The 144,179-nt window shown below is 48.6% G+C and overlaps 1 protein-coding gene across 1 annotated transcript; it reads right to left on the reverse strand.

Annotated features, from left to right (window-relative positions):
* Positions 1-23,111: 23,111 nt before the first annotated feature.
* Positions 23,112-106,276, reverse strand: LOC131919323 (XK-related protein 6). The gene is made up of 4 exons (XM_059273492.1): positions 105,894-106,276; positions 85,860-85,944; positions 44,379-44,575; positions 23,112-25,333 (listed from the first exon to the last, which is right to left on the reverse strand). The coding sequence occupies exons 3-4, from the start codon at positions 44,560-44,562 to the stop codon at positions 24,369-24,371; spliced, it is 1,149 nt and encodes a 382-aa protein (XP_059129475.1). The 5' UTR covers positions 44,563-44,575; positions 85,860-85,944; positions 105,894-106,276; the 3' UTR covers positions 23,112-24,368.
* Positions 106,277-144,179: the final 37,903 nt, after the last annotated feature.

Here is a 144,179-nt window from a genome sequence, read left to right on the forward strand (position 1 = left end):
ACAAGAAAACTTTCGGAAGAATTAGTCGCAATCAGTGTAGGCCCAAAAGAGTGCTGGGGACTGGCCTATGACTTCTGATCTCACAGGGAGCTTTTGAAAGTTGGCTAAGTAATGCAAGGTTGGTTCAACCCTCGTGTTACGTTATTGTGTTCCATGCTTCTCTGGCCATTTCTAAGAGACTGTTCTTCTCCCTTCTTCTCAGCAACCTATAACTCTGCTCATAGAATACAAACTCACATGAACTCAGTGAGTCCCTAAGTCTCAGGGATGGAGGCCTGTGGTCTGTGGACATGAAGGTATGATGATCAAGAATGATAGCTAGGAAGTTATACTACAGTCTCATCTCTCCTGGAGATGAAGCAATAGAGAGACTTGTTCTTCAGTCTCAAGATCAATGTTAGCATGATTTGGGTGGAAGCAACCAACCATCCTCTATCTTGGAGAATCTGTTCAGAGAAAGAGAAATATGCTATCACTCTCCACTCTTTTTGTCTCTTTTTTGGTTGATACATTTTACCTAAGTGGGCATTTCTGTGGTGAAGGGCTCTCCATGGCTTTGCAAATCCTCTACACATGGTCTACAGAGACAATGCGTCAGTACTCAGTAAAGGGATTTCCATGGAATGGAGAGGGGGAGAGGATGAGGCACACTGTGTTCATTTCCTAATCAGTGTCCTTAATTCCTTAGTCTAGGAGGTACCATCTCCCATGGGGAATGCTCACCAGTCCTTTAGGAAGGCAGGGGAAGCACAGACCTCATGAAATGTCATGTCATCTCCTCTGGTTTTTAGCTCGGTCATGTTGGATGTCTTCCTGTCTTTTGAACCCCAGAGAGCACCACTGTACTCAGTCCCTTTGAACTAGATTTCCTCCAGAAGACTGTGAATGACTTGGGATGGGTCTGGTCAAGTGCTTGGGGTGTCTGCCTGGTGTGAGTAAGTGAGTGACGAGACTGAGTTGAAAGCAGAATGAGTTAACTGTTTAGGGACTTAGGGATCTAGTGGAGCCCTTCTCCTCAGGAAAAGAAATCTCTTCCTTTAGCCTCAAAAGAGTGGCTGCTGGTTCTGATAGGAGGCATGAGAGAAGTCCAGCTGTGCCTGAGGCAAAGCAAGACCCCAGCCCTTTAGACTAGTAGATGCTGTTCAGTTCCTGTTTAGCAGTTTGGGTTCCCAAAACAGTGGTGCCACTCAATACTCTGATCCCTTCTCTGCTGTGTGGAGTAATCCTTCAAAAATGGCCTCCTGGGGGAGGTCTGCAAAGAAACCGATCAATGAAGTAGGTTCTCATAGAATCTGTTGTAGGCACTCTGTCAGGAGAAAAATCTTTAGAAGGGAGGGAAATAATTTTGTTGCCATCTGTCAGGCCCCAAAGAATGTTTTATGATCATCTCTTCTTTTGGCCATCTCAACATTTCATCAGTTAAGCCATTATTGCTGGTGCAGGAATATTTATCTGCAGATCCAGGTAAATGATATCACTGTAGGGGTGAACCTTCACAGTTCATTTAGGTAACAGAAGGAAACAGAAGGTGAAGAACTCCATCAACCAAGAAGGGGGTTGTGATCATAGGTGAGATGGGAAAGGCGAGGGGGTTTTGCTCAAAACACCTAACCCTGTGTCAAGGTTTTCTCTTATTAATTGAGGGAAGCAGGGAAGGATATTCAACCACCCACGTCTCATGTCTTGTGTTCTGTTTCCTAGAGTGTGATAGTGTTTTGTGTGCAATTATTACCTCTTCTATTAATTTCTTTAAAATATGTTTCACATTTAGGTCCCCTATAGTTCTAGCTCTGTGCTTGATACAGAATATACTCTTGATGGTCAGTTGGCTGAATTTTCAATGGAAATATTATTTTGGCAGGAAAGTTCTATGAGGTAAAATAGATTCACTGTCTGACAACCTGCCCTTGCAAGGAAGGTCAGAGCATGTCCAACACAGTGGTCTGAGTAGCCAAAGTCTAGAGTTTCTACTGTGGCTATACAGCACCTTGAATTCGGGGTAAAGAAATATTGGCATCATTTGTCACTGGTGTTGAAATGTACCTGCTGCTCATGGTTCAGTGATCTATAAGTCCCTTAGGCCTAGACGTTATTCTTATCTAAAAGTAGGGAACACAGAAATCAGAAATGGATGGAACAGTCAGGAGTGAATCATAGAGTGAGTTAGCAAGAGCAACTAGCAAACCAAGAAGAAAAGCATCTCTTTCTGGAATGGTTTCTTCTTGAGACAGTGTCTTCTCCCTTTCCAGGGAGCAGTGATCATCCAAATTATAAATAATGAGAAAACATCACCAGAAACTCCCCCGCAAACAAATATAACAGTGGACAGACCAGAAAAGGACCAGCCCACCCTGCAGAAATCAGCTGTCTAGACAAAAGAGGCCATTCACAGTGAGCTAATGTTGTTCATTTTTCCTCACTCCCAAGCTTCTCTGACTTGGGAATTTCTCTCACCAAGAAGTATGCCATGAGGAAGCAGAGAGGTCACTGCATATGCAAAGCTGGCTGACCTTTCAGAAGTCCCATCCATATCCTCTCCTTGGTTGACCATTAGAGTCACCCAAGACCATTGGACCTTCCTCCAAAAAAACAAAAACAAACAAACAAAAAACACATTCTGAACCTTGTGCTCTTTAACACTAAGACACACACTGTCTCTACCAGATGCAGGAGAGCCCTTCTAGTGGCTTTGACTTCCTACTGTCTGTGCCCTGGTACAGGGTGTGTAGGCATCTGGAGAGAACAGCTCCAAGGGTGAGGGTGGCCCAGAACCTGCATGGAAAGAAAAGGGAGCCCGGTATTCAAACTCTGGCAGGTTCTCCAGGAATGGAGACCAACCTACCCATGGAAAAACTTAAGAAACAGAGACACAAGGAAAGATGAGACAGGTATAGGTAGGTAGCTCTGCTTTCTGTTGGTGTTGAGTGAAATGAGGGGTAGAGGGTAGAGGTAAGGAACGAATTCCAGTTTCCTCCTTGGACTATACCACAGCTATGGAACCAAAAGGGTAAGTGATAATAGGAATTGTGCTTTCTATTGCTGAAGGAAGGTAGGGAGGGAGAAAGGGAGAATTTTTCTAGCAAACATTTCTCTATCATTTAATTATTTCCAATGAAATCTTACAATCTTAGAAAGCTCAGTGAGGTGGCAAATTCCTCAGAATCAAAACCCAACTTTGGAAGTGCGTGGCTGTAGTACTCGTACGTGAGTGTGTGTGTGATGGATTCCCACTCTTAGTTACACACATATACACACACACATATGTAAATATATTTATCGTTATGTTTTCCCTCCAAGTCAACATCAGTGTGTCCCATCTTCAATATACACTTTATCTGCATTTCAACTCACGGACAGACCATTATACCCTAAAAAGAGAAACAGCTAGGTATGAGTAGAGTGTAACCTAGCCATGGTTGTTTTCAATGCCAGCCCAGCATTGTTAAAGAGCAAAACAAACCTCCCTCAAATACAAGTTGAAATGTCAACCATTGATACATACAAAGCAATTCTTTATGATCATTGAAGAAAAAAGACCTTTTATAAAATTGAATCACAGGCGTTTCATTTCCTTGTAGCATTGTATGCATTTATAGGGAAGTCACCATTCCCCCCATTCAACTACCCTTTTCCCCTATCTCATCAGAGCTGGAGGATAATAAGTCTAGAGTTTTGCAGAAGTGTTATTTATAAGGATATTTTACCCTAATTTTGAAACCTTTCCTCATCCCATTCAAGCACATTGAATTACTTTGAGAAAAAAATACATATTTTGGCCTACGACACAGGGAAAGCAAGTGTCATTGAAGTGTACAAATTATTCAGGGCTTGCAACATAGACGTGCTTAGTGAAATGAAGGTAATTTTGTCCGAACACGTGGATAAACAGGATAAATTGAAGACAGTCCACCTTCTGTTCAGGATCCCATGAACCTGTCCTGTCATCCATCTGGACTCTCTTGGGAAATGTGAGTTTTTAGGTACCGCTGGCTTGTACACTGTGAACGGTTCCAAAGCACCATTCCTCATAACACCTTGGTATGGAAGAGAGTTCCAGAAGGTTTAGAGAAGAGGTGGAGGCTGGGTACAGTAGTTCACCTCCAAATAGTACAACACGACATTAACCTAGAGAAAGCAGCAGCGTCAACAAGGAGAGCAGTCCAGTTGGACAGCAAAGCCAGGGAGTCAGGGCACACTGCGCTCCATGCCACGGAGTGGAAACTATGCCGGACATAAATCAACAGAAAAGGTTTCAAAACCAGAAACCAAGCCAAACCAATGTTTCCTTCCCCTCTATGCACAAACCTTTAGTTCTAAACCCAAAGAACAGTGGCATCAAGATGAATCCTGTCATCTAGAAGATTCATCTGTAGAGAGATTAACATTTGGTCACTTGCGTCCACAGAAATAAAGCACCTTTGAAACCAAGAATTGTTCAAGAATCCTAGTGTCTTATTCAATGTGTCAAAAAAAAGTACAGTGAAAATAAGTAGAATAACTTATCAAATGGCCAACATAACAATATTGACTCTAGTGAATAGGCAAAAGGGCTCCCAAGGACAGTTCACAACTAAGAGCATAGAGTACAAGAAAAGGCTATGACATTTCATGAATATTCTGTGTTATAGCTTTGAACTTTATTGCAAAGCAAAAAATATATATTTTATATATATATATATATTTTTATCTACATTTCACCTCTGACATTGTACACAACACGAAAGCACAGAAAACCAAAGGAATCATAATGAGGTAGATACAGAACACTTACAGATGGAGGCGACTAAAGATTTTAAATTTGGCTTAATACTGTGGCCACCAATGTCTGCCTTTTCACCAGGCCAGCAAAAGCCCAGTGATCTCTGACCCTAAAATAAGTCCCAATAAAAAACACCTGCTTCAAAATGGAAAAAAGAACATTGTTTTTTTAAGTCAGGGTATCAAATGTGTACAATTGCAAACCCTGGTAAAATTAAGAAAAAATGTATTTTTGTTTGTTATTTCGTTTTTGTGCTCTCTACTCTCACCATGGAAGGAGTTTTAACTTATCTAATGAGGAGTAACCTGTCCTGTAGGGTTATTCTGTGTAATCTTGCCACGTGGGACCCAGGAGCTCACTAGTTAGGAGTTGGTGGTGAGCATGTCAGGAGGTTTTAATTCCCTGGAGCATCTGCACAGTAGTAGCCCCTAAGAAAAGGACTGACTGCTGGTCTTTGGGACCCTTAGTACATCAGCTGTAATGAACACAGCTTCTTTCTGGGATCAACTGCTCTCAAAAGAAGCAAGAGGTACCTGCCATTTGGCATCCCAAGACATCCCTTTCCCCTCATCATTTCAATTAACAGTCCTTCCGATGGGGAGGCTAATGGGCTACCCAGAAGGACATCTCCAGCTTGCTTTGTCACTGCCTGTGGTGGTGGTGGTGGTGACTACTACAGAGAACAGCTCCTCTGTGTACTCATGTCTGTGTCCCAAATGATAGGAACACGGACAGGAGGAAGGAACAGGAGAGGAGGACCCCAGGCTGGGTGAACCATGAAAACAGCTCACCAGGGAAGGTCAGCTCAGACCTACGCAGATGGCAAAGAAACTGTTAACTATGTTGTATGTGAGCAGAAAGCTCTACAGACTTAGAGCAAATGGTGTAGAAGGAGGAGTGGGGCTCCAGTCTATCTATGGGGCTCCCACTGAGCCAGACTTCAGTGGATATTTTAATTCATGTTTCCACTTGTGACTAGATCCTGCTTTGGATGAAATTTGCTCTATTAATAAATACTGGAGAAAGCTACAGGCCAGGGCAGCCTTGGGCCTGAGGGAAGGCTGAGAGGTCCTGGTGGAGTGCCTAGTTATTTGGGGGACAATGGAAGAGGGATGGAAGGCTACCTGATATGTTCACGGAGGACCTTGGAGAAGTGTGAGGGTGAGAGGCTAGAGTTTGCCTGGGTTGGCTCTTGTGTTTGTGCTTCATTGCCCTGGGGATAGTAAGCACCCCAGGAGACCATGGTCTCCTGAGTACAATACCTGGTCCATGGACAACATAAACCAGGTTGAGCTGTATGTTTAGAAAGTGCATCAAGAGGATTGGTTTGAGGCAGAAGAGAAGATCTCAAGCTTCCCAAAGCTTTGGAGATGCTATGGTCATTTATCTCTGTCCAGGTGGGACCCAGGGCCTCCTCCAGCCCTTCTGGGCCCATACCAGGGAAGACTCGCCTTTGAACTTTGAGAATCAAACGTTGGGATAGGTAAGAGAGGAACTGAAATCAATTCATGTGTAAACAGAAGCCACTATGAAGCCAGACAATTTCTCCAGCCTGGCTCAGGGTGTGAGACTGTCTGTCAGAGCACTTGATTCTCAGAGAATATGGCCAAGTGAGTTTGGAATTCCCAATCTTGTCCTCAGAAATTCCTAGACCAGGCAAGACCAAGGGCACTTCTAAGGGTTCCAAGTACTGGGTCTCTGCCCTCTGGGAGACTCAAATCAAAGGGAAACAGCTGGGCTATAGTAGGCAACATTGGAACAGTTCTGAAGGAGGACTATCTGATTTCATGGTGCCCTCTGGGGAACAAAGGAGAGATGAGATGATGTCTTCTTCACACCCGGAGATCCTATTGTGCCCTGTCCAGTGATACCCGGCTCTGCACATGGAATGGAAGGGCTTTCGTGAGGGCCACTTCTGTGATGAGTACAGAGTTAGTATTGTGTGTTCAGGCAGGTGCACTGAATTAGAGTGCTAGCAGGCAATAAGCTGGGAGAGCTGCTGTTACACATGAAGGTAGGGACTGATAGGGTCAGCAGAGCACATCAGTCTTCTCTTCTCCATCCTTTAGGCCCTTCATCTACCCCACATGTCCACGCTCCCTCTCTGCTTCCCCCTGCCTCCAGGGCTGGAGGCAGTGCCTCTTGCTCAAACTCCCCATCCTTTGCTGCACCTTCTCTTCCCTTGTGTATGTTTGCAGCATGGTTGGCCTGCCCAGGTCTGAACACATCAGATCATGATTTGACTCCCCACCACCGCACTTGTTCATCGTACTGTGTAGTGTTTCCAGGTGGCGTGGCTCAGAGGCTGCAGCCTTGCCTCTGCATTTTAGAGATGGGAAAACGGAGGTGCACAGGAGGCAAACAACATGCCTAGGAATGTAGGGACAGGAGCAGACAAGGCTCCCAGTCCTATGCTTATCGCCACCTCAGGCTGCCACCTTCTCATATTCTTTGCTGAGTCCCTCCACTGTATTTATTGGATGGAAACAAAATGCCGGGTTCTTGGTATCCATCTCAAATAGTCTCTGCCAGGCACTGTGAGACACCTGATCATTGTAAGTTTTGGAAAGAAGAAATGAGATGGAGAGAGCCTGAAAAGGAGTAAACCCCAGAGGCAGACTGGAACCAGTGATCTAGGCTCTCAGCTGTACTCCTGACTGACCTCAGGCATCATGAGCCTTTGTCTCATGGCCTGTAAAATGGAGTGAGATTTTTGGCCTTGCAAGATTTTGGTAGGGCAAGCTGGGTGAGAGGCCAGTACGAGTCCCCTGTTTGGCTTGTTCCTAGTCAACATCCCCTGTCCTTCTAATTTGGCCCCGCTAACACCATCACGAGGTCCTTGTGGGACTTACTCTGACAGTGTGACTCCTGGGCCCACAGAGATCGTGAGAACTTGGCTGTCCCCTGATTATCTTCCATCCTCTGAGTAGCCAGCCAGGGAACACTCTGAGCCTTACAAGCTTCTCCAGCCTGGGCATTTTGGCATATACATGTGCTACACTGTCTTAAATGGCAACTAATACTAAGGACTTCTGCCAAGGGTTAGCCCGCACACTACAGCAGGGCATGCCCACTCTGACAGGCATTCTCTGGGAAAACGGGGCTAGTCATGAACAACCGGTACCCACAGGCATAGTCCCTGAGAATCACTACCATCACAGACCTCAGAGGCATGTGTCCCTTCCCAGAGTCACAGATTGACACAGCCCCAAAGAAGTCTGAGAAGTCTGATTTGCCATAAAGAGCAAAGGATCAACATACTTCTCCCTCATGGCTCCTCTTCATTTTGAACTAAATGTGTGTCTTTTGGAAGACCTGGAAACAATGGATCTGGGGCCATCTCTGGGCCTGAACATGGATGGCATTGGTCCAGAGAGGAAGGGGTCACAGACAGGGCCCCAGCTCCTTAACCACTTCTTAGCAAGAGCCAGTTGTTGGGGAATTTTGTGTGTTTTAGAACTGATGCTGCTGTGATTTTTCTGAACCTCAAAGATGGCTTAGTTTCTGGGAAAGATTTCTGGGAGGGGATGCTTGTATAGATGGGCCTCAAAGTCTCCAGAAAACAACCTCCAAAGGGGGACCTCATTTAGGGAAAAAAGAGGAAGTTCCTGGGATAGGTCTCAAACATCCCGTTAGCTAAGAGAACAAGGAGCTGACCGGGGAGGGTTGGTGCTAAAGACTGCTGCTCTCATGGAAGCAATGATCTCCTTCTTCATCTCAAAGGAACTCACTCTATGCTCCCACCAACCAGGGAGAAGGAGCAGCTTGTGCTAGAGCAGTTAGGCAGTGTCTGAATTTGTGTGTTAAAAACTGTCTTGGGCCGGGCGGTGGTGGCGCACGCCTTTAATCCCAGCACTCGGGAGGCAGAGCCAGGCGGATCTCTGTGAGTTCGAGGCCAGCCTGGGCTACCAAGTGAGTTCCAGGAAAGGCGCAAAGCTACACAGAGAAACCCTGTCTCGAAAAACTAAAAAAAAAAAAAAAAAAAAAAAAAAAAAAAAAACTGTCTTGGATGGCTCAGCCACCTTGTGCTAGATTTGTAAACCATGAACAAAACTCAGACTTGTGCATTCTCAGCCTAAAAAGGGGAGGAGCTGCCATCTGCCTGCAGGAATTTCCCTGCCTAGGTTGTGCTTTATAGACCCCTAAAACCTCTCTTCTTCCCCACAAATACTTTTCAAGACCTTGTGAAGCTGTGCCAGTTCACTGGAATTGGCATCACGGGACACTGTCAATGAGCTGGAAGCTGTCCTACTCATCATCTCACTCCACCCCATACCACGCTACACACAGTGCTGGCTTCCTGAGCAATCATGTTTTCTGGCCCTTGAAGAGTCCTACTTGTACTTACACTAGCTTCAAAATGAAAACAGAGGCATTGGCCCTACTCAGGCAAGTCAGTGTCCATGTTGGAAGAGGGAGGGGTATTAGAAAGGAGAGAAAAGGAGGTTTGTCACTGGGTAGGAAATGTAGACTAGGAACTATCCGGGAAAGATGAAACTGGCTAAAAGCTAAGGTGGAAGGTCTGACTTGGCCCTCTGGGGACAGGTTACTCCATATAGATGACCACAAAAAAGGAGAGAAACATGCTCCCCAGAGCACACCAGCTCACAGCTACAGTCTGATTCAGGAGCAGGTTGGAAGGGCGACAGTAATAGCAACAGGTGCATGCCATCCTCCACCCTCCCCTCGACCTCAGAGATCACAGGCCCATTGTTCCACTTAAGCCAAATTTGTTTTCTTGCATTAAGTCAACACATCCCCAAAACATATACCATGGAAAGTCGAATCTCTAAAGGAAATAAGTATTTTGAACCAAAAAGAGGATGAAAACAAATTGTAAACACAAAAACACACAATACACATCAGATCACTTACAGAACCAAACGGGATCAGTACATCATCGAATCATTTCAAATGAAAGCAAAGGAAACTTTCGTTGTGGTTGTTAGCGCTTAAATTTAGGCAAAGAATCACTGTAGCATGCTCACCTTGAACCAGAGCTTGGTCATTGTGGTTCTTGGATAAAGGAAAAAAAAAAACAGCCTGTGAGGGATATGGAGAACAGCTGAGAATCTGAGGTGAAGGGGGTGGAGGGAGCGGGAAGATTGCATAGCTGTGAGACTGGTTTCTCACCAAGGTGAACGAGTACATCATCTGAGAAATAGCATCTGATAGATTGGGTTGTTTTTTTCTGTTCATTTCTGTTTGCAGTATTTTGTTCTCTGTCCATCAGACACATCATACACAGAAACATATATACAGTACACACACACACACACACACACACACACACACACACACACACACACACCAGCATTAACACCAAAACCATGCAAGCCAACCCTACCCTTTGAAAGACCCCCTGCCGCCTGTTCCGGTGAAGTTTGGATTCACCAGTACACCGTGCCTGCATCCCCACACCACTTCTTGTCCAAAGTAATTTCTAAGATTTTTGCTTCCAGTAGCAGTTAAAAGAGGAGACGGGACAAGGCATGAAGGAAAGCACCAGACGTGGTTGATTCTCTTATTGATCTCTCTATGGCAATGCCTCACATTTTGGTTCGGGAAGAGTCACTACTTTTTAAGAGATGAGAGAGGAAAAAAAACCCTGCCTTTTTTTTTTAAAAGCTTTCTTGAGGTAAACCTTATGTGTGAACACCTTAGGCAGCCATCAGTAAGTCTTCACATAGGGAAGAAACCACACACCAGTGTAATATCCATGTGCAGAACATGAGAAAGCATATTTACATCTTGCTGTATGTATCTCTCCTCTCACTCAGCCTGCCTCCTACATGGTATGGAACAGAACAAAAGATGAAGGATTCATCTGTTTCACATTTGGTACCTGTCATCCAATCCTCACCGGACTCTCTTGCACACACGTACCAAAAATCACAAACCAAGGGAAAACTGAAAATAGAGCTTAGAATACTGTACAGGTTTCCACTCTTGCTGTATGCCTTCAGCATATGTAGCTATATATGCACACACGTGTATACATATATGGTGTATACATATTAATATAGGAAATAAAGATCTTTTAGTTACGGTTTATGCAGAATCTCCGCATCTTAGTTGTGTTTTCTATTCTCTCTTGCTTTTTGGATAAACAACCAGCTACAACAATCTATTATAAGGCCTCACAGAAAGAATTCTACATGTTTTGTTTTTCTCTAAGAACCAAAGTGTATAAAATGAGGTTTGATTCTAGCACCTTAAACAGCATTGGTGATGTTCCCTTGGGAGAAATTAGCACTCCCTAACGGCCTAGAGAATCTCTGTCAGTTACACAACATCCGAAGGTATTCCTGGAGGGAGGGGATGAAACCGTGCTGGCAGAAGCGGAGCGGGGGTAAAGTCGCAGTGACCCACACAGAATCTCAGAAGCAGGTCAAGCTGCTGTCTCCAAATGCCTCATTCCTTGACTCTCCCCAACCGCCAGTCCTATGGGAAACCCTTCCCCAGGAGGTATGGAAATAGTATGGGAGCCATTTTAGATGGGGAAACTGAGTCTGAGAGACCTCAGCAGGTTACTGAAGAAACTGTCTTGAGTTTGGACACAAATCAGGAATGCCTGACCTCTCACCTCTCACTCCTAAACCATCTTTGTCAACTGCGATGGTGAGTTGAGATTTTTCCTTTTTTATTTATTTATTTTTTTTTTTTTTGGAAAAGCAGCTTCTGGCCATGAGCAAGGAAGCAAAATGAACAAAGAATTTTTTTTTTTTAAATATCAGCACCAAAGGAAGTTTAAAAGAAGCTGCCTTGTGCTCCTTTACCAAACACTCTGTGCTATGGAGACAGCAACTTTCACAAACCAAGAGAGCTCATCCCAGGGATAGGAGGACAGCTCAGCTCATGTCTTGATGTCCCTCCCCAAGGTCATTACTCTCCAGAGAGCCAGTGGGTCTAGTGGAGCATTATATTATTTTGTAGAGGAATGATCAATTCCCACCAAAGCTGCGTCAGAACCTCAATGACAGAATTACGGAACCACAGTGGTACATCTAGAGCCGTGTTGACCGACACGCATAAACGCTCACGTCTCTGACCGCAGTGGAATGGAAGACCGGGGAGGAGTCCTGGTACTGCTGTTTGCTGCAAGAGGCCACCTGGAGTGGAGTCACACGACAGAAAAGCACCACGAGAAAAGGCACCACGGGGTTCAAGAAGTGAAATCGTGTGTTGTTACGGCCCTGACCTCGCCATGGTGGGGGCACAGACAGGCTGTTCAATTTTTAGCAAGCCTTTGGGTCAAAAGGTCTCATCCCATGTACATCTGTCAACTCCAGCTCAATGGGACAGAGGGGCTAAGAGCCTGACACTGTTCTTTTCAATGACGAATAGAAAAGGAAAAACAGTTCTGATTCTGAAATAAAAATGGGAGGGTCTCAGACACTGGAAGACAAGCCCTGTTTAAAACGGGACATGGAAATCTTCGTGTTACGATTACTTAGTTTTAGTGGATTAAGAAAGAAAAAGGGCCGGGCAGTGGTGGCGCCCGCCTTTAATTCCAGCACTCGGGAGGCAGAGCCAGGCGGATCTCTGTGAGTTCGAGGCCAGCCTGGACTACCAAGTGAGTTCCAGGAAAGGAGCAAAGCTACACAGAGAAACCCTGTCTCAAAAAACCGAAAAAGAAAGAAAGAAAGAAAGAAAGAAAGAAAGAAAGAAAGAAAGAAAGAAAGAAAGAAAGAGAAAGGAAGGAAGGGGTAAAAGGGAAGAAAGGAAGAGAGAGGGAGTAGGGAAGAAGGGAGGACCTATTACATCCATCCAATTAGCCACAAATAGCACCAAATGAAGATTATTGAAGACAGATAGTTGTCCACGCGTGTCCACACAACTAAGGACTGAAAATCGTTATTACTCCATTCTGAGATTCTGGCTCAGAAAATGGAAGTTACTGGCCATCCGAAGCACTAAGAATTCCACGGGCCACTGGAAAACCAGGAAGGTGCTGCTGCTGACCAGACACAGTGGCCTTTAATTTACCTCAACATACTTGCTAGTCCTGAAAATCTTCTCTGACTCCCCCTGGAAGCCACACTCCTGGTTGGCATGGGTACTTAGACTGTGGCAGGAAAGTGGATGTGGGGACAGAGTGCAGAGCCCTCACTAATGACTGTCTTTGCCTGGCTCTAAGGCTAGGCTGGAACAGAAGAGTCCACTGGCCATGCTGGTGGGTCCCGCAGGCTCCAAGTCTTTGTCTCCACTGTCTAAGCCCGTGGTGATAAGCTAGAGAGACCAGGGACCGGAATTACGATGGCTGTCTGCACAGGGACCTCTCAGCTGGCTGGTGGCAGTGGGAGTGTGGCATGGTGACCCACATCTGTAGTTTGCTGATGTAAATGGGGTTCTTGGTTCTCCTTCTGCTTCCTCAAGCTGCAGGTTTAGCCTTCATGGTTTCCAAATCCCAATGCTTAGCTGTACCTCCTCAAGTGGCACTTCCATTTCTGTAGGTGGTAAGTAAATGGTTGCTACCGCTTTCTATATCACCAGTTACGTGTCCACATCTAGCTTCAGCATGAGCAGCAAGGGACAAACACCAGGCTCTTGCAGAAAGGTCCTCTGTCTTTCTGCAAGGGAAACTTCCAGCAGCCTCCTGGGATAGAAAACAGCCACGTGCCCACTCTTCCCCTCGGCCTCCTCTCATGTCTTTTGCCTCCACCACTGTAGCCTTGGCTGTCTGGAAGTCTGTCTGTCTGCCATTGGTGTAGGGACATGATCTCTGCTCCCTTTTTTCCTTGCTAGGGTTCCTGGAACTTCTTTCTGGGTAAAAATTGACCTCAAGCACACCACCACCCCCTTGCCTTTCCTCTGCCTAATGGCCTCGGGTACTCCTACTTATGGCAGTGGGTGTCTGAAGGCTCATCTCTGCGCTGTCGATGCTGCTGCTGCTGCTGCTGCTGGCCACCGGAGATGGCAGCAAGAAAGTGGAATCCAACTTAGTCATCCTTAACTGTCTCCCAAAGGACACTGGGTGAAAGGTGGACTTCATGGCACTGAGAGGCTGTAGGCTGTGGTACTCTGATGGAATCCAGTGGAAGGCTCAGCTGGGAAGCTGTCTTCTCTAAGTCTTTCCTCATCTTCAAGGTCATGTGCTCCTTCCTGTGGTATTGGCCAGTCTACCCATGCATCTGTGTAATTCCCAGATTCTACCTTGCTCTACTGGATGTTCAGTTTCTGAATCAGGCATCTTGAGTATTTTAAAATTGAAACAAGCCTTTTGGGAAGCCAGAAAATTGGTAAGTAGGAAGGCTAAATAATTGTCCCAAGGTCATAGAGCTCACATTTAATGCTTTCCCCCTGGGAGTCTGTATGCTAGTCTATGGTGACAGGTTGAAATTCCTTTCCAGCCTCTAGGCCTGGATTATCATTTGCTATCTTCCCTCTCCCCCTGCTTTAACCTCATGCCAGGACTTTGATTGGCATATGCTAGCATCAACAGATACGGGGTTCTGTAGTCTCCCTCCAAAGGAGGGGGACATGGATTGCATAATGCATGTGCTTCTCCCCACCCCCTCTTAGGGTGCACATGAGGGCCCGTGTGACCAAAGGCAAGGTTGCTGCTAAGCCCTTCCTAATGCCTAGGCTAAGCTACTAATTTACAGACACGTTTCCAAGAAATGGGGGCTAGAAACTAGCTCGTTCATACTGTTTCCAATGCAGGATTTGGTTATCAGTAGGTGGCTAGGAAGCTGAGTATTTGGAAAGCTCAGCTGACTGGTTCTGCTCTCTGGAAACTGTGGTTCATGTTGGCACAGTCAAGGGTAAGGAGGGTATGTGCTGAGCTTGGGGCACTACAGTCCACTCACTCAGCTCTCCTCTTGGGGGAAGAATTGACCATGACCATCAGGGATAGGGAAGAAGAGGAGAGAGTGTCCTGTGGGCATATGGGGTGTCTGTGCCTTGGGGAAGCCTTAGGCCTTGTGTAATTAGGAAGGGATGGGCCAAGGCACCAGTGGCAGCTTGGAACTGCAAGACTGTAGGTCCTCATCTTAGTGGACAGAAGATACTTGCTCATTGGTCCATGGAGTAAACCCCTGGAATCTCAAGATGAATTAGAACTTTGCTTCATTGAAACCCAAGACCATGACTACAACCTAGTTCTCAAACCACCAGTGCCCAGAGTGGACATGAGGTCAGTGTGGCAGGACACAGTGAGGTTAGCCCTTCATAGAAATTACCAATGGTGTACACTCAAGGCTCCAAACTACCTGAGAAGTTCGAAGAGCCAGCCAGCTGCACCCAGAGAATTTGGGGGTTGAAATGGGGACAGCTAGTAGACGAGCCTCCAAAAGGAAAGCTCGCCCAAGTCTAAGCAAACGATCGCAGCTTGCCACCATTCTGAGCAAACTAGATTCTGGTCTTCCGATGGAGGGCTTGAGTTCAGAAGGCTCAAGAAAAGCCAGAGCATAACAGAGTGGGTTAGTGAGGCAGGAAGCCTGTACCAGAGCTTGCTATCAGGAAGACACTGAGCCAGAAAATCCTGTAACCTGGGGAAAGGAGTGGGGTATGCATTTGCTTTGAACAACAGCAACAAAACAAAACAAAAAAAAAAAAACACCATGACAACCTGATGACACCAAAAGATGATAGGGAGACCTCGGCGGGATCATTTTCTGTTTCTCCCTCTCTCTGTCCCTCTGTCTTTCCTTTCCTTTCACTCTCCCCATCCCTCCGTCCCTCCCTCCCACCTCCCTTCCTTCTTTCCTTCCTTTTCTTAATATATGATTTTTTATATATAACAAAGCTATCATTTTCTTAACAGCAGAAGCCCAGGCCGAGTGTGAAGAGCGGTTCTGGCTGCCTCTCCAGGGCTGAACTCTCATCGGTCATGAGATGAGTCATGACCCACCTCCTGACTTCTTTCCTCACACCCCAGGGAGCAGCTTTGCTCTAAGACTACTAGGAAAGTGGTTTTCTTGAAAGTTTGTTTTTCTAGAAAACACTCTGTGGATGAGGAAAGATAGTGGAAATATTGCTCATAGAGTTGGGGTTGGCAACAGAAATCCTACCAATTTTTCCAGGGCCTGAAGATAGTCTACAGTTGGATGTAATAAGTCCCGTGTGATTCTGGGGTTATGAAGGACCACAGGGGTGAGAGGAAGGAGGAGAGATTGCTAGAAGGAGGCATACATAAGGACTGGCAGCACAGGAGGAAGGTCTTTTGGAATCAACAACATGGGGTAAGAAGTGCTTGTCCACACTGAGAAAGGACAGTGAAGCAGCTGGAAGTTCAGAAGGCTCAAAACTGAAGCTGCCCCTGCCAAAGGCTCTGGATTGTAAGCACAAGGACCTATCATTTGTGCTCCTCAGGTGCCTAGGGAAACTCGCTCCAGACCTCGCCAGTCCTCATCAAGACAAAGAACCTTCCCTTTCTCTCTGTCCCTTCTTCCTTCTCTAAGGAACACAGTAATTCTTCCCTTTCTTCAGACTGGCATCATAGGACAATTTTAAAAATAATGAGTGATTTTATTCTGGTTCTAAGACAAAGCAGATCCTCCTATCAGGTTCTAAGGTGGCTCTCTGGTGGCAGGAGAGTTTCTGAGGACTCAGGGACACAGCTCTGCAGACACTGGGAGTCCCAAAGCTAATAGGCCAGGGATTTTCCAGGCATCCTGGATTTGGGACTAGAATTTCTACTTGCTCAGCTCAGGAAGACGTTGGTTCTCTGCAGAAACAAGTGAACCTGTGCCATGGTACTCCCTGAACAACTTAACATGTGCTGTTTCTTAGAAGACACATTTGGCCCTTAGCGTGTGTTAGGAAGGGAAGAGCTCAATGCACATGGAAAAACAAATGAGAAATTTAAATAGGCTTTGTTTTATATGAGGCCTTTTACAGGAGATTTGAAACTCTCCTCCCCCACCACCACCAAAATACAAAAGCAAACAAGACAGTTGCACTTTTTTCCTTTTTCTGGCAAAGATCCTCATCTTTGGAAGCCAAGACTTTCCAGCAAACAGAGTACCAGACTTTCCAAGGAGACGAACAAACCAAAAAGTACCAAGCTGTTCCAGGATGGCCACGGGGACTCACTCTCTGTATGTAAAGAGAGAGGAGGGCTGCTGCCATACTGAGCCCAGGAGGAATAATTGAAATAACAGAACCAAAGCAGTAAGTGCTGGTCCCAGGGTGCACCAGCTCATACCTGTCTTCCTCTTCCCACAAAGGGAGGAGTCATCTCAGGAACACATTCTCTGACAGAAGCCAGAGGACAGGGAGCCCCACTTTTCAAATTCTCTGAAAAGACAGTGGCCTTTCTGGGAGCAGAACGGTAAGATAGCCCCACATTGAGACAACTCCATAATTCTGTTATCGATTTAAAATATACTTAAATGGAAGTGAATAAGGAATTAGCCCGTGATCCTTTTCCACCCCGATATAGCACCTTGTACCCAGTCAGTGCTCCATTGATGCTGAAAATGGAGAAAGCCAACTTGGTAACCATAACACTGTTATCCTCAAAGTGCTTTACCCAACCTTAAACTGCTTTATCCTCACAACACCCCTGTGAGGTAGGTAAGCAATATTCCCATGGCACAGAAAGAGAAATTGGCCCCAGAGTGACTTGACTTGGGTACATTTGCAAAAGGGCAGAGTCTTGCAATTTTCATTACCAGCGACACAATCTGTCCATGAGAAAGCACCATGCTTTTATTTAAATGCTTTCTCTGACCCTTTGTTAAAACAAGGAAAATGCTTAAAGAGGTCACTCTGTAAAATCAATTTCCTGCATTTGAAAAGAATACACTTTGCTGCTTCTGCCCCCGGGGGATTTGGAAGCACTGACCAGCTGGACACCATCTCCTTGAGTCTACTTCCGGAATCCTGCCTCTTCCTTATTGCCTACCATCCACGGAGGCTCTCCCAGGCTCCGAGCGTCCATCTCCGTCCGTTCCCATTCACAAATGCTGCAGGATCCTTTCAGGAGTCAGAATGAGCACAGACGAGCACACAGGCACAGCAGGGGGTCTCTGCATTCCTTCCCTTCGGCTGCCACCTGAAATACCTTGTGGGAACAGATAAGGCCAGCAGGGTTGGCCTTGCTACACATAATCAGACAAACTCCGAGGAGCTATTACTGATGTTCAGAGTGTGGCTGGTTGATCCTTTTTTGCACCGAATAGCATTAACCTTGTAGACCAGACTCAGAACAGGTGGGAATGGAGTCAGACCAGGGCTCCCTGGACAAGGGCAGAAGAATTTGGCAGCAGTACCCAAGACCTGCCCTTGAGAGCACTCTGTTCCTCTGGGGGCAGTCTCCAAAAGTGACTCTTCTTTCTTTTTTGTAATTTTTGGTGAGAATTTCTACACAAGAATTGACCTGGCCAGGACCAGGTGGACTGGTTCATGGGAACCGGAACTTCTATAGCTTTCTTTTGCAAGATGGTCCTTGGAACCAGTTTAGAATTGGTATCATGGCAGCACCCCTGAGTGCTCATATCCTCCATGGCTCCCACCTGCTCTCACTCTGGGTGAGGTCCTAAGAACAGTGATGTTCTTAAGATGGGTCCATTTTCTTGTTACAAGTGTATCTTGGTATTTGAAACGATAACAGTCAAACCATAGTAAAAAGAAAAAAAGAAAAAAGAAAAACATAGGTGGGGACAGGAAAAGAAATTTTGAACTTAACTTTTTCAATTCAAATTGTAAGGAAGAAAAATATCTCAATTTAGGAAAAGATACGGAAAGGAAAAAAAGGACTGCAACTGCATGCTACTCTCCAGCCCCATGCATCTCTGCAGTTCTGCCTGCAGGCTCCAAGCAAAGCACACCAGGGCGTGGTGAAGACCCACCATGTACACAAGCATGTGTAGCTGACAAGATAGGTGTTGGAAAAGCAGAGTTGAGCTTTCCATCCTCTGCAGGGGGGTCGGGGGAGATGAGTCCATTTGAGAAGGGAAACCTCAAGGCTTTGAACAAAGGCAAGAGAGACTTTGCAAAGAGCTTCTGGCCACCACCCACACCATCTCCAAACCTTCTCTGCTCATCCCACCCCGTGTCTATGAGACACTTAGTGAATATCCATTTCCAGAAGCAGACTCCCCTGTGTTTTCCTTCATCTTTCAGAAAAAACTAACATCATGGGACTTAAGAATTGACAAACGCCCAGCAGGAGTCATGTGACCAGATGTCCCTGGCCAGATGCTACTGTACTGAGTTAACAGTGCTGTCATATACCTGACTACTCCTGGGCTCGCTCCCTGTCTACATGTCGTTCTTGCTTCCCTCCTGGGCTTCTGGGTGCTGAGTGTATCTCAAACCTCCTCTTTTTCCATGCTTCTAGTTCCCCAAGAAGTGGGGTTACCCTTCTTCCTTTGAGATGCCTTCACCACGGGCCGCATTGACTGAACCACCAGAGTATCCCTGCTCTTCGGCCACTTTACTGATGGAGAAACCAAGGCATCAAGGGGTGAAGTGAGTTATCCATGATCACAGTGGAGCCCTGGATCAGCCTGTGGCCCTTCTTGATCTTTCTGGCTTTAGGCAGAGCACCTAGGAAGTGTGAAGCTAAAACAAGTCTCCAAGCCTGAGGGCCCCAGGGCTACATTGAGGATGGACCAGAGTCAGATGGCTGACTGCTCGTCTGTATCCGCAGTGACAGATGGCCAAAGGTTACTTAGAGACAGGTGCTCTCCCAGTTACCAGCCAGCACTGTACCAAAAGAGAAGTCATAAATATTTTTTCTCCCTTGACTTGAGGGTGATGTTCTAGAAGCTAACCTCCCAGAAGGTTAGAACATAGATTGTTGACTGACTTCAGTTTGAGGAGGGAGCTAGGGACTCCTGCTGGGGACCAGCCAGGACAGCATCTCCTACTTGGGCATTCACATTTTTCTTCATGCAACGGGCATCCCTAGATGCTGCCTGCTCCTGTCCCTGTGGTCTATTCTTAGCCCTTGACACAGGTGCTGGCTTGGAGACGGAGAATCTCCTGGAGAGGCAGTCTGTCTGCTGCTCTGGAGCCATCATTAATAGCACTCATGACCTTTGGCTCCAGAACACTCCTGCTGTGTCCTGCCAGTCACTACAAAGAAAGGGACAGAGAGAAAGAAGATGATGCATGGGAGCTGAGTAAGGCAGAAAGAGCCATGTGGGCAGAGGAGAAAGCTGGGACTAGGTCAAGTCAATATCTTCTGATATTCAGCCAGTAGCAACAGATGCAGCATTGGAAGTGAGAACAGAAACCTTTAGAACACCCAGAGATGGGGAGGGGGAGGCAAACTTTGTCACTACATCTTCCTTTCCCTCGGGGAAAGGCTTAGAGAAGCCCTATAAGAAAATGGGCTTGCCTTTTACATTGTTATATATTTCAAAGTTGAGACAGGCACATGTTGACTTGGGATGCTCTTATACGCTGATAAGGCTGTGGCCTGTGGTTGGATAACCATGACCAATGCCAACTTCCAGAGGCTGGGCTGTAGATGTGAAAGGAAGGCTGCCCAAACTGAGACAGGGCTCAGTTTGAGGAGAGGAGATAGGGTAAGGACATCATGCCCACCACATGTCCAGCTGCACCTTGATGAAAGGACCAAAGGCTGAGCCTAGCTTCCTTCCTACAGGAAACAATGTTGTTTCTTGAGAAGAGTGGAGCCCAGGAATCGGCAGGTGTTTGATATGCAGTGCCTAGAACTGCTCCCTGGGAGGCTGGTTGGGTACTTGAGGAAGCTGACTCCTCAGAGTCCTCTCCTTCTCCTGTGGATTGTCTTTCCCAGGATTCCCTGGGGCATGCTGAGATTTCCCTGGCAGTTTTCCAAGTGCCACTTGGATCCTTGGAATTACACTGACCTCTCTTCCCTTTACAGCCAAATCTGGTGTGGCTATTTTAGTATTTGCCAGTTGCTGTACAAATAGATGCAAGATGACCATCCACATGCACCTGGCCCAAGACTTAGCACTGCAGAGTACTGGATACACCCTAACCTTATTCTCACCTAGACTCATTCTCTACACCAGGGGCCCAAAACTGCACACAGCAGCCATCTTGCTCTGCTCCAAAGTAATGGGTAGAAAATTTTTTCTCAGGTCCAGAAGCACCAAGGCCAGTTAGTGAGGCACAGAATAGACAAGGGGGAAAGAAACCACAACTTCTTTTAGGGTTGTGAGGAATTGCAGAGGGGTCTCAGATGCGAGTGAAGAAGGGCACCTGACCTTCCCAGAGCTTCTCAGGAGGGGATAAACATCTGAGTGGTAACAACAGGTCAGGCTGGAGGAAGAATGGAGAAAGTGATGTGACTAGGTGCTTTTCAAAATACCATATGTTTTTCTGAGAATTTGATTTGTATCGGTCTGAAGCCTGTAGCATGAAAGGCATATGACCAGGACAGTTGTCCTTGGCACCAGACAGGATCTGCCCTCTTTTAGCCACCCAGGGGCCACTGCTGTTGAGAGGCCACAGGGACCACCAAGAATTGGGTGATTCTGTGTCTATGGAGTAGGATACAGAGTCCTCCAGGCCATGGGGGGATGTCTCTTCCTTTGATTAGGACACTTAGGGAAGATGATGGAGCCTGCTGTCTCCTGGCCCCTAATCTACTTGGGCTTTGTGTATTCCTCCTAACATCCCTGGTTCCAATTATGAGACAAGTCTGACCTGCAGGGGACTACTTTGTAGAGATAGACTATGTTTGAGAGATCAGAAATGCTGGGGCAAAGGAGTCCATGGGAGCAGGTTTGATGGGTTTAGATCCCCTTAACTTCCCCTCTCATGTCCTTGAGAGACCTGAAGATTCCCAAGGTAGATCCACCCAAGCTTGGGCGGTGGAGGGGAGGTGAAGGGGTGGAGGGGAGGCTTGCAGAAACTGTTTTCCCAACTTTGGATGCCCCCAGCCAACACCCACAATGTCTAAGTTTCATGTAAACATGAACACACGTGCTTAAGCATGTGTGCTAAAGATAGAGTGGTCACACAGAGGCGGCAGACTGAAGCCAATGGTGGGACCAAAGAGCAAGAGAAACAATGGGGACACGTCTAAGACTAGACGAACAAATGTCGTGGCAGAGGTCCAGAGCACACGTGTGGCACTGCACAGCTTCAAGGAAGCTATTCCAGCAGCACACAGAACCCCAGACCTGGGACAAACAAGAGCTGGGATCGGAGCTGGCCAAAGGAATGCCCTGCCACCCCACAAATAGACTCTTCTTCCCCAGGCTGAGCAGAGCATGGGCTGGAGCTTGGGGACAGAACCCCAGCAGGTGCAGAAAGACAGAGTGAACAGGTCTTGTAGGGAGCTCCCTTTGGTCACTGTTCTCTCTCACACAGTTCCAAGCATCCCTCTTTGCTTGGCTCACTTCCTGCCAGGCAAAGGCAGCCCAGCTGGTCTTCACCTCAGCCCAAGTGTGCTCTGTTGTATCCTGCTTCCCAGAGCAGGGACCAGGTAGGCCCCTCACTGAGACCCCATATTAGGCAGGGCCTGCAGAGTTGTGGAAACACATGAGATAAGGGGGTGGGACAAAGGAGGGAGCATTTAGTTTCACATCTAATATATGTTTAAAGGTTTAAGGGTGGGGGAGAAGATTGGGATAAACCATGAAGGGGTGACAAGAAGGGACTTCTTTTGAATAGTTATTTAAAATAAAATTTTAAAAATTCATCAAAAGTAAAAAAAAAATTCCTCAGTTTTTGAACTTCTCTTAAGTATAGCTCAGTGTGAGGTCTTGCACCCTGAACAGTTACATCCAGAATTAAAAAGCAATCACACCCACAGACGACAAAGACTAACAGTATGGACTTAAAAATACTGTGTATGTATATATAGATATATATATATTTACACATATATATCTTTTGCGGAGATATTTTTCTTTTTATGGTTAATTTTCTTTTTTCTTTTCTTTCATTTTTTTTTGTATGCCCAAGTAGAGATAGAATGGTATCAAAATAATACCCTAAAACAGAAATACTCTTTAAAGGAACAGTACCTTCTAAAAAACAAATGAAAAATTTTACAAATGGTCAGACATACTTGTGACACCTCCAGAAATTCACCTTGGTATAGTGAGAACATAAACAGTGGATTCAAATCCTCCCCGAAGCCACAGGGCCTGAAAGAACAGCCTCTGCCTCTGGGCAGGGACTTGCTCTCCAGGTGGATGGCCACATCCAGATGCCACTCACTCCACCTCTCAGTCCAGCCCCTCCCCATTCCCTCTCCCAGTTACCACAGCAGCTGCCTCAGAGCAATTTTGTGTATTTCTGGCAAGACCTTGCAGCAGGTGTACACACACACACACACACACACACACACACACACACACAGTCCACTCACCCCAAATGCACCAGGCTGAGTGAGTCTCAGCCAACCACATTGACAGAAGCACCAGTCTGTGAAATGGGTTGGTTAATACGATTTGACTTTTTTTTTATATATATATAGAGATAGATAGATATTCTAGTGTTCCTCTTTATGTTGTTTTTCAAAAGCACAAATGAAAAATGAAAAATTCTTTCCAGATCAATTTAAGGCTTCCCACCAAATGAAAAGAGAAGAGGCCTCCCACACTGTCACACGTGACACACACACACCCTTCTCAGCCTTAAAGTGATGGAAGAGATCATTGTCACCAGTCACGGACTAAGTATTGTGCCTTTAAATTGATGTCATTCTTTTTGCTACCATGCTGAGTTTTATCATTACGGATTCTCTTTGATGGTGTTTATGGACATTTCCTTTGATCTGCTTTTAGAATTTACCAAATTGGGTGTTTGGGGGTTTCATTCTTGTTGTTGTCTTTATGGGAAAACAATGCAATTCTTGCTAGGCAAATGTAAAAATGGCACATAGTCAGCCTTCAAGGAGCTTTTCCGGCCAGTGGAGATCCAAGTAGCCCTTTAGCTTCTGGAAGGCTTTGCAAAAATGGGGAAGGGGCCAGAGAGACTGAATAAAGAGAGGGGTTTCTATGCCGTTGCTTTTGGTCAATTTGTTTGTTTCAATACAAATCATTAGATAGGAAGGACTGTTTTGGTATGGTCTCTGGTTGTTGTTTTAATTCGTTTGCTTTGTTGGTAGATTTTGTTTCATTTGATTATTTGATTTTTTTCTCTCCTGGTGCAAAAGTTACCGGAGAGCTTCGTGTGAGAAAACATGACAGTACCGAAAGAAACTCAGCACCTAAGGGCATAAGGCAGTTGAAGGTTTTCGTTTGTTGTTTTGTTTTGTTTGTTTTGTTTTGTTCTCTCAATCAGCACCAATCCCATAAATGATCTACACTTGGTGTAAAGTAGAAAACTTTTTTTGTTTCTTTGGGAGAGGAGGTAGCTCCCCCTTCTCCACCCTAGGAACTGTAGTGTGGGATTATTATTTTTTTTCAATACTGTTTCTTATGTGTAAAAAACAAAAGGAAGGTTTTCTTTTTGTTTTTACTTACAAAACATAGAGAATATCTTTGTGTACATATAGTGACTGGAAAGAAAGCTTATCTGAAGGGGATGTGACTTATTGATCGTTTTGTAGTGTTGTTGTTGGTGTTGGTGGTGTTGGTGGTGGTGGCGGTGGTGGTGGTGGTGGTGGTTCTGTGTATTGGGGGAAGGGAGGGTTATATTTCTTGCAGGCGGCGTTGACCGCAACCAAACTTAAGGTCCCCTTCTCAATCTGGGTCAAGGTGTTCTAGAGTGAAGACTCATACTGCAGCAGCTCATAGAGCAGAGGCCCATCTCGGTAGCGAATGCCCACTGCGGTGGGGGTGACGTACTGCAGGATGTTAATAGTCCTCCGCAGCCTCCTGTCTACAAAGTGCGCATCCCAGGCTGGGTACCGCTTTCTTGGCATGTCAATCTTAATCAGGGGCCCTTCTGGGTGGTAAGGACGCCCTGACGGGGTGGAGGGCCCCATGGGTCTCACTTGGAATACAGGCAGGCAAGTGTCAGCCGTGAGGTCCTCCTGCTGTTCCGTCACGGCTCTGGTGGGAGTGACCTGGGTTCCCCGGTACCCAGGGGTCTGAGGTGCCATAGGCTCAACATCGGGGGGCAAAGGGATGCCCCAGAGCAGCTCGGCACAACAGGAGCTGGCAAAGACCTTAGCCCGCGGCCCCATGGGATGCAACACGCCATAGTATAAGAGCATGAGCGCAATCCCAGCCACAAAGCTAACGAAGACACAACACAGTGCTGGAACGGCATAGGAGTCAGTGCTCTCCGGGTTTCTGTAAAAATACCAAAGGAACGTCAAGGCAGCATTCTCGGTCAAGACTATCGTATAGTATGCGAACATTCGGTATCGAGTCCGCCCTTCCTTGACGTTAAACCAGCAGAAAATGTACACGATCCCTACCACCATGTTGAAGAGGATCTCCTCCCACTTGGACATGCAGAAGTCTGTCCCTCCATGGATGATCCAGAAGGCCATGGCGCACCAATGCACCACCACGAAGATCCCGAAATACAGCTGGAAGATGGAAGCAAAGAGGGCGAAAGAGATAACTCGGGATGAGATGGTGAAGAGGCGCCAGAAGAGGTGGATGAGGGCCCCTCTGTAACTCATGCTCTTCTTGTCGTCCCTGGAGTCCCGCAGCAGCTTGTGATAGGAGGCTAGCACCCAAGCCAGGGACATCAGGGAAGTCACAGAGGAGACACCTGCCAAAAAGACACAAACCCACACAGTTAAAACCTCGGAGAGCTACTGCGGACACAGTGGAACTCCTGGCTGAGGAGACGCCCCCACACACAATCTAGAGGAGGAACGAGAGAGAAAATCAGGCACTGGACCAGAGTCCCAGCTGCTTCCTACACTGACAACCGTGGGTGGGCAGGTCTGAAGTCGGTTTCAACAACCCTGTTTGCAGCTTGAGAATCTTGAGGCTCAGGAGCAGAGTGGAGAGGCCCTGCTCGGCCTGGAGTTGGGAAATGGGGCAACATGTGTGACGAGTGGGCCCACTCACTCTCTACCTTAAGGGTCCTTGTTGCATGTGGATGCATGGCCAGCGCGGGTGTCCCGAGAACCTACAAAAGTGGTGTTGGGTTTGTGAAAGCTTACTGACAACCGCCCTAGCTCAAGCTCCTCGCTCGATCATTCTTTCTGTGAAAGGGCTGGGTGGCTTGCTGAAGGTCCCCAATGCCCTTTTCTGGACCTCCTTCCACTTGGCCTTCTCCTTAATCAGCCATCTAAATCCATCGTGGGATGCCCTCGCCCCTCAGCTGGCCACCTGTGTCACTCTATTGGCCTCTGTTCACATTCTTCTTGCTTTCTCAGCTGCCCTTGCCCAGGTCCTCTGGAAGTTTTCCCTTGCTGTGTGGTCCTCCCTCCTCTGGTCTCCCAGGTTAGAAGCGACCTCCTGCTTTGGAAGTACTCCTTCCATGGGTTTGGTGATGTTTTCCAGGGCCTCTGTGGTTCATCCCCCAGCAAATCCTCCAACCTCAAAGACTCCGGGAGCTTGGATGTCTCTGACCCCTGGAAGCACTCAAATTCCTCAGCAATTTTCTAACGTTGCTGAATTGATGTTTGTGAACAAATTAAATGAAATGGCAATGGTAGCCACTGGTTATGATCCAATCCACCCGTGAACAAGCAGTCATCCACCAAGCATGGTTGCATAATGTCGCCTCACACAGGATTCCTCCATCATCCCCAAATTCCTCATGCATAGCCCTAGTGAGCATCTAGCACCTCCTTGTATGGTCCTTCCTAAAATTCAGAACTAAATGCAACTCGAGGCCCGGCTATCATCTCATTGATGGTCTCCTTAACAAACTGTCTAATCTCACAAGCATGACTCTGCTATTACTGTCTTCCAAGCAGAAATCAATGCTGCATTACCCATTAGTGTTAACGTCAGATCCAGGCACTCAAGGGACCAAGAAAGATGCCTCAACCCTTTCACTTGGGTCCCTGCACACTACCTCACAATGATCCAAATTTCAAGGAGGAACCAAAGTCCTTCTGCTTGCTGGGTCCAGAATTATGATCCTGCCCACCTCACGAATCTCCCTCCCTGCCTCCTCTCTGGGTCTCAGACAGTAAAACAGTATGTCAGGAGCCATAGCAAACCCAGCATGTGGGCAGCACACAGAGAGCATTGAACATCTGGATGTTTGCCACCAGGAGCGTCTGCTGCTGCTCATGTCAATGACGATACAAAACAAACAGGAGGGAGGAGACATGAACCCAACTTCTCCATGGAAACCAATCAAAAAATTATCTCGAGAGCAGTGATGGTGGATGTTCATCCAACTTCTCTGGAAAGTTCTATAACGGCTACTTGAATGCCTTGCCTACTTGTCCTACACACAAGGCATCTGGTCTGCATCCCAGAGACTACACATGGTTTGTGATCCGAACGTTCGGAGACAGGTTGTGTCCTGGCTGCTAGACTGAAGTAGGAAGAGCAGCAGGTCCTCATAGGATTCACTTAACTCGGGTGTGGGTTTCCAGAGGGCAGGGAACAGGAAGTCACACCATGGTAGCTTGTGTCGGACTTAGTTCCTGGGACACTTTCAGGAAGTTCCTTTCAAACATCCTTGTGACTCTACTGCCACCTGACTAGCCAGCTTTTCTCCCTCCCTCTCTCCCCTCCTTCCTTCCTTGAACTGTGGTGTTTCTAAGTTGCCTAGGTTGGTCTCAAACTCACTACTGTAGCTCAGGTTAGCCTGAAAATCCGAATCATCCTGCCTCAATCTCCAGAGTTTTAAAAACTGAACTCATTTATTTTTGTTTGTGTGCACGCACAGGGGTGTGTGTGTGTGTGTGTGTGTGTGTGTGTGTGTGTGTGTGTGTGTTATACATATATATTCATGTCTCTCTGTGTATGGGTGTGTATAGATATGTGCACGAGCATGTAGAGTGCAGAGGTCAACGTCGGGTGACATTTCTTAGGAGCTGTACACTTTATGTTTTGAGACAGGGCCTCTCATTGGGACCTGGGGTTACTAAGAAAGCTAGGCTGGCTGGCTAGTGACGTCCAGGGATGCACTTGTCTCTACACCCCCAACACTGGGATTACAAGGCTTTTTATGTGATGCTGAGGATCAAATTGATGTCCTCATGTTTGCATGGTAAACATTTGATCGACTGAACCATCTTCCCAGCCCCAAACTCATTTCTTTCTTCTCTCTCTCTCTCTCTCTCTCTCTCTCTCTCTCTCTCTCTCTCTCTCTTCCTTTCTTTTGGTTTTTCTTTCTTTTATTTAATTTGTTTTTTTGAGACAGGGTTTCTCTGTGTAGATTTGGTGCCTGTCTTGGATCTCGCTCTGTAGACCAGGCTGGCCTCGAACTCACAGAGATCCACCTGGCTCTGCCTCCCGAGTGTTGGGATTAAAGGTGTGCGCCACTACCGCCTGGCTCTTTTGGTTTTTCAAGACATGGTTTTTCTGTGTAACAGCCTTGGCTACTCTTGAACTTGTTTTGTAGACCAGGCTAGCCTCAAACTCACAGAGATCCACCTACCTCTGCCTCCCAAAGTGCTGAGGTTAAAGGAGTGTGTCACAATGCCTGGCTTTGAACTCATTTCTCTCTCTCTCTCTCTCTCTCTCTCTCTCTCTCTCTCTCTCTCTCTCTCTCTCTCTCTCTCTCTCTTGGTTTTTCAAGACAGGATTTCTCTGTGTAGTCCTAGTTGTCCTGGAATGCACTCTGTAGACCAGGCTGGCTTCGAACTCACAGAGATACACCTGCCTCTGCCTCCTGAGTGCTGGGATTAAAGGCATGCACCATTACCACCAAGCTTGAATTCATATCTTGGTGCTAATATTTAAGCACCGACTGGAAATTGTCATGACTTGACTGTCACAAAGGAGTGTTATGAAAGTTACGTAGGAGGAAGGCTTGACTTCAGGTTCCTTCTAACACAATGAAAACTATTACTGCCCCTATTTTCACTCAGGGAAGCATGAGTGCTGAGCCCACAGATCTCAGCTTTTGCCAGAGCATGGCCTCAATTTGTTGAATTCTAAGCAAGACTTTGAAATTGAGTTGGGGTGCCAGAGCAGGCCAGCCTTTGGCCTTCACAGTTCTAGTTTTACCATTCTGTGTGTGATGACATTATCCCCATTCTGAGTACAGGGCTTTCAGTGTTCTCTACCTCCCTGTCTCCTGGTTATCTGTGCCTCCTCCTGATCTACTGCCGTGGTTCCCAGGCTTTGCTCGTTTGCTTTGTTTTTTTCAAGACAGGATTTTCTCTGTTTAGCATTGGCTGTCCTGGAACTCCTTCTGTAGATCAGAACTCAGAGATCCACTTGCCTCTGTGTCTGCCTCCCGAGTGCTGAGATCAAAGGTGTGCACTACCACCACCGAGCCCTGAAGCTTTGTTCTTGTCTCACCCTTGGTTGCTGTGGGATGTCTTTCTGTACGCTGTGAATATATGTTACTCTCATTGGTTAATAAATACAGCTGTTTGGCCAATGGCGAGGCAGAATAAGGTTAGGCAGTACATTCAAACTGAGGATGGAGATGAAGAAGGGTGGAGCGGGGCAGAAGTTGTGAGCCACCGCCAGGAGAAGCAAGATGTGAGAGAACAGGTAACACCACGAGGCCACATGGCAATCCATAGTTTAATAGAAATAGGCTGAGTCAAGTTGTAATAGGTAGCTAGGAAGAAGTCTGAGCCATAGGCCATACAGTTTGTAATTAATATAAGCCCCTGTGTGTTACTTGGGACCGAGCGGCCCTGGGACCAGGTGGGACACAGGAAAACTTCCACCTACACTTTGTGGCACTAACGTTGCTGATTCTGTGATGGGGCTTCTGGGTTTTCCTACAGAGCATGGTGTGGATGTTCTTGAACCATCGCATAGCACCATCCCATCTTATAGTGAAGGCTTGGGAAATGTCATATGGGGACAGAGAAGCAAGTCCCATGGGAGTGCTGAATAATGACAGGCAGCTATGGTCTCATCTCAGGACCTCAGTTATTTCTCACTTGGTAAAGTCTGGAACTGCCATATGGCTTATGGAAGAGGAGTTTTTCACACTTGCTTCCCAGTCTGCTCGTCCCCCAGCAAACCTTGCCCAAGATGACCCTGAGGACCAGTGACCATGCAATATAGGATAGCATTCATCCTGCTACCTGGTGCTGCTTGCTGACGCTGTCTCTTCTCCATCTTGTCCTTCTGACAGCTGGAGTTTTTAAAGCTCCCAAGGTCATTTGTAATGAAGGTCACTGGCCTGCTTCAGTGGCAGAACCTGTTCTGCTTCCTAGCCATGGACTCCTTGGGGCATGGAATGACAGACTTTGTCTTTGGGAGTACAAAGAGGTCCCCTAAATCAAAAGGCATGCTAGAGCCTGGGAGTGGGTGTGGCAGGCAGGTATGGGGTGTGAAGCTGGCCTCATAGCCACACAGAGCAGGGATTGTAGAAGGAGGAGGGTGGCCTGGAGATGTCCAAACCCTCACTTCCACTACTTTTCCTTCCCCACATCACCATAAGGCCCCAACTGTACTCAAGGCTCCAGCACATCTCTTTCATCCAAAGTTGGTGGTGGCCTTAGTCCATCTCACTGAAGAGCTGAGAAAATCCAGGCTCATAAGACTCCATGCAGGAAATAGGTTTCTCCCTCGATGTTCACCAGACAGTGACCTTTATCCCCCCATGGGCTTAAGAGCCAATGGTACAGGTATCAGATAGACCTATTTTCAACCCATCCCCAAGGAGCTCATCCAGACTCAGTTGCAGCACTGGACACATCACTGTCAATTGATGGAGTAAATGTTCATGGCTTGGCCAGGCCACACTTGTGTCTTTTCTCTGGATAAAGCTTGTGGCCTCTCAAATCCGTGGAACCATTAGTTCAACTGATGGCAGCCCATTAGCTGAAGGCATCCAGATGATGTAGAGGGATCCAGATAGGGATGACAAACCAGGACAGAAGTTGGCCTCCCCTGTGTTATAATACTCATGGTCAATGCCCAGCTGTCCAGGAGAACACGGGCACGACCCTCTGAACACCAACATTTAATTCCTAACCTTTTTAGGAGGACCATGTGGAGGCTGTACTGGTAATGGGCTGAATTGGGTCCTCCCTAGATCTCTGTGTTGAAGTCTTCACCCCTCGTACCTAGGGAAGTGGAGATGGATTTTTGTTCTTGCTTCTCACACAGTGCCTCTTCTTGTCACCCAGGTTGGCCTCAAACTCACAGTCTTCCTATTTCAGCCTCTTGAGTGCTGGGATTCCAGGCATTTGCCACCCCGTCCAGCTCAACTGAGATGGGTCATTACAGAGCAGGTTAAAACAAACCGAGATGATATGGGTGACCCTAATTCAGCGTGACTAGCATCCCCATAAGAAGAGGAGGCCACAAAGAGACCCTGGGGACACAAAAACACAGAGAAGTACCACATGAGGACCTGGCAAAGGCACTGCCTGGAATCTAAGGAGAGAAGCCTCAAGAGAAGCCGCCCATTGACATCTGGATCCAGATTTCCAGTCTCTTGAACCATGAGGAGGTCATTTTTGCTATGGTGTTCAGCCTGTGGCACTCTGTGATGGTGACCCTGCCAAACTAATGTAGTTTTCTATTTAATTTTTTAAATTTATTTTAATTTATTTGTGTGTGTGTTTGTGTGCCTGCTTGTCTGTATGTGTACCATGTGTGTACAGACACCTAGGGAGGCCAGAAGAGGGCACCAGAACCCCTGTAATACAGTTATAGGTAGTATGGGTGCTGGGAACCCAACCCAGGTTCTCTCCAAGAGTAGCAAGTACTTTAATCACTGAGAAATTTCCCCAGCCCCTTAATTAATTTTTTTGGTTTGTTTTTTTGAGAAAGGGTTTCTCTGTGTAGCTCTGGCTGTCCTGGAACTCACTCTGTAGACCAGGCTGGCCTCGAACTCACTGAGATCTGCTTGCCTCCGCCTCTCTGAGTGCCAGGATTAAAGGCATGCACCACCACCGCCCAGCTTCATTTTTTTTTTAAAATAAGGACATTTGAGAAAATGTTCCAAATCACGCACCTAGCAGGAAACTAGACACAAGATTGGACCTTGAAAGTGACCCATGCTATAAGGCTCTTAGACACTGCTGGTCTTTGTGAGGGGCTGGGTGAATGGTGGAAAAGTAGGCACGGAGATTTGAATCTTGCTGGAGTAGAAGAGAATGTAATGTAGGCTCTGTGGGAACCAATGAGAGGTTCTTAAAGCCCCTTCAGCCTCCCTCAGAGACTAATACCCAGATCACAAAGAAAATAGCGACCCTCACAGAATCCTTTGTGGCCACTGTCCTATCAGGTGATTAATCTGAGGCTACAGTGTGCTCTCTTACCTGCAGGAAGTGCAGGCTTGACCTCCCTGGGAAGATTTCCATTCCTAAGGTCAACCCAAACATCAGTGTTTCCTTGGGCAATACAAGCTCACAGGAGAGTCTTGAGGCCCCAGGAAACTGCCTAGCTAGACCAGGGAATATCCAAGGTTTCTTCTCACTCAGAGCTTAGTCACTTGGTGCATGGCAGAGATTAGGCCAAAGACTGTTAAATGCTTTGTGTTTAGCTATGACAAGTTCCCAGTAGTGAGCTTCATGGCTCACTCACTGCCCTGGTGCGGAGCAGGAAGTAAGCTTGTGGCCCACATGGCACTTGTCCCCACAAAACACTCCAGAATAGCCAGTAGCTGCTCCCTGGAGACCCACAGCCCACAGGCAGCAAGGAGAAATGAATCATAGGACCTTGAAGCTATAGAATTGCCCAGGCTTCCAAACCTCTGCATGGTTAGCCTGCTCTGACTGACAGGCCACATCCCTCCAGTCCAGCTGTGGTTCTTAGATGGCCTTCAAGACTCCACTCAATCTAGACTGCCTCAGTATTACACATGCACCTGCCAGGTCCCTGCCTGCACCTCTCAGGAGTCCACCTCCAGAAGGCTCAGATATAGGTTCTGGTGGTATGGAGGTTTCCATAAGCCCCTTTGTCCTCTCCAGAGTCCAGCCATGCCAACCCCTCCAGGACCACTGCAACCCAGGGCATTGTCTCTGCTTGAGGTCTTCACACTTTGTGGCCAAATGTCACCTCACTGAGACCTTTACTCAGAGATCAGCTTCTTAGCCGCCCCCAAACACCACATTCAAAACAACCTTCACCCCCATGTCTTCCTCCTTCCCCATTTATTCTCCGCCCTGTCATACACAAATGCTAAATCTCCTTTGCTGCTTTGCTTGTGAGTAAAGGTTAGCTCCCAAGAGCAGGGCCGACTTTGAGGAATTTCTCTAGAATTATGCACAAAATCTGCCTGGGTATTTTTTTTTTTTACATGCAGGGGTCCCCAGCTAGCTTCAGATTCTGCAACATGTACCCCCAGGGAAGAAGCTTGATCCACTCAGCCTTCACAATCTCCTACTTGTTGTTAACTGTGGGAAGGGGTGCTTCCGGGGAAGCCCCAACCTGTGTCTCTGTATTTCAGGAAGAATTGCTTGGAAACAGAAGAAAGAGAAAGGGTACCACCTGTACTGAAGGCTTCCGAAGCATCAGGTGCTATGCCAAACCCTGAGTTATTTCACTCATTCGGACTAATAATCTCTAACCGCCTATTAGTGTCTCCATTTCACAGATCTCATGCTCAGAGAGGTATAGGAACTGCTCATGGTTTCTGGGCTCGGCAGGCCTTTGTTCTGATGCTTTGAGATTTGTGTTCTTACTGCCCCTGGAGAAGTCAGGTAATTCCTAGGAATAGCAGGCTTTGCCTGAGAGCAATGCTTTCCAACCTCAGCATAAAAGCCTGTCTCTTCTAGGAACTGTCACCCTCTGGTCCACCTGCCACCTGCCCTTATCACCCCGGGCCAGGGACAAACAGAACATCGCCCTCTGACTAGGGGAACGCACATGATTCACACTAGCCATCCCTGAACCGCTCTGCCTACTTAACTGCCTGCTGTTCCTGTGGAAGCCACAATAAGAGCCCTTGGCAATCTTCTCCCTTCCTGCCTCCCTCAGTCTCTGCCTCCTGTTTGTCACAAAGCTCCCTGTACTACACCCCAGGGCACCAGGAGCTTCTCTTTCTGGATCTGGGAATTACAAACTCTTTCTTTTTGTGTGTGTATGTGTGTTCATAAATGTACATGTGTGTGGGTCCATATGTGTATGGACACCAGAGGTTGCTTTCAGGTGTCTTCCTCAATCACATTATTGTTGTTGTTGTTGAGTCTCTCACTCACCCTAGAGCATACCAATTGGTGAGGCTGGCTGATGAGCAAACCCTGGGGGTCCTCCCATCTGTTTCCCCAATGCTGGGAATGAACCACCATGTGTGACTTTTTACATGAGTTCCAGGTAAACTCAAGTCCTCGAGCTTGCAGAAGAAGCATGTTACCAACTGCGCCATCTCCCCAGCCCCACTAACTGTCTTCAGTTGCACTTGTCTCCTGATGTGCTGCTGCCTCACCATGATTGGATCATCATGAATTATATTCCTTAAGATAGTTAAACTATCAATCGGTCAGACAACTCAACCAGTAAGCTACTGGGTAGGAAGGTGCAAGCCTGGGACACCTAACTCCTAAGTCCCAATTGCCTTGGGCTACAATCCAAAGAACATTCAGTAGTTTTCTTCCCCATAGGGCCAGGCTCAGGACTTGGTGAGCCAAGCTGCTCGCTGAGGCAGGAAGGCAGCATGCTTTTGACATGAGCCCCAGAGCCAGCCAAGAGCTGCCCCTTCCCTCAAAGAGATGCTGGGCTCATGCCCACCCCCTCAACTGTGAGAAGTCCATGGTGACTGGCAGCTCTCCTTGAGGGCACTACTTTAAGAGTGGAAGGAAAATGGCCATGACAGGGCTTGGCTAGCACCCAGCACAGAGAAAAGCTGGATGCCCACGCGAGTGCATGCAAACAGACACATAAGCTGCATGTATGTGCCATTCTGTTCTGACATCTTGCCGCTGCCTCAGCCTAGATAGACGTTTCCTGCTTCCTTTGCTTGCCCACCTCCTACTCATTATAAGAGCTCAGCATGGGCATTGCCTCCTCCTTGGACACCCACTGGGATGCACAGTGGAAAATCACGTCTGGCCCTGCCACAGCGCCCCAAACATTGCTCCTCCACTGCTTCTACTTCAAAACCACTTTCTGCAGACTGTCCGGCCCACTCCATCCCTGAACTATGACTTCCCTTCAGACAGAACTGATTTTTGATCTCCGTGTGCATCTGTGTGTGTACATGGCCATATGTGCCTGTACACATATATGGATTCACATGCATGGGTGTATATATGCATGTGGAGGTTCGGAGTTGACACTGAGCATCTTTTTCAATCACTCTCCACCTTAGTTTTAACACAGGATCTCTCACTGAACCTGGTGCTCCTTACTCAGCCAGACTGGCTGGCCAGTGAGCTCCAGGGATCTTCCCATTTCTGCCTCCCTAGTGCTGCGATTTCAGGCATGGACTGTTGTGCCTGGCTTTTGTTTTGTTTTGTTTTGTTTTTAATATGTTTTTGTTTTAATATGTTTTTGTGTGTGTATGTGTGTTCATAAATGTACATGTGTGTGGGTCCATATGTGTATGGACACCAGAGGTTGTTTTCAGGTGTCTTCCTCAATCACATTATTGTTGTTGTTGTTGTTGTTGTTGTTGTTGTTGTTGAGTCTCTCACTCACCCTAGAGCATACCAATTGGTGAGGCTGGCTGATGAGCAAACCCTGGGGGTCAAACGTGACTTGCTGGGCCATCCCACCAACCTCGACTTTTACTTTTGAGTGGAGAAAAGCTGTCTTACCTACTCCTGCAGGTTCTGTGCCAGCAGCATAGTGCCCAACACAATTCTTGAGCAAATGCCTTATATACACTGTTTCATAAGCTAAGACAAAAATGCAAGTTCTGATAACAAAGCCACTGATTCCCTGGCCAAGGTGAATGGACACCAGGAATTCTCCGAGACCAGTGGGCACAGTTGTCTTAATTGCTCGTTAAAATGTACCTTCCCCACAATTTCAGTTTACTTCTGTTTCCTGTGACTGATGGAACAAAGGACCACGTGTGTCCTGGCAGAAAACAAGCACATTTATCTCTGCACAGTGCTGGAGGTCAGGGTCTGATTTCTGAAGCGTTGGCAGGGCTGAGTGCCAGCTGGAGGCTCCAGGGAGAATCTGCTTCCTTGCCTCTCAACTTCGGGAGCTGCCCACATCCCTTGGCTGGTGGCCCCTTTCTCTGTCTTCAAATTCAGCGGTGTGGCATCTTCATGACTTTCTTTCAGCTTTCCCTGACGCATTCCCCTCTGTCCCGCTGGCCTGCCTCCCTCCTATCAGGTACCACCAGGTGATCAGATTCATCTTCTTAGTGCAGGGCTCTTCATGGAATCACCAAAGCCCATTTTACATGAAACGTGACAGCTATAGGTTCAACATTAGGAGGCAGACCCCGGTGGAAAACGATACTCAGCCAATGTTTATCATCACCCTTAATAGCCAGACAGTTATCCCTAGTGGGGGGATTTTGTCCCATACTGGGTGTCAGGTAGTGTTGAGGGATATTTTTGGTTCTTATAACTCAGGATACAGGTATTGCTGCCACCTAGTAGGTGGAGACTAGAGAGGCTTCCAAATACCCCGCAGTAAACAAGGCAGCCCCTGACGAAGAATCATCTGCCCCTAGATCTAATCACACTGAGGTTGAGATCTGATATAGGACTTTCCCACACCCTTCCGTGTTCTACAAAAGTCAAACAAATAGCACCTGGCACCAGAGATGGGTGGTCACTCTGAAAGAGGGAGGTCCATGAGTGTGGACACAGGCCAGGGCACTACAAATTGTCTCTTGGCTCTGGTAAATAGTGCAGATTCTTCTGATGGTAATTTGTTGTGGTTTTGGTTTTTGAGACAGGGTCTCTCTACATAGTCCTGGCTGTCCTGAAACTCATAATGTAGACCAGGCTGCCTCCCAAGTGCTAAGATTAAAGGTGTGCGCCACCATGCCCAGTGATTTTTCTTTCTTTCCTTCTTTTTTCTCTGATAGTAATATTGGTTATCGATATTTGAGGAGACTGGAAAATCACCATGAAGCAGGTCACTATGCATGTCTGTGAGAGAGTTTCTAGATGGGGTTAATTGAAGTGGGAAGGCCCATCCTCAGTGAGCAGCACCGTGTTACAGGCTGAGGTCCAGACGGATAAAAAGGAGAAAATAGGTTGATCGTCAGTATTCATCTCTCTCTGCCTCCTGACAGCAGATGTAGTGACGGACACCCCTGCCACCATACCACCCCACCATGATGGACTCGACCCTCAGACTGTGAGCCAGAGCCAAGCCTTCCTTCCTGAAGCTGCCTTCGTCAGGCATTTGGTCACAGCAAACAACTAATGAAGTTCCTAGGGAGGAGCCATCACCCTGTCTTAGCCACAGACCCTCCATTGTGTTTCCCCTATGGCCAAGAAAGCCAGAGGAGGTGGGAAACACCCATGGAGCTCTTCTGGGCACTGGGGCTCATCGAGTTGCCCAGAGGGCCACCCTGGGAACAGGGTGCACCCCAGGGAGGGAGCGGCTCTCCCCTCAAAGAGTTTGGAGGTCAAATAACATCATTTAAAGCACCCAGCAGAAGAGCTAGATGCACCTTCTGTTCCCCTGGACACTCCCTCCTAAGACGTTGTCAGAAATATCAAAATGCCATCTCCACAGCCAGCCGGATAAAGGCAAGCCTCCGAGACTCTAAAACAAATGTCAGCTACTCAGCTGCATGGTCAGGGCTTGTGGGAGCCTGGATCTGCTTGGCTGGAACACATGAAGAAGGCCCTCTTCATCTGCCCTCCCTGAGGAGTCTAGCAAACCCCTTCTCACTGAGCAAAGAACTAGACCACACCCAACCCCTCCATCCCTCCCAAATATGATGGCATTTGAATGGAATCTGAGAGATATCCTAGAAGGAACATGGGCTCTGCCACAGACTCTAGCTTGGGTAAAGCCTATAGCCTTAGGCAATGAAGCCACTAAGACTTAATTTGTCTTCTGTAAGCCAGGGGTAAAAATACAGACCTTGAATATACAATGAATAATGAATCTTTCCTTTTATATAACTGTGCGTACATAGATATACTATTTCTACATACATACACACACATATATATATAGCATGCATAAGTATATGAACCAAATATATATAGAATGCTTATAAAGAGTATAAGCATATGTTGTCTTCATATATATATATATATATACATATATATCTTCCATATGTTCTCGAAGTTATATTCATGTACCTATTTATTTTTGCCTGTATCCACTAGAATATGAGCCCTCAGAGAACAGAGACCTCTCTGCTTTGCCCATCACAGTACCCTGAGCCCAGTACTGGGAAGTCTTTATCCCCTTGGCATCCTCTGTGAGTGACTGCAGAGAACATTATTCCTGGTACAGAAAGGCAGGAACACAGCTTAGAGAGAGGCTGAGTGTTGGGAACCTTTTTTTTTTTTCTTTTTTTCTTTTGCCCTGGGACCTAAGTCCTTGACACCAGGGGCCCTGGAAAAACTAGGTATGCCTAGTTGGATCAGTGATCAGCTATTGCATTGGGTGCTTCTTTGGTATTAAGAGTAGAAGGGGGATAGAAGAGGTTGGCTGCAGTTTGTAAAGGACCACTGAGAGAGAGAGAGAGATGGAACGACCCCCTGAGGGACGCAGCTCTCTGAGGATGGGTGCTAAGCAAGGTCAGGGCTCCGTGCTCACAGGGGACAGCACCTTTCTGCTAGGTGACAGTCTCCAGACCACCCAGGGGACAAGTAGGGGCTAGCTCAGAGTGCTTGGCAGCAGGAAGTCCTTGCTCCAGAGCACTGTGATCCTTCCTTGGAATCTTCAGGGTGGAATGACTCTGCAGAAGCTCACTCTGCGGCCGCTCTCCTGGACTGTGCCACAAGGCTCAGAAGTCCTGCTTCTGATGTGTGCATCTGGCCTCACGGTTGAGTAGCATGACAGCCCCCATCTTGAAGACTTTCCCCACTTCCTCCTCTTTAGCAGCAGAGAAGCCCAGAGTGCAGAGAGACTTTGGGAATCCCTGCTGTCCTCACTCCCATGGCTGATGCCCAAAGGAGAGCTGAGAGTCTGCCTGGCACCCCTCCCAGCAGCCAGTCCAATGGACCTCGCTATCGCTACTCCTTGTCTTCTCTATGTGGGCTTCTACCACAGAGCTGAGCTGTGCAATCACAGCTTCCCACCTGCCCCATGAGGACCCTGTGGTGCTAGGTGACCCCATTCTTTCTGGCCTTTGCTGTTAGGGGCCCAATTGCATTTCAGATATTGGAAGCCCCCTTGCCCTCGGGCCTCAGCCCTGGGTCCTCCTAAATTCTGCAACACATTTTCCCACGTTTACTGAAGTTCTCTCTCTTGCACTTCTTGTCACCAAGGTGACCTGGTGACCTCACGAGCTTCCCTCGTCACCCTACTAAAAGCTATGGGAAGTTCTGCTGCCTTATCCATCTTTCTTCCTGGCTTCATTGCTCTCTTTCAGGCTCCTATCACTCCCTAAGAGAGAAAATTAAATGTTTGCTTTATCATTCATTTACATGACCCTCCGGCATCATGAAGGAATGCGATGTGGGTGTGTTCTGATTCCTGATGTATTTGTCCCCAGCTCTCACACCATGCCAGGCATACAGGAGGTGATTAATAACTACCTTCCCCGCCAAAGGAAGGAATGAAGGTCCAGTTGCAGTTGCTGCTCAGGTTTCTGAACTTGCTGCCCTCCACATCTTCTCCCAGCATCCTCCTTGACTCCTGAGCTGGATCGGGAAGCCTAGCCCAGTGGGACTCCATCCCAGTATCTGACACAAAAACACATCGAAATGGCCAAAGACCATTTTATCTGCATTGATCAGCAAGATAAATTTAGCTTGCTTTTCTTTGATTTTTCTCTAAGTCTCTCTCCTCTTCTCAGTTGTCAAGAGTAACCAGAGCTGAAAGGGCTACCCTGAGGCAGGGGACACAGGAGAGCTCTGTCAAATTGCTACATGTTCTGTTTACCAGCACAGAGAGTTACTTCCTTGTGGCTTTAGACAGTGAGGTATTTGGAGCTAGAAGGGTGGAGAGCTGGAGTTTCAGGGCCAGCGGATCCTGTGTGTAGACACCAAGCAGAATCGTCATGACATGACCTCAACAAGAGAACAGGAGAGGAGTTGGAGAGAGGCCATCCTGGGGACACAAATCCCTTGGCTGTGCTGCTCCATTCCAGTGATGCATAAAGAGGTGTCCAGAGGGGCCAACAGAACGTTACATCTCCTTCTTTAGTAGAGACGAAGACAGGATGCAATGGGCACCCGGGGAGTTAAGATTCTCCATGGAAGACCCATGTGCTGCTCGTCTGTGAACCCACTGTTTTGCTGGGAATGGCAGACCAGGGCTAACGAGTCAGAGAGGAGGGTTTCGCTCCGCTGGAAATCTAACAGGCAGCACTGGCACAGACAACTGTGACTCAGCATGTCGAGTGATGGTTCAGTTGTTGGATACAACGAGATGGATGTTTCGGGCACAATTTTTACTCATTGTTTCCAAGGAGCCAAAGCAGGAAGTTCATAGATCTGGTCTACAGCATAGACCTGTGCCCTTCAGCTCCCATGGCCAAGTCACAGTCACTTTCCAGCCTCACTCTATGTTAACCAAGGGGACGGATGCATGGTTTAAATACGTCTTTGGAAAATTCATACTGGAAACTTAATCTTCAAATGTATATATTCATAGCATTGGGAAGTGGAGTCTTTAGGAGGGGGTCATTGGGGTTGGATGAGATCATGGAGCTGGAGCCCCCATGATAGTATGAGTGGATTTATAAGGAAGAGAGACCCACGCTATCCTGTGCTGCAATATGATGTCATAAGAAGACCTCTACCATGTCTTAGCACCATGTTCTGGACACCAAGCCTCCGGAAATAAATCTCTATTAAGGGTTTGAGCCAGTGCCTGTATGAACCAGACTGGAAGAGACTGGAAAGCATTTCTTACATAGGAAGAAAGAACTCCAGGAGGAAAGAAATGCAGTTCCATGGATGCAGCAGCCAAGAACCAGGCCCCAGCCTTTCTCCACCTGTACACCAGCACGAGGGAGCTTCAACCTCTGCTGAGGAGAAGTTTGGCCAGGGAGACAGAGAAGGGGAAACTGAGTTTTCTTGTGTGACACTCTTTGTCCCCACCAGAGGAAGAAAAGCTCACTGATTGGGCTGACAGCTGGAGAGAAAGGCTGGGCATTTCAGCTTAGCAGGACAGAGGAAAGGGAAGGGGCACTTGCCTTTCTGGGTGCTTCAGATGCTGGCAGAGCTCTTGCTCTATGTTAAGCCAAGGTTCAAGTTTCGGCAGTGTGCATACATGTGTGATGTGTGCACACAGAGACCAGAGGAGGACACTGGATGTCCTGCTCCATAATTGTCCCCTTCATTCACTTGAGGCAGGGTCTCTCAGTGAACCTGGAGCCAGGCTGGAGGCCAGTATGTCCAGTGATCCTCTTGTCTTCACCCCCCCCCCCCATGACACTGATGTTACAGGGACAAGGACGTGGCCGTGCCCAACTTTTTACAGGAGTACTGGAGATGGAGTTCAGGTCCTTGTGCCTGCACAGCAAGCCCCCTCACCCACTGAGCCATCTCCCCAGGGCTTGATGTGAGCAGAGCCCACAACTGAAGAAGACCGGAAGAAGAAACTAGCAGGGGGCTTTGACAGTTGAGATAGAAAGACATCGAACTGTATCTGAGACGAAATGTTTGCTTAAAGGAAAATCGATGCTTTGGTGTGTTTCATATTTCTTAGACTCTTATCTTTCTTGACTCATTCTGTTATACATTGTCTGGAGTTTCCTCTGTTTATTTATTTGTGTGATGGGGGGAGGTGCATGCTTGCCACATCACACTTATGTAGAACCAAGGACAATTGTGTGGAGTCCCTTTAGGTGGGTCTGGAGGATTGAACTCAGGTCACCAGGCTTGCCCATCAAGCACCTTTACCTGCCGAACCACGTTCTCTGACACAATCTGTGGAATGGGGGGTGAGGGTAGTAATTCCTTGGGCATGGTGTTTAGAGGTGCCCTACATGCCACGACAGTTGTCTTAGGGCAGCAAGAAACATACAAGTCCTTTGTGTGCATGCTCATTGCTGTGTGACCTTGGGCAGCTTCTTCTTTTTCTGTACTTCATCTTCCTGTGTATGAAACAAGGGACTGGACCCAATGGCTTCTGTGGCTGGCATCTCCCACGTCTATGCAGAGTCCCACTACTCCTGCCAAGGGTTATAGCATGTCACTTAAGATAGCAAAGTCTACTGGGCATGCTGTCACATGCCTGTTATCCCAGAACTGAGGCAGAGTAGAAACATGAGGATGACCGCAAGTTCAAAGGTCAGGCTGATGTATCTAGTGAGTTTCAGGTCAGCCAGTGCTACACAGAGAGACCTTGTCTCAACAAAACACAAACTAAACGAAAGCTCTATCTCTGGGTTGCCTTGAGTTGACTTTTCCTGAGAAGAATCATGCCTCTGAGGTGCTCCCTGAGCACGACTGGTCCGTGGCATGCCATCTAGCCCCGTTCTGGGGTCATAGTCATTCTACCTCAGCTTCCAACCCCATTTCAGGTTCCTACCCCATCCAGGGACTTCTGCTCTTGCCCACTAGCTGACTGAGAGACTGGAGGGACACGTACAGCTCAGACCCAAGGGATTTACATCCCACTGCACAGGTCCAAGAGCCGACTTCTCACTAACTGGTGGGACTTTTAGGATGGCTCTGCCTTCTTCATCTCTACATGGAAACGGTCAACTACAGAATTGCTGAAATCACGGCCTCTGGCACGTAATGTCTGTGAATTTCTGTGGGGCCCACTAGGCTCTTCCTCTGGAGCCTGCCTTCCACACCACCCCTCCTGCTCCACCACCAAGTTCTAGCCATGCTGAATGTTTTCACTTTCAGTTCATCACCACCATGGTCTTCCACAGAGGAAATTTTTCCTACCTTAGGGCCTTTGGACATGCTATTGCCAATGCACAGAAGGCCATTTTCTTTGACTCTCTCCTTGTTGACAGCCAGCCTAAATGAGAGCCCCCAGTAAAGGCTTTCTCTGACCCCTGCCTCTAAGGGACTCCCTCCAGCCCCATAGTTAGTTCAGGCCTCAGCAATGTGTTTGCACGTGACAAAGTTCTTCCAGAATCACGCCAGTCTATGATGTTCAGCTATGTGCTGTGGCGGTCTATGTATACAGCTCAACAAGCTTTCACAACACCTCAAAGCAATTCTTATTTCCAACTTACCAATAAAGAAACCCAGCTGGGAAATGAATCGTCCCACATCCTAAGTCTACACGGCTGAGCTCAAGTTGTACGTGGCTCTCTGTCTTTCCCAGCAGCCCAGGCTGCTTTCCAAACCCGCCCTAACCCAGAATGCCTGCCAAGATGGCAGGAACCTGAACCAGCAAGGAGATGGTAACAGCCTTAGCATACTGCTAAATACTGCTGGCATTAATGGCATGGAGAGGGGAGGAGCTATCCCACAACCAACAAGAGGCAGGGCCAGTGGGCCAAGGAGCTCATGTGTAAAGTGTTGAGACCATCAGGGAGTGGAACTACAGTAAAAAAACAACCAAATGCAAGACACAGCTTATGGACTGCGGGGTCTGGAGGTATCATGACAGCCCAGGAGACCAGAGACCACAGGCCAGAGAGAGTGAGGGCAAGTAAGGGGGCCCTCTCCCCCAGCTGCCCTGCCATCCCAGACCATGGGGACTCCTGCAAGCCTCAGCAGTTAGGACGTCTGGGTCTGGTTCCTTCAGCAGTGTCTCTGCTTGAATACACCTAGCAATGAGGCACTCACTACCTCTAGAGACAGTCCTTCCGTGACTGGATGGAATGTTTCTCATTTCTCGCCCATTGAAGGTGTAACAGTTCCCCGGGAGTACACACTGGCATCTATACCATTTCTTCTTCCCCATCCCTTCAAATGTTACGACTCATATATCCCAAGTGCCCCCATGCTAAACATCCCATTTCTCCCTCCGTGTGCCACCTCAGGTCACTTCTCAACCGAGGGCCTGTTCTGGGGCATCCCTGACTCCCTGCTACGTGCTCTGCAGCACGGTAGGCTAGGCTAGCCATCAGCTCTAAATAAGAGCAGTGCAGTCTAACCTGGGCATCCCTAACAGCCAAGGGCCTTCCTGCCAGAGCCTGCATGTCTGGACAATGCTCTGAGGCCCCATGGAGACTACCTGGGGCCACAGTGGGGAGCACGGGGTCCCTTTGTGTGTGCTCACTGGAGCACCCACCACTTCAGCCTGTTGTTACAAATGAGCGGAGGCATCTACGTGCATTGGAGGCGAGAGTCTGAAGTTGAAACCGTCCAAACCCAGAAGTAAGACCTGCCGTGACTCAGTGTTATTGGCACATGCTGTCTTTAGGCCTGATTATCCCCATTCCGCAGATGTGGAAACACCAGGGTCCAGGGCAGTGCACAGCCAAGGGGGGCCTCACACCTGATTAGATCGCCAGGATGCTGAGCTGCCAGGGGCAGGCTGGCTCCGCTGTCCAGAAGCACATGGAACGCGCTCTTAGGAACAGAGTGCCTCCGGAGCAGGGGCTTTGAGGAAACACTTGTGCCCTGTCATCTGCCAAGTGGGCTGGGTGGGACTGGACATCTGAACTAGTCAGGACCCCTAGGCCAAGTAGGCAAATGAGGCAGTTGCATCAGGGGTGGAGGTGGGGTGGGGTGGGGTTGAGTGGGGTGGGGATGATGGTGGTGATGCTGGGGGAGTGGCCGGCAGGCACTCACAGGGCAGCGTCTCTGCGCTGTTCTTCTGGATCATTATGCAGAGCTGTAGCACCAGTTGGGGGGCGCTCTCCAGAAAGGTCTCCAGGAGGCGCAGCATGTTGACATCTGCATATTCGTACATCATAGCCCAGTAGAAGCGTCGCTGGTGTTCCTTCTGCCGCTGGCTCTGAATCCCCAGGTACATGGTGCGGATATACCTGTGGGGAGACATGGGACAGAGCACACGTGTGGGTGGCAATGGGGGTTGCCGAAGGACCACAACCTGCTCCCTCAATCCCAAGCCACCTGCCTTGGCATTCCCCAACCTCCTGCAGAAGTCCCCAGGGGCTTGGGTGGGATTCTGATTCAAAAGGATAAAGTGGTGAGGCATGGAGAGCCAGTCATGGGAGGGAGCTGGCTCAGTGAGGGACCCCAGGCCGGTCCTTCCCATCCTGGCCTCCACTTATACATACAGGAAAAGAAAGCATTGCCTAAATGATGTCCCAGGCCCATCAGCTGAACATTTCAGATGAGGTCAGAGGTCAGTGGGCTTCTTGGGGTATAGGGTCAGGGTGGCGGAGGGGACATTCCAGTAGGGCTGGCATTTTTGTTTCTCCTAAGAGAGAAGGAACCGGCTTGTGATGCTCCTAAGTGCCACTCTCTGGCTGGCCACGCCCACATGGGGAGGAGGCAGGCATACTCCCATAGGAACTAGTTGGGCCTTAGAAAGGTCACCTCCCTCCCCTACGTGGGCTCAGATGGCTGAACGGAGGGTCAAGCAGAAGTTGGCCCAAGGTCATTGGCTGCCAAGAGCTGTAGGGAGCCTCTGTGCCTGGGCAGTCTCAAATCCACTGACCCCTGCTCAGAGGAGCCAGGACACCCAGACTCTGTGGGGAGCTGCAAAAGCCCAAGGAAGCAGGTCTAGTTGGAGAGCCTGGCCTCACAGGTCAGCACTGAGAACTGTGGCATGTTGAAACAGTGACTCCGACCAGTGTGCCTCTCTTCAGTGAGGATGCTTCACAGGGTGGGTAGTGAGCACATGTGTAGGGGACACTCTTCCTGTGTCAGCCTCACTGCCACCAGAACTTTCTGGAGCTGTGTCTCCAAGGATTTGGTGGATCTACTAAGCCCAGCCCTCAGCCTGGGAGGCAAGCCATAGTCAGGCTATGGGTAGGGCCCAGGATGTAGGTAGACCTGTCTGGGGCGGAGGTGGGGTGGGGTGGGGCTCTTGTCCAAACACAAGGGTCAGAAGCAGAGCTCTCTATAGGTCAGGACCAAGAATGGAACTATACACACAGTGACACACATTCCCGAGCTGGGACCATACAGATGGAGTGCAGGGTTGATATCCCTCCTCAGGCTCAGCAGCCCTCAGGCACTGCCCACTCAAGCCTGCTAGATAGCCCTCTCTGCCCTCTCCATGCATCGACCCCGGCACTTCCTCCCTGGCACGTGCTGCCCACTCCCGCTCCGTCTTCACGTGGCGGCCAGAGTGCTCTTGGAAGGTTCCAAAGTGCAGGTAGGGAGACCCCTCTGCCACCTGGTTCCTAGTGCTCAGAATAACCCTCAGCCCTCCTGGGGGCCTCATCTCACCTCCAACATCTCACCAGCTCTCCTGCTCTCTCAGATCTCTCTCTTATCTGCCTTTCTTGCTTCCCCCTGGAGCACAGAAGCCCTGTATGAGTAGGGACCTGCTGATGGCACCCTGATAACATCTCATTGCCTAGTGTGGCTCCTGTGGAGGAAACAAGTGCATGCTGGGAATGCCTGTTCTCTGGGGCTGAGGACTCCAGGCAGGACCACACTCTCACGACATCTCAGCGGTAGACCCTAAGCATGCTGGAGACAAAAATGTGAAAGGCGGGTGGTTGGTAAGGGAAAAGCTTGCCCCACGGCAGTGTAAGGGCATCGCCCGAAGACTGGACTGATGGGAACCCACGTTTAAAGGCCAGACTGGAAAGTGCATGTTCGTAACACAGTTCGAAACTGTGAAGTGCTGCTCTCTCCAGTTGCAAAGTGGTGGGCCACGCTCCAGAATGGCAGTTGGGTGCTGAACCCGGAAGGATGAAAGCTCAATAGCCTGGAAGACATGCCGCACGGGGCCAAGGCTGTGAACTCCAATAACCACGCAGCCACAGCGAGCTCCAGCCGGGAGCCAAAAAAACAGAGACAAGAGCTTCCTCATAGATCCCTAAGAGATGTCATGGAGACTCAGGCGACTGTCCCGAATGGATTCCCCACTGGGGAAGTAGGGATAAACACCATTTCTTCATCTCTACAGTGAGCAGAGACTCGGTTCTGCATGTCAGGATCAACAATGGAGCCGTACACACAATGGCTTGGGAGAGTTAAGGTCGCCCTACAGAGGACCCCATCAGGGAGGGACTTGGGGTGGGTCCGGGTGTGCCAGGCCTCAGCCAGGTGCCTCATGGGCAGGCCTTCTTACCACCGCTTCGAAAGTGGGGAAACTGAGGCTGAGGTGAAGCTAGGCACCACATTCTGGTTCTATCGTGAGTTTGCACTTCTTGCGTGTGCATGGCTGCTCTATGTACAGAAAAGTACTCGGTGCTTCTGTAGATTTATACCATCAAGGAACCAGGGGAGGGCTAGAGACGCAAAGGACACCGGAAAACAGGGCCTATGTATCCAGTCAGGAAAGGAGGGAGGAGAGAGGGAGAGAGAAAGACAAGAAAACACCAGAGATGGAAGAGAGGGATGAAGGGTCAAAGTTTAGGAAGAGGCCATTAGGTGGGACGGGGGGGTGGGGGTTGTGGTGACCGTCGTAGTGGGCAGGGCAGGACCCGGGGAGGAGCGGCCGTCTTCTAAGTGGAAGGGGATGGGGAAGCCGACCCTGAACGATGCTTTGGGAAGAAGAGCTGCATGTCTGGCAGAGCTGTGGTGCTGTATATCGCATCAGTCAGAAGTATCCCCTGACCCAAACTCAGCTCTGCCCACATGCACGGACCCACACCAGAGACAGGCCACCCCCCAGCCCTCTCAGTGTGCACTCAGACCACAGCTCGGCCTCTCTCCGAAGTGACATGTCTGCTGTAGTGACCGGTAGCAGAACTAAGCCTAGCCATCGGCGTCCCAGGGGGATGCCTGTGCATGCTTCACTCCTCTCCTGTGTCAGAGTTTCAAGGTACAAGAAGAAAGACCACTCCCTTCCCCCCACAGAGGGGCACAGGAGCAAAGTCAGAACCTGTCCCCTGGGACAGGGTACCTGGGTTTGGATGCCACACCTCCTGGTCACCAGCACCCCCAGGCCGCTGCCCTGGGGTGCGAGCAAAGAGGGAAACAGTGGAGCCTGGGACTTCAGGACATTCAGACCACAGGGTCAATGTTCTCTCTCTTCTCTCCCAGCTCTGTTTTGTCGTTGTTTTTGAAACAGGGTCTCATGTAGCCCAGGCTGGCCTTGAACTTGCTACATAGCCAGGAATAACCTTGAACTTCTGGCCCTCCTCCCTCCATCTCCTGAATACTGTGCATCACCACGCTCAGCTGACTACTCTCTCTTCCATCTTATAGTCTTGGTCATCAGTTGGCAACAGAAAGGATGTTTGCTGGCTTGTAATAAACTAGATCTGGATACAGACCTAGCCTAGCCCATTTTATAGACCAGGACCCTAAGGCCAGAGTCTAAACTGATTCCTCTGTCTCCATCATTCTGGGAATGTGGAGGGCATCCCCGAATCTACATCCGAGCTTTCTGACTTCCTGCCATGGAAAGTGCCCCCCCCCCCAGTATGGTGCCGAACGCTTCCTCTAGTGTGCAAGTACCCCAACAGCTCTTGGAGACATGGATCCAGTCATCCCCAGGGCAAGTGGGACGCTGCATCCTTCCTCGGGCTGCACTAGACCTTGCCTCCCTCTCAGTCACAGGAGCTGTAGGGAATGAGCTGCAGGGTGACAGGACACCACACCTCTTTCCTGAGCCCTTGAGCAGGTCCAGGCCCTGTGATGTCGCCCTGCAGCTTACTGGACGGCCTCTCTTCTGTGTAGGCGGCTTCCTCCCGTGGCCACACGGTGGCGCCAGACCCTAAGTTTTACAAAAAGGAGGCGCCGCCACACCGGTGATCTCATACCTTAGGGCCTGTGCCCTCCTATGCGACAGTGCCTGATGTGGGGGCCACCTGTGAGCCGCGGTGCATGTTGGTCAATATGTACCAGGGTCCCAACTGAAGGTATGGTAGGTACCAAGGCCTCCCTTTCCTCCGAAGGTACTAGAAAGCTGCCTTAACCCAGGACGGCAGCCCAGGAGAGAAGACGCCTACCCTGATGCTCCTGGATTTACTACCTCATCATCTCGTGTTACATCCTGTCACACCTTCTCTCCTTTAGAAGCACCAGAGCTTGCAGTGATCAGTATAAGAGCCAGGAGGTCGCTGCCGTATTCACACTGCAGGACTGTGTGACCCCTAACAGGTCCCTTCCCCAGACTGCACCCTCACCCTAACCCCTACCCTCATCCACACCCACCCCAGGTTTACCCCCCAGAGAAGGGCAGTCTGAGGCACTCTGGACTCCTGCCAGTACTTGATATCATCCTTTTTCAAGTGTGTGGCTTCACATTGTACAAAGTATGGCACATGCTTTACACATAGTAATCTGCATTGGAGTGCAAAGGCATGGTTCTGGGCAATTGTGTTGAGTTAATGAGCTGAGAGCATTAACTTGCTTAATCCTCACAACCATTTACAAGGAAGCGGCGGTGGCGGCATCACCACACTTCACAGATCGACAGCTGAGGCTCGGAAGCAAAGACTTCGTCCTCAGTTTACCCAGCTGCGTAAACAGCTGAGCAGAGCCTCACACCTGGGCATTCTGGCTTTGGGCCTGGGGCTCTGGAGTCCAGACCTGCACAGCTCTCTGGTAGACCCATTTGTCTCTTCTTCTTGAACATGGTCCATCCTGTTCTGATCATTAATAGTGGGGAAATACAGTCTGCCCACCGTCTGAGGCCTCGTCTCTTCATCTAGAAGGTGCCTAGTCCAGAGTAGGGCACCAGGACAAGTTGAAATAATGAACGCATGCCATCTTGCCCTCCTAGAGGGCCTGGAACATGAGAGTCCATGGGAAAACATGGGAGAGAACCCACTGGCTGAGTGTCTGCTTGCTAGGGTGCTTGCCTCCCCTGACTTTAGCCCCAGCTCTGATCAGCTCCTTTCTGTGCCACAAAAGTCCTGACATCAAACTCCCTCTCCCTGCCCCCAGGAGAGCTCTCTAGTCTCAGAGTACCTTTGCAATTGATATCAGCATTCAGGGAGAATAATTGCCATTTTCCTTTTTTTTTGTTCTGTTGGCTGATTTGCAGCCCAGAGAGGCTGGGTGACTTCCCTGGTCACACAGTCAGTCACAGTTCATCAGAAGTCTTACCTAGACTGTGAGCTAGCTAGAGCTCTGCAAGGTGCAGGAGGCTGAAGAGGCTTGCCTGTCTGGACCCACAGTTCCTGGCTCCTGCTTCACACACCTTCGGCTTAAAAGCTCTGATTTGGAAAACGATCCTTCCCAAAGCCTAAGTGTTGTGGTGCATAAACCTTAGACAGCCCCTCATTTAAAAATATAGTAAATTCTACAAAGCTCTTAAAGTATAAACAGCACAAGCCTGCACACTGCTTTTGAGAAAATAGAGAAGTAAAGGACACTTTCCTTTATTTTATGAGAAAAAAAATTGAGTACAAAAAAACAAAACCATGGACGATATACCTCATATACAAAGATATAAAAATCCTCAACAAAATAATAGCAAATGCCTATGACTAGAGTCACCTGAAGGAATGCTCATATCAGATTGGCCTGTGGGCATGGCTATTGGCTATTGTCTTGATTGATAATTGACACAGGCCACTATAGGTGAAACCATTCCCCAGGAAGATGCTGTAGAAGAAGACTAGCTATGCAGGGCCCACAAGCAGCGTTCCTCCATGGTTTCAGCTTCAAGTTTCTCTTAAGTTTCTGTCCTGGCTTCCCTCAGTGATGGACTGTGACCTGGAAGTGGAGGCCAAATAAATGTATTCCTCCTCTAAGTTGCTTTTGGTTACAGTGGTTTATCACAGCAACATAATGAGACTAGAACACAAGTCAAATCTGTGGTGGTATTTTACTTGTACTGAAATGTGATTTTAATTGTATGTTAATAAATAAAGTTGCCTGGGGGTTAGAGTTTTAGAGCCATAGCAAGTGCGTGGCGGTGGTGGCGCACGCCTTTAAGGACCTGGAGGGCGGTACATACAGGCAGTGACAAGGCAGTCACGTGTTTAGGTTTACAACCAATGAGAAGGCAGAACAGCTAGACTATAAAAAGACATACACACAGGAAGTAGGCCCCTTTTTTCGGAGAGCTCTCTTGGCTGAAGCAGGATAGCTGAAGCAGGAAGGGTAAGGCTCTTAGTTCTGACCTCTTGGCTTTCTTCTCTGAATCGGCTCTGTGTTTCTTATTTAATAAGACGGTTGGTTACATCTACACAAATCCAATAATATATAGGAAAAAAGTACATCAAAGCCAGATGGGGTTTATCTTGAACATGGAAGGCTGGTTCAATTTTCCAAATTCAATGAATGCAGACTCTGTCATTAGCAAAACCCACACAGCACATCAACCCAGGCAGAAACTGTCTTTTGACAGAATTCAGCAACTAGTCATCATAAAAACACCCAACAAGCAAAACCTAGAACAAAACTCCAAGAATCTTAGGAAGATGCAGGACACTAATAAAGCTGCACAGTTAATATCACACATCACACATAAAGCCGAATGCTTTTGTCCGGAGACCAGGAACAAAGCGATGGTGTCTACTCTCACCCTCACTCAACCTCGTGCTGGAAGGTTCATCAGCTCAAGACAAAGAATTATATACAGAAGACACAAGCAGACTACAGAAGCAGTGAACACATCTCTATCTGTTAGAGGCTGAGACTGAAGAGCTAACAGCTTGCACAAATGCATTCATAGGACCTACGAAGAAATATCTCACAGAACAAGGTGAGCAGATACAAATCAGTACTGATTCTGTAGACTACTTATGGACAGTTGAAAATTGAAATGAAAAAAATCCATTTATATATTCCAAAAATGAAATTCTTAGATATAAGTCAAGAAGGCATGAAAGATGTGTATAATGAAGGTAAACAATGTTAGAAGAAATCAAAGACATACCACGTTCATGGATATAACTGAGATGGCATCTGCCCACCCCCCAATCTGAAGGCTTAAAGTAATTCATTTTTGAAAGATTTATTTTATTATTTTGAATTGTGTGTGGGGGTGGGGGGTTATGTGCACATGAGGACAGGGTGACTATGGAGGCCAGAAGAGGGTATCAGATCCCCTTGGGATAGGCTGTGGTGAGTGACCCACCTTGGGATTTAAACAGCAGTCCTCTGCAAGAGCAGCAAGTGCTCTCACCCCTTACCACCTCTGCACACTAGGTTTAACGTAATTCTAAGAAAGGTCCTAGCAACTTCTGTTTGTGCAGGTGAGCATAGATAAGCATATTATCAAATGTGTATGGAAGACAAAGGGCCTAAAATAGCCAAAAACAACTTTGAAACACTCACAGTATCTGAGTTCTAGGACTTAAGATAAAGATACAGTAATTGACACAGTGTTGGCAAAGAGGAAAACAGGGGCCAGAGTCTAGAAATAGACTCACGTGAACGAGGCCAGTTGGTTGCCTACAAAGGAGCACAGAGGATTTGACAGCAAAAAAAGGAATTCTTCCCAAAGGTGTGGGGACAATTGGTTGATCACCAGGGACAACTGCCGTAACACATAGCATAGGCTGCAACATAAAACTAGGAAACCTGTAGAGAAAAGACGGTCTTGTGTGTGACCCCGCATTAATTGAGGAGTTCTACACACTGCAAAAGCAGGCCCAGTAAACTTCAACACTTAACACTTGTTCTGTGCATATCATTAAGACAAGCTGTAGATGGGATAAAACATCCATAAATCCCGTAGCTGCCCAGGAACTTGAGCCCACATTTTCTTCAGTGCCGTGGCCACTGGCAAGTTAACCCTTGCTCCAGGAAATGACCGCAGACCCACACTCATGCAAGCAACACTGATGACGTTCTGTGTGTGTGCACGCACACACACACACACACACACACACACACACACACACACACACACATCCGCACCTTAGCCATGAAAACGGGAGATAGCTCCTCAGGACGAGGCCTAGCAATCAGTGGTGAGAGAGGGTCACCGGGAGGCTGTCAAATGCCACTTCCTTAAACTTTAACAAAAACTAACTTAAAAGTTAAAGAAAATGTTAGGGAAAAAAGAAGATGCAAAAGTATCTCTATTATTAAGATATGGAGTTCTCTGGGTAAGTGCCCAGGAGAGGAACAGCTAGGTCATAGAGTAGCACTGCCTTTAACTTTTTGAGGAATCTCCTAATGGATTTCCATAATGAGTGTGTTGATTTGCACATCCACCAGTGTGAACGGGTTCTTTTCTCCCCACAGCCTCTCCATTTGTGTCAGAGTTGGTGATAGCCCTTCAGATGAGGGCAAGGTGATATCTCAGAGTAGCCTTAATCTGCATTTCCCTGACAACTAGGGATGGATTAAAAACAGTTATTGGCCAATTGTGTTTCTTCTTTTGAAAACTGTTCATTTTATTACCCCATTTGTGGATTAGCAGTTTTTCTCTTGGTTTTTAATTTCTGCAAATCTTTGTAAAATTGGGATATTAGGCCTGTCTGAGGTGTAGCAGTAGACATTTTCGCGCACTCTGTGGGCTGTCTGTGCACTCCGCTAGTGGTTTCTCTTGCGTGAACATCCTGGTTTGTTGCTGCTCCATTTGAAACAGCAAGGAAACGGAGCCAACCTAGTCGTGCATCAACAAGTGAATGGACAGTGAAAATGTGGTCCACACACAAAATGGAACACGACTCGGCTGTAAGAAGGGAAACAACAAAATCTGCAGGAAAATGAGCAGACTTGGAAAGTATAAGACAATGTGAGGTGATTGAAACTCGGGGGGCGGGGGAAAGCCCACACAGTCTCACTCTCCTTCACTCGCAGCTCCTAGACTACAACATGTATAATCATATATGTAAGCAGGTCTAAATGTGGGCACAGCAAAACATTGAGCAAGGAGACCAAGAGGGGACAATATTAGGTGATGGCGAGGGGTGGAATGTAGGCAAAGGGACACAAGAGCTATGAAAATAGATATAAAGCTATTGCTTTCTAGTTTCAACTCTGTCATAGTTTTTCTTTCTAGACAGTGGGTAAGTGAATAAAAAATATAATTGACATTGAAAGTATAAAGCCCTAAGTGATGCTCCGTGGCTTCAGGGTGGCCATTCTAACCACGTAGAAGTTAACTGCGATGTGTAAGGCTTGGAACTGGACAGGTGTTTGAGTGGCTTCTTTAAATCAGCCGCACTATGTTTTTATCTGTTAGTTAACTCTGAAAGCAGAATTTTGGCATGTGCTCCCAAGTAGTCCTAGCTACCTGGGAAGCTGAAGCGGGATTTCTTAATCCTAGGAGTCCAAGGTGAACCTAGGCAATACAGAGAGACCATTTCTCAACTTAACAAAAAAATTTCAAATTATGAATATAAAATAAACACAGGATATCTGGGAGTGAGGACTTAACTCATGTTTTAGTGACCGCAGCACATGGTCTGTCCCCAGATGCCAATTAGTTGGAGCCTTCCCATTTTCCCCAGGAGCAAGTCCACAATTCCCTGCTTACAGACCAGAGCTTGAGAGCTCAGAACTCCAGGCCTGGGGACAGCAAAGGGCCCAACAGGCAAGGAGACATTAGGAAGGGCTATGCAAGTGAGGTTTACCACCTCTAGCTGCCGCCCCCCCCCACTCCACTCACTCTTTAACAAAATCTTTGGGCCTAATCCTGGCCATTGACCTGGGAGATGACTTCAGACACAGAGCAAGATCACTGTGGAGGTACTGACACCTCTGGGCCTCCTGACCTGGAATAAACTGGTAGGGACTATTGGGCATCAACAGGACTGGCCTAATAGCCTCAACCTAGAGGACATCCCCTTGAACCAAACCAGGTCTGGAGAGGAGACCATCTTGCCTTCTGTGTGGACAGTGACAAAAGCTGAGTGGCCTTAGCAACCATTAGCCTTCACATTTACCTAGCAACAATTTTTCTCTGGAGCCCACCTGTTGGGTCCCATCTGGCTCATTCAGAGGGAGCCTGAGACCCCAGCCTGGCCTCAGTCCTTCGGTCTCCTCTAAGTCCTCAGGGTCCTGATCCAGGTTCCTATGGCAATCCAGTGCTTGGTCAGCTTTCACTCCCTAGTTCTGTAGACCAAGAAACCCTCAGGAAAGCATCTCTCCAGTGTCTGGGATTGGGGCTCTGCCCTGCCTGTAGGTCATACAATTGGTCCTCAATGCTTGACTTTAGCTTTTTCCTGGACTTCAAGGGGCCAAGCAGGGGCTCCCCATCTAGGTGGAACCCCATATCTAGCTGCACCAAGGAAGGCCTGGAACATGTTTGTGAGTCCTAGTGAGTTTAACTTGAAGCTGGAAGCTTTAAGGACATGTGTACTTCCATGTGCACCTTGTCCAGGAGGGCCTGTCCCAGCCGGGACTAGAGTCCTGATGCCCTGCAGACCCTGGTGCCATAGTAGAGATACTCAAGACTTAACAACTGGAGTCCATCTCCCTGTCTCTGAAAATAGAAGCCAAAAAACGCCTGGGATACACCTGACCTCTAGAGTGTGCAGCCTAGCAACATGGTGCATTATGGAGTGGGGGTTGTTTCCTCTGGTGGCTATGGCTGACTGGGTGCCGTGGCTCACTGCCCACTGCCCAACATTGAGAGAGTGGGTGGAACCGCACTTGGCCAGCCCAGGGAAAAGACCCAAACTCAAAATTCCAAATGCAGTCGCCTTGTGGGATGGTGTCACCCAACACAACTGTAACGCTGAAGCATTGTAATCTGGACTGTCACACGGTCGAACTGTAGTGGACAGGAAACAGAAAGGGGAGGAGAGAAGAAAGAAAGAAAGGGAGAAGACAGAGCAGGGGCGGGGAAACTGAGGCAGAGACAGGAAGGGGAGGGAGAAAGGGAAAAACAGGAGAGGAAAGGAGGAAGCTTGAGCCCCTCAGGTCCACCTCCCTTCTCTGCCAACAAGGGCCTGCACGCCAGTCTCCCAGCTCCAACCCCATGGTGGTTACTATGGCTTTTCCTTCTACAGGCTGCAGGTCAACCAGGGGTCCATGCAGCCCCAGAAAGCCACTGGCGATCTGCTGAACATAGTCTGAGCAGAGTCTATGGAAGGCCCTGAATTCCACCTGTGGAATTTCACCCAAAGTGACAGAGCAGGCCTCCTGGTCGCAGACTGGGCTCTGCAGGGGAGGCCTCCTTTCTCCTCTTAGCATCTTCAGACAGCTACTCTGGAAGCAGAGCGAGCACAAGATCAAATGCTCTTCAAGGGGCTCCGAGGTCTTACCAGGCCCTGGAACACCTCTTGCCCACCTGCAGAACCACTTATCCAGGACACAGGGGTCTCGCACATGGTGACTGTGACCTTAGCTGCCAACTACTTTCCTTTTGCAGTAGGCTAATGAGCCCTTCACCAGAAAACCACAGCGTTCCCTTGCTGGCTGGTGTCACAGATGTGAGCAGTTGCTCCAACTTCAAAGCAAAAGGAGGGATCAGAGAATCCACTGCAAGCCACCAGCTCTGGCCTGTCTCCTTGGGGTCTGGATCACCATACAATTGACTCCTTAATGGTGGTATATCAGAACTGGAGTCAGGTGAGGTGACAATCATCATCCCTGACGCTACACTGGCTGGGCCACACAAGACCAGGCCTCTCACACACCAAAGAAGGATCGATGGCTCCTGGGACAGTACTCAGCTTTAGGAGACAGAGGGTGGACCTCTCCTCTTGCCTCAGGCTACTCTACATATCCTGCCTACCCATTCCTGCTGTAGATGCGGAACTCCCTGTAGGTTGTGCTTGGTGACAGTAACGGGGGGACCTGGTGCACAGAGTCATGAGGGCTGGCCCCACCAGTCAGGAGTGGGCAGCACATGGCAAGTCCCTGTTCTGTCTTCATTACTTCCATGAGTCCAGCATCATGACATTTTGGAGATTGAGGAAGCTGAGTCAAAGGACCAGAAGAGGTCAGCCAGGTGATATCTGTGACTCATGAACGTGGACCTTGCAGAAGATCTAAGTTATCTAAGATTAAGATCTGATTTCCCTGTGGGGTCCTAAGACCCAAGAGCAGGACTCAGCCCAGCTAGGCACCCCCATGGATCCTCAGTCTCTACCAGTATCCAGTACACAGGAAGACCCTGTTGGGTATCACCAGCTGACAGAAGTAGCAGGGCCAGGCTCCAGACCCAGCCTCCTGTCTGTAAGCATGTTATCTGCATGCTCCTAGGCTGCTGGGAGCTTTACAGGCTATGAAGAGGTTGGAGGCACTAGGATCCAAGATTTGGGGGCTTCATATGAGAGCCTCTGCTTTGACTAAAAGTCTGAGATCTTCAGGCTATAGCATGACCTATGACCTACTACCCCTTGAGCCCCGGAAGGAGGCCTCTGAGGCCCAAGGCCACAGCAATGTTCAGGCCCCTACTGGTCTGTCCAAGGTCACCACCATCAGCGGCACAACCTGTGGGACAGCAGGCTGACCTTTTCATGGCAATAGCTGTTTAGTGTCTTTCTGGAAAGACCCAGCAAGACAACCTCAAAGGCAGAACAGGATTTTTCTCTGAAGTTAATAATAAGCAACCACCTGTGTGGCTCCTTGCTGTTTTGAAAAAGCCTTTGTGCTGTGTTACATCTGAACACATGCAGCCACATTTGTGGGGCTGCCCGAGGTGGCTCTGCCTTTGTCCCATGTGGGTGCTAGGAACATATTCCCTCACACCTGAAACTGCTCACTCCCCACACAGTGTTCACAATATCTATACATGTTGCATACATGTCGCTCTGTTGCAAATGCACATGTCTCCACATTCACACTCTGCACGGACTGTTTACAGAGCATACACACATGCGCACACACCCAAACACATACCCCATACACACTCGAGTCCCATTTGCACAGACACTGTAGATACTGTCACATCAGCACAGTGTTATATCCACAGCCAATCTGGATTGCCCAGGGGGAGGGAGATCTGCCTGCCCCTGCTGCCCTGAAAAGTACCTGGTCCTGGCTATTCACTGTCATCATGGCCTACAGAAGGAAGGTGGATAGACTCAGAGAAAAGCCAAAACATGCTGTGCTGTGGGGCCCCTCCAAGAAACTGGACCATCCCAGAGATAAGCAGCCTCCCTTATTCAGGAGTCAAGTGAGAAAGGAGAAAGGATACCCTGTCCTCAATTATTTTTTTGAGACAGGATCTCACAATATAGTCATGGCTGGTCTGGGACCCACTAGGTTGACCAGGTTGGCCTTGAACTCAAAGATCTAGCTGCTGCTGCCTTTCAAATGCTGGGATTAAAGGTGTGCACCACCATGCTACATTCTTAAAGACAGCTGAGCTCATGGTCACCAAACCACTTGAGCTCACTGGTGGCTCAACTTGCCAGCTCTGGCCTCCTGCTGGCCTGGTCCCTGTGACCTTACTTCACCACCTGTGCAGGCTGATTTGGGAAGTCTGACCTATCACAGTGGTTTGAAAGTGTGATGCTCTCAGATCTGCATCTTCTAAGGAGAAAAGGGGAGAATCGCCTTCCTTGTGTGCCCTGTACATTTCTGAGCACATCTCAAGCTCAAAAGGACCAGAATAGGTAGCTTGTCTGGCAGCTGTAGGATAAAGTAGCCCAAAGGAGGGGATAGCAGTTTGGGGACAGATGCCATCGGCTGCCTGGCTTGTGCATTTTGCCTTTCTAGGGTTCTTCATCATTCCCATTTTATGGAGAAAATGGAGGCCAGCCTAGATCTAATCACCTGAGGGCCTTGCCTATGTGTCTTGAGGATCTACATCCCATGATTTATGCCTACCTGCACGTGCCTCTCACCTGATGGCTCTCCACCCCTAGACACCTCATGGTGGTTAGGTCCAGTCATTACCGTCTGCCCAGGATCTTCCCTGGGCAGTCTGGCCTCCTTCTAGATGATTTAATACCCTGCCAGATTACTTCCTGTCCCTTGTCCTCGTGTCTTAACAGCATGGGAGCCTTGAGCATGGGAACCTCAGTGTACAGCTTCCTTTCATTGGATTCTTCCTCCATCTTGAGCACCTGTCCTAACTCACATGCTCTCCTGGATGCTGTAGGATGAAGAAGCCAAGACAAGAGGACACATCTGGACATACAGCCCATGAACTGACCTGGATGTCCCTGCCTCTCTCTCCCTCCCCACTTCATTCACTCCTTTGAACAATGCTATGGTTTAGATCACCTGTTAGCCCCAAGGTGAAGCGACTGAAGTTCAGAGAGGAGAATGGCCTGCCCATGCCTCTCTGCATGGCTCTCTGCATGGCTGGGTAGCATGTCTATGCCCACCATGCAAGCCTCTCTGCATGCTGTCACAGCTCTCCTCACCTTTACTCAACACTCACCCCATACTGGAGTCACTTATGCACACAGATGCTTCTTATGACATATGTGAACCCTCAAGAGGGTGTCTAGAAACTTGGGGTACGTGTGCAGTTGGTGTGCTAGGGCAAGCCTTGTGTCTGTTCTGATGGCACGATGCTTTGACGGATTTGAGCACAGGTGGAGCATGTTTCCAGAGACGGACAGCTGGGGTGGGCCAGGAGCTGAGGCAGAGCAGGCAGAGGTGGGGTGAGCACCAGTAAGCACTGAGCACCTGGAGACAGGAGGACAGTGGAAGGGAGTGGGAGCTGGTCTAGATCCTTCAGCTCCAAGGGCAGGGCTGCAGCTACGGACCTCCAGAGCTCCCTGAGCTCTAGGGATTATCATGTGTTCAGAACAACTATGCACAAGCCTCGCCTTCCAACCCCCTCAAATCCATGCCAAAGACCACGGCTAGATGGGCCAAGACAGGGACAGTCACCAACACAGCCCCATAAAGGCCACAGGACTCAGGGCCACAGGCTGTTTCCTGAGTATGAGGGTGGATTCTAGAACCTTCAACAGCCAGGCTGGAGCACACCTCTCTCTCAATCTCAATCTCTCTCTCTCTCTCTCTCTCTCTCTCTCTCTCTCTCTCTCTCTCTCTCTCTCTCTCTCTCACACACACACACACACACACACACACACACTCCAGCTGAGAAGCTGTTGACATGGAGGAAAGGTGGAGGGCCAGCTGCCAGCTCAGCCCCTGTGTGCAATGCATCACATCAGAACTATTTTTAGCCCTTTTCTCCCAGTCCCGATATCAGCTGAGCTGTGGTGGGGGCGCCTAGGGAGAACAAACCAGAGAGCAGGCATGAGATGGCATTTCCTCCCAGTGGCTCAGGGCAAGGGTGGAGAAGCACATTGTGCCACCTCTGGAAGCAGGCAATGGCAGTGAACATGCCCACGGTCTCCTGAGCTCCAGGAAAGACTGCATCTCCTCTCAGTCCTCATTTCTCTGCCCCCCATCCACCAAGAGCACCAAATACTCTGTAGCTGAGGCTCCTCCCTTGGCTGGCTCTGGGCAACCTCATCAACACCATGGAGCCACAGGGCTGGGGTGGGACCAGCCAACACGGGAGTCTGAGCAAAGGGATCATCTAGCTCAGCTCAAATGCTCACTCTTCCTATGGAAAGAGACCACTGGATCTGGGTTTGGGGAAACAATTCGGGCATGAAAACCAAAAGGTCAAGGTCATCCTCAACTATCAGAGACTATGTCTGAAAATCAAACAAAAAACAAAACAAGAAAACCTGTCCACTTAGCAATTTCCACTTTTCACTGTGTGCTTCTATCCTCCGGCTTTCCTGGCACCCCTCCATGTAACCGCGGCCTCCCCACCTTCTCCAGGTCCCCACCATACATGGTATCTGACTCTCTCCTGCAGAGGGAAGTAGAGCCCTCTAGCAGCAGAGTATGGGCTGCAGCCTTGGCTCCTCCCCAGGGTTCCAGCCGTGGGTTCCTGCATCCAGGAGGACATAACTGTTTGCGGACAGGCCCTAAACTGAAGGCAGTCAGGGCTCCCACCTACCATGCACAGAGCCAGGGCTTGCCCAGCCACAAAGGAACTAAAGACAGTGGGAGAGCTTCCAACAGGATGACTGTCCTCGACGTAGTACATCCACAGCTGTCCCCATTTTACAGATGAGAAGAACCATCTGTAAAATGGTGTCATACCGATGGTACCAGTGCACCCAAGTGCACAGACCAGAACCTGCGGATTGTGCTGTCCCCAAAGCGCCAGAGGTTCTGGGAGTTGGGAAGATGCCAGGAGGAGGTAGAGCCCAAACAGGGGCTCAGATCTCGGTCCTGTCCCTGCCTGGGGCTCCACCCACCCTCTCCCCGCTTTTCCCAGGAGCCTCTGAAGTCAGGACCTCTGAAGTCAGCCTCTTTCTTCTCCAGGCGGTGTAGTGCAGACAAGCCTGACTGGACAGATGGGTGGGGACCAGAGGTGGGATCCCCCCACTGCCCACCAGCAGCCCTCACTTTAGGTTGTCTCAGCCTGGCCAATGGGTCGCATAGGGGTTCCCCAGGGCTCTGAGTCCACAGGCTACCCAAAAGCCCTACTGAAGGTATTGTGGTAGGGCTCCTTCCTTCCAGACCAAGTTCAGGGATCCCACATCTCTCCAGGGACCCCATGCAGAAGACAGCACCCATTCCTTCTGGGAGCCATCGGGTGGAGGAGTCAGCTGTGTGAGGACTATGCATCCCTGCCTTCTCTGTCATCCCCACAGACAAAGAAGACCGGAATGACATCCCCACCTTGGGCCTCAGTCACCTCCTACGAGCCTCCAGGATTCTCTAACAGGACTGGCTGACACAGCCCTACCATGCTCCTAGGCTAAACTTCGTGTTAAGCACAGGACAGAAGAACCAGGCTCTTCCTCAGACAGAGATATGAATAATTCATCCCTTTGCACTTCAGCACATTAGGAAATAACCCAAGCCAGCAACCACATATGATACTGCTGGCGAGCGCCAAGGACTCTCTGCTCTCTGGCCAAGCTCTTTCCTCCCAAGGTCACCCAGGAGCAATTGCGAGGAGCACTTTCTGAGGCAGTTGGCTCACTAGACATTTCACACATGCCATCCTGTCCGACCCTCACATGTGCCCCACCGGGCAGCTTCTCTTGTCACGCCGTCATGTCTGCACAGGAGAAAGGAGACGCACAGAGATGGTGAGTCACTTGTCCAAAGTCACACAGCTGGGTGGGGGGGTTGGCGTTCACTAGTATCTTGCCTTTTGTACATTAAACAGCCACATCAGCTTTCCTGAGCTAGTCCCGAACCAGCTACCTGAAGTCTGGAGCATACAGCATCCCAGGTCCCCACCCTTGGAACTCAGGTTCTATCTGGGGGACACAGCAAGCGAAGGAGTAATAGTAATAGGACATGATGCCAGGATGGGAAAGGAGGAGGAAGTGGAGACAGAAGTGACATGGGACACAGAGCCCTTGGGGCAAGCTGCCGCACTCTGCAAACAGTCCAGAGAAGGAGAAGGCTGGAGGAACGGCAGAAGCAACTCCGGGCAGGCAGGCAGGCAGGCTGCAGCAAGAAAGAGTTCATCTCAAGTAACAGTCTCAGCCCCTGGCACACTGCACCCAGATGGCTCCCTTAGCTTTCACTCCCAAGTGTCCCTTCTCTCTTACAGGAGTCCCCAACTTCTGAGCCTCAGTGGTCTCCCAGTCACATGGAAAGGCTACTTTACAGGACCTTATGGTCTCTCCCACATCCCACCCCCAATGCCGATGATAGACACGTAGGAACAGAACTAATCTACCCCTTCTGCAGGAGGGGCGGTGATTCCCAGGGTCCCCTGCTATCTGCTCATTAGGTTCCACCTGACCAGACACAAATCAGCGATGGGATCACACAGGGTCCATCCAGGGAACTCCTCACATGGTGTCCCTGGTGGGTGGGAGGAGTAATGTTTTCCTCCTGCTTGGTCTGAGCTGGGCATGAGGAATCCAAGCCTGGTCAGGCCCTTGACATTAGGAAGGTAGGGTGTGGTGGTGGGGGGGGGCAGGAGATTTATTCCCCTCCCCCTCCTTCAAGGAAATAGGGGAAACTGGTATAGAAGGTAATTCTGGGCCAGGTGAGGGGGGCAGGAAGGAGAAGGACCCTCAACACAGGTGTCTTATTCCGCTAGATGTTGTCCAAGGTCTGCCACAGGACCCCCCCACTACACCTCTCTTTTTCCCAGTGTCCTCGCCCCCTACTTATATCTCAGCCCACCTCCACACAGAAGAGGTCTGAGCGCATCTGCAGGGCCCACTGGGGACACTCCTCTCTGGTAGGGTAGCCAGGGCCTGTATATTTAGAGTATGATACACTTGGTCATGCACATGGCACCAGCAACAAGTCCCCAGGAAACACAGGGGAAAGAAATGTCAGAAGCTCTTGTTCGGGGCATGCGCCTGCCAGTTGAAGCCACTACTCGTTATGAGGGCTGCAAGGCTCCCACAGTCCTGCGCATTTTTGATCACCTCGTTGTAAAGAGATGGGGGGAACACTGGGTGGTCCGACTCACTCCTCCCTTTTTACACACAGCTTTATTCCCTCGAGTTCCAGGTGTGCAGTGTGACAGCTTCAGTACACTCTCAGGACCCTGCACCAGCACCATAGCCTCCTTCCAAAACCTTAGCACACACCCCACAATCCTGAACCCATTAGCAATGGCTCACCATTCACCAATGTGCTTTGGTCAGAATATCCTAGATACACCATCCAAAGGACTCAGGATGCATGGCACAGTCCAGTGTCTGCAAGGTCCCTCGCTGGGTATCAGGTGCCAGCGCCACACTCCTTTCTGTCATTGAGTCTTTCACATTGAAGCTTTGGGACAGTTAGCTCACCCATCCAAGGGATGTTTATTGATTCCAGCTGATGCTATGATGAAGCACATAGGTATGAATGTCATGTACAGATTTTTTTAATGGATGTATGTTTTTGCTTCTCTTGGGTATTTATCTAACTGGGATTACTTGGTCATAGATTAACTCTACATTTAACTGTCTGAGGAGCTTCCAGGCATTTCTACAGTGGCCTGGTCATTTTACACGTCATCAACAATGTGTGGGGATTCCAATTCTCCACATCTTTGCCAAAGTTTGCTATTGTGTTTTTATTTCATTTTAGCTCTGCTAGTGATGTGGGGTGGTCTCTCACCATGGCCTCCATGCATCTTTTTCTAATACCTAGTGATGCTCAGTATCTTTTCACTTGCTCACTGACTGTTAGTATGTCTTAGAGAAACACGTACCTGAAGAAAGGTTTATTGGGAGTCTTTTGTTCATTTATAGAGTAGATATTTTCTCTGTTATTAAGCGTTTCCGAGGGCTGGAGAGATGGTTCAGCAGTTAAGAGCACTGACTGCTCAGCAGAGGACCTGGGTTCAGTTTCTAGCACCCACATCAGGCGGCTCACACCAGTTCCAGGGGAATATGATGCCCTCTTGTGGCCTCTTCAATAACTGCATGTATGTAGAATACACACACACACACACACACACACACACACACACACACACACACACACACGGCAAAACACTCATACCTAAAATAAATAGGTCCTGAAGAGAAGTGTCATGTCCATTAATTAAAAAAAATTCTCTATTCTAGATACAAACTTTTAATCAAATATGGAGTTTGCAGACACTGCCTCTCACTTTGTGGGCTGTCTGTTCATCTGCTGGACAACATCCTTTGAAGGACAAAGGCTTTTAATTTTGATAGAGTCAAACGTGGCTATGCTTCCCACGATCTCCTGTGTTTTGCTGCCATACTTAAGATTTTGTCTAATTTAAGGTCATGAAGATTTTCTCCTACGTTTTCTTCCACAAGTTTTATGGTTTTCCTTTTTGCATCTGTGTCTGCGATCTGCTGTGAATTGGTGTGTGTGTGTGTGTGTGTGTGTGTGTGTGTGTGTGTGTGTGTGTGCTACACTGCATTCTTTGGCATTTGGATATCCAGTGGTCTCAGCAACATTTGTTCCAAAAGCGTTTTCCCCCAATTTAATAGCCTTGGCATCTTCATCAAATATCTATTGCCCAGGCATGCTGCAGAATCTAGTTCTGGGCGGGGGGAGGGGGGGAAGATGGCTCAGTAGATAGGAATGGTCACTGTAAGGAGAAGGATTTGAGTCTGAGTGGGCCCTAGCACCCATGTAAAAAGCTGGGTTTGGGCCTGTAACCCCAGTGTAGTAAGATGTGAAGACAGAGGGAACATTGGGACTTGCTGGTCACCAGCCTTGTTCCAGGTTCAGTGAGTGACTCTGTGTCTTAGTCACTGTTCTGTTGTGAACAGACACCATGACCAAGGTGACTCTTATAAAAGAAAACATTTAATTGGGGATTTGCTTACAGTTTCACAGGTTTAGTCCATTATCATCCAGGAGAGGAGCATGGCGGCATGCAGACAGATATGGTTCTGGAGAAGTAGTTGAGAGCTGTATCCTGATCCACAGATAGACAGACAGATGATAGATAGATAGATAGATAGATAGATAGATAGATAGATAGATAGATAGATATAGACAGATAGATAGACAGAAGATAGATAGATAGATAGATAGATAGATAGATAGATAGATAGATAGATAGATATAGACAGATAGATAGACAGATAGATAGATAGATATAGACAGATGATAGATGATAGATAGATAGATATAAAGATAGATAGATAGATGATAGATAGATAGATATAGACAGATGATAGATAGATAGATAGATAGATAGATAGATAGATATAAAGATAGATAGATAGATAGATGATAGATAGATAGATATAGACAGATGATAGATAGATAGATAGATAGATAGATAGATAGATAGATAGATAGATAGATAGATAGACAGATAGGTATAGCGGCCTACATGGGTTTTTAAAACCTCAAAGCCTACCTCCCAGTGACACACTTCCTCCAACAAGCCCACATCTCCTAATCCGCAAATAGTACTACTCCTCTGGGGGACATGATTATTCAAACCACCACTCTGTCTCAGAGTAGTAGGGTCAACAGTAATCCATCAAGGGATCTATGTCCTTCTCTAGCCTATGTGTGTGCACACAGGTACATGAATCACACACAGAATGCACTCATACACATACAATACACACATAAAACACTATCACACACAATGCATATGTACAACACATGCACCATTCCATGCACACAGGCAATACATATCACACCGAACACACACATTCACACACAGTATACACACAGTATACACAGACAACACACAAAGATACACAATACACATATAGAAGACACACATACGGAGTTTACTTCTAAGACTTCTGCTCTGTTGATGCATACAGAAGGGACACACAATTCATTTAACTGTGGTATTCTTTCCCAAGACTGTCTCATGCTTTTTATTTTTTTGGCAACAGTCTCATTATGAAGCCCAGGCTGTCCTTGACCTCACCATCTCCCTGCATTAGCCTCCCAGTTGCTGGGTTATAGGAGTGTGCCAGGCTTCTCCCTGCCGCTTTAAGCTGGCATTTATGGAAAAAAAAGACTGTGATGGGTCTACATGCATCATGAAAGTGGACTCATCTCCTATCACCTATGAGGAATGTTATATCATGGTCCCATTTTATAGAGAAACTGAGGCATGATGTAGGCAGCTTGGCTGAAGTCACATGAGTCGAGAGTCTGTGTGGTTGTGTTTCCTCCAAGAGACAACCAGAGAGATATCAGAAGCAGTGTGATGAGTGTCTCCATTTTACAGTAAGTCAGGATACAGAGAAGCTTGCCCTAGGCTCACTGTGACAAAGGCAGGGTGACACCCAGGGTCCTGGTCTAGGAACAGCAGTTACCCCATCCACATCTTAGGTTTCTCTTAGGTCTTAGCCTTCACTCCCTCCTGAAACACAGAGCAAACTAACTCACACTAAGATGATGGTGGCTTACCATATTATCCCCCCAAACTGGAGAAAGACCTGCTGAAGACAGAAGGCACGGGGATACATGCACACCCCTGCAGCTGGAATCACACCACTTTCTCCTCTACAGGAGAAAGGGACCCCACCCAAGATCATCCTCAGACGCAAAGCATGTGTCTCCCCCCCTTCCCCCACCAGCACTTGGCACAAGTCACTGTAGTTTAGTCTCTCCCACAGTGTTGGTTCCTCTGCATTTGTGACAAAGGAGAGTGGTATTAGTCTCACTCCACAAATGAGGACCCCAAGGCTCAGGATCAAGTGTACGCTGAAATCCTATTTGCCGCAATCAGATGAACTTCCTGGAATGTCCAAGACCACCCTCTGCCAGGTGACCTGGTCCTCTGATCCTACCTGCTCCCCTTAGTTTCACTTATTGTTATTGGGGTCATCCAGTTCACAGGGAAGTCACCCTTTAAAATGTCTGTCCAGGACTCCATCAGACTGTCTAATCCTTCACCCCCCAACAAGCCCTACACCAAAACCCTAAGCAAGGATCTCAAAAAGTGACTGCATCTTGAGACAGAAGGACTGAAGCCTCCCTACCCTTGGGCTCCCAGATTTTCGGGGAGCCTTGAGGAGCCACTCAGTACATGGTGCCCCTTCACCACGGAAGGCTCCAGGTGGCTGGGGAGGTCCAATACCAGCCTCTCACAGCCTTTGCAGACAGACATGCAGCTCTAGGATGCTGACGGCTTTGCTCCCAACAGGAAGGAACGTGTGTGGTAGGCAGGACAGACGGAGAGAACACCGGCCATGCTGTGTGCCACCCTACCTGTCTCCCAGCGACAGAGTTGGCTCCAAAGCTCTTGGCCATCCACTGCCAGTGGGGGAGGCATTTATCAGGGCTTTGAATGGGCCTCTCCCCATAGGTCAAACCAGACTAGAGGCCAGGATGTTCACACAGATTAGAAACGCTTGTTTCTATCCTAAGAACTTGAGCCAACAAATACGTCAAAGCTAAAATTGGTCTCTCGTGCTATTGAAGTTTTAAAAACCTGAACCACAGCATTATGAAAAAGAAAACCGTGATTAAACTTTGATATTTACTAAGTTAAAACGAACAGAAGAAACTCATGGTGATTTGGAATATGTGTGGGCCTCGCTGTGTGCCCTGGACTCCTGATAAGTCTCTTGCTCTCCCCGACCATTAGCCTGAGTCAGGCTGAAGCATCCAAAGGGCTTATGATGCTGTTTACCTCACCCTCGAATCTCAAAATAGCCTGAGTTAGGCTCTGCAGGCCATTTGATGAGATGGAAGTCCCATTTGGATGATGCCCAGGCCCAGTCATCTGGAAAAGGAAGGCTCTGTCTGAGCCATCTGTGAGAAGCCTTGGGGGACAGAGATCTGAAGCCCGGGATTCAGATTTGAATCTGGCCCTCTGGCATAGGCACTAAACTAACACAATTAGAAGATTAGAAGTGTCCTACTGGCTGGTTTATGTGGCGTTATCTTTGGTTAAATCAAATGGGAGGATGAACATCCTGGGGCAGCACTTCCCTCAGGAGGAGGCTAAGTTTCTCTGGACAGGGTCATCGTAAAGCCTGGACAGCCACAGCTGAGTACAGCTACATCACTAGAGGAAGCAGCAAGCTGGCATCCATCAAGGCTGTCAGTTCAGGAAGTGGAAATGGAATGCTAGTGGAGTCCCTTGAAGCAGCACCTCCTTCACTTCGGGCAGACTCCAGCTGTTGGCCTGGCCTCAGCCTGGCCACCAGACTCACAAGCAGTGTTCCAGTGTGCCTGCGTCTCTCATCTTTGTCCTTCCTCCTTCCCAGCCCAAAGTGGGGATAATCCAGTCCCTTGACAAGAAATAGTGTGTGGCCTGTGGGCTCTGGAGAAAGGCAGTTAGGGGCTGTCATCACTGGGACAGGGACAAAGATATGGTATGGCCAGTAGACAAAGGTCTCTTCTTTTGTGCAAAGTCAGTTCTACATTTCCACATTAAGCTGAGTGCAGAGCCTAGTTCCTCTTTATGGACTGAGACCACATGTCAGGTTGCCAGTAACAAGTCAGGGTTCTCTACACCCTGCATGGTGACCTCTGCTTGTAGATCACCACGGGCTCCAACTGCTCTGTGGGTCCCTAGACGGGAGATTTCACAGAGACAATGACAGCTCACACAGTTCCCCTGCCTATCCTGTTCCCACTTAGCAAAGGGAGGAGTCCAGGACTAATAAGCTTGTGCACAGAGGACCTCTGTTCTCTGTGGCCCAAGTTGGGGAGGTGGGAGCATGCTAGGAGGACCCCTGGACCAGCATGAGCTGCCACCACTAAATACCACCATGGGAACAGCTTTAACAAGACATTTGGTTCTCACCACTAGGGTCAGAGAATCCAAGATCAAGGGTGCTGACAGATTTAGCTCCTGGCGAACACCACTCCTGCCACCTGGTGGTCCAATAGGTGGACATTTCCTGCCTGTAGATGAACGCCTTCTTGCTGTGTTCTCACATGCAGGGTCAGAGAAAAAACTCTCCATCTTCCACTGTTCTGTAAGGACACTGATACCATGAGGGGCTCTATCCTCCTCACCTCCCGCACAGAGGCTCGGGAGACAGAGTATTCTGTGACTCAGCATCAGCAGGAAGGCAGGAAGAACCATGCACAGGATGGCCATTCCTTTGGGTCTTTTCCGCTAGGTTCTCGTGATGAAAAAGGATGGCTCCCATAGGCTAAAACAGTTGAATGCTTAGTCATCAGGGAGTGGTACTACTTGAGAAGGATTAGGAGGTGTGGCTTTGTTGGAGGAAGTGTGTCATTGAGGGTGGGCTTTGAGGTATTAAAAGCCCAACCCAGGCCCAGTATCTCTTTCTTCTTGCTGCCTGTGGACCTGTATGAAGAACTTTCAGCTCCTTCTCCAGCACCATGTCTGCCTGCATGCCACCATGCTCCCCACCCTGAAGATAATGGACTAAACCTCTGAAACTGTAAGCAAGCCCCAATTAAATGTTTTCCTTTATAAGGGGTGCCACAGTCATGGTGTCTCTTCACAACTATAGAACAATGGCTAAGACAGTTCTCATGGCCAGAATATTCTGGAAGGAATCCAAGAATAAGCAGAGGAGGCTATCGATGGCTTTCTAAACACAAGTTTCTGTGGCCAGGACCGGTAAAGACCCAAGGTGTGCAGGGTGCAGTATTTAAGGTGGCACTCACTCTCTTGGAGCTGGCCGTGTGTATACACACCTGAAGATCTTAAAATGGACAGGTGGAACTTTGCTTACCTCACCTTAGGCCTGACTTGTCCTGACTCTCTTCAGATTGCTCCACCCCCCACAGGGCCCCGTGGGTCACTCCAGGGGCCACAGGCAGAAGCAGATTTACCTCCAAAGGAACCCTCAAGTCTGCCAGCCTACAGACAGTGGGCATCCCATAGGCTTTCCCCTTGGCACAGGACTGCCTAGAGTCTGAGGGCAAGAGGCAGAGGTCCCCACAGAAGGGGAAGGGGGAGAGCAGGGAATTAAGGCAGTGAGCCCCAGGCCTTCCCTCTAATCAAAGAGCAAGCTCATCTCCACAGAGGATAAAAAGGAAAACCTTTGGAATTCCCACTAGGTTTCGGGCTGGCTGCCACTTTTGCATAATCGACTCATTGGATCCTGAGCAGACTCCAGTGAAGGGGGGTGTAAGTCTCAAGTTACAGATAAGAAGCAAAGATTCCAGGGTGTCAAACGATATGCTCAAGGTCACAGAGAACCTATACCTTGTACAACACCCAAGACCAGTTGTCTCAAAATCCAGCCACTCTCTCACTTCCTTATCTCCTCATCCACTCATCCCTTCAAGGTGAGGGATGCTGGTTCTGGGCTCAAATGAGAACTCCAGGCAGAAGCCATGGGTGAGAGGGAACAGCATATGTGACTGCCTGAAGTCTCAGGGAAGGCAGAGTGAGGAGACAGAACCCAGCCTAAGAAGTCAGGCTTTTCCTAAGCACAAAGGGAAAGCCACTGATAAGATTTCAACAGTGAAGCCGCAAGAGCCAATTGACCAATTAAGAAGATCACTGTGGCATTGGTGTGCCGACCAGCTGGGAATCTGGTGGCCATGTGGCAGGCAATTGGCTACTGGCAACATTCCAAGCATGGGGTAGTGGGAACTTGAATGAGGCATTATGGGAACCTTGAGCTAGAAAGACTTTAGAACGAAGGCTGCCTTCTTCACAGAGCTGGGGTCTGATTAGCAGACCCGCTAGCTGTGACTAGAGGAGAAAGCAGGAGCAGCCATGGGCGTGGAAGCCAGAGCTGGATGCATCCTTAGGACGGGCAGGGAATGCCCAGCAAATATGCAGTGATAATAAAGACCTTGGAAGTCAAGGCTATGGGAGTTATTTAAAGTGTCTGCCAAACAAGAATAAAGACTAGAGTTCAGACCCTCAGAACCTGTATTAAAGCCAGGGGCCGTGTCTTACATCTGTCTATAACCTCTGCACTAGGAGGAGCCAGAGACAAGAGGATCCTGCAAGCCCATTGGTCAGCCAGCCTAGCAGAATGGGTGAACTCCAGGTTTAGTCAGAGACCCTGTCTCTAAGGGGAAGGTGATGGGTGATTGAGAAAGATAACTGGCGTCAACCTCTGGCTTCCACATGCACATGTACACAAGCATACACACACACACACACACACACACACACACACGCATGCATGTCCACCACCATGCACACACGTATAAACCCACACGAATACATTTATGCACCACACACACAAATACAAAACAATACTAAACATTTTCGAGGCTGCCATTTCAGACTCTTACACATGGAACCTACCCTGACAGACCCGGCAAAGCACCAGCCTCCTCTTGGTCAAATTGCACCTGGGTCTTAAGGGAGTCAGCCCAGCCCAGGGCACGGAGAAGACAGCACAGGCCCTCAGTTGTGTTCCTTTGTGGTTTTCCTCAGAGTGTTGACCTGTATTTGCCCACAACCTCTTTGCTTTTCTCCCAGGCAGCAGCAGGCTTCCTTGGGTGCTGTCATCAGCTCAAAGGGAGGCCAGGCAGTGAGGCCAGGGCCTTTAACCACACCGAAGACCCCTGAGAAACATCATTCCCTGACAGCAAAATGGGGCATTCTGTATGCACTGGGCACAAATGAGTGCCTAATTATACCCTGTGCTCTTCAGCATCAATGCTGTCCCTGGTTTGGGGGAGGGGGGTTGTTTGCACCTTAAGCACTCAGAACGCCCATCATGTCCCAAGCTGTTCTCTGGAGCACAATGCAAGACCCTTGGCCTAATCATGGCTTTGGGAGGTGCAGGAGTTGGGAGGAGGCGGCTCCCCTGGAGCACACGGAGGGGACTGATTTTCCGCCTTTTTAAAGAAGAAAATGTAGGCACTAAGCAGGCTTAAAGGCTTTTTTTTCTGAAGCATAATATCATACAATAGAGGGGTTATTAAGTCACATACTACAAGTTGTTCCATAATCAGCTTTGTGCTGCATTTCTGCGCACCCCCCCCCAAGCTGGGAGGCAGAGTCACTATGTGGGACTAGCAGCTTCCAGGAACCCCTGAGGAGAGGCCCCCACTGGAGACACCAGTATGATTTCGTTCGTTTTTTGGTGCTGATCATCTTTCACAGGGAAGGAGGCCTCAGGTTCGTTGTCTCTTTCCTTCTTGGCTCCATTTTCACAGGGAGCTTCCAGTTCTTCTAGTTTGGGAGATACATAGAATCTCAACTTTGGATCTTGCCTGCATTCCCAAGGTATGACCGTCCTTTGAGCCCGAGCATTTTTCTGGGTCACCCTTGCCCATTACAATGGGCTGACCATGCTCCTTCCGGCCCTGTTTTTCCCATGATACCCTCCTTCACCTGGCTCCAGCCATTTGAGCAGCCCTAGGACCTCTGCACCAGCTTCCCCCTTGGCAGACAGTACTTTCTCCAGAGACACACACATGGCTTTCCCCTTCAGGATCCCGTTGAAATGCCATCTTGCCTGGGCACCCTGCTGAAGGGTCCTCGTCCCTGGTCCACATTCTTTGTTTCTACAGACATTTTCCCAGCTGCACCCTCAGATTTGGTTTGCCTGAGATTTCAGGGTGTGGTTTGTCAGCCCTCACTGGTATGGCCACACCATGTGGGATGGGATTTCTTATCTGAATCCAGTGTCTAAAATGGAGTGTAGCACTGAGTCCCCCAGTGAATCACTTCCCGAGTGAGTGAAGTACACACGGCATGAACTTTGGGACCCTGGATTTGAAGTGAAACTCACAGTCATGCCCCTCTCTAGGCCTTCATTTCCATCTCTGTAACGTGGGTGCCAGGTCTCCATCAGAGAGTAGAGACTGAATGTAGGCTGTCAGCACAGAATAAACAGCCAGCAGATACGAGCATGCTATCTTCTCTTGCTGCGGCCACGCCCTCCAACATTTCTGTAGTTGTGAGGGCTGAGACACCAGAAGGTACCAGAAGTTGGTTCGAGTGTCATCAGTCATGCAGAGACAGGAAACTGGAGGGTCCACTGTGCTCTTGCCCTTTCCGGCAGTGACAGGGATAGGTCTGGCTTCCTGGAGCTGAAAGGATCCCCAGAATTTCTGCCAGTCTCGTTCTCTGAAGCCCCTTTCTTTCTGTGTGATATACACCTGAGGGGGGACAGGTTGGGTTTTGCTTCAGTTTCTCCAGCCCAGAAGCCACGACAATTGTACAGACTTGCCTGCTCTTCAGCTCATGTTCCCTTCCCTGTTTCTTGAAGGGATGACCAAGAGCCACTGACAGGCTGGAGAACCCAGCAAGGATACCCACAGCGCTCTTGGCTGACCACTCAGGAAGACACATGGTCAAGGCTCTGAGGACCCATTCATTAGCCAGGAAGCTCTAAGCCAAGCAGGTGGCAGATCTCTGGATCCTGTGGACTGATGTCCATTGTGATGGCTATCTGTCAACTTGACACAACCTAGAATTACTTGAGAAGATTCTCAATCAGGGATTGTCTACACTGAGTTGACCCATGGACATGTCTCTCTGTATGGGTGGGGGTTGACTTAGGTTAACTGATGTGGGAAGACTTAGCCCACTGTGGGTGGCACCATTCCCTGGGCAGAGGTTCTGAACTGTATAAGAGTGAAGAGATGAAGCTGAGCGCAAGCAAGTGAACATGCATGCATTCACTTCTCTCTGTTCTTGCCTTGGATTGATGTGACTAGCTGTCTCTGCCTCCTGCTGCTGCGATTTCCCCCACAGTGACGGACTATACCTGGAATTATGAGCTAAAATAAGTCCTCTCTTCCAGAAGTTGGTTTCATCAGAGTATCTCATCACAGAAATGAAACTAGAGCATCCATTTTAAGCCTTCTTTCTCAGTTCTGAGAAATCCAGGGGGCTCCCTGTGTTCTGACAAGGGTGCCAGCCTGTTGAGTGTGGCTCTCGTCTGTGCATATTGCCAAGTCTGCACCTGTGGGGAGGCTGGAGCTGTGGAGGTCACAGACTAACCAGTCTGGGGTACAGCCTAGGGGCAGCTGTTTCGCTGTGGCCGTGGATGCCTATCACAATGCTGGGCACACACATAGCCATATTGAACAAGGAACTCAGATAGGGACCAGACTGTTCACGGTCACCCTACACAGTAAGTTCAGGCAAGCAAGGCCCTGTGGAATCAGTTCTCTGTTCCCCTTTCCAGGAGGAAAAGGTAGATGGCACACAGCTCCCCGGAGACTTGGGGAATGGGGCCTGGTGCCTGGAAGCTCGGGTTTCCTTCTTCTGGCAGCTGCAGGGCAACAGAAGGCTGTCTGTCTGACAGCTTTACTCCGTTCACTCTTCCTCTGCACTGAATGCAAAGGCGAGAGCTCCCGAGCAGATGTTCGTCCCTGCTTCCGTCACCACCAAAAGATGCTGGGGACGCAACTGATCTGTGCCCAGGCCAAGTACTTCCAACTTCCTCACTGCTTCTGCCTCACACAAGATCGGGACACCAGGTCCCCCAGGAAACAGACAAGGGTTTTCAGCATCCCCAGGTTCCAAGCTCCTCTTGGTTCCCAACTCACTCCCAGCCCAGGCTTTGGGAACCTCTGGGGTACTCTCAAACCTCAGGTACATCTGAGTTACTAAGGTTCAGGGGAGGCTTGCAAAAGAGATGGCGGGGCTCCACTCCCAGAGTGTCTGGGGTGAGGCCCAATATTTTTGCATTTGAAATGAGCTCCCAAATGAAATGATGCTCAAGGAACCCCTGCTATAACCTCACCACTCTATGCACGGTATTGGCACTGTATTGACACTGTATTGGTACCGGCTGCATCAGTACCACCTAGAAGATGAATTAGCGATCACAGTTCTGAGGTTCTGCCCTCAGACCTCCAGGACCAACTCTGTGGGTGGGATCAGAGAACATTGGTTTCTGTGAGTGCTCTAGGATATTCTGGTACACACTTCACTAGAGAAGGCCTTAACACCTCTTGGAGTCCACTGGGGGAGCACTCGGGATGCTGAGACAGCCTTCAACCATGGAGACTGAGACTAGAGCTTGGTTGTTCCTGGGGCTCCCCAGATAATAAACATGTGCAGTTACACCAGTGCACTGCTGCCCGGACGTCTGCCATCGCTTCAGTTCTTGGGGATGGTGGATTCAAGTGAACCAAGCTGAGAAATGTATTCCCACCTTCATCCTCCAGTGACCAGCTGAGGCTCGCCCTCCCCCGCTTATGCTGTGGGTTGAAAGGCAGGAAATGCCAGCTTCACTCAGGCCACACATGGACTCTTACTGGTCTGTGTGGCTGCTTGTGGGATGGAACAAGAGGGAAACGTTCATTCCAGCAAAAGGTGAAGTGAAGGAGAAGTGAAGCCCCTAGCTCTCCTGTGGGACAGTAAGCCATAGGGTGCTGGAATGCCGGACTTCAGTTCCACCGAAGTGGCTTGGTGGCTTCCTTATTCCTAAGCCAGCTCTCTGCTCATTTTCCTGCTCCCTTTGTCCCTCTGTGTGTCCAAACTCCCTAGGAGAGTTTTGATTTTGTTTCTCTAAAGTAGGGCTAGGGAAACAGCTCTGTTGGTGAAGTGCTCACTGCACAAGCATGCCACCTAAGCTGGGTCCTCAGCACCCACACAAAAGCTGGGCATTGAGACGTTCCCTTGTTCTCCCAGCTCTGGGAAGGTGAAGACAGGCAAATCCGAGGCTTGCTGAGCCAGCCGAGCCAAATCGGTGAGTCCCAGGCGGTGAGAGACACAGTCTCAAAAAAATAAGGTAGACAACAACTGAAGAAGACACTTGGGGTTGTCCTCTGGTTTCCACACTTGCATACACATATCCACACATATCCTCCCTCACCCACATCGACACACGATGATACCTGCACACACCACATATACACAGAACAGCAGCAATATTAATAATAAATATTTATTTATTATTGTTAAAGAATAAATATTTATTATTTGGTATCAATTTATTGTTTAATAATAATCCACTTATTATTATTTAATAATAAATATTTTACAATTATTATTATTATTTCTCCAACGCTGATGAGGTCTGCTTGAGAACAGAAGGCATGGGTCCCCCCATTCACTGGAGGGCTGAGGTGACCCAAGTGGTGTGGGTACAGCAGGCACTCACCGCCAAGCATGCACTCCACAGAGGTGGCCATTCCTTCCCCATTGGTTTTATTCAGTTACGCTACTGCCCCACAAAAAGCAGCATGGCCACCAATCTAAGAATGTCCCCCTAAAGGATCAGTCATACTCAAGATCACAGAACTAATGAGGTGTTTCTGTCATCAAATATGGGCCTTTCCATCCCCAGGAGCTCCCGTCCGGCTATAACTCTCTTACAGAGCAGGCTCCCCACCTGTTATGCTGACTAGCAGGCCACAAATGTTCAGGCAAGCACACTGTTTCACAATCCGAGAACCCAAGAAAGCACCCAGTAGCAAAGTCTAGAGGCCATGGCAGCCTGGGGAACCCCAGGACCACTCTGCCCTGTGGTAGGCAGCTGGAGAGCATCTGTGCAGAAGAGCTTGGGATTCTCTTATTCCAGGACAGCCATCCAGGAATGCAACCAGACTGACAGCAAGTCATGGAGGTGCTGAGTTCCCATCACTGGACAGTCTGGAATGAGACTAAATTACAACCTTGGTGTGACTCAGAATGGGTGACAGCTGATACTGCCCCTGCACCCGTAGATCAGCCGGAAGTCTCCAGCAACCTACAGCTGAGCCCTGCATGGTTGGCTGAATGGAGTTTTGTCACCACACTCACTGGGTGTGTGAGTCCTCAAGTCGCTCCTCAGGGGCAGGAACGGAGGATGACTCTAGTCTGAAGACAGTGTCAGGTCATACAGAAGCAAAGCACATCAAGTGAGGGAATTACCGAGCTGCGGTGAATATGGTTAAGAGCACTTGCCTCCCAGGACTAGGTGGTTAATTCTGGGTAAATGGCAGGTGTTTTTGCAGCCAGTGGTGGCAATACAGGCAGAGATTACAGAATACAGTGTATCGCTCCACCACATGGCCCTCCAACCTTTGGATTCTCACCCTTTGATAAAGATCACAAATCAGAATGGCCTACGTGGCCTAGCCACCTTTCATTCCAGTAGTAGGGGTGATGACTGGAAAGGGTCTGGCTCTAGCTCCTATGTACCCCTCCAAGTCCTAGTGACACCCAGGGGCAAGCTAGCCCACCCCTGTGACTATTATCTAAACTCTAAATTGCCACCATTCAGAACACTTACAGGAGAGAATGGATTTATTGCCTGATATGCATATTTAATGACTTTCAAAGATAGTTCATAAATATACCATGCAATTTATTGGTATTTAATGTTATCCCTTAATGAATAATTTTTAAGCCATTCAACACTGGCCAATTTGGAAAACTTAATAGAACATTCAATAACTCTTGTCAAGACTTAATAAATTCCCATGGATTTCTACATCTTGGGACAAGCACTCCATTTAAAACAAATTGAATAATACATGTGATATGGGGGAGGGGGAATAATTTATTGAGGGCTGGTTTAATGGGAACAGGTGTATTCTAGGTATAATCTTCTCTTTTTTTAAGTATATGTGTTGTAGTCATGTGGGTATGTAGGCACGTACATCCATGTTCTAGCATGTGGAGCACAGAAAAGAGCGTTAGGTGTCCTGCTCTTTCATTCACCTTATTCCCTTGAGACAGAGTCTCTCACTGAACCTGAAACTGCCAATTCAGTTGGGTTTTTCCCGAGATCCACCTGTGTCTGCCTACTCCACAATGCTGGGATTATTCGGCTATGGTTGTGCTCAGCTTTTATGTGGATGCTGGGAATTCAAACTTGGGTCATCATGCTTGTGAAAAAAAAAGCATTATTACCCAGAGCCATCTCTCCAGCCCCCAACTTGGGATTATTAGGGTTTCTGAAGCACTCTCCTCCGGAGGGGGGACGATGGAGAGGAAGATGGAGACAGAGGGGGAGATGGGGAGGGAGAGAGGGCGAGGAAGACAGAGAAAGAGTGAGAGTGAGAGCGAGAGCACAGTCACTCTCATGCTGGCTAAAGACAGCCTGGCTAGGTGCTTTAGTCTCTGATCTGACCTACAGGCTTCAGCCCAGTCCTGGACCCTCCTATCCTTCGGGGTCCCTGCCCCGCCCTCTCTCTGACCCCTCCCCTTCCCTCCTCTCTGTCCCCGCCCTCTGCCTTCCCTGCCCCGCCCTCTCTCTGACCCCTCCCCTTCCCTCCTCTCTGTCCCCGCCCTCTGCCTTCCCTGCCCCGCCCTTTCTCTGACCCCTCCCCTTCCCTCCTCTCTGTCCCCGCCCTCTGCCTTCCCTGCCCCGCCCTTTCTCTGACCCCTCCCCTTCCCTCCTCTCTGTCCCTGCCCTCTGCCTTCCCTGCCCTGGTTCTCCGCTTTGCCCAAGGTGCTTGCCCTCAGCTTTCACCACTGTCTTGCACAAGAGGCTGACACATGGCCTTGCCCTAGGTCACTCTTCTGCCATGGGCAAGATGATCAACTTAGCTCAACATTCTGGGTCCCCTGAACCCCATCCTGCTCCCTTTTCAGCCACAGCCTGGTACAATCCCACAAGCTGGGGCACTGCTTCACAAGTGGCTCACTGCCAAGGTCACATCCCTATCTGGCCTCCCATCCCCACTTCCCCGATAGTCCAACTTTTCCGATGAAAGCCCTGCTTGACTTGGGGCCCAGCCCCCACCTCTTTGGCACCCTCCTCTGCTCTCCCACTGGAAAAGCCCTCACCTTGCCTATGGGGCTCCTGGGGTCTCAGGGTCCAGCCTGCTCCACCCCACTCTCTGCCCTTTGAGCTTATATTCCTGCAGGGCCTTCTGAAGCTCTATGCATATTTGCTAAAAGAACGCAGGCTCCTCTGTCTTGGCTGGGCATCACTGGTGTCTTGCAACACAGATGTATGGGCCCCAGTGGCCTTCTGTCTACTTACCCTAGAGGCAGGTGGAGAATCCCTGGAGCCCTGGCCAACCCCAAGAGGCTAGGAGGCAGCTCGTTTTCACCTCAGAGCAATCCCTTTAGCCACGGACCTTTCAAAACATCACTCCTTCTTGCCACATTGGCAACCAAGAGAGGTGGGGAAGGCACTACCTGTCTGAGACACTCCCTTCCAGGGAAGAGGAACTGAGCAGCCCACCTCCTTCTCATCTTCATCTGCAGAGCCCGGGGGTTGTCCAGGACCGAGGACTGGGACACGGAGCCCTTTCGCTAGCTGCTACAGGTCCTTTGCATGCAGACTTTGAACATGTACCCTGTGCCCCTGGAAGGAAGGTGCAGAGCTGCTGGCCCCGGCTACGGCTCAGGCCAAGGACTTTCCAAGGCCTGGAGACTTTATTCCTCTCGGTGTTTCCTTGGACTTTAGGATGACCACTGTAGTGATCCTGGGGAAGCTCTGCTAGGCTCATCCACCCCACTTAAGCCTGCTGCTGAGGTCTGCCACCATCCATCCTGGATCCTACCAGGTCCCAGACAGGTATCTCTGACCCAAGACTCCATGCAAGGAGCTTGCAAGAAGAGAAGCACAGAGAGGGAACAGCCTCTGCAGAACTAGAAACGGTCGAGCTGGGTGCTGAGCGTGAGGCCACAGGATGGGAGAGACTGCTTTCTCTCACTCAGTGCCAGCTAGGTCCAGATGGTTCCATACATGAGGAAGAGCAAGGGTCAGCCACTTACTTGGAAACTCAGAGGCGGCAAAGTGCGCCAACTCCCACTGGCATGTGCACGGATAGTTGTGGATCTGAGTGCACAGACAGGGAACTGCTAGGTTCTCTGAGAATGGAGTTAGCAACAGTTCCTAGCGCAGGGCTAGTAAACCAATAGGCCATGTGGTTTGGGGCCTTCCTTGTTCCAGGTGAGGCCTGCGGTGACCTGAAGCAGAGGCACAGAACACTGCGGAGGAAACATTTCCAACATGAGGTTGGTTGGTGTGGCAGTGACAGATCGGGAGGGCAAGGATGATGAGATGTGGAAGAGGATTGGGGGTTTCCAGGAAGCCTTTGGGACCCCCGTTGGTAGTGGGATTGGAAGGAAGCAGTTTAAAAAAGATAATCCCCTATCTGTAAATCTCTGAATGACCCAAACCCAAACATTAATACTAGAAAGAGAAAAGGCCCACAGGACTAGAGTGAACCCCTGAAATTCAGCCACTGCCATGCACTTGCCATAAAACTAAACAGAATTCCCTTTACAGGTAAGCAAGCAGCGACACCCAGCTTCCTCTCACAGCTTGTTGTAGCTGCTGACCACACTGTCCCTGCAATTTCTTCCGTGTAACTAAGGCAACCCTTCACACTCTGACTTAGCATCTTTCTGTGATTATTAGTCTTTCTCCAGTGGAAGTATCACTTTGTGGTCAATAACAGGACCTATCACTAGGTTGAGATGTGGTACCTCCAACCCACACCACAGAAACACAGCAAATATTTTAAGACTGTCAAGAATTCCAAAGGCTATTGGCTCCTAGAGTGAGGCACCTGACATCCAAACTGAGGACTGAGGCCACTGCTAAACCTCAAGTGGAGGGTAATCTCAGGGCAAGGGCTTCAACCAGAACACCTGCTCAGGCCACCTCAACCCCTGAACAAGGACCCTCCCTTGGGTTCTGCTTTGAAGGCTAATGCTGGACAGCACAGCCACACTGTATGGAATCTCCAGCCGGGCTGCGCTCTGATTCCCCCAACCGAAAACCATTTCCAAGAAAGCAAAGGAAATGCTTAGTTTCCCAAGAAAGAAGGAAATCTGGGGCAATTTCCTGTGTCCTAATTTTCTCGTCTAAGATATAATAATATAAAGCAGCCCACAGTGACAGGCACATTAATTTTTCGGGACTTCGGGTGTCACCTTCGTAAAAAGGAGAAAGAGCAGCATTCTTGAAAGCCCCTTCTCCCACTTTGTCACACCCTGGGGCTTCTCCCTGAACTCACACATGGTCCTTAGGTTTATGGTCAGCCTTTCCAAGGCTGAGCAGGCACCTGAGTGGCCCTGTTGTGGCTGAGGGGAAATGGACAGACGTTCTCATTATGGATATTGGTGTAAAAGCCATGATGTAGGGGACATCTTGATGGAGCCAGCTTGTTTCATGGGGAAAGTATTTGAACTGAGGTCCAGAAAAGAATCAAAAGCAGATGATGTCTAGATTTTGTCCCTGACATATCTCAGGCTTCACATGTGGTGACCCAAGCCTGCACCCTGACACATCTCAGACATCACATATGGTGACCCAGCCTGCTGCATCCTTGCTGATAAGACAGCCAAAGGAAGGCACAGGCTGGCATGATGGAGCAGACTCAGGGGAGGCCCGGCTTCAGGTCTAGGGGGTTGCGCTGGGATGAGGTGGGTGCCACTGGTCCCAGGGGACCCCTGTTTCTGCTCTTTCCTAGCAGTGTGGAGTTTATCTGTTCCATAGGGGTCTGTCTTAGTTACTTTTCTATTGCTGTGATAAGATACTGTGACAAAAGCAACTTATAAAAGAAAGCATTTAATTTGCCTTACCGTTTCAGAGGGTTAGAGTCCGTGACACAGGGTGAAGTCGTGGTGGCAGGCAGCTGGAGCAGCTACTGAGAGCTCACATCTCACAAACAGGAGGCAGAGAGCACATTGAGAATGATAAAAATCCTTAGAAACCTCAAGCCTGCCTCCAGTGGCACACCTTCCTCAACAAGGACACACCTCCTACTCCTTCCCAAAGAGTTCCACCAACTGGGGAGCAAGTATTCAAACAGATGGGGGACATTCAAAACTCCACAAGGGTCCTACCAGCCAGCTTACAAGGTTGTAGTTCATGAAAGATAAACAAGAAAATGTCCCCCAGCTGATAGTGTTCCACATGAGCTGGCGGTGTTGATTGGGGGTAGGAAAACCTGCCTAGCATGCAAAAGGTTGTGCTTGTGATTCCCCAGAAAAGTGTCCTGCAATTGTGAACTTCAGGATGGATCCAGGAATAAAAATAATGAAGTAAAATAAATGTAGAGAAATCATAAGGGCAGAAATGATATTGATAAAAATCAATGAGTCAACAAACTTAAAAACAAATAATTGATCAATAAACTCAAGATTTCTGTTCTTGTGGGGAAAATAAAATGAATTACTACGCATATCCATGAAAAAACGAAAAAAGGCATAATGCTCACACGCACGCATGTGCACGCATGCACGCGCGCGCGCGCACACACACACACACACAAAGAAATAGCAGGCCAAGTATGGGGTCACATGCCTGCCTGTGTCAGTGTGTCAGTATCAGGAAGCAGAGGCAAGGAGTTCAAGGCCAGCTGGATTGTATAACAAGACCCTATGGAAGACAGGAGGGAAGAAGTGAAGAGAGAGAGAGTGAAGGGAAGGAGGGAGTGGAGGGAGGGAGTGAAGGGAGGGAGGGAGGAAAACAGAGGAAGAGAGGGAGGGTGAGGGAAGAGAGGGGAAGAAAGACAATGGCAGACATCACTACAAGAACCCAGGAAGAGTTATTTATTTCATTCTATGTGGCTAATTCAGTGAACCTAATTGAACTGAAATACAGAAAATTATGGATTCCCAGAGCCAAGCTCTGGAAAGAAGTAAAGAGAACAATTATGGAGGAAATCGTTTCAGAGCTAACCTTGCTGAAAAAACTGGGTCAAGTTTTAAAAATTATTATTTCTCTGTGTGTATATGGTTGCATGGGTGCATATGCGTATGTGTGAGGTGAGTGTGGAGACCAGTTGTGGGTGTCACTTCTCAGGAACCTGCTGCCTAGTTTATTGAGACAGGGTCTTTTATGAGCCTTAAGTTCCTGATTTGCTAGGCCAGGGAGCCCCAGGGATCTTGTCTCCACCTCCCCAGTGTGGTGGTATTGTGTTCCCCAAAATATTGTGCATGCTAATAAACTTATCTGGGTCAGAGAAGAAAACAGCCACAATATTAAACATAGAGGATAAGCAGTGGTAGCACACGCCTTTAATCCTAGCATTCCAGAGGCAGAAACCCATGTGTTCAAGGATACAGCCAAGCATGGTGACTCACGCCTTTAATCCTAGAAAGCAAGCCTTTAATCCCAGGGAGTGATGGCAGAAAGCAGAAAGGCATATAAGGCGTGAGGACCAGAAACTAGAAGCATTTGCCTGGTTAAGCTCTTAGGCTTTTGAGCAGCAGTTCAGCTGAGATCCATTCTGGATGAGGACACAGAAGCTTCCAGTCTGAGGAAACAGGATCCGCTGAGGAACTGGCGAGGTGAGGTAGCTGTGGCTTGTTCTGCTTCTCTGATCTTCCAGCATTCACCCCAATAACTAGCCTCAGGTTTGATTTTATTAATAAGAACTTTTAAGATTCCTGCTACACCCCAGGGCTGGGATTTTAAGCCGAAGCCATCACATCAGACCTTTTCCCAGTGGTCCTAGAGATCAAATACAGATCCTTATGCGTGTGTGGCGAACACTTGACCGAACTGTCTCCTCAGCCCGGCCGACTGGTTTTATGGAAAACTTGTAGCTCATCATTAAGCAACAGATGAGTGTGAAATCTATTTAGAATGTTCCAGAGCACGGGGAAGCAAGGAGCACTCACAGAGAAAGCCCTTCTGTGGAATTAGCATAACACTGGCAGCAAAGCCCACAGAGAGGAAACATAAATGAAAGCCAAGGCCAATCTTAGAAATATTATTGCAAAATGCTTCAATAAAACATTAGCAAACAGAAGCCAGCAGCAGAGCGAGAGAATGACACATCCTAGACAAATGAGTCATGAGTTCCACAAATACACGGATGCACGAGAAATCATTACCATAACTTTCCATATTAATGGATCCACAGAGAGAGATCACACAGTCATCACCGCAGACACTGAGAAGGCATCGTATAAGATGGGACGCCCCTTCCCAATCAAGAGGAAACTCCTGTTTTCATTTGAAAACATAATGGGATTCTTACGTAGATACAGAATCTCATGCCCACACAAACACCTGTCAACCTGTAAGGTCACAACAACCGGTCTATTTGGGAAACACTAGATATACCCCAATATATCTATTACCAACATAAATTTTTAGTATAGATCTGAAGATACTAACTGATTGAACTAAAACATGGGAAAAAATTGGAAAGGTGGAAAAATTAGGCAAATTTTCAGTTGGAAACTCCAGAGAATTGACTAATAGATGACTAACATGGTAGAGCAGAGGCTCTCAGCCTTCCTGATGCTGAGACCCTTTAATACAGTTCCTCATGCTGTGGTGACCCCCCCCAACATAAAATTATTGCGTTGCTACTTCGTAACTGTAATTTGCTACTGGTATGAATCGTAATGTAAATATCTGACATGCAGGATATCTGACATATCAAATGAAAAGTCACTAAAAAGTAACACAAAAGGAGATAGCTCAGTGAGTAAAAAGAGATTGCCTACAAGCGTAAGACCTGAATCTAATTCCCATGTTTAAAAAGTGGATGCAGGGGCATGTGCCTATCATCCCAGCACAAAGGAAGTCAGAGGACAAGAGCATCCTTGGGGTTTGCCGACCAGACAGTCTAGATGAATCGAGGTGCTCCAGGTTTAGTGTGAGACCACTTCTCAGAAAATAAGGTAGAGAGTGACTAAGGAAGATATCCAATGTCCATCTCTGGCCCTCAATTCACATATACAGACCTATGTGCACATACACATATATGCACCCTCACAAATACACACACACACACACACACACACACACACACACACACACACACATAAAGTAACATAAAAGAATCAAACACACAGAAATATACTCAGTCAGTCATGTGTAAGAAGGAAACATTAAAACTGTAGTCTGAGAATAATAGATTTAAGCAACAGAAACATGCCTCATGTTCTTAGCTAAGAAATCCCAGTACTTTAAGGATATACACTGTTTATGATTTAATTCACAAATTTAGCATGAACCCCACCAAATAAAAGCTAATGGCTTTTTGTTTAAATATATAGGCTGATCCTCAAATCCATAGAGAAAAATAAATAAGAATATTTAGGAAGTTTCTAGAATAAATAGGAGTAATAAAAGGAGATTACTATCAGATGATAAACTATTACAAGCCTACAGAATAATAAAACAGTGTAGTACTAATGTGTAAGATTTAGGTAGATGTACTGGCTAGACTGTAAAATGCAGAATTAGACTGCAAAGCACACAGGAACCCAGCAGATGACAAAGGCGGGCAGATCAACGGACTGTCTGATGGTGATAATAGCCCAGACCATCCGGCATTAGGAGAAATGAAGAGTAGATGCCTACTTTGTAATATATGCTAAGTAAATCTCAGATGCATGAAATATTTAAACATGAAATGAAATTAGCCCACAATGAGAGATCCCACAGGGGAATGTTTTTATACTTGTATTATGCCTTTCTTTATATAATGCTATATCTAGGGGGGAAAATGACCTACAACGGTAATTTTTATTGTTTTATTTATTTGCCTGTGTGTGTGTGTGTGTGTGTGTGTGTGTGTGTGTGTGTGTGTGTGTCTCGCAGTGCATATGTGAAGGTCAGAGGACAGCATGTGGGGTTGGGTTCTCTCCTTTCACCACGTGGATTCCAGGGATCAAGCCCTGGCCATCAGGTAACAAGTGTCTTTATCTGTTGAGCCATCTTGCCAGCCCAAAGTTGATCTTTTTAAAAACAGCATCCCATGGATCTCGGACTGGCCTCAAACTGATCCTCCTGCCTCTACCTTCCAAGTTCTGAGACTACAGGTGTATGCCTGGCATGAAATCCTGGGCTTCAGACCTGCTAGGCAAGCACTCTAGCATTCCACCAACTGAGCTATAGCTTCATATCTACAAACGTGATTTAAAAATCATTTCTTCATGAAAAAAAATACCATGAAACCAAGAACAACAACCAACAGGGGGAAAAAAAAACACCCACCAACCAAGCAAACAAACAAAAATGAAAGATGACGGAGCCCACTGTCTTTCCATTTCCTGTAAGCCTGGGAAGTTTTGCAAACATTTCTCCTACACAAAGGTAGAGGAATTCTAATCAGTGATAGAGTGTTTTGATAGGTTTTTTAAGGGGGAGAAAAGGCACAGAGATGTGTGTATGAGCAGGGAGTAGAGTGTGGTTAAGAAGCAAGGTTTAGACTTGGACGCACCTGGCTTTGAACTGCCGCTGTACGTGTCAGGGGAATGACCGTGGACAATACTCCTTTTCTTCTCACTCTACTTCAGTCTCCTTATCTATGAAGTAAGAACATTAAGATCTTTTTCATAGGTTTGTTGTAAGGCTGGAATAAGGCATTGTGAAGGTTTAACCGTGTGTGTCATATATCACAATCTAAACAATTCATGAGTACTGAATATGATGTTTATTTAACAGCTTCAGATCCTAAAGAGACTACTGGGAAGACATGAAGAGATGAATCCCTCCCTGCTACCATGCCCTGAAGAAGCACTTAGTGTCCGGAGTGTCTATGTCTCTTTATCTGTCACTGTGTCTCTCTGTCTTTGTGTCTCTGCCTGTCTGCCCCTCTCTCTCTCTCTCTCTCTCTCTCTCTCTCTCTCTCTCTCTCTCTCTCTCTCTCTCTCTCTCTCTCTGTGTGTGTGTGTGTGTGTATGTATGTATGCGTGTGTACCAATGGAGACCATAAAGGGGCATGGGATCCTTTGGATCTTTAATTACAGGCATTTGTGAGCCATACAATGTGGGTTCCAGGATTCAAACTCTAGTCCCCCCGATAAGTGCCTTTAGCCACATAGCTATCTCTAGAGACCCTTGTGGGGTTTTTTTTTTTTTTGAGACAGGGTCTCTCATTGACCTGGAACTTGCCAAGGAGGCTAGGCTAGCCAGCCAGTGAAGCACCAACGTCCCTTATCTCTGCCTCCTCAGTGCTGGGACCCAAGTGCATACCACACTTGGCTTTTGACTTGGATTCTGTCAGTTCCTATTATTGACTGAGATATCTCTTGAGTCCTGTACTGGGACTGGAGTGGTTTTTGTTTGTTTGTTTGGTTGGTTAGTTGGTTGGTTGGTTACTTTGGTTTTTTTTTTTTTGTTGTTGTTGTTGTTTTTGAGACAGGGTATCACTACATAGTCCTGGCTGGTATGGAACTCATGCCCAGATTGAGTCCAGGAACCCCCAAATGATGATGTTAACTGATCAGTCTTCTCAGTCTCTCTGCTGCTTATTCAATAGGATTACATATTAACAGTGGCATAAATAAGAGAGCCATGCTTCTTTCATGCCCAGATCCTGGCTCTCCTTGGCCATATCAAGCAAAACTTTACACTCAGCCCCCACAAACAATGGCTGCTCACATCTTCAACCTCTTTTCTTGATACAATGTTTTCTTGGTTATTCCTCTCTTACAATCTTCCCTTCTCTCCTACAGACTGCATCTGGCTCTGTTTTGCTTGCACTGACTTCTTCTGCCTATCCAGCACCAGGCACAAAGCAGATGCTCAATGAATCTTTGTTTTACCAACAAGTGAGTGAACAAACTCTGCAGCCCTCACCAAGAAGGGCCACCATTTTGTCTAGTGAATTCTAGTCTTCTCTAAAACCTTTTCCTTTTTGTTCTTTGGAAATTATCAGCAGACTTTATAGTCCTTAGGCACAGACACTGCTAAGAGACCGAGTTATTATAACCGAGGATGAAAAACCATGGATGCACCCAGAAATGAGAGCTGTGAGGTGCAAGACTGCAGATGCTCCATGATGTTCGTTCATATATGGGGAACAACCCCAGGCCTGATCTCCATGTGCCAGCATCTCATAGCCAAGGGAGATAATCTGTACCACAACTGCAGAAACTGACACAAACTTGGGCACCAAAGAATGAAAAGAGAGCTAAGAGTTGCTGGTCCCATTCTTCCTTACAGAGCATACCTTCAGAAAATAAAGACCCATTGACTGGGATTTGTTCTATACTCCCTGCAGAGTTAAGGTACAGATTTGCCCTTCTATCTAGTAGCACATGAAATGTATCCTGATAGCCAGAAGGCACAACATTCCAGTTGGCTCACAGCACCCTGGCTAGACACACAGAGGACTAGTTGACACTAACTGTGGGACTCAGTCCTGACACTAGAGGGAGCTACCTGGTATAGATTTACCCCTCCTCTATGCTGATGGTTGATGTGGGACGACATCCTCAGCCAGGCAAGGTGCACTGGAGGTGACACTCGAAGCTGAGTAATGCCTATAAGACATGATATCCAGGTGATCTCAGCTACTTGGAATGCCCAGTATTGTAACAGGAAAGAGTTACACATCACTTGCTTGGACTGAGGGAAAAGAGGAGGGAGATGCTGCCCAATGCTGACAGGTTGTACACAGGCTAACACTTTTCTAATAATTCCATTGATTGCCTGTGAGAAAACAAGGCATCTAGAGGGTCATCACACAATGGTTTCCAATAATATGCAACAGTTGATTGGATCAGGCTAGCCCCAAATTCTGAGCCCTATCAGACATGAGACCACAGATCCAGGTCTAAAAATCAAATTAATATCAGTGATTAAAAGGAGTAATGTGGGCCGGGCGGTGGTGGCGCACACCTTTAATCCCAGCACTCGGGAGGCAGAGCCAGGCGGATCTCTGTGAGTTCGAGGCCAGCCTGGGCTACCAAGTGAGTTCCAGGAAAGGCACAAAGCTACACAGAGAAACCCTGTCTCGAAAAACAAAAAAAAACAAAACAAACAAACAAAAAAAGGAGTAATGTGGAGTTCAAGATAAAAAATGAAATACCCACTCTTAACATAGCAGTGTGGCTCTAAGAAAGGGTTCAAGTCCCTACATACTACTCAAAGTAAGTGCACCATGAAGTTTTGAGCCTTTAAATTTGAGGCTTATCCATAAAATTTGGCTCATCTCAATATCTACTTCATAGAACTAGAGTTATAAAAATTAAATCAGATAATAATATATGTGAAATTTTTAATATGTAGTCATTGCTGTGTGTTCCAGCAAAAGTACTATGAATAATGTCATGACAATACACAGGGCAAGTGTGTGCAAACACACTGCCTTAGTCACCAATCATGTTCACTGTTTCCTGTGGCTGTGATAAAAAACCCTGACACAAACAATTTAAAGGGGGAACAGGTTTCTTTGGGTCCTGGTTTGACAGTACAGCCCATAGTGGCAGGGAAATTAAGGGCATCAGCTGGTCACATCACACCCATAATCAGGAAGCAGAGAGCTATGGATGCACACTGTTGGTGCTTTTCTCCATTTATACAGCCAGGATCCTAACCTGGAAATAGTACCACCCACAGTGGGTGGGTCTTCCTACTTAAAAATCTGATCCAGAAAATTCTCAACAGGTGTGCCGAGAAGCCAATCTCCCAGGTGATTCTGGATCATGCCAACTACTTTCAAAAACCAGCCCCTTATGAATGGGAAGTAGTCTTACAGATGCCATGTAAAGAAATGGTGGAAGCAGTCTGGTGTCATTGGACTGGGCTTTCTGAAGCAGGCTTGACTTGTTGGCATTTGGGTGATCAGAGTACACCTTTGTGGTCTGGTCATGTTAGTACCTTAGCATGTAAAAATCTACAGGAGCTGACCATGCTTTCCAGACAGTAGCATTCCTTGTCAAGCTCTGAGATCATGATACACCCCCACTACATAAAGAGTTTGCAGAAACAACAAATCTAGTATGTTACAACAAACAGAAACATTGTATGAGTGTTTGGATGAGTGGTGGTTATGCTTTTGAGGGGTCTTCAACGCAGAGGTTGCAAGAAAACACTCCAGCATAAAGGAATTGCAAGGGGCTTGAGAAAGTTTCTGCAGAGTAATTGGTGCCCTGCTTCCCTCTATCTGTTCTGGGTGTTTTTGGTTTTTTTTTTGGTATTTTTTTTATTTAATTTTTTTTCATTTTACATACCAACCACTGTTTCCCCTCGCCCACCCCACCCCTCAGAGGGGGTGAGGCCTCCCTTGGGTAGTCAACACCTGCTGGCATACCAAGTTGGGGCAGGACTAAGCTCCTCCCGCCTGCATCAAGGCTGAGTAAGGCATCCCATCATAGGGAATGGGTTCTAAAAAGCCAGTTCATGTACCCAGGATAGGTCCTGGTCCCATTGCCAGGGGCCCCACAAACAGATCAAGTCACACAACTGTCACCCACATTCTCTGAAAGGGCCTAGTTTGGTCCCGTGCAGGCTCCCCAGCTGTCAGTCCAGAGTCGGTGAGCTTCCACTAGCTAGGGTCAGCTGTCTCTCTGGTTTTTCCTATCAGGATCTTGACCCCCTTTGCTCCTATAACCCCTCCTCCCTCTCTTCAGCTGAACTCCAGGAGCTCCTTGATCTGACAGAATGTAGTAGCTGTCCACAGCCCCACTCCCCAGCTCAGGACTGAGTGAGGCACTGGCCGTGGTCCTGAAATTCCACTCCACGGGCACCATAGATTCTCTGAGGTGAAGATACGTGCTGACCATGCTTCTAAAATCCTGCTCTGGTCCACACAGTAGCTTTCTACGGTCACATGGACTGTGGCTCACACTGTCATCAGTGTTAAAATCTTTGCTCTGGGTGAGATCATTTACTCTTTGCTTTTGAAAGTCTAGTTAGTACTTCCTTGATCCTCTCTCTATGACTGGCCTGGGGACCATTCCCATTCAAAGGCAATTCAGAGAAGTTGATTCTGGATCAATATTGATTTGGATGTTAAGGTCTAAACAAGCTGTGCTCATGTTTTTGGGGTCCTCAGAATTGTCCAGAGTCTGAATCTATGGTGGACAACTAAAGTCAGCATAAACACACCACTCCAGGAAACATTCTACATAGAGAATGGCTCAAGTTCAGGCAGGGTTCCCTGTGCACTTGAGTGGGCAGTCAAGAGCACCTCAGACACAAACAAACCTGGAATCATGATTTCTAATTTAAATTTCATTGGAGGTGGAATTTCACAGTCTGCCTTCAGTAATTTGTCTTCATGCTCTATTTTGGACTTCCTTTCAGCTTTCTTTCCCCATTCTGGACAGGACAGCATTTTTTCTTGTTTGCTCCTAACCACACACCTAATCTGGAACTGGTTCAAACACCACTTCTCCAGTTTCGTTTCCAAATATACAAAATCTGTGGCTTAGTGGAAAAAAAATAAACTAGGAAAATAGAACTGGACAACTCCCATCTCTACTGAGACCCTGGTTTTTAATTTCCTGTCTATAAACAGGTGGTTAACAACGGATGTCCTAAGACAGCCATGTGACAGGTACAGCAGGAAACACAGAACTGGGCATGAATCCTGCCCACAGGCCTTCATGGTCTAAATATCAAGATCTGCACTCTGCAGGGAATGGAGATCTATAAATAGCAGAGATGACATCACCATCTTCCAGCCTGTTGCTGCTCAGTTGTCAATTATTTTTAACAGGGGTTACAAAAATTAATAGATGGTTGTAAAATCTATAGCATAATTTAACAATAAACCCACATATATTCTATCTTTCTGTCTGTCCATTCCTGTGTGACTCTCTCTCTCTCTCTCTCTCTCTCTCTCTCTCTCTCTCTCTCTCTCTCTCTCTCTCTCTCTCAGACACACACAACACACACACTGAGAGAGAGAGAGAGAGAGAGAGAGAGAGAGAGAGAGAGAGAGAGAGAGAGATTTAGTGCCAATAGATTTTAGAGGCTAATTGTTAGAATGGAAAATCCACGAATCTGAAAATCCATGGATCTAAAATCCACCCCCTGATTCAGTCAAAACCCTTATCTTTATCAATTCCTTAACAAGTTATCCATGCAGAGGGACATGGAAACAATGTCTGGGGTGTCTGTATGCAAGGTAAAATTGTACCAGAGAAAATCAGGGTTTGACCTTGAACCAACATCAGCCTGTGGGGCTTTAAGTGAACCTCATACATCAAAGGCATTGCAGTCCCTCCTGTTCCATCATAGAGAGAGAGAGACGTGAGTAAACACCAGGAGAATGGATCTGGATCTAGAAACCCCCATTTGCCATTAACCTTGAACAAATCCCTTGACCTCCTCCATCCTGCCACCGTGAAGTGACGGTGTACCACGCCAGTTCTGTATCTGTAGTGGAAGTCTAGGAGGGGACTCTTGCCACTGCAGCTGTGACACAGGAGATGGGGGAAGGGGCTGTCCTCCAGGGACCCCCAAGACACAGAAGAACATTACCAAATATATCCTCATGATTTTTATTAAGTTTCTGATGGAGCAAAAACCAACCCCCACGCCAACCCAAGGTGACAAACCACCTCGGAAGGTCCCAGAACAGCAGCATTTCCCAGGGACTGAAGGTTCTTTCCGTGTCTTGGGAAAATAAGCCTGTGAGCTCTGCTGTAAATAACAAGGAAAGGGAAGAAGGGCCTGGGAAACGGAGGCACTGGTATTTTTCCGTGTACGTGTGTGTGTGTCTTCATTTATAGAAATAGCGATGGAAATGGAATGGGGGATGCTCGCTATTTTAAGGACAAGCTCCAGTAGTAAAGTCATCTCCCAAGTGACGCCGCTTACTGGCCGTGTGCCCTTGCATCCAGGAGAGGCTGTGCTGCTTCTTATTCAAGTCACATCCAGTGCTTCTTACCGATCCATCCGTCTTAATCAGCACCTACCACTTGCAGCAGCAGCCGGGCAACCAGGAAGCCAGGGGACAGGGATGTGAGGGCAGTGGCGAGAGGTGACGTCATGGGAGGGAGGAAAGAAAGATGGGTGAGAGAGAGAGAGAGCTGGCAAGGATAGGAGGGGAAGGCAGGAAGCCAGCCATACTACACTCCTGGGCACCTCCTCCATCTGCAAGATGCTCTCAGTCAGGTGGCTGGTTGGTTGGTGAGCCGGCATAGGGCATGCGTTCTTAGAGAGATCATGATGGCGTGCTCCGTGATGCCGAGATCAGGGACCCTGCACCTAAGGCTACTGTGCAGGGAGCATAGGGTGGGTGTAGCAAGATGAAAAACAGTGGCTGCCTTCTGAGTCCCCTCTCTGCTCTGCTCCTGAACTCCTGCTTCAGCCTTGTCCCTTTCCTGTCATTCAGCAATGCTAGCCCCAAGCACACTGGACTCCTGACCTACTCATACCACCATATGCTCTTCTAGAACTTGTCTCTATGAGTTTCAATGACCCAACAGCCCAGCTTTTTCAGAGGGGTCTGTGGCTACCTGCCTCTCTGGTGTTCAGTTACAGAGAATCACATGCAGCCTCAGCCACTGATGGAGATTTCCAGAGTGAATCTTGCAGCTGCTGAGTCCAGTTCAGCAAAGCCTCAGTCATCCATACCACAGGTTCTAGAAACTACTACACATTTGATTCATCTGACATCACTAGAAATCACACGCCCTTGGCTGGGACCTGAATACCCAGTTGACCCATGGGTGTATATTTCCAATTCCTTGCTCACGCTCACATGCAAAGCACTCACATCTGTGCCATGTGGTCATATGACAGGGGGTGGGCACTAAGAACCAAACCCTTAGATCCCCAATTTAAATCAATCCTGATTCAGACACTGTCAGTTTGAGATGGCACTTCACCTCAAGGGACAACCCCTGCAGAACCAGTCCCCAAGCTGGTCTGGTTTCCTCTCCTGCAGAATGACTCAGTTGCATCTTCTGCAATCTGATGCTCTCATATGATTCAGGAGGATTGGAGCTTGAAGTCAGTGGGGTCTGGCCATCTCAGAATCCAGGGCTAGAGGAGTAACTGCAGGAAAATTTTTGGTCAGAGAAATGTGGAAGAGGCTCTGTTTGGTGACTGACTCATGCCTGACCTCCACCAGGTCCCACCTGCCCCAAGACTGAAAACAGGAACTGGCTCTATGATCAAGAACTCTGAGAGCGTTTCATGCCCCCTTTCCCTGCCTGTGCCGAGGTTCAGAAGCTGGTGGCCATCAAGTGCCTGCCTTCACTCATACCTGGAGGGCTCTGCTAAACCAGCAGGATGGCCACAGAAGGGAAACCACCCCATCTACAGATGAGGAGTCTCAATTCACTGAACTAATAGGTATGAGAATCCAAATAAAGACTTGCCTGATTCCAAAGCTCCTGACTCCTCCCCCTTTCAGCCCAGGGAAGGGACACAATAGCAGAAAGAGTGTAGACACATAAAAGATATCACCCAGCTAATGCTACTTCACACATATGATGTGTACACAGAGACTAAAGGTCAGCCTCAGGTGACCTTAAGAGTCATCTACCTTGTCTTTGAGATATGGTCTTTCACTGGACCCCCAGGCTTGCTGATAACACTAGGCTAGTAAGGCTAGTAGCCCCCAGGTATCAGCTTATCTCTACTTCTCAAGCACTAGGATTACAAGTGCATGCTACCACACCCTTTCTTTGTTTTATTTACATGAGTTCTGGGGGTCAAACTCAAGTCTTCATTCTTGTGTGACAAGTACTTTACTAATGGAGACATATCCGCCTCTCCAAGTTGCTCATATCTTGAAGTCCCAGGAAAGTAGCTAGGACTACAACACCATCTCAGCCCACCCCTCACCTAACATCTACCTTCTAAGTGGTCCTCTCTTGAGTGAGTCCTAGACCTACCCCAGCTTCTGCCTCTGGAGAGTGCTGGTATTTAGGGAGCTGCATGGGACTATCAGTAGCAGTGAGAAGAGATCTGTTTCCATCACCAGGACTACATTAAGTAGAGCCAGGAGTACATCTCTTTATTCCCTCCTCAAGCCTCATATGGGTCTGAGACTCTCATAAAAAATGACTTTTATCCAAGCCTAGATGCTGGACAGTGACTGAACCAAATGCAACAGGGCTGGCTGGGCACTAGAAGTAGGAAAGATGATCCATATGCCTGCTAAACATTAAGAATTGTCTATAGATATTATCCCCATATGTTCCCTGGGGCAATAGTGGCATGAAGATTATGGGGATAACCAATCACTTTCTGATTGGATCTGAAGTCTGATTCACAAGAGGTAATTCATAATTGGTATTGTAAACCTGGTTAAAAAAAAAAAAAGACATGGCTGGAGAGGTCACAGACCCTAGCAGAGACCCTAGCAAAGAACCATGGTTGTTTTACTAAATGGATTTATCATCAAATTGTCTTCTAAATGTTAATGTTTATATCCTCAGGCTAATGCTGCTCTCAACCTTGACCAGTAAAACTTCTTCTGCAGTGAGCAGCAGTTAATGTAGAGACTTATACCTGATCAGAATAACGAGAATAAGTGACTACCGAGTGCTCGTCTCTAAATGAGACATCTATATCAACCTCTACATGCAAGTCTAGGGGACATGATGAAAGAGGGGGGTGTAAGAGCTAAAAGATGGAGAGCAGTGAGGCTGTCCCGGACATGACATGGTGGTTGCACACATGAATTCACCGCAGCTTTTGTTACGTGCACGAGATCAAGTCAACAGGGTCAATCAGGTAGTGCTAATGAACTCAGCGCGTCACAAACAAAACAAGACAAAATGGAAGCGGACATGAAGGCAGCAGGCTGTGTTAGGGATGTCCAGCAGTTGGGGGGGGAAAGAAGATGGGGATGGAGGCGGCCAATTTACATGTGTATGATAGTGTCAAGGAATAAATAAAATTTAAAAATAGATTTTATAAAAAGAAGCTGGGGGTGATGGTGGTGCACACCTTTAGCCCCAGCACTTGAGAAACAGAGGCAGGCGGATCTCTGAGTTCAAGGCCAGCCTGGTCTACAGAGTGAGTTCCAGGACAGCCAGGGCTACACAGAGAAATCTTGTCTTGAAAAACAAAACAAAATAGATGTGTTCCCTAAAGGTCAGCTCTGTCAGAAAGTCTCTCTCCTCCTGTGCTGGGCTCCGGGCACCACCTGGTGGCATTGGGAACAAGACCCGCTGACTAGAATGTGAACGTGATTCAACAGTCTGATGGAGTGTTTGCAGGTTCCTGATCCACAAACGTCACACGTATCCTTCCAAAATTCATGTGTGAAACCCTCACCCACAAGATAACAGTATCATAAGTGGAGACTAGGTAGTAATTAAATCCTAAGGATGGAGCCCTTACAGGTAGGGTTCGTGCCCTTACAGAATACCCCACAGAGCTCCTTTGCCCCCTGCCATGTGAAGAAAAAACAAAACCATGTCTGTCTAGAAGCCAGGAAGCAGGCTCTCACCAGACGCTGCATCTGCCAGCACCTTGACCTTGTACTTCTCAGATTCCAAAACTAGAAAAAGGAAATGTCTGGTATTTATAAGCCAGTCAGCCTGTGGTATTTTATTACACACTATTCGGAAATTACTTACAAATCTCACGCCTTCTCCTTTGGATGCTTTTGCTGCCAGGTTTGGAAACTCTCTGGAAATACCTCTACTCTAGTGAATGCTATCTAGCTGTGGAGCAGGTACAGTAAGAGAGATGGAACCCAGTGGTCTTTATGTTCTCATAGGTCACCTCATCTTGGCTCTTGGCCAACTGATCTACATGATAAAGGGAGGCCAAGCCATATCCTCTCAGTTCTGTTTCATTTCTGCCACTGTGATGAAAATACCCTGACAAAAAGTAGCTCAGTGGGGAATGGGTTTATTTTAGCTCACAATCCCAGGTTACAGTCCATCATAGCAGGGAAGTCAAGGCTGCTTACATCCCAACTACTTACATCACATCCACAGTCAAGAGCTGAGAGAGTGCTTGTGTTCAGCTCGACTTCTCCACTCTACACAGCTCAGGGCCCTCTCTGCATAGGTACCATCCATGCCCAGAGGGACAGATGTTCCCCTAGCAGCTAATTATGACAATTCCCCCACGGACAAGCCTACAGAACACCACAATGGAGATGATCCCCCCTTGATAAACTTTTCTGGAGTGATTGTACGTTATATCAAGTTGACAACTAAAGCAAACTACCACACTTTCCATACCCCCTGGAAAAACTAAACTGGAATTCTATCCCACCGATCTACACAGATGGAGCGAGAAAATTTTAAAAAGCAATGACTAGAAAAATCACATTTCTTCCATAATCATTTTCTGTTATCATCTTCTCAAATCAATAGCATCTCTTATAGATATTGACTAAAATATTTCTCTATGGCTCTCTGTTATTACTTTCTAACAAGGGGCACTTACAGGGAAAACGGGCCATAGTCACCCTCAGCTGCCTCTCACTGGTGTCACTGGCCTTAGATGACACTTGGCTCCCTGTCAAGTGCCCACAGCATTATCTGACCACCCAGCTAATCTGAGCAGTAGCTCTGAGGTACTTTCCCACGTTCCCTCTGTTTACCTTTCACTCTTCACATGTAACTGGAGCTAGGTGAGAAAGAAGAGGCAGAATAAGAAGTGAATTTTCCCAATTACGGGGGAAACTCAGCAGAGACGTTTCTTTGCAAATTTCTTCTGTGAAAAGGAGAGAAACGCAGCCCTCCATTCACACTCTCTTAGCTTCCTGTCTCCCGCATCTACAGACAGTGTAAATTGGAGTGTGCATAGATTACGGTGTTGTCGTGCGAATACTCTTCTGCTCCATAGAAAAGGATTGGACTGGAGCTAGGGAAGTGGTTCATGGGCAGACTGGTTGCTACAGAAGCATAAAGACCTGGTGTGGATACCCAATGTAAGCCAGGCATGGTGGTGCACATCAGTGGACCTAGTGCTGGTCAGGGAAATCAAGGCGGAACTTGAGGGCTTGTAGGCAAAGAAGGCACTTGACATCAACTTCTGCATCTGCATGTGCACACACAGGGAAGCATACCTATACACACATGCATCACACACACACACACACACACACACACACACACACACACACACACTTTATTTTTAATAAGAGACTCTCATTAGGACAAGTAGAGGCCATAATCAGTGTCTACTTTTAAGTCTACTGTTCATTCCCCAATAATGAGACAGACAGCCATAGAGACACAGAGATAGACAGACATATACACACCTCACAGCCCTTCTAACTGCATGTGGTTTTTCTCTAGGAAGATACTCAATGTCCCTCATGTGTCTTTTCTCAGGTCATTCTGCCTGAAGGATGGCCATGGGCAGTGGCCCACTGGTAAAACATCTCTGAGGCAATGGGAAGCAAGTGGAATGAAGAACACAGGAGAGAGGTGCTGGGGGTGGAAATGAAAAGGTCTATTCCAGGGGGTGTAAGTGGCTGAGATCATGAAGAAGAGAAGCTAGATGAAGCATCCCTTCCCCATTAGTAAGCAACTACACCATGAACTCAAGAGGATACTCCGACAGGATTGAAACCGGAAAGGAATGACGGGACAGGGCTTCGAGTTGACTATGAAACAGTTGGATCAGAGTGCTTGGAGCACTGGACCCAGGATGCCTTCTGGAGATGAAGTGGCGCCTACTGAGGTCCTGATCCCACCTATATTTAACAGATGAGAAGGCTGTGTAGGAAGGGGTGAGACATGTATGCACAGCAAGAGGGTGATGGTCCAGCTCTGACATACGCAGTGCCCAAGTCCCAGGACCCACTAACACAGCTGGCCCTGCACCTGCCATTTCCAGGAAATCGTCCTCACAATCTAAGGAGAAGAGGAGGATTGGCCACACACATGCCCATGCTCGTACACCCATGCACACGCAGCCCCGGGTTGTCATTTTGAGCCTAATTGTTTTAGCACCAGCTGTCACATCTGTAGAATTCTTCTCTGGCACTGGTGACCTGCAAACTCTGGAATAATGAGGGTGTGTTTAAAAATAGCCCCAGTTCCTCGAATTCACCTCTCCTTCTCACCCGCCCTTCTCCATCTTACTGACAGGCTTGTTAAGAACTCCACTTCAAATTTATGAATATAAAGCCAAAAAATTTGATTCAGACTTATTAGGAGGGTATAGTGAAGTGGTGGACAAGGATAAGGCCAGGGATGAAGATTTGTCTCTGGGAGGCAGGCTGGGAGGCTGCAAGATGCCCCGCCTGAGACTTGGGGGTCCATTCTGCCCAGGTCTCCTACTGCATTGCTCATTTTCTCCATGACCCCAGGGCAGGCTCCATCTTCCCAGGTCCTCCTGGGAAGATGCACAACTACAGTCTGCCTTTCTAGCTTCTTGGAGCATGTTAGTAGGGGACAAGCCAACTCCATAGCTGGATATGGCCTCAGACTAGTGTGCTGGGGGTTCAACTCCTAAATACTCATAAGCCCTGATTTCTGGTCTAGGAACACACAAAGACTGTCCAGTACCGGATACTTCACATCCAGGAAACTGAAGAAACTCTGACATGTGCCCTTTTTTTTCTTCCTTCCTGTGCTCAGCGGCCATAGCCTTTAAATCCCCAAAATCGAGCTGTGATCTCCAAAGAGGCGACCACTGTCACAAGGAGCCACTGTGTTGGGGAAGAGATTTTCCCACACCACTGAGAAATTGGCGGGGAGCTAAAGCCAAACATTAAGGAAACAACTGTTACGCTTCACCTTTTCTAGGGAGATAGCGTGAGGGACATTCAAATATGATCATATTGTCTGACTGAGGAAAGTGTCACAATAAGGAATGAAGAGAAAAATGTTGGAAATGAATTGTATTTACAATATGTGCTCATTAATGTGAGTGAAAACACTGAAGTGAAATTAGATGAAATGTTGACAGATGGTTGGTAGGTAGAGAGCTCATTAGAGAGAATTTTCTCTGTATGTACGTATACCCTTTTATTTCTAGAACGAGAAGTGTGAGTGTGGGGGAGGGTGTGCATGCGAGCTTATGTGTGTGTGTGTGTGTGTGTTGTATACGTGTGTGTGTGTGTGTGCATGTGTGTGGAAGCCAGAGGTCAACACCAGATGCCTTCCTCTATTGTTTTACTGTTGTTGTTGAGGCACTGTTTCTAAATCTAGGGCTTGTCAAGTGGCTAGGCTGGGTGGCCAGCAGACCACCGGGACCTGCTTGTCTTCACTGCTCCTTCCCAAGGCGCTGAGGTCAAAGTGCACATCAGGACACTCACCTTTTTATTTGAGCACTAGGGAAGTGAACTCAGGCCCCTGTGCTCACACAACATATAAGCTGCTTTTCTCACGGCTCAGATGGAGCATGTGACAGGAAGCAATGTGAGGAAGGAAGGAAGGAAGGAAGGAAGGAAGGAAGGAAGGAAGGAAGGAAGGGTCTGCTCTGGCTTACACAGTCCCAGGGGGATACATCCATCATGGCAGAGCCTTCGTGGCTGCACGAGCATGAGAGGGCTGGTCACATTGTGTAGGCAACCAGGAAGCAGACTGAACAGGAAATACAGCAGGGCTACCAATCCTCAAGGCCCAACCCCAGTGGCCTACTTTCTCCAGCAAGGTTTTACCTCCTAAGAGTTCTGCAGCCTTCCCTAGCGGCACCACCAGCAAGGGTTCAAACACACGATCCAGGAACTGTTCCCAGCACGTCGGGAGAGTGGCATGAGAGCGTCTGTGTAGAGAGGCTGGGTGTCCTCCTGCTGGGCACAATCATAGGGATGAACAGAAATGGATAACTGAGGAGGGAGGCTGTATCCGGAGGGAGGTGTCAGTGACACATTCTCTTAGTCATGATCAGGCCCACTGAGGACCTAGATGAGGAGAAGCTGGGATGTAAAAGGCCAGGCCTTGAAGCCCATCAAAACACATAGGGAAGAATCCATCCATTCACCCTGTGTCTAGACCAGTGCTCTAGAAGCAACCTTAGGCCAACAGACCATATACCCAGCCTGGACTGGAGGGCATAAGGAAGGCCACACACCCCCCCCAAGCCACCTTGGGGTCTCAGCTGCTAGGGGCTCCTGGGCAGGTGAACCAATTCCATCTGGTAAGCTGCTCCATTCTCCTTCTGCCCATTGTCTCTGCTGTGAACTGAGGCTAATCACATCACTCAACTTCAAAGACAGACTACGGTTTAGGAGTACAGGATGTCCCCAGCACCCCTGCACCTGATCGTGTCTGTCACCTTTTATGCGGGGGCTGGAGAAGACCCAGAAGTGGAAACTAGGAAACACAACTCTCCTGTTCCCTATTTCCACTTTCCACTCCTGCTTCAGCTTATGGCCTCTTACCTGTGCCCTTCCATCTCGGATCCGCTCCTCCCTGGATTAACTTTGGGGCCCCAGTAACTGTTCTAGAATCACTAACTACCACAAATGGGTCCATTTCACCCCACTAAGACCACTTTTCCTCAACATCCATACTACCCACAATTCCAGTGTAACAGCCTTTTTTTTTTTTTTGTACTTCTGGGACACCTTCCATCCAACCCTGGTACCCCAAGAGGCAGGACAGTGTTCCTGGAGAGCAGATGTGGGTACCCAAACTCATCAGCAGACCACCCTGATGCCTCAGTCTGAAGATAAAATGAGGCCCAGAGAGTGAAGTAAATCTTCCAAGGCCACATAGCAACTCAGGCATGAAGATAAAATGGGAGTCTGGGTTTCGAAGCAAACAACTATAAAGCCCTGAGGGCACATACATAATCCTGGCAATCATAAGAGGCACCATCACCACCTCTGTCTAGAGAGAAGGTTGCCAAGGCTAGCGGGATGAAGGATTTGCCCATGGTCTCTGGAAGAGGTCAGGGAGGCTGACCTTCAGGGCCATGGCTTTTGCCAGCAGGCTCCATGGAGAAGGGCAGAAAGGGAGAAGAGGACCAGGAGAGAAGTACCTTGGCCTCCACTGCTCACAATGCAGGATGAAGGACAATGGCCTCCAAAGGTCCAGAGGCCATATCAGAAGGGCTGTGTGTTGGGGACTGGAACTCTGTGTCCTGGGTGCTCTTATAGACTGAGTCCACTAGCCTGGCCTACGGAGGCCCAAGATCGCCCAAAGACTCTTCACAACCTGATGGCACAAACAGTGCTTCCAAGGTTGAATATTTGTTCCCTTGTCTTTAAATGGCAACTTGGCACTCTGGCCCAGAGCCTTGTAGCTCAGGGAGACCCTGCCATCCCCGAATCTAATGCTTCTAGAACTGGTGAGAGAAGTGAAATTAGAGCCAGCATCCTCCTATTTCTACTGATTCTCTACCCACAATTTGCCAAAGGAGTTGAACAAAAAAAGTCAAAAGCTACTTCAGAGGGCATCTTTAAACAGCGGGGCTTTTTACGTGGACCTCAGGACACAGTTTGTCTATGGCTCTGCTTCTTAGCCCACGTGACCCAAGCCACTTGGAAGTGGCCTCTGTGAGGCCACCACCTTCTCTAAATCTCTCCCCTTCTCAACTGTCAGGCCACTAGCAGCATGGACCCCAGGCTCCATGTAAACACTGCTTTGCCCAAGCACGCCTTTCCTCACCAGCAGACAGGCGGGAGAGGCCAGGAGGGATTTGGTAGCTCTCTAGATCTGTCATAATCACAGTGTTTAAAGGTCCCCAAATGCCCATTAGACAATCCACACCTCTAACAGCCAGTAAATACTCCAGACCCGGTCAGCATTTTTAAAGGTCCTTAAATAGCTCATTTACATAATCCATATTTCCAGAGCCCCTAAGCATTTGCCCTTCCCACTGAAGCTGGATCTTTATTACAGGTGAGAAAGGAAAGGCTCCCCATGAACACAGGGGCTCTTTTGCTCCCTTTCTGGGAAAATCGATTCTAGTTTTAAAAAGGACCATATGTTCAAAAGCAGGCAGGGAACTAACCACAAAAGGTAAATATCTAAAGGGAAGGTGGTAACCCATGTAGGCCTACAAATATTCTTTCCTGGAAGGCTAGAAAACCCCCTGAGGCCTCTCAGAGGACATTCATTAGAGGAGCAGCGCTATGCTAACACTGCCACCCAGATGGAAACCCTCCTCCTGCCCTGTTGTCTCTTCCTGGAGGCCCTGAGGGGTACAGGCAGGCTCACTGGACATTTAGCTCTGCATTCTTTTCAAGGTTTGCTCTCAGCTCCATCTTCCCACGGAGAAAAGAAGAGTTATTGAGTTAAATTTAGGTGCCAAGATTGAGGTTCAATCAACATAGGTCTGGGTAAAGCCGCTGTCCAATGAGCAATAGCCTGGTCACCAAATGAAGGTCCCAGGACACAGAGAAAGGAACCCGATAGCAAGAAAGACCCTCACTGTGGGCCTCAGCTGTCACATAAAGAGGGACTGTGTCTTGTTTAAAAGGTGAAATGTGAAGCCATCTGCAAACACATGCAGAACTCATGACTCAGACCAATGGAATGTGGAGCCAAAGAAGCCAGGAAAGGGTACAGAATGTGTGGATCTGGAACAAGCATGTCCACATGAGAAATCAGGACTGGGCTCACCCTAGGACTGGAGACACAAGGCACTGCTGTTTGCCGGAATGCACTCAATCAGGAAAACACTGTGATGTCCAAGGGGGTTGTTGGTGGCAATCTATATTCTCCACTTCCAGCAGATCCTCTCCTGGTATACTCTGACTCCGCCCCCAACACTGGCTGGCTCACATTGGAAGAAAGGTTGTAGAGAAGGCTAGTGTGGGGTATGGAGCTAAGGAAATGAGTGGAGATGGAGAATAGGCATGGGATGGGAGTGAGGGATAGGCCTGGGCCCACTTCCGCCTCCCTGCAGTAACGCCCCAGACACATGTACAGGTGGAGGCGGTGGAGCAACACAGCACCGCCCGCCTCAAGTGCTGCGCCAAGACACCGCTGGCGGGCAGTGGTGCGACACTCTGCAGCCTGAGTGGCTCTCTCTGCTCCTTCCGATGGGACTATAAGACCCGGCAACTGGACTTAGACCAGGCGGCTCTCTCTGAAGACCTGCACTGACTGAGACACCCCTGCTCCAAAACCCGGAGCCCCTGTTCTTCGCTGCAGCTGCCTTCCTGCGGGGAGGCTCCTGGGCACAGCAGGCGGCTGCCGGGTGAAGAGCAGCCAGCTCCGGAGAGAATCCGGGGGCGACCTCCTTCTCCACCTCTGCCCGTGTCCTGACGCAGTTAGGCAGGTCCCAGACCTTGGTGCCCCTTCCCCCCGCCCCCATCACTCAGCGCGCATCAAGTCAGCCCCGCAGCCAAAGAAGGGTGACGTGGCGCTCCAGGTCTGGCCAACTGGAGGCTCACATCACGGAGCGCACAGCGGTGCCAGGGGGCGCCCTCCTCACCGAAGCCTGAGATTCTTCTTTCTCTCAGCTCCGCCTTCTTTTTTTTTCCATACCATGTCTTCGGGCTGTCCCCAGGATGTCCTAGTCCATGTCCGGAGATCCTCAATCTCCCTCCCACACACTGGCTAATAACATGAGGCTGGGAACCCTCAGCGGGGGCGTTGAGAATAGCCCTCCTTGTCTTCACCGTGAATGACACCATCTCTCAGGAGGCCCCGTCCCCGCGGCCCTCAAGCAGCCTGCCTCTGAGCTGCAGCAGCACACCTTCAGCCTGATCCTGGTCCCTCACTCTCTGCAGTGGCCGCTCTAAGCCAGGGTATCTGTCTCTCCACTACCTCAGGCCAGCATCACGCCTCCCAGGCCTGAGAGCTACAAGCACTCCTCTTTCTCTCTTTTCCCAGCTCCTTCCCAATTTCCTGACTCTCAAACCCAGGCCACCCAAATTCCGAGCAAGGCTCCGTTAGGCAGACAGAGAGATATCATACTTAAATGTAGATGGCAAAGCTAGGCAGACAATAATAGATCACGGATGGAAAGACGGACAGATAGATATGATAGATGAGAGATGGTTGGATAGGAAAGATAGATTACTATACATTACACATTTACATAGGTTATCGGTACATGTAACGGATGTAAACACAGCTGTATTTATAAACAGATAACACACAGAGCGCACACAGATGCATGGACGGACAGAAGGTTATGCATGTATGTCCTAAGGGGACAATCCAGGATCTGGTCTGGCCAGGACAGCATGTGAACTTTGATCACCTATGAAATAAAAATGCAGTTAAGCTGGACAACCTGTAAAGTGCTCTGAGCCCCTCTCTAACCACAGCAGCAGCAGCAGCAGCAGCAGCTTAGCTTCCAAGCTCAAATGCCAGGTGCGGATGCTCCAAGCACAGCTCAAGTACTGTGGGGCTTGGCTGGTGGCATCATCAGACTCACTCATTCATCGATTCATCATTCACTCCCTCCCTCAAGGAGTGTCTGCAGAGCTCCATATAGTTGAACACTGCTAGGCCTTCTTACCCAGAGACCAGGCGGGCACATGCCCACTCACTAGAGAATACCCACTCAGTACTGAACTGGATCCATATGGCAGCCACCTGGGAGAGGTTACTAACGGGAGATCTTAGCCAGGTGTAGTGGCTCATGTCTGTAATCCAAGCACTCAGGAGACTGAGGCAGGATTGCCATGAATTTAAGGACAGCTAGGGTTTCGTGGCAAGACCCTGTCTCAAAAAATAAGAAAGACAGAGGGGAAGGAGGAAGAGGAGGAAAGAGTATAAGATTATGAGACATCATGATGGAGAGACATCTGCCCCTGAAGCTTAAGGATGAAATGGGGGGGGGGTGTCCCAAAGAGGAAAGGCAAATCAGGCTGAGGTACTAATGTGAGTCCTGGTCTCTTCTGAGAAAGGCAGCTGGGCTGGATCATGGAACCCTGAGGTGGCAGTGGGGTTAGGGACACAAAGAATGCCCTGAGAAAATATAACGGGGGAGAGGGGGAGGGTCAGTGTGATGGTTAGTATGCATTGTCAAGCTGACAGGATCTGGAATCACAGGAGATGCCTCCAGGCACACCCACGAAGGATTACACAGGTTAGGTTAGCCTCTGGGCATGCCTGTGAGGGGTTACTGTGAGTAGGTTAATTGATGTGGGAAGCCGCACCCTGACTGTGGATAACACATTACCTGGACTGTATAAAATGCTAAACACCAGCATTCTCTGCTCTCTGCTTCGTGACTGTGGATGGCGTGTAACTAACTGCTTCAAGTTCCCACTGCCTGGATTCTCTTGACACAAGGGACTGTGCCCTTGAACTGTGAACTCAAATAAACCTCCTCTCCTTTGAGCTGCCTTTGTTGGGGTATTTTATCAAAGCCTCAGGAAAAAGAAACTAAGATAGTCAGCGAAGACCAGGCTGGGAAGGGCTTTGACAGGTAGCCTAACATTCCATCCGGTCTCTTCTGCTACACTTGTCCCCAGGCACCCAACACAGGGTGGACCCTCAGTCCTCTGGGCCAGATTTCAACAACACGGACATGTGAGACTTCCACAGGAACAGAGCTATGGAAGGCAAAGACTCATGGAGCAGCAAGCAGTTCTCTCTGTCTGCCCTGAATCCCCTCACCCACCCGGGGACAGCCTCCTCCTCAGTGTGACTCAGCCCTGCTCCACTCCCAGCTCCCTTCCTGCCTCCAGGTGGTTACCATGGTGACCTCAAGAAACCAGGTTCATACCTACCTTTCCTGACAAGACCTGGCTTTCAGAATCCCTCCAGGATTGAATACTGTTCTCAGCCTGCAGAAGGAGTTAGCGGGTGGCACCTAGGTGGGGCTTCCTCTTCTGTGAGTTTAGGAAGGGAACTGTAGAGGTGAAGGAAGGCTAGAGGGCAGATGCCTCCCTCCATCACCAGGATGCCAGGCCAGTATTTCTTTCTAAATCTCACGCCTCCGTATTGGAGGTATGCTAGATAGTTCCTGCTGCTATAACAAGTACCCCAGATAAACAACTGGTAAAAAGAAGAGATCTTGGTCTGCTTTTTTTCTGTTTGGTTTTCATGAGACATGGTTGCCTTGGAACTTGCTATATAGACCAAGCTGGCCTTGAACTCGTGGTGATGACCCTGCCTGTGCCCCATGCCCCTCCCCCGCCCTGCCCCCCCCCTCCCGCCCCAAGTGCTGAGATTACAGATGTGCTCCACCAGGCCCTGCTAAAGAAGCAAGCTTCGGTTCCCTGTTTCAGAGATTCCAGACCACATATTATGAGGCCACATATTATGAGGCTACATATTATGAGATCACATATTATGGCAGTGTGAGGTAAGCAAACCTGCTTAAGTACTTCATGATTGGCATTGTTTTGTGTCTAGCATGTCTCCTACAGGTTCATGATTTGAGAACCTGGCCCCCAGTTCGTGATGTTATTTTAGAGGCTGTGGAGACTTTTGCGAGGTGAGATTTTGAAGGTCCCTGGCTCTGGCCTATTTTCTCTGCTTCCTGTTTGTGGCCACATGGACGAGCCTCTACCATGAACTCTGCCATGCCTTTCCCACCGTGATGGATGACTCTTCTTCCCTTAAGTTGCTCCTGGCAGGCCACTTGGTTCCAGCAATGAGAAAAGTAACTATTTCAGTCAGGAAGCGAAAGGAAGCGGAAGAAGGTCCACCCCCCCCAACCCCCCACTTCCGTGACCCAAAAAAACCTTCCATTGACTCCATCTCTTTAAGTCCACACCAACCCCCAGTAACACCACGCTAGGGCCATCTTCAACACACGGGCTTGGGGGAGAGATTCCAGAACTGAACTGCAGCAGAGTGGGCAAGGAGGAAGGGCCAGCAGCTGAGAACTGCTAGAGGTCCAGAGAGAAACTCCAGGTGACTCCAGAAGTTTCTACTGTTCCAGGCCATGACCCGTGTCTCAGTTGAGAAGACACTTGGGAGGGACACATGCTCATTTGTCAAAAACTATTGCTCTCATCAAAGATACCCAGACCACCACCACCACCACGTCAGTCAGCTCTTCACCCTTCAATGAATGCCTACAACAATCAGCTTTCAAAAAGGAAAGGTTTTCTTTTGGCTCAAAGTTCTGGAGGTTTTGGCCCACCACAGAGGGGCCTAGGGCAGAACAGTGGATAACACTGAGGACATGTGGCAGAAGGAGTTGTTTCACCTGTCTGGCTATAGAAGAAAGAGGAAGAGACTGCATCCCACAATCCCCTCAAGGAGGAGGCATCCTAATGACCTAAGACCTCTTACCAGGCCCCACCTCTTAAAGATCACACCACCTTCACACAGCACCAAGCTCAGGACTAAACCTTTAACATGTAGGTCTTTGGATGATGTGTATAACCAATAACCAAAATAGTATTTCTGAAACATGGACAATTATCTTGTGCCCTGAGTCATCAATAGCTCCCCAATGCCAACAACAATAATAACAAAGCCAAACTCTTGGCATGGCCCTGGCCTTCCTTCTGAAACTCACTCACGTTCTGCCTAATAACCTTCATGTTGCTTCCCAAGATACCCCTCCCCAGTGCTGAGACTCTACCAGAGGTGAGATCTCCCAGCGCTTGCCCAGAGCTGACTCCCTGCCTGGCCATGCCCTTGAGCTGTCCTTACCCACAAAGGCTCAGGATCCTTCATCACTCTCCAACCCCGGGTAAAATTTAGATCCCCCTTCCTGGTTGCAACTTAAAGCCTTGTGAGGATAGTCTATGCTAGGCCACATAGACTTTGGAGTGCCTGGCACCCATGTGGTGTATGGCCCTCAAAGGCAAGCCCTTGGCCACCTTCATGTTAATGTTCCTATAGTTTGAGTGTACCAGCAGCCAAAGTCAATGTGAAGGGCAAGTTGACTTGAAGACCTTCACTGAGGGTAAATGAGGAGACAATGAGTCACCCCACAGTCACTCACAGAGCCCTTGGCCGCTGAGATACAGATGGGGACTGATCCCTTTCCCCCTCTGGACTCTAGATTGGAAACTTGCACTCTGTCTTTCAGAGCAGCAGCCAGGCAAAAGTGGAGGTGGACTGCTACCTCTTCCCTTCCAAGCCGGAAGAGCAGCTCCTAGGCAATGGGCAAAGGAGACAAGATTGAGGATGAGGCTGCCAGAGCCTGGGTGATTTGCTCCCTAGCCATGCTAGAGCTATCCCAGGCCCAGTGACCATCCTTTGTGCCTGGAGGAGGAGAAGGAGGTGATGTGGCCGGCAGAGGCTTCAGAGTCCTGATCTCCACAAGCCCAGGCAAGGCAGCAGGCACAGCTCTTGGAGGCAGAGGCTAACACAGTAAACTGGCTCCAACTTCCACAAGGAGTGGGGCATTGATTGGGCACCCATGGGGGCTCGGATGCTGACCCCTGAGGATGCTTCACTTCCACAATCCATGAGAACCCAGAAAAGAGAAGAGTGATCTGAGGTGATGGCTCTAGCTTCCCAGCTGGCTCCGGGTTAGATAAAAAGTGAGGAGCCACTGCAAAAGCAATGGAGAGCTCGGAGAATGGCCTGTCATGCCAGGCAGGTGGGGCATGCCTGTCCATGGAAGGCTGAGATCATTGGAGAGAGGACAGTAGATGCACATGGAGGCCTTTCTCCCTAATCGAGTCATGCCCCCTTTCTTGTCTTAGCCGGACCTGCATATCTGCCTTGATATCTGGAACAGGGAACTTAAAGGCAAGTACCAAATGAAGGACCCTCAAATCAAGGCTTTAAGGGTTAGGCTTGGGATGTTGGTAGTGCCAGGGCTGGTGCTCTTGGTGGTGCCAGAGTTTGGCCCAAGTTCAAGTAATACAAAGGCAAGAGCTGGTATGCATGTCACATTCTGAGCATCATCTTGTATCATTTGACCTCCTTTCCTGCAACCACTCACAGTCTAGTCACTGTGGAAATAAGAATGGAGCCCAGCTACTCAGACCCCGTGCTAAGCCCTGTGTTCTCAACATGAGGTGTTGAGAGCTGGGTCAAGTGTTTGAGGAACAAACAGGAACATGGACGGACCCCCATGCCTGCAGCCTGGACAGCACTGTGCCCTTATCAGACTCATGGCTTTAACAGGGAGAAACCCTCTGAGCACTTCTAGGGAGGAGTATTCTTGCCCCCTACCCATTTCCTCTCCCTTGGTTCTCCAAGTCTCAACCACCCCTTGATTCAGAGACCGACTTAAGCTCCAGGCTACTGTGAGGTAAGGGTGCCCCACAGTATACACCATGGGAAGGTGATCATCTTAGGACAGTGGTGTGATCTGCTGTCAGGATGTTGAGGGTTCAGAACCTTCTACAGAGCAAATGCTCCTGGCTATGAGGCACCTCGACCACTATTCTCCCAGGCCTTGGTTCATCTCGATCTTTGCCTCCTTGGGGAGGAGACTAGGTGTGTCTCTATGAGCATCGGACCAGAGGCTCTGTGTCCTAAGACACAAAATATTATAACAAAAGCGGACATTGCATGTGCCACGGGGTAAGGGAAGGCTATCAAGAACCCTGACATTGGCTTGCATAGCCGAGACAAGACTGGATTATGATCATGCAAGGGAGTAGAACATGCACCTGCCACAGTGACAGCTGTTGAGAGCTTCCGGATGCTGTTGGCTCCCATTAAGCTCCATCCAGTGAAGGGTGCTCTTAACATAAACCCACGGGCAGAGGTACTGCCTTGTTGAAGTGATGCCTTCCATTCATAACACAAACACAAATTGATTGTTTCTCCTCAGAGCCCAGGACAACTCATAACAGCTTCTAGCTTTTTGCCCCTTCGAAGCAGAAAACACAAGTTCAAAGTCACATAGGATCCCCCTAAACTTCAACGTCTCTTAAAGAAGTCTAAGGGACTGGGGAGATGGCTTAGTGGGTAAAGTGCTGGCCATGCATGAGGACCACAGTTGAGATCCCCAGAACTTACATAAAATACCTATCGGGGAGGAGGGATGGAGAGATGGCTCAGTGGTTAAGAGCGCTGTGCGTTCTTCCAGAGGACCTGGGTTCTTCCCAGCATCTATGTAATGGCTCACAACTATCTGTGACTCCAGTTCCAGGAGATTCAGTGTTTTCTTCTGGTCTCATGGGCACTGCATGCATGTAGTGCACAAACACGTAAACCACCCATAGATGTAAAATTTTAAAAAATTAAATACCAAGTTAGTGTGGTGGCTCACTTGATACTCCAGCATATGGAAGGCAGAGATGGGATCTGGAGAGCTAGACTGGCCAAGTCAGCAAGCTCTGGGCTTGAATGGAAGATCATTCTTCAGTCAAAAAAAAGGGGGGAAGAGCAATCAAGAAGACACCAGGCATCAATATATGCCCCTCCACACCCACACAGTGCACACACATGCATACACACCTCCAAATGTGTACACACACAAACGCACACAGTCCAACCCGCCTTACTCATGTGAAAGACAGCAAAGGCTAATAACATATGATCCAGGAAAAGAAGCCATAGAGGAGTGTCCCCATGAGCACACCAGTGCAAGGGCTAGGGGTTACCACCAAGCCTGCTGGGTTAGTGTGACTACCACCAGCAAGAACAGTAGCTTTGAATGTGGACCCAGAGACCACCACTCTGTCTGCTAAGAACAAAACTCCAAAACTCTCTCTGGTCAAGAGCATACGTGTGTATGTGTGTGTGTGTGTGTGTGTGTGTGTGTGTGTGTGTGAGAGAGAGAGAGAGAGAGAGAGAGAGAGAGAGAGAGAGAGAGAGAGAGAGAGAGAGAGAGAGAGGGGAGAGAGGAGAGAGAGAGAGAGAGAGAGAGAGAGAGAGAGAGAGAGAGAGAGAGAGAGAGAGAGAGAACTAGAAAGGGGGACTAGGAATAAGGAGGAGGAGGTTATAAGGGAGAGAGACAAGAGAAGGAAATATACACAACATGAAAGCAGGAAGTGGGACCATTTGTAGAGAGGAAGGGGATCAGAAAGAAGGGTGCACCGGGTATGTGGGAGGGCAGTGAGGGGGGAGAATGAATAGGAACAAGGCACAATGACCTAGGCAAGAAAATGTCACAGAGAAGCTAATTACCTTGTATGCTAGTTGAAGAAATTAATTTTAAAAGTGTGGAGTAGCCAAGTGGCCCCCAAGGTGTCCAAAGGCCTCTAGGGAGTCCACGCATGTTTGCATGTGTATGCGCACCCATGAGTGTGCGCAATTGCATGAGAAGGTCAGAGTTTGACATGGGTGTCTTCCTCCACCACTCCCTACCTTGTTTCCTGGGTGCACTCTCTGGCTGAACTAGGAGCTCCTGGTTTTGGAATAGTTAACCAGCCTGCTTGCTCCTCAAATCCCATCTCCCAAGATCCAAGACCTGCCCAACTTTGCATGGCTTCTAGGGTCGCAAAATCTGGTCCTCACTCTTGAGAGGCAAGTGCTTTTGCAAGCCTTTCTGCAGTGCAGAGCCTGAGGCTGAGAAGGGCTCTCTTAAAGTCCTGTAAGCGCTAAGTGACTATTTCCTAAACACAGGCTTTCCCTAGCTATGGCAGGCAGCCTACAGAAATGGAGAGGCCATTTCCTCACTGCTACCTGTCATCAGCAGTTAATGAATCCGTACTCAGCTCTTCCTGGACATGTATACCAGCCCCAGAGCTGGGGCAGAGCGAGGGCTCTAATGCAAAAGGCAGGTCTGGGCTCCTGGGGTGGGGTGTGGAGGCGACAGCATCAATAGGCAGAGAAATGTGCCTTCCTCCCTGCTCATCCACAGAGACTGGCTAACAGTGAGCGTCCCCTTACCTGCTGAGACAATTTCAGCTCCAATTTGCTCAGATTCCTGACCGAAGGCCCAGCCGCTGCCTCTGATGTGCCGAACAAAAAAAAAAAAAAAAAAGAAAAAAGAAAAAAAAAAGGGAGGCAGGAACTCTCTCAATTACTGGGGTGGAAGTGTGGGGGTGGAAGGATGGCTGAGCCTCTGCGGAGTCCCCAATAATTCCCAATTCCAGGAGGTACAGCCCCAGCGTCCTGCCTCCCACTCCTGCCCGGAGGAACAGCCTGCATGCAGTATGTACGCTAGAAACCTAAAGCTCCCTAATCCCACTCTGCCTTAGGACAGACTGGGTGCCTCATGGGCTCCACATCATATGCTGCTGGTGGTCTCGGACAGCATGACTCACCCTGCAGGGGCAGAGGCAGGCAGGTCCTAGCTTGAGCATCTGAGGACAGGCCTGGGTTGAGAATTACTTGTTACCCAAGGACACGCTTTCCAACTCCATCTTGGATGCTGCTTGGGTCAGTTTGGGATGAAGGAAGCTGGAGCATAAAGGTTTCCCTGTCCCTTCTATGAATGTCTGCTTGGAATTTGCATCCACAAAGGCACATCCTGCACCCATGCTGATCACAGTTCTGCCAGAGCAGCCTGGGATCTCAGAGACTCTCACACTCTCTGAATGCAGACTGCTCAGCCCTATTCCCCGCAAGCCACTGTTCAGTTTTGCCCACTAGACACTCCCCACTCCTCAGAACAGCCACAATGGACTGACATTTGGCTTTTGGTTTCCAATCTGTCTCCACAGACACCGTTCTGAGATTCCCTCCCCACAGTCTCCAGGAACCAAAGCCACAAGAGGAGTGGCAGGCAGCTCTCTCCTAGAATGGGGGACTGAGGGGATCCGGGAACAGCAGCCCCCTTCTGCTAGTGATTGGAATACCTCACACAGGTTTTGGGCAGAATTAATTTCACAAAAGTTCTGATGCCTGGAACAGATTTCCAGACATCTCCAGTCACTTCTCTTAAACATATCCATCCGCCAGCACTCTGTACTCACCTCTACCAGGCTTGTGTCTGGGTGAATCAAAACTTCAATTCTGTGGTTACCTTTGATGTCCTTTTTGCCTTTCAACACGTTTTTTACATGCCCTGACTTCAGAGCCTGTCTGCCCCGCGTCTCCTTTCCGCTAGGAGCCGGAGACACGCTAGGAGCCTTTGGTTGATAGTCTATTCAGAAAATATGATTGAAGGCCCAGCAAGGGCGGCTGAGAACTAGACACTTGGATTTTAGGGAGAGGTGGCAAGGCAGAGAGGGACCCAGGGGCAAATCCTTCCTGAGAGGTCTTGAGTGGAGTATTCACACACTCAGTCTAATGCACTCCAGGCTTGGTAAGTATGGGAGGCGAGGTGAACACAAGTCACTTGTGAAACAAAAGACTGATTCCCAGGTTGGCATGGATGGACCTGTGATTGCAAGTTTATGAATTCACAGGTTTGAATTTCTGAATTCACACTGTGGTGTGTGACATAAAGTCCTCGATCTAATCGCACTAATATATACCAGGTAGTGAGTGACCTGGATGAGTGACAGGTGAAGCTCTGAGGTGTTGTAATTCCCCTTGGAGAGTAGGGAGAGAACTTGCCTGTGTGTTGAGACAGTGGTGCTCCCCAGCATGGTAGCTGTTGGCCATGTGTTTTGTAACAAGCTCAGAAGAACAATGAATGGGCCATAGTGTCCTGGCAAGCTCACAACATGTTACTGTTGTTTTTAAATGCTCCATCTCTGTGCTGAGCCATCCATCCATCACAGGAGTTCTGCCCATAGCATTTAGCACTTGGGATGGATACCTGTCTCCTTAGTAACAGTTACAGCTAACCATGTCTCTAAATAAACACGACAGGAACTGGACAAAGGTCTTTTCTGGGTTGTTTCCCTCCTCTGCACCATCATCCAATGGACATGTGGAAACAGGGGTCGGCATGGAATGGCTGGTCCAAAGTCATATTCCTTGTGAGTAGCAGAGACAGTTCTGGCCCCACTATGGGTGACCCCTGAGCAGCCTTTGGGACCAGTCTCTTCACTTCCTTCAGCTATGAGCTCCATAAGGAACAAGAGAAGGCCTCTCTCTTTCCCCTAGTATCATCCTTGTCCTGCAACTGGAAGAGCCCAGTGAGGTGGACCCAGACCAGTCCTGGGGGCTGACCTGTTCTTTCCTCTCACGGGCTCTATTCCCAAGAATCCCACCCAATGCTCCACCATCCTTTCTACACCTTCCCTTCCAGGCCCAGTCACACACTCAGTCACATGTTTCCTTTTGGATTGAGGATCTCAGACCCCCACAGCAAACATCTGGCCTTGGGCAAAGACCCCTGTCTTCTTCTGTGTCTCTGGATGCTGTCTGGGTCTATTAATTCCCGAATGCACTTCCTTGGATCCTAGGCCTCCCACTGCCAGGAACCTGCAACTCCAACTCCTCTTTTAACTCCACTTTCCTTCTCAACGTTCCTTTCCAACTTCCTCCTGCCTTAGCCTTTCCTCCCCTGATGTCAGCAACACTGGTTCTGGCCACTTTCCACCCACAACAGGACAGTAATAGTCTATGTGACCTCCATGCCACCAGGCTCCCTTGCCCAATCCCACTGCAGTAAACCAGCAGACCACATGCAGCACTCCACTCCACAGTGCACACTGTGGGCATCTACTCTTCATTCGAGAATCAGTCTGCAGAACCCTGGGCTCCAACTCATGCCTGCCCCACTCACACTGCACAGATCCTTCTCTAGCTTTCTGTATTGTTTGCCCAAGCTAGGCTCATTTTCACCTCCAAGTAGCTCAACCTTCTGGCCCAGACCTACAGAGCACTCACTCCCCTCTTCCATTTCCACATGAGTGGCAATAGACTTTCCAGAACAGTCCCAAGTCAAGCCATAGGACCTGTCAATCCTCCCAGACTACCCAGAGCCTCCAGGACTCCTGTCCAGAGCCACTAGCCTGGTAGCTGGTGTCTCTTGGGACACCAAGAGAATCCACAACATTTCCTACCAGAGGAAGCATCCCGCCGTCTTCAGTGCCCATCGCCCTCAACCTTGACAGCAGACAATAACCTTCCCACTCCCAGGCCCTCACGTGAAAGCCCTCAAATAGGGAAGAGCTGAGGAAAGGTATGTAGGCCCGCCATGGGACATCCAGGTCACTGTCATTTACTATATATGTTTTTCATGATCACAATAATCTCAGTCTAGTTGGCACTTTATGTTTGATCTTGGCTAAAAGGCTGAGAAGTGAGCTTTTGGCTCTTTTCAAGATGTGGGACCTGGGGGGGACCTGGGGCTCGGAGCAGAAGGACCACAAATTGAAGACATAGTGGCGGGCATGGAGGGCATGGGGGCACTTGAGGGCTCTTTCTCAGCTCGCAGTGGCCTCTTTCCCTGACTTCCCTTCTGATTCTGAAGGAATGGGTCCTGATGTCCTCATATGAGGTGACCCTGCCTGCCCACTGATTGCTGTCGAGTGCTCCCGACACAAGCCAAGCCAATCAGAGGCCCCTCTTTGAATCCCGCCCCCTCATCATCAAAACACCCGACCCAAGACAAGCCAGCTGGAATCTGGTGCTGAGACAGAAACCACCAAGAGAGTTAACAAAAGAAAGAAGTGCCTGGGATCTTTGAAGTGCTACCATCTGACCCATGTGGCCCAAAGGCCCAATTACACTCTCACCCGGGGCATCTCCTTGGACAATCAACCCCTTTGTTGGGCCAGTACAGTGGGATTCTGGAAATCTAGGAGGTGGCTAAGCAGGAAGGTCTGATGCAGGCAGGATGACAGTGTGGAGTGGAAAAGCAATGGTGTTGTCCTGGCCCTGGCCCACTGGGCCCACAGTGTCAAGCAGCAGTGTAGGATCTGGGACCATGTGAATGGAGCAGCAAGGCCGTGAGGATCTCAGAAGGGAGCCTGGGAAAGCAAAAGGCAGGCCCCTGGGAAGCTGCTGCCAGCATCTGAAGGGCTCTCTCTCCTCCAGCCACAGAAGGGGGTGCACGGGGCTAGCATGGGGAGAAGAGATGAGTGTGGACAGTGGGCTTCAGTAGTTTCAGATGAGGCCTGTGTCCTAAGAGAGGAAAACTTATTAGCCAGCTCAAGCATTACCTCCATCTCCACCTGCCCCCAAGCTGCTCTAGACTAAATGACCCTTGTCTGGGAACCAGGGATTTTGCCCACATTTCCCTACAAACACCATGCTCAGCATGATGCTGATTCCACTGAGCTCTTCCCAGTGCTGGGCTGGACAGTACTAAGGCAGAATCAGTCTCTGGTTGGGGTTTTGCAACCCCAGAACACATTACCCATCTCCATCCTACTTCATGAAAGTTCCGGAAGAAGCATGTTGAAGAGGATGATCTGGAGACCTCAGTGAGTGGCCGGTCCCCTATTCTACCAGGGCTTTACAAGGCCAGTGTATGTCCTCCTTCAGGCCCCCTCCGTGAGGAGGGCAGCCCCTGTGGGGTGCGAAGGCGAGGCTTGCCACAGGGCCCTTAAGAGTGCTGAGCTCTGGTGGTGCTGTGCCCCTCTGGGAAAATCTTGTCTTTGCTCATCTAAGCTTTCTTCTGCTTCCTTTCCAAGCTGGCACTAGTTGTAGGGCCGAGAGCCAGATTAGTGATGAAAGCTGTCAAAAAATATCTCCCCTCCAGAGAAAGCAAAGGCAAACAACATCTTGGTGGGGTTTTCCAGGGGAAGGGAAAGTGAACTCGTCTCTCTTGCCTTCTATGTGTTGCCTAAAAACGGCAGTTCTGCAGAGAGAAAACATATCCCCCCCGCCCCCCCCCCCGGAGCAAAGCCGTTTGTGGTGTGAAAGGCAGAGCATGTGCGTTGAGCACAAGGACACAGATCGGCCCGAGGTGTGGCTACGGATGCTATTTTCACAGGAGTTCCGAGTGGGCAGAAAGGGGTTTGGAGAGAAGGAAAAAAATCAAGCCTTTGTTTCATGAACATCGAAAAGGAACGTGGTCTGGATGGAATCCAAAGCAGGGTCTGGCAGGAAGCAGGCCTGGTGTAAAGAGTGAAGTATGGAGATGGAAGGCGGTGCCCTATGTCCCCTCCCAAAGTTGCAGGCTGCTCCTGCAGCAGATGGCTCAGCAGCGGGAGGCGCTGCAGACTGGAACCCAAGTCTCTAGGAATAAAAAAAATCCCTTAGGACTTTTCCTTTCCTTGCTGAGGCGGGGTCGCGCTCCACTCCAATCTGGCTTGGAACTTACTGTGTCACCCAAACTGCTCTTAAACTCACAGCAATCCTCCTGCCTTGTCTTTCCAAGTTATGGGAGTACAGAAGTAAGCCACCACACCCAGCCTCCCTTAGACATTAACTCACAATCCCCCCTCCCCAGAAGACTGAAGGAAGTAATGACTATAAAGATGGGAACGCAAGTGATCCCTACTGAGCACTGAGCAGTGGTGTCCTTGCTGATGGAAGCGATGGCAATGATGATCAAGGAGATTACGGCAATGGCGGTGACAATGATGAGGGTAATTGTGGGGATGCCAGTTGTTCGAAGTCATGAGGATAATATTGATATTGATGCTAGTCATGAGGTGATGAAGAAGGTAACGGACACGGTGAGGATGGTGATCATGATAACGACACAGGTGATGAACGATAACGATGTAAACAATCATAGTGGCAACGACGGTGATCGTGATGGTGATGTGGTGATGACTGTAATCCTGTTGACAGTTCTAGTGGTTAAGAGGATCACAGGAGGATGGTGATGAAGATGATGGTAATTATGGTGATGATGATCACCAAGATAAAGACGGTGGTGCTGGTGCTGATGGTGATGACTATAACAACACTGATGGTTTTGGTGATAATAAAGGTGATGGTTGGTGATGATGAGGATGATTCCTTCCTCATTCACCACAGGCATCTCTGTAGGACCCTTTCTTCCCTTCTCAGCTCTGCCCACCTCTCAAAGTCTCCTGGATACAAGTTGCTCAAAGGATAGTCCGGCAACTTCCTACATCACTTGACCTCCTGGCTGCGTGTGAATTATGCGGACACCGAGGCCTCACTTGGATTTTTCTGATGGTGACTCCAAGAGGGGCCCAGGATCACACATTTTGGTGAGATCCCCAGTGGCTCTGAGGATTACCGGAGGCAAAGCTTCTCCAGTGTTCAACCCCTTAGTTTACAAATGAGGAATCTGGGGCCTGAAGAGGAGCAAGCTGACCAGGAGGGGCTGGCAGAGCCAAGACTAGAACCGGAACCTCCAGTTCAAGGACAGTGTTTCATCACTCCAGCACCGTGGGTCCTTCGCTCAGCAGTTACAAGGCAAGTGCCAACAGGATGCAGAGCAGAGTCAAGACCAAAATAAAACCAGACACATGGGCTGCTTAGATGGAACCCACCTCCTAGGTGGGGGGAATGAGTACATGGGAAGTAGTCAGTGCAGGTGAGGGGAAGGGAAGGGGGGCTTCGGGAGGTGCTCAGTGGGACATGCCGCATGGGTGGAGAACCTCAAGTCACGGAAGATCTCAAAGACCTAGGAAGACAGCCCGAGAAAGCCAAACCTAGGCTAGAACTTTGAATGAGCCTCGCTTGGTCAAACAGTAAGAAGGAAGAGACAACATGTCACAAGGCAGGACTCAAGGCAAGAAGCGCCTGGCGTTTCCAGGGAACAAAAAGAAGGTGCATTTGTTCGCAGCCTCAGGTAAAATGGGCCCATGAGGCTCAAATGAAGAGCCAGCAATCAGTTTCCTGATGATGAGCGAGGGGCCTTGTGCTTCCCTTCCAGACAGCAGTGTTGTGTGTGTGTGTGTGTGTGTGTGTGTGTGTGTGTGTGTGTGTGTGTAGGGGGAAGGGCTTGATGTGGAACTTAGAAACCCAGGAAGGGAATGATGTGGAACTTAGAAAGCACAGCTAGATGACAGCCTACAACTGGGTAGAAATAGTGACAACTCTGTCCCCAAGATTAAAGCCTAAAACTACCATCAAGTCCCCAGTGGGACAGTTGCCAGCTTCTCTCAGCTCCCCCTGCCTCTCACCACACGGAGAGGATGGGCAGAAGTGGGGAGTGTGATATCTACCATGGCTAGGCTTCTCTGGGCTTCATCCCAACCCAGCCAGCACAGGGAGCTCTATATCCTGCCAGTCCCACCTACTTCCTAGCAACAGTGGATCTATGAATTGTCAGGCATCACTTGGAATGGATCGCACCCTGAGAGGCCACACATGGTGGGTGAAGGGGGGGGACACTTCCTACTGGCATCCCAAAGGCCCTGTGCTTCATATACATAGTATTGGGGCATCTTTGGGCCATCCAATGATGTTCCTCCACCCCAGAGGTTTTGTATTGGAATCCAGGTACCTAGAGCGGCACTTTGGGGAAATGCTGTGGAGCCTTTAAGTGAATGAGTTTAACAAGAGCCCTCAGGTCAACTGGGAGTGTAGTCTTGAGAGAAATGAGGATGTTTCTCTGTGGATCTCCATTAACTCCCACAAGAGAGCCGTGATGAAGCTTGGGGCCAGCCCCTCCCACAGCCTTCTTACTTCCTGTTTGGCAGTGTGGTCACACCTACCCCTGCCAGCTGCCACATGACCTCACCAGAGCCCATACCACGCTGTCTACACTGTTGGCCTCCAAAATGACGCGCTAAATATACCCCCATTTTCTTCAGCAGTGCCTCGCTTTAGGTACGTTGTTAGGGGAGGGGAAGGCTAGTACACATCAGCGATCGACTCTCTCTGAGCCTTTGTTTCCTCATGTGTAAAATGGGCACGAGGGATACTTACCTCAAGAGGCTGCCACAAGTTCAAGAGACAAGTTAGGACAGACAGCCAACCCAGCATGGGTGCCAGCGATCTGATGGCTGTGCTGATGATGATGATAACGATGACGACGATGACGTAGCAGCCCATTTTCAGCTCGCACCATCGGCATCACCGCCAGCATCAGCAGCATCGTGGAGCTTTCCTCTTGCAGGTGCATCAGCTTGGCACCCTCAGCAGCCATGCAGGGCCCAAGACCAAATAATGCAAAGGGCAGCTCCAGGAAAGGCAGGGCCCAAGGGGACATGGATGTAGGTAGAGTAAGCAGGGGCTCAGTGAATCCCCACACATAGGGAGGAGGCTCCTGGGCACGCTAGGGTGGGACCCACAGGCCAGAGTGCCAGTTCTATTCTGCAGCGAACCTTCTAGAACCCAGAACATCTTGAAGCTCCTCCCAAAATGTCCTATCTGCCCAGAATTATCTCGAATGACTCCAAGGACACTCATGGTCACAGTCCTCACCTGGGATGGGTCCAAACCTGAGAGGTCACAGATGGTGATCTCTCCTTACGTGTTACAGGCAGTCGGCGAATTATTTACAAGTCATCTTCAAATCCATCATCTTTGTGGGTATTGTGGGAATTACATGCGTGACTTGAAGCCGCAGATGGGAAACTGGGGATGGGACATAAATGGTTTCCCTGAAATGCCACAGCTTCACAAAGACAGAAACAGGTCTCACCCAGACTATGTCTGACTAGATGCATGTGAGAAGCCAGACCTGAGAAGACCTTCCTGCCCAACAGAGAGAGAAAAGCATCTCCAAGTTTAGAGCATCCTGGTTAAGTTTCTGGAGTCCGCTCTGCCATACCTTAGAAGAAAGGATGGCAGACCAGAGGGAACCCACAGTCACATATGTTTAAAGTAAGGAGGGTCCCACGAGAGCTCTGGTGAAGAAGTCTTCAAAGTGCTGAACTTGAATCTTGCCAGCAGAACTTCTGGAAGCTTGTCATAAACAGAACTCTCAGGCCTTCCCCTACCTCAGACCTACTAAGACCACATCTCTGTGGGTGGGATCCAGGCACCTACCTTTCTACAAACCCTCCTGGAGAGAGCACGCTGAATTTTGAAATGTTCCCACACTAAATCTGATGCTAAACCTGAGGAATGTTTCTCTCCAGGTTTATGGGGAAGAGATTCTTTGGAAAGGGTTAAACAGAAGTTCCAGGCAAATTCCATGAGGTTGATATAGCTAAGTTTTCAAACCACAATTTCACCCTCAAAGCTAGGTACATAATTTTGACACCTTAGTGGACATCAAGGGCCACCTGTGATGGTGGAAGCTGTGTAGTATCTTTTGTGAGGTCAAAGGTCAGAGTAGGGGCATGCCTGTCAGGCTAAACTCAGTATAAGTGGGCATGAATTTGCTTCTGTTGGAGACACTGCCACCCAGCAAGTAACAGTGCCCTGTAGATCTGCTATTCATTATGGCCTCACTCAAACAGCAACAAATGTGACTGTTCTGCCCAGCATCTGCATCTGTTTTCATCCAAGAGTGAAGAGCTCTCCGGTCACAACTTGATCTGTCAGACAGCTGTGCCCTTGAGTTGGTCAGCACCTTCGAACACTACGTTCTGTCCATGAGAAAGAAGTGATCACATGCCAGGACTGACATACAAGCAAACTGTTCGCCAGAACCCATGATTCCCATCATATGCTGTCAGGTGGGCCCATTTTTCTCACTGAGCAACATGACAGTGAACATTTTAACTGACAGGCTGGCTCCTTTGTGTGAAATCTGTTACCACTATCTGTTTTGTGTGGGGACTTTCTGTGGCATTTCATTTTAGAATTGATTGAGACTTTTATCATTTAACTTTGGTGTGTGTGTGTGTGTGTGTTGGTCAGAGGACAACTTTTAGGAGTAGGTTCTCTCCTATCTGCCTATCAAGTCTGAGGACTGAAGGTATATGCCGCCATATTTAGAAGGGTCCTGGAGACTGAAATCTGCTGTCAGGTGTGGTGCCTACTGAGCCATCTTGTCAGTGCACTTCTTGTCAGTTTTTGAACTGGTGGGAAACTGCTATCTCAGGCCAACCTTCTCATTTTAGAGAATGACAGATGCTTCATGAGGTCACAAGACTCAACAAGTATCATGCTAAGTAGGAAAAAAACAGATGCAGAAAGACAAACACAGTACAGCATCATGGACATAAAGGAGGCTAGGGTGGTTACCAGGGGGCTGGATGGTGGGTAGCAGAGAGGTTGGTCAAAAGGCACAAAGTCCCATTAAGACAGGAGGGATGAATTCTGGAAATCTGAGGTACTGCAAGATGATGCTAGTTAAGAGCAATTACTGAAGGCTTGAAATTTGCTAAGTCGCACGTGTGTGTGTGTGTGTGTGTGTGTGTGTGTGTGTGTGTGTGTTATGTGTGTGCATGTGTGCAGAGGGGTGTGTGTGTGTGATATGTGTGTGTGCATGTGTGCAGAGGTGTGTGTGTGTGTGTGTTATGTGTGTGCATGTGTGCAGAGGGGTGTGTGTGTGTGATATGTGTGTGTGCATGTGTGCAGAGGTGTTTGTGTGTGTGTGTGTGTGTGTGTGTGTGTGTGTGTGTGTGTGATATGTGTGTGCATGTGTGCAGAGGCCAGAAGTCAATGTCTGGTCTCTTCCTCAAATGCTCTCCACTTTAGTTTTTGAGATGAAGTCTCTTCCTGAACCCGGAGCTCACCACTTCTGTTAGCCTGGCTGTCAGTGAGTGCCAAGGCTCCTCCTGTGGCCACTTCCCCAGCACTGGGATTACAGGCACACACCACCCCACCCAGATGTGGGTGCTGGGGATCTGAATTTGGTCCCTTGAGTTTGGATGCCAAGGATTTCATTGACTGGGCCATCTCCCTATCCCCATTAAGACATATTTCAAAATGTTCTCATGAGAAAAAAAAATTAAGCCTGTGAGGTGATGGGTATGCTAATTAGCTTGATTACGGTAATCAGTTCACAATGTATGTTTATATCCAAACACCCTGTTGTGCACCTTCAACACACAGTTTTTGTCCATTGCTTGGGGGGGAGGATGCAGAAGACTCTGAGCACCCTTTGACTACAGGCTTTGGCTTTCCAGTGTTGACTCATGGATGCATGTGATTCTGTGTTTCCTGTAGCAGAGTGGTGTTCCTACCATGAAGAACATTTTTATATTGCCTAGGAGAAAATATAGAATGAAATTTAAGATGTACCATAGCCAGTTTTCCATTTCCATATATTTAGTATTTATTATTTGTGTGCGGAGGGGCCTTGTGGGTTTCATGGTCTGCCTATGCAAGTCAGAAAGCTACTTTGTGGAGATAGTTCTCTCCTTCCACCTTTGTGTGGGTCCCAGGACTGAATTTAAGTTGTCAGGCTTACATGACAAGACCCATTGCCCACAGAGGCATCTCTAGGGCTCCCAATTTGCTTTTGTAAAAAAGATAAAGTCCTCTTATGTAGCCCTGGTTGGCTTGGAACTCACTATGGAGACCAGGCCTTGAACTCACAGATCTGTCTGCCTCTGCCTATCAAATGTGAGGATTGAAGATATATGTGTCACCATATCTAGCTAGTTTTCCTTTTTTTTTTTTAAATTAATATGAATCCTGGGATGGTTCATCTCATAGCAACTGAAAGGAGAATGGGAGAAACAGGAGCTCAGATGTCATATGTCTAATTTCAGATCTACAAAAGTGAAGGCGTTCAGAGAGTAGTGGGGACTTAATGACAGTGAACTGTATGTACACTTAAAAATGGCTAAGATAATTTTATGTTTATTTTACCACATTGATTTACTAAACAGCCATGGTGTCAAACTGCTTTCTAAATATTCATCGTGGAGGGCTAGAAAGATGGTCAACAGTTAAAAGCACTTACTATTCTTGCAGAGGATCCACTTTCAATTCCCAGCACCCACATGGTGGCTCAGAACTGCCTGTAACTCCAGTTCCAGGGGATCTAGTGCCCTCTTCTGGCCTCTATAGGCACTGCACACAGATGCACATACACATACACCAACACATACACAATTAAAAATAAATCTAAATATTCATGTTTACATCCATATATTAGTGCTATTCTCAGCCTGAGTCAGGTAAGTTTCTTTTTGTAGAGGACAACAGTTAATGCAGAGACAAAAAACTGTACAAAGTGCCAAGAATAGGTGACCACTGGATAATCAGCCTTAAAAAGAACATTCAAGGCTCAGGGAGCATTGCAAGAGAGTGGACAGGGACTGTAAGAGCTGGGGGATGGGCAGGAAGGCTGTGCACTGCTGTGCTCTGGACTTGCCATGCCCATTGCACTCATGAGCTCACAGCAGCTGTGGTTACTTGCACAAGACTAGGTCCATCACTGTTCCAGCACAGATGGGGGGGCAGTCATGAGGCCCCACTTCTCTCTGAAGAGCCATAGGCAGTCGATGGCTGCTGGAGGAGGAAGGAGAGAGACTGTAGACATGAGTAAACTGCTTGTGCCCCAGTCAAATTCCACACCAATGCTCTGCAAGCAATCTAATTAAATACAGCAGGATACACACACACACACACACACACACACACACACACACAGGGAGAGAGACAGAGACAGAGACAGAGAGAGACTGACTACTTGGCAAGGTTCAACAGGATAAGGAGAGGATAAGAAAAGATAATGGGGGAATATGATCAAAGTACTTTATATATTTATATATGTATGACGTCAAAGAGTAAATTTTTAAACTTTTAAAGAACTAGCCATAAGGTAACAAAAAGGACCCTAAGAGGGATGTATGAATTGTCCTGGGAAGGGGAAATAGATGAGATCTCCTGAGAAAACTGAGGGTGAGGGGGGGCAATAGAGGGTAGGGGATGGGGGATGAGAACATAAAGGAACAGGATGGTCAAGCTAGAACAGGGAGGGAGTGGGAGAGCAATGAAAGAGATATCTTGATAGAGGGAGATGATATGGGGATAGGGAAAAACCTGGTGCTAGGAAAGTTCCCAGAAATCCACAAGGATGACCCCAGCTTAGACTACTAGCAATAGTGGAGAGGGTGCCTGAGCTGGCTTACTCTGGTAATCAGATTGGTGAATACCCTAACTGTCATCATAGAACCTTCATCCAGTAACTGATGGAAGCAGATGCAGAGATCCACAGCCAAGCACCAGGCTGAGCTCCACAAGTCCAGTTGAAGAGAGAGAAGAGGGATTTTATGAACAAGGGGCATCAAGATCATGATGATGAAACTTACAGATACAACCAAACCAAGCTAGTGGGAACTCAGGAACTTTAGACCAACAGCTGTGGAGCCTGCATAAGACTGGACCCTAGGCCCTCTGCATAAGGGAGACAGTTGTGTAGCTTGGTCTGTTTAAGGGGCCCCTGGCAGTGGGATTAGGATCCATCCCTAGTGCATGAACTGGGTTTTTTGAGCCCATTGTCTATGGTGGGACACCTTGCACAGCCTTGATGCAGGGTGAGGGTCTTGGACCTGCCTCAACTGAATGTACCAGGCTTTGCTGACTCCCCATGGGAGGTCTTACCTTTTAGGAGGAGGGGATGGGAAGTGGGATGGGGGGGAAGGCTGAGGGGAAGGAGGAGGGATGAGAGAGGGATCTGTGGTTGGCATGTAAAATGAATAAATGAATACAAATTTTCTTAATAAAAATAAAGAACTAGCCATAGCAACTGTAGGCTAACTGGCCCTAACAACACAACCCCAGGAACATACAGGTGGGAACCATCCTTCTTACCCTTTAAAGGCTTCTGGGTGATGCTGAAGGACCCCATTTCACAGATGGGAACTCTAAGCTTAGAGGTGCCCACTGGCCTGCTGATGAGGCCGTCAAAGGCAGTCCTGCCATATCTAGAAGCTATTCCTCCTGCTGGCTGCACTGCACAGACCACTCTACCACACTACCCTCTGCCGCTCTCACACCCTTGTGCCAAGCAGCAGCCAGGCAGTAACAAGGTTGAGCTAGGAAGATTCTGGTGTGAAGGTCTTGATTCTCTGTGGCCTGTGAGGCTTGAGCTCTGTACTTCCCTGGCTGGTCATATTACACAGGACCTTTGGCAAGAGGCAGCCTGCCCTGTGTCTTAACCATATGCCTACCATTCTAAAGAAATGGGTTGATTAGGACACGTGCCCTAGAGGGGAAGTTCAGATCTTGCCCCACTCTGCAGAAGCTTTTCCATCCCTCTGCTTCCCCAGGATCCCTGTGCCCCTTGGATGAAATTAAAGACTAGCAAAAATCCCATGCTGAGGCCTCTTAATACGTATTTCAGTATCAGAGAGCGAAAGTATTGTCTTAGTTCAGGCTCAGTTGTTATAACAGAATATCTGAGGCCGAGTCATTTATAAAGGAAAGAGATATGTTTGAGGAGACTGTTCCAGGAGCATCGATGCTGACAAGGGCCCCCTGCTGCTCTCATTCGTGATGTGAAGATGAAGAACCACAGGCACGTATGCCAGAAGCAGGACGCTATCTCAGCTTCCCTTTAAAATAACCCATTCCTGAGGTAACCGGTCCAGTCCAGTGAGAATGAATCCAGTTCTGTGAGAAAGGCATTGACCTCTCCTAAGAACCTTCTCTCCTCTTAGAGGCCCTACCTTTCAAAGAGTCCACAGTGGTAATCAGATCTCATCCTGCATCTCAGAAAGGATAAGCCATTTTCTAACTAGAGCAGGTAAGAACTGGAGGGTGGGGGGGGGGGGAAGAGGCTGAATCATGTCTTCTTGTTCCAGACCTTATTGGGCTCAGACTTAAGTAAGATCCGAATTGTAGGTATTGCCGTTAGGAAGTGCTGCTGGCTGGGATGATCCACGCTCCCAATCACACCTTGCTATACCCGCAGAAGAGGTGGAAAGGAACAGGGAGGGTCGGAAGCATCTCTGAAAACCGGGTGACTTTGAAAGTGTTCCTGAGAGCCACCTGTATCCTTGTGACTCAGATCCGCAAGCAAGCAAGCAAGCAGGAAGCAAGTGCGGAGGCAAGCCAGCTGGATTTGGGGTGTCAGACAGACAGCAGGAAGCATGGCAGACCGGGCCCCATCTCTCAGGAAGAGCAAATTGCGGTTGTGGGTGGAAGACAACTCGCCAGTATGGAAGCAGTAAGAAAATTCCACAGTTGACAACCTCTGCTCTTGAATGAGCACCGGGTGGTATGACAGGGTGAACAGGGTCTGAACCCAACGCCCCCGTGTCCGAGTAGTCTGTCCCTTACCCTTGAAAACTGCTCTAGAGACCTGGGGACCCAATGCAAAGTGTCCATAAGTTCAGCACGCAGTGCAGTTGGGTAGCCATGGAGTCATGTAATCTTGAGATGCTTTCAATCAGCCCCTGGGAGACAGTACTGCCCATTGTAGAGGTTCCTCGGGGCTGTTTCCAGGCTGCATGGACCTGAAGATGCTTTAGAAATAGGTTGGTGGGAACAGCAACTGAGTGTCTGATGTTCTGGATGCAGGCTACAGGCAACAGCAGGCAAAGGGTCCTGACCTTCCGGGTCATTCTGGACTCTCTAAGAGGCCCATGGACTTTAGCCTATAGGCTCCATGTCCTAGTGGTGTCCCAGGCCGCTTGGGCGAGCCCTAGGTGGTATTTTTTGACTGTCCATCCTGGGCCAGCCCAGAGACTCTGCTTCATTTCCTCCTGGTCTGCATCCACTGCTCAGTCCCTCCCTTGCCTCCAATATATTCCTTGCCAGTAGGGCAGCTGGCTATTCAGGTGCCCTATGGCCACAAGCTGCAGCTTACATCATGAGAACACAAGGCATCCATCAGGGCAGGATCAGGACAAGTCTTGTGTGTGTCTTCTTGACAAGTGTGTAGCGTCACCAAGCAGGCAGATGTGGTCAAGCCTCAGTGGTAGAAACATCTGTGAGGGGAAGTCTGGCTTTGTGGCACCCAGGAGGCCTCTCTGGTCTAGGTGCTGTATTTTCAGGTGTCCTACTCTTGGAAAAGCCTCACCTGGAGATCTGGTAGCTGGGAAGACCTGTGGAATGCCTGGAGCCTTCTAGAATCACCCCTGTTTATTCTTGCTTGGGGAGGAGCCTAAACTGGATCAGAATTGGACCCACGGGAAGTTCCAAGCTGTCTGGTGGGGCCTTTTCATTTAGTCTTTTCAAGCGCAGAAACTCATGTCTGAGTGCATAGCTAATATGGACATGGTACCTGTTGATGGGGTGGCAGAGTCAGGATCCCCAAGGGCTGGTCCCATCCTGAGAAGGGAAAGGATCAAAAACCTCAATCTTAAGAGGCTGAAGGTCCCAAATCTTAAGGGGATGAAGGGTTGAAGGCCCCAGTCTTATGAAGCTGAAGACCCAAACCTTAAGGGGATGAAGGGTTGGGGATCCCAGTCTTATGAAGCTGAGGACCCAAACCTTAAGGGGATGAAGGGCTGGGGCCCCCAGTCATGTGGGGCTGGTTCAAGCCAAGTGACCCATGAAGTCTTTCCTGGAAGTCAGAGGCCAAAACAAACAAACAAACAAACAAACACGACCAACCAACCAATCAAAAACAAACAAAACCCCGCCACAACAAAACCAAACAATGAAACAGAGTGGCATCCAGGGTGGGGTCAGCAGGTCAAGGCTTGGGACCTCACCTCCTGGGAGGGAAACGCTAGTGCTGGCAGTGAGCACACTGGGCGTCTAGAAATGGGTGAGAAACAGGAAAGCAGAAATGCGACCCAACTCTTCGGGCTGAGCTCCCTATGTTAGGTTTAAAAGCACGTCTGGAATCAAGAGGAAAGCCCAGCAGGCACAGGCTGGGGCACAAGGGCAGCACCCACGGCAGAGCAGTAGAAAGAGCATTCTCTATTCTATTCTGTGCCTCAGTTTACCCTTGTCAGAAATCATACTGCTTTTGCCATCAAGACATGACCTCTCTGCCAGCTAAAACCTTGGTCCACTCACACTGGCTATTACAGGTTTCACCCGCAGGTTGTCAATCTTGGTAAGGGACATCAGGTGAGCTCTCCAACCTCTGAGCATGCTAGCCTGACATCAACAAGCCCTGGGTCCAAGGCAACAAGCAAGTCTGAGTGACCGGGGAGCACACCAGGTCCAGAGAGAACCCGAGCACCACCATGGAGTTCAAGTACATGGTTTACCGTGGGCCACCATGTCCTCATCATGTCACTTGTCTCCCAGGCCAGTTCTCCCCATCTAGGTAAAGTACTGGGAAGAGCAGGAAGGACAGTCTAAGAGACGCTGGCTGGGGCAGCCTAGAACTTTAGGAAGACCTGTGAGAAGGCAGGCTTGATGAAACTCCCCTGGCCACATGAACACTCACTCTAGGGACTTTCACGTCACTCCTCCTGTTCCACACTCAGCCACAGCAAGAGAGTTTGGTAAATGGGGCTAAGGTTGTGGGGAGAGGGTTCATTTTCTTTCCAAAGTCTCCACCATCCTAAGGAAGCCAACTATCCACTCCATCCTCCCTGGGGTCGCCCACTACCCTGCTGGCAGCTGGGATGAATCCATCAATCACAGTTGAGATCAATCCCGGATCCTCTCACACTAATTAGACAGATATCTGCATCCCTTCCTCCTTCCCAGACATGGAAATAAAAGATTCATGGGCAGGAGGGGGGCAGTGTGCAGAAACTCTAGGGAGGCCCAGCTCAGGAGCCTCCTCCCGGTAGGCGCCATCCTTCCTGCCCCCGACTCCCTCCCTGTCACCCTCCCTTTCTCCCTCTTCCTTGTCTCCCAGAAACAGATGAGCCTGATTGACCAGGCAGGGCTAGAATTTATCAATGGCTTGTTCTGTCTGGAAACGACTTTCATTGATCAAATCTATTTCTAGCCTTCTGGTCCTGAGAATTCCCACAGGGACCAAGATCCACTTACACAGCCCTGTGGATAAAAATAAAAACATCCCCCAGTCCACAAAATTTCATTTTCCCCTTCGGTTCCTTCTATTAAATACCGCCCCCAACCCCACACTAGGGAAATGGAAGCAAAGCAGCCCACTAGGTGGATGGGGCCTCGTGTGTGTGTGTGTGTGTGTGTGTGTGTGTGTGTGTGTGTGTGTGCGCGTGTGCGTGCATGCACATGGAGGTCAGAACACAACTTGGGAGCAGGGAGTCAGTTCTCTCTCTGTGAGTCCTGAGGCTGGAGCTCAGGTCACCAGGCTTGATGGCAGGATTTTTTACACACTGAGCCCTCTCACCATCCCGGAGGGGGCTATTCTCTGGGACTCTCTGCTCACTAGAATTCAGTGACCTCAACAGTGTATATACGCTGGGTTTTCTAACACACATGGGCATGTGAGTATCAGATGATGCACAGGAAATGTTGGATCTCGGAACCATAGAGCCATAAAATGTGTAGGCTAGCTGCATGCTTTTTCTTCTGTAATTCTTTGAAAAGTTGCCATATACTGCTTCATGAAGAACAAGGCATGGTGAGAATGTCGTGCGGGGAGTCAAGGGGTCCAACTCAAAAGACAGGACTAGTGTTAGGAGGGTAGCCCCTGGTTACAGGAAGTCATGTGAGAGAAGGTGTACCCACCTCCTCTGGATATGGCCTTTCCCAATGGGCCCAGGCAAGTCACATCAAGAAGTGAACGTTGAGCAGGGCCAGTGGGGGAGACCAACAGCTCAGAGTGACTCAGTCTTAAACTCTCCAAATATGACAATCAGAAGCTATGAGACCCAACAGTGACACTCAGCTGACAGGCTCTATTACCTTGAACAAGAAATTGCTTCAAGGACCAACGTCCAGGTTGTACGCTGCCTCAGTCTGGGCACTGCCCATTATTGCTAACATTATAGACATATACCAACCTCACCTAGAGCATGTGGGTAGGTGCAGGGACTCCAGGCTTCCAAGTCAAGTCCTTCAACTGCAGGAGGAGGTCCCTTGTCCCACGAACCTGTCTGGAACACTCCCCCAATACACAGGCAATCACACTCTAGAATGGGCCCATCATCACCCATATTCCCTTTAGGAAGCCTAGTATCTGTCCACACTGAAGGGGACAGCCTGGTACCACTGCCTCACCTGACAAGTGAGTGAGAAGAAGGGTAGAGGACATGGGGTGATACAGCATGCTGTCACTAGAGGGTGAAAGACAGAGTGGGGACAGCCAGGGCTTCTGCCCAGCAGAGCCCTGAGAGCCCCAAGTATGGGTGCCTAGTATGGGACAAACACTCTAATACATGCAAAGGCCCTGGGGGCACCAGGTGGAAGCCTCAACTGGGGCCAAGCTGTCTCCTCACTGTAGATGATGAGTGCCAAGGGGCAGGCTGGGAGCCACAGGGAGGTGGATGGCAGCACCCAGAGGTTTTGCTGGGGTGGTTGTGGGAGAAGGCACTAAGGGCACAGCTACTCCAGACAACTGATAAGGCAGTAGGACAATCTATCCAAGGGGGCGACAGAGAGGCGTGTGGGGCACTGCAGTGGGAGAGAGGGACTGGGATCCTTCCTAACAGAGTTAGGACAAGTGGGGATTCAGAGTCAAGGATCCAGATGGGGCCAGCAAGTAAAAATGGCCAGAGATGGTGATGGAGCTCCTGTGGGCTGGATCCAGGACTCTTCCTGTAGGTAGGCCAGCGTAGGAAGCCATATGGGTAGAGGTGATGAATCAGGTCGGGTATCGAGGGTGGGGAACTGTTAATGAGATCCCGAGTCCTAGAGTCTTGCTAAACTGCACTGATGAAGCCAGGCCCTGAAGGCTTTGGAGAGGGTAGCTAGTGCACTTAAGGCTCAGCTCTTGTGGGGATGAATGCAGATGGCTTCTCCACATGAGACCTCTACTCTATGTGACACATGACAGCCCTATGCCATACACTAAATAGCTTCCGCTGCCACCAAAGGGCATCTGCATTTCTACAAGCTCTAGGGTTCACCAGAGTAAACACTGCAGTGACAACACTGCCTTACAGACAGGCGGCAGTATTGTGGCACTGGGAGTCTATGGTCCAGGGAGTGACCAAAACCTTGAGGGACAAGATGACCTCTGTCCTGCCCAGCCCTGAGGCCATGGGTCACACAACTTCCTGTTAATATAGTATTTCTTCCATATGTTTCTCCATGCAATGTTCCAGCCAAACACAGGAGAGCAACAACCTCGCCGGAAATCCCCACTACCTGAGGCCTGTTGTAGTCTACTCCTTCATGTTATCAGCTTCCCCTGCTGGATGCCCACACAGGCGGGCTCTTGGAAAGACAGAGGCCAACTTTAGGAGGCATCGCAGTATGCATCTAACTTAGGGAGGCAGAGCCAAGCTCAGGCCAATTCCCATTCCCAGGGCATTGCCACAAGCTTTTTATTTACACATTTGCTGGGAAGCTCTTGTCTGCATTGATTGCTGCAAACACATTTCTCCCCAAGTTCCCCCACTTCCTCATCTCCTCTCCATGCTCCACATGGCTGAACTATTGAGTCCCCCGACGGCTCAAAAACGCCGGGTGCTCACAAGCTCTTCTGAGAGCCACTGGGAATACGTGCTATGTGGTCATATATGTGGGACACGCTGAGACTGGGCACATGCTTCTCTGCGCATCTTGTCCCTTGGTTTAAAGACACCCAGCTGATCTGAGGTGATGCCCATTGGGGAAGGACACCCTGGCCCAGCTTCCGGGAAAGGCAGGTGGTTCGAACCTCTGAGCTCCAGAGTCTGAGCAGCCCACAAAAAGAGACATGAGCGTGAACTGATAAGACAATACTTTTGGCCATCACTCAAAACTCCTTGCACTCATTTCTTCTTTTCCTTCACCCCTTTCCCATGCCTGCCAGTGGCCTAGGCATGAACCCTCACTGCCCTTCATTAGTCTGTAGGCAGGAGACGAAGCAAGAGGGTGAATTCTCTGTGACCCTCACCAGGCCCCTTCATGTACCCCTGGCTCACTTTCTCCCTGCCTAGGACAGCTCTGGCTCACAACCTAGGGCTGAGGTCTTGCCTCCCCGTCTGATCCTTGGGCTCTCCTTTCCCGCTGCTGGTTACGATCTGGCTCCACCCCTTTCACTTCTGAGATCAGCAGCTACCTTAGCATCCTGACCATGACTCACCGGGATGCTCAAAAGCCTCCTCACACCCCTAGAGTCATGCTGATCCTGGGAAGCCACTCCCACTTTCTCTCCATGTTAGACCCAGAGCAGTGATAACCAGCTGCTCGGCATGAACCCCAATCCTGTTCTGTCATTAGCACCTCTCAATCTCTCTGTCTCCCATCACCTAAGCTGCACATGGGAGAGATTTCTGTTCTTTCCTTCACTGGATGAACACCAGCAGGGTCTGGCACATAGTAGGAGCTCAAAAACCACACGTTCAATAAATGAAGAAATGAATGAAGGAGAAGTGGCCATAATCCAGTCATGCCAGTGTTTGTTCCACATCACACGCCCCATCCCAGCACATCCGCATGGCAGTGGTGGTTGGCACAGAGCTGCTGTTGAGCACAGCCAGGGACCATCCAACTTCTCTGCTTTTGTATTAGCCACCTCCTCTGCCCTCCTACCTCCACCTAGCAGGCTCCTCCCCAGCCTTCAAAACCCCTTCAAAACCCACTGTACTGTCCTCTCCTCTGCAAAAATTTGGATCCCCTCACACACTCAGGAAGAGCACCCATTCAGCCCCTAACAATGCCTGCCTGCCCTCTGGGGTGCTTTCAGCGGAGGATGAACTATAATACATTACAAACAACCCTTCAGTTACCGCTCACATTCCTCCTGTCTTTACAACTGTCCTTCCAAGACGGGAACTTTCACTTAGCAGACAGGAAATGGCCTCAGAGCCCACAACTCTTGCACAGCCAATCATGCAGGGAGGTGCTGCCTCAGCTTGCCAAGTTCCATGCCCAGGTCTGTCCATCTGGTCAGCCCACCTCACCTCCTAGCCACACAGGAAGAGGCTGCCTCGGGCTAACACATGCCTGGCAATAGCTACATTTTCTTTCACCTACTGACAGAGGCAGTAACTACTTCCCAGGCATGGGCACACTGCCACAGCACTACCCAGCTGAATTGCATCACAATGGAGGGCCGTGTTCATCCCAGTCCTGAGAAGGGAAAGCTCACTGGAATCAAAGGGGGGATTAGAAAGGCAGGGAGAGAGATGGGAGAAAATGAGGGGAGAAGATAAGGAGGAAGGAAGGAAAGGATGAAAGGATAGAGGGAGGCTGGCAAGCAGGGAGGAAGACATAAACAGGAGGCATGCCCTAGAAGAGAGGAGGGAGGTGTCTCCCTTTCTAGGCCTCCTGGCCTTCTCCCCTGGGCCCCAACTGGGCGCCTCTGCTTCACCGCAGAGCCTGGAGCCTGCCTGTCTGTTTTGCTTCCAGGGAGGCCCCACCCAGTGGGCAGCTGCAGAGCCATCTGCTGTGAGGGCGGTGGCAGCACCAGTTCCAGGGTTTGTTTACAAACTGGGCTCTACATGTTGGAGAAACATCATACCTCTTCCAGGCATTGTGCAGGTGGAAAGAGGGATCAGTGAGGACCATGGTGTGCAGACCAAGAACCAAGACCAGTGGACAGAGTGGAGCCCTTATCACCTGGTCACTGACCTTTTCACACCTTGCACCAGCAAAGGTGTGGAGGTCCACAGTGGGCCCATATGGCACTCTGGCCAAGGTAACAGTATCTAGATAAGGGTTTGTGAAGGACAAAACCAGGGGACAGTACTGGGTACACTCTAGGTCACTCAGCTCCAATTTCTCCCACAACACAAGACATTCACTTTTTTTTGACAGTTGCAAGATACAGGTGACAAGGTCTAAATTAAAATTCACCTATGAAACAAAAATCCATTTACTAATAGAATAAAAGCATTATCGGGACTTGGAGATGGCTCAGTGGGGTAAAGCAAGCATGGGGACCTGATTTCAAGCCCCAGCACCCACATAAAAACTAGTGTGATGAGTCTGTGCAGGAGAGGCAGGGATAGAAAGAACCCTAGAGCTCACTGGCCACCTATCTAGCTTAATCTACGAGCTCTAAGTTCAGTGAGAGACCCTGTCTCAAAAAATAAGACAGAAAGCAATAGAGAAAGCCTTCTGATGTAGATCCCTAGTGTATCCCCCCATCACACACACACACACACACACACACACACACACACACACACACTGTGCTGTACCCTGAGGACAAAGCACAAGTGTAAGCAAGGAGACAGCTTTAAAAAAGAAAAAAAAGACAATTTGGGTGCCACAGGGGTATGCTAATCCTGATACCAACTTGATAACAGCTCTGAGTAGTAAATAATATCCTTATTTTACAAATGATCCAGAAAAGAGAAACAATGTGTCCCAGGTCACAGTGGGACGGAGAGCCAGGTGTAAAGTCTGTGATCTTGCTGTGGTGTCTGCACAGGACACGGATGAGAAATGACTTGCCTCATGGCTCAGCTTGAAACAGCTGGGCTGCAGCACCACACTGAAATCTGGCCCCACAGCCAGGGACAGCGGCAACTCTCAGCTAGAGCAACAACTTAGAGCTGTTTTGAATTTCCCAGATTAGTGAAAGTGGGAACAGATGCCAGGCAATGGTGTCAGAGGCAGGTGAGTTCGAGGCCAGCCTGGTCTACAGAGGAAGTTCCAGGACAGCCAGGGCAACACAGAGAAACCTGTCTTGAAAACAACAAAAAAAAAAAAAAAAAAAAAAAAGTACAGACTAACCAGAAGTCATCACCTAGCCATCCTAGCTGACAGCAGTGCAGACCCATGAAGGCCAACCCCCAAGTTTGGGTGAGTCTCAGTATAAGTCGGTTTGCTTGGTCAACACTGGAAATCTATGCCTCCATTGAGAACTGAGAATCCTTTGTAGCTGCAATGAGAACACAAACCCACAAGACTGGGGTGGGTGGCTCTGTCCAGCATTCTGAAATCTTAGCCAGGACTTGACCGGTGGTGCTGTCCAGGGTACCCAACACCCTTTTGGAAAGGTCTCTGTCCGTGGTGCTGAAGCCATTTCACAAGCCTCAGTCCTGCACTGAAGACTTTTAATGGGGCCCTGACCAGGGGCTGAAGCTGTTCCCCGAGAACTCTGTCCAAGGTACTGGGTATACACATATAGGTATAGTGGGAGGGTCTGTCAGGGTGCTGATATTTCACTAATGGGGTTCTGTATAGAGTGCTACAGAAGCCCCAAGTGTTCTGTTCAAGGTTCCAAGAAAGCACGGAGGAGAACTGAGACTGAGAAATCATTTTCATCTTTCTGGTACAGGGGCTGAGGGTCAGACAGGACCATTAAGACACTTGGTCCAAAGATGGAGAAGGAGGGAGACTGGGTGTACAGGAGAGCAGGGTAGGCTGCTGCCAGCAGCCACATTGCCAGGTCTGCAACCGAGGCCCTTCCAGGGGATCTGTGTGTGTGTGTGTGTGTGTGTGTGTGTGTGTGTGTGTGTGTAGGTCAGACCAGGACATCGCAGCAGGAGCTGCTGCTGCTCTTATCTCACAGCCTGCTGGGTCCCTTAGCCCTGCCCCTCCCTCTAAAGAGCAAGCAAGCAAGCAAACAGCTCACGGGGTGAAACCAGGACAGCAGTGGGCTAATACATCCAGGGCAAAAGGATCTGGAAACACAGAATTCCGCAGAATAGACAGGCTAAGGAAACTAGGCCTGCCGAAAGAAACTAGACATGACAGCAGAAAGCAAGTCAGGTATAGTTCAGAAGTCCAACGAGAAAGGAGAAAAAGCTGTAAGCACAGGGTCTGCCCTGGTACAGGCTAGCATTGCCCAGGTACTAGGGGAAACAGGCCTCAGACACTGAGGCAGACTAACGTACCCCAGTGGTCTACAGAGCCAAAGCTTAGGTAAGGGAGAGCCACTGGCTTCTCAAGAAAACCAGGTGTGGGTTGGGGGATTTAGCTCAGTGGTAGAGCATGTGCCTAGCAAGCACAAGGCCCTGGGTTCGGTCCTCAGCTCCAAAAAAATAAAAGACAAAATAACAAGAAAACCAGGGGCAATGTAACCTGAGATCTATGAACCAAGTGTGTACAAACGAAGCCCTATTTCTTCCTAGGCTTATGACCTTATTTACATGTGCCTTCATTTACCCCAACCCTTAGAAAGCCTTTACACAGGAAATATGAAGACCCCAAACCTCTAGCTACACAGGGTTGTGAGGGATTTACTTCAAAACAGCCATGCCCAGGACCCAAGAAAAAAAGGAGATCGGTTTTTCAAGGTCAGTACAGTGAGATCATTTTGCAAATCTCTTAAAGGAGTAAAGACTCCAGGAGTAAACATAACCCTCTGAGGTGACGTTGTTATAGTTTGAGCTTCACTTATTTCACGGAGGAAACTTTATAAAATATTGCTATTAACCTCTATGTATGTATCTATCTACCAAAGCTGCCCCCTCCCTTTTCCTTGAAAACACAGCCAAAGCATATTTCTCAGCCTCCTTAGCAATCAGGGCATTTGTGTTAATGAATTAAAGCTCGTGGGAGGCAAGTAAAATCAACCACCACCACTAGGCTTGGCCCTAAAATTCTCCCATGATCAAGTGTGTGTGTGTGTGTGTGTGTGTGTGTGTGTGTGTGTGTGTGTGTGTGTGTTCTATCTCCTTCTTCCCCCAATACTCCCTCTCAGAAACAGGAGTTCACTCTGTGACCCAGGCTGGCTTTAATCTCCTATGAGTTCTCAGTTCTCCTACCTCAGCTTCTCAGAGGCTGGAATTGCAGCCATGAGCCACCATCCTCTTTTCCTATGCACTGGCTAGGAATGAATTCAATAACCCTGGAAATGGAGCATGGAGCAACCAAAGTTCTAGAATCCCCCCAGGCAGAACACTGGTGGCACTCCTGTGCGTATGGGAAATAATTTTTAATCCACTACAATACAATGATAACGGTGTTTACATACCGGAGCACCTAGCATCAGCCTCATACAGACACACACTATGTGACAGTATGTGGCAAGCTGGGCAGGGCGAGGCATGTGCAGATAAAAGTCGATTTGAATACATGGGAGGAGCTGGTTACTGGAGACAACTGCTGAGGCAGGAGTTGCAAGAGCTCCTGGTCCACAGAGCTTTGTTAAAAAAAAAGTTGGTACCCTCCCTCCTTGCTCTCTATTCCTGTCCTCTTCTGCAATGTGGACCTGTCCCCAGACCCTGGAATCAGTGTCTCTCTCTCCTTCTTCAGTAGCTATTCTCATGGACATTTGGATGTAACTGATGGCCCCTGGGTTTTTTTCAATTAGAAATTGAGTGAACTCATGGCTTTCTCTTCAAACTTTGTCCTCAAGCTCCTAATTTCCCTTAATCTTCTGAGTTTACTGCTGGGTGTGACATAAGCTTACTGAATGCCTCACACCCTCCATTTCCTACAGTCTTCTCAGGTTCTTTATAGCCCTGTCCATCAACCCATCCTTCTAGATTGCGATGGTTCTCCCTCTTTCCTGCATCACTTCCCCACATTGCCTTTTCAAGTCCTCCAGCTCCTCTCTGCTCTGCCCTGTTTCCTATTTCTTTTCCAATAAATCGTTTCCTTCATCTTTCATGCATCTCCTCCTTCCCCAGAGCACCAACCACAGCTCCACTTACTCTCTGAGGCACACTCCCTCCCATCAATCATTCAGCCAGGGGAGAGGAGAGCAAGCCTCCCTCTCCATTCTCCTCTAGAGAAGTCAAGCCATGCAGATGGTAAACATAGACAGTAGTTGTCTGCTGCCACTCACAGAAGAGTATGAGACTCCTGACCATGGATATCCTAATCTCCCTCTTACTAAGGGGCAAAGTCTGCTCACAATACCTCTTGAGAAAGAAAGCATAGTGATTAGGTTGCAGACCAGTGAACAAAGGTGCCTTGTGACCTAATTTTAATCCCCAGAACGTACACGGTAGAAAGAGAGAATCGACTCCCACATGTTGTCCTCTGACATCTATGTGCATACTGTGGCATATGCATACATATGGAGGTGAATAAATGAATTAATTAATTTAATTAATGTAATTAAAAGAATATAAAGTATACTGCAAGAACTGCAAATCACTTAGTCCAATCTTTTACCTCTTTAAACATTCCACTTGCCTCCATTGTCTCAGTTATAATTGTCTCAGCTGCTGTCAATTTTCTTTCAATCTTTTAAAGATTTATCTATTTATATTTAATGTGTACAGGTGTTTTGCCTACATGTGTGTTTGTGCACCATGTGAGTATAGTGCCTGCAGAGGACTGAAGAGGGTGTTGGATCCCCTGCGACTAGAGTTACAAAAGGTTATGAGCTGCCATTTGGGTGCTGGAAATTGGACCCAGGTCCTATGGAAGAGCAGCCAGTGCTCTTAACCACTGAGCCACCTCGCCAGCCCCCTGTCAAGTTTCTTGATGTTTCAAATACTTCCATTTTCTATTCTTTTATTTCTTTTCCCCTTCTAGTGTTTATAATACATTTCTTTCAACCAAAATAGATTGCGATCGCTCACAACACAAGAGATATACACAATAAAACTTACAACATGAAAAAAAAACACAAACCAATTAAGGAGCTGACAGGATGTATGTGTGGATCCATGCATGTATCCTGGGTTAAGGAAATTTATTGTCACTGAGCAGAAAACTGAGCTTGGAGGTGTTGCAACAGGTCGAGCCAAAGACACAGTCCCCACAGTTAATCCTGGAAAGCATGGTGTACATGGCAGTACTCTTTACTAGTAGTAAAGTACTTGAAATGCCTTAAAAATACTGCGTGCTTGCTAAAGGATATGACACAGCATCAAATAAGAAAATCATATTTTAAAAAAAGACAAAGACAGGCTGAATAGGGATATGTGGGTGAAGGGAGGAATAGTTAGAGCATCTTTTTTAAAGGCTGGACTTGAGAGAATGAACACTTGCATAAAATTTAGTTCTGAGCTGCCCAGCACCCAAGGCAAAGATGGAAACATGACAGGCCTGAGTCTCCCTGGCCACCATCATAGAAGTGAATGCTTCCACTGCAGACCATGGTAGTGAGCTCTCTCCTGAATCTTGTCAGCTTCAATTTTCTGCCTTCTTTTTGAAAATAGAACCTCCTGGACCCTCCTATCTCTGCCTCCCCTAGTGCTGAGGTCACATGCACACACACACGGCTTGGTTTCTGTATTCTTCAGAAAGAACTTGCCAAGGACTCGAACATGTGGTCCTAAACATCATTGGCTAACTTGATTGTCAATGAATTATCCTATCCGGCAGCCTTCTATCTCAGCTCTAGATCCCTTTAGTTTACTTTTTCTCACTTCTGTGTATGAATGTTTTGTCTGCTTGTATGTATGTACACCATGTATGTGCCTGGTACCTGTGGAAATAAGAAGAGGCACTGGATCTTCTGGAACTGGTATTACAGATGGTTGTGAACCACATATGAGTGCTGGAAACTGAACCCAGGTTCTCTGCAAGAGAGGCAAGTGCTCTTGACTGCTGAGCATCTCTCCAGCCTCCCCTTTATCCTTTTTTTTTTTCTCTTGAGACAGGGTTTCTCTGTATAGCTTAGGAGCCTTTCCTGGAACTTGCTCTGCAGATCAGGCTAGGCTTGAACTCACAGAGATCCACCTGTTGCCTCCCTAGTGCTGGGATTAAAGGTGTGCGCCACCACCGCCCAGCTCCTTTACCCTCTTAAGGGAATGTTTTCCAGGCATTTGGGAACCATAGCCAAGAGACTTGCCCCATAAGCCATAGAGTCTTGTCTCTCACCCCCTTCACTCTATTAACATTTTTACTTAAATTTTATTTAACCTCTCAGATCCAAGGATTGGTAAACGAGTACCTCCTAAGAGCCTTTTCATTCCGTCCTGGCTCAGGAATGACTTCCTCTTTCTTCACGTTCACCTGAAGCCACCTCTCCCTCCAAACCTACCCAAGTCCGAGGGCCTCCTCTCCTGTCAACTTGACTTTGAACCTGACATATCCTCTACAAACCCCAAAGCACCCAGGGTGTGCCTAGCATACAACATGGCAGCTTTCCACACACCACAGAAGTCCACGTGTATATTCCACGTGTCCCTGGGAAAATGCTTAATACGCCAAAAGACTTGTGTCATTCCCAGTGTGCTCTCTGCCTTATGCTTGTGGTTTTGAAACGTGAGATCTTAGCTGATCTTGCCGCCATGCCTTCACTCTGCCATCATGGACTCCACACCTCCGAAACTGCAAGCCCCATTAAAGACTTTCTTTTATAAGTTGCCTTGGTCATGTGCTTTATTGCAGGAATTAGAAAGTAACTAAGACAGAGGCATTTTCTGAATTGATGTTCCCTCTTCCCAGATGACACATGACCATCAGTGTGGGTTCTTCCAAATACACTGTAACTTGGCTTCTGCTGCTTCTTTGTTTCCCACTAGGAGTCACCCCCAAGGGGCTCTTCAGCCATCAGCAGCCATTCAGGGGCCTTACAACCCTCTATCCTTGAGGTTAGCTCACTGAAGCAGGCCTTGCCAAGCATCATGAGCAGCCTTCTGTCTTTGGTCACACTTCCTAAACTGTCTCTGGGATCAGTTTGTTCTAAAGATACTGTTCCCAGTCTCCATTTTCCTCTGCAGTTTACCTACTGGTCTTTTATCATTTCCTCTTCGGGGACAGGACTTCACAGCTATACAACTTTCCAAGTGATACCTCTGTGGTCAAGAGAGACTTACATCTGTCCCTCTCTTCTGTCCTTGCTACTTCTCAGGACCAGCTCAGAGCATCCTTGCTGTGCAATCGAACAGCTAAGAAAGCCAGTTGCCACGAAGAACTTCCCTGGAAAGCATGCACGTGGCACTTCATAGTTTGCCCATCGCTTTCCCATGCAGGGCCCTTTGATCCACAAAACAAACGAAGAACAACCTGTGGCCATTTTCTAGATGAGGAGGCTGGGACCCAGAGGTGTCAGCACCTGCCAGACCCCAGAGCCTATGCTGTGCTACTATGCTTCGGGGCGTGGAGAGTTGTTCCCTTCCCTCTGGAGACTCAGTTGCATGGGTGACACAGGGTGGTGTTACAGGGCTAGAGGGTGTGGGAGGATCCTGGCACCCACCTTTAAAGAGGTATCTACCACAGCTTGGTCTGCACTGCAGAAAAACAAATACTACGTCTGCATCAGGTGTAGTTAATAGCCCCAAGTCTTCGTGCATCTGAAAGCATGGAATTGGTGCTCAAAGGGATCTCAAGGTCCATGGCATTCTAAGGGGACCCCGGCGCTTACAGGGGACGAGAATGGGCCAAGGTCACCGAGGTGACACTCAGTGATCTGAGAGAACCCACAGAAGGATAAAAGGCCTATCCTTGGGTGAGGTTCCAATGTAAAACCCCGTCACCATGTCAGGCTCGTGCCCTTCCTTGTTCCGGCTAGACAAGTCAGTCATTTCTGCTGTAGATGCAGTGATCAGACACCAGTTTGCTGAGGGTCTGTCCCACGCTGGATATGAGCACCTTCCAGTCCCTTTCTTAGGTCTCTGGGGCCTGTTCAGTCCCTGACTCGATGGTTGGTTGTTGGCTGGGAAAACACGCTGCTTTCCTTGCCCATCTGTTCTCGGTGCCCCTCTCAGCATCACAGCTGACACCCCGGAGTCTGCCTGCTCTACAGGGAAGGACCCCTCTAGCTCTGCCACCGCAGAAGGTGGGAAATAAACAGCCTTGTGGCTCCCCTCAGCCAGAGGCACCCGGGGGGTAACCGGAGTCGTATGGGGTGGTGGTGGCTGACCTGATGACCAGTGACGAGCATTCCTGGCACACACGTCAGAGTAAACCTCTTTTAGCAAACACCAGCCCTACGATGAAGGAAGGGCCTTGGCCATCAGGGTCCTGCTGTCAGCCCTCACGGCGCCGACTCTTCTGTGCTGCTTCCCAATTGCTCTTGCCTTCCTTACCCTGCCGTCTGTTAAAAAAGCTTTCTTTTCCTGTCTGCATGACTCCTCTTCTTCTTCTTCTTCTTCTTCTTCTTCTTCTTCTTCTTCTTCTTCTTCTTCTTCTTCTTCTTCTCCCGCTTCCTCTTCCTCTTCTCTTCTCCTCTTCTCTCTCTCTCTCTCTCTCTCTCTCTCTCTCTCTCTCTCTCTCCCTCCCTCCCTCCCACCTCACCCCACCCCCACCCAGGGGACTCTAGGCTACTTCCTGCTGCTCCGAATGGTCACATAGCCAGAGTCCTCACACCTACATGCTTGTGCGGATCAGGGACAGTGTGGCTTTCACTTGTATTAGACTGGACTGTCATTTCTGCCTTTCCCTGAGAGAAAGACTTCTTCCTAAAACACAGCCTATGCCTGGCAAGCAGGTGGCAGGGAGTCTCAAGGGAAAATGGGTTCCTGCTGGGACTGCTGACTCTAGCCCAGCTGGCTGCTTTGACATGGTGCCCACGTGGTCTCCCATCAGCAAACAGTCCATTCCTGGCTAATGCAGGGTCCAGACCACCTCTCCAGCCTCCGCAGCCTCAAGTGCTAGCAAGGAACACAGCTAGTCACAACAGATCCCCGGGTGCCCAACACACTGATAATAATTGGTCTCTTCCTTCCAAAGAGGCATCTGCCAGGCAGATAACACCTCACTCTATTCTCATCTGCTCTCACACCTCCATCCTTCCATCTGTTACCCACCCCGGGCTTCTCCTAGCCAGGGGTCAGTTCTCTTGTCCCATTTTAAGAATGAATTCAGTCTCTAACCATGACTGGATCAAGAGAGTGGTTGCCTAGTCTTCCTTGTTGGTCTTCCTCTCCCCTTCCCACCCCCATCAACTGATGGTAACACCAAGTATGGAACATGAGCAAAGAATAATGGATTTCCGGTTCTTCTTCAGTGGGATAAAGAGGAGGGGCCTTACTGCCTTTGATAGACAGAGGACCAAGTGGAGAACACACACGTCAGGCTGGATAGGTGCTGATGGTCCAAAGGTTGGACAGCCAGAGCCAGAACACCTGAATCATGCCAAGAGGCTGTCTGCAAGAATCTCCATTCGGGGTGTCTCATGCTGCCCTTGGCTCATGGACCCCTGAAGCAGAAGCAGCCCCCAACCCATCTCCTCCCCAAGGGTGACTCTCCCCAGATCCACCTGCAGCACGTCTACTTCAGCGCCCCCCCCCATATCCCTGGGTAGAGCTGGTGCTGTCAGTCCTCAGGGCCATGCAGACTCCAGGATGGTGGCTGTACCTTCCACCCTCTTTCTCATGTCCTCTGGTGACCATCATGCTGAGTCTGAGTCCTTAGTGTGCCACACTCACAACCCAGCCCCACCTTCCCCGACTCTAATTCTGAACATGAAGAGTGTCTCAAAGTGATACGAGCTCACTAACATTTTGGAAAGAGCATTCCAGACAGAATCAATGAGCAAGTGAAATGAAGAAGAGTGGATCAAGTTCTGAGGTTTCAGGGCAGGGGATCAGCTTCTATACTGTCTGGAGCCTTCAAATCACAAATGTACACTACGGGTTTCCAAGAAAGCATAACCTGTGCCATAGCTCACCCTCACTGCAAGGCTAATCTCTGTAACATTAACACTCTTATTAAAATCTTACAGCTATATATAGAGATATAGAAATATTTCACTTTGTGTGTATGTATGTATTTGTGTCTGTATATATGCACCTGTGTATGCAGGGACCCAAGGATTCCAGAAGAAAACATCAGATCCCCTGGAGTTACAGGACATCTGACCTGCCTGATGTGGGTGCTGGTAACTGAACTCCAGTCCT

This window comes from Peromyscus eremicus, chromosome 9, assembly GCF_949786415.1.
Source record: "Peromyscus eremicus chromosome 9, PerEre_H2_v1, whole genome shotgun sequence".
Classification (NCBI taxonomy): Eukaryota; Metazoa; Chordata; class Mammalia; order Rodentia; family Cricetidae; genus Peromyscus; species Peromyscus eremicus.

Bases quoted from the DNA above. Each gene is read 5' to 3' on its own strand.
- LOC131919323 (XM_059273492.1), bottom strand. From the start codon at position 44,562: ATGTACCTGGGGATTCAGAGCCAGCGGCAGAAGGAACACCAGCGACGC. The intron at 25,334-44,378 runs GTGAGTGCCTGC...TCTTTTTGGCAG, and splicing joins CAGCGCAGAGACGCTGCCCT to GTGTCTCCTCTGTGACTTCC.